This window comes from Homo sapiens, chromosome 2, assembly GCF_000001405.40.
Source record: "Homo sapiens chromosome 2, GRCh38.p14 Primary Assembly".
NCBI classification, from domain to species: Eukaryota; Metazoa; Chordata; class Mammalia; order Primates; family Hominidae; genus Homo; species Homo sapiens.
This window is the reverse complement of record NC_000002.12, coordinates 133,912,556-134,056,734: the sequence shown is the minus strand read 5'-3', so window position 1 is coordinate 134,056,734 and position 144,179 is coordinate 133,912,556. Positions and strand designations below refer to the sequence as shown.

General features: G+C 41.2%; 2 long non-coding RNA genes across 3 annotated transcripts, besides 3 other annotated features; both read left to right on the top strand.

Moving 5' to 3' along the window:
• Nucleotides 1–25,448: 25,448 nt before the first annotated feature.
• On the top strand, nt 25,449–70,518 carry LOC105373628 (uncharacterized). Of its 2 annotated transcripts, XR_001739715.2 has the most exons (5): nt 25,449–25,877; nt 27,173–27,216; nt 27,941–28,300; nt 69,288–69,617; nt 70,056–70,518. It is a non-coding gene; the product is annotated as an uncharacterized LOC105373628 (long non-coding RNA). The 2 variants fall into 2 exon arrangements; XR_923353.2 differs by lacking the exons at nt 69,288–69,617; nt 70,056–70,518 and adding an exon at nt 36,522–38,030.
• Nucleotides 35,709–35,808: an enhancer, noted in NCBI's record as "active region_16543". NCBI's record gives its function as "activates an Ori minimal core promoter by ATAC-STARR-seq in GM12878 lymphoblastoid cells {active_cell/tissue: GM12878}" and the evidence as "EXISTENCE:reporter gene assay evidence [ECO:0000049][PMID:35858748]".
• Nucleotides 70,569–71,768: an enhancer, noted in NCBI's record as "MED14-independent group 3 enhancer chr2:134742538-134743737 (GRCh37/hg19 assembly coordinates)". NCBI's record gives its function as "activates an origin of replication core promoter dependent on BRD2, BRD4, P300/CBP and CDK7 cofactors, and independent of MED14, by STARR-seq in HCT116 cells {active_cell/tissue: HCT116}" and the evidence as "EXISTENCE:reporter gene assay evidence [ECO:0000049][PMID:35650434]".
• On the top strand, nt 70,575–135,601 carry LOC105373627 (uncharacterized). The gene is made up of 7 exons (XR_001739714.2): nt 70,575–71,045; nt 98,634–98,858; nt 99,465–99,790; nt 100,749–101,502; nt 102,677–102,748; nt 103,721–103,808; nt 128,085–135,601. It is a non-coding gene; the product is annotated as an uncharacterized LOC105373627 (long non-coding RNA).
• Nucleotides 80,826–80,975: an enhancer, noted in NCBI's record as "active region_16542". NCBI's record gives its function as "activates an Ori minimal core promoter by ATAC-STARR-seq in GM12878 lymphoblastoid cells {active_cell/tissue: GM12878}" and the evidence as "EXISTENCE:reporter gene assay evidence [ECO:0000049][PMID:35858748]".
• Nucleotides 135,602–144,179: the final 8,578 nt, after the last annotated feature.

Sequence of the window (144,179 nt, the reverse complement as noted above, 5' to 3'; positions counted from 1 at the left end):
CTGTGGCCATCTCGCAATAAGTTATTTTTCTCTCTCACTCTGCCCTGTCTTTTTCTCCTTCCTCTGAGTTTTAAAGATATCTAAAATATTGCAATTATGTGTGAATGCATGAGTAGAATCAGGTGAAACAGCATACAGATTGGTGGAAATTATTATGCAAATGACTTAGCAATAATGCAGAGAGAGTTCTCGGAATGAACACTTAACCATTCTTCTTCTGGCCATTTAACTATATTGTGAGCTTAAGAATAAACCCAGACAATTGATGTACTTGGGTGGAGTGGGTCCCTGGGCAGGATTATATGGACAGAGTTCCTTCATTGGAAGTCCCTCAGGAATTTAATGTTAAATGACTGGTAATAAAGTGGAGAATTAAGATTCAGCGAGAGGGAGGGGAAATGAATAAAATTTCCAAATTCTTTTCTCTCCCTGTTATTCATACCACATGCTTTATGGAATCTTTTATCATTCTGACACTTGCCATTTATATCCCCAGTGTCCTCTCCTGCCAGATTTATTCTACTCTTAGTGTTGAAGAGAAATAAAGCTGCTTATGCAATTCTCTAGCTTGCCCTGAAAAATGTAGAACCCCATGATGATTTTCTTAGTAATGAATCCCTTGAATTCATCAGAGCAAAGATGTGCATCACCACTACACATCATCATTACCTTGAACACGGGAAGCTTCCCTGTTCAGCCCAGATGTCCCCAAGCTGCAACAACCTGATGGCACAAATCATGGTGGAACAATTGTGGAGACTCCAAGCCTGGGCAGAATCTCCCCCAGTGATTTCTGGGAGTCTCCAGAGGGGCCTCATCTGTGCTCAGGGACATGTCTGCTCACATCCTACTTCTGCTGCTGGTGACTTCTGAGATAATGCTCTCTGTGTGGCTTAGTATTCCTTCAACCTTCAGCTGCCTGTGGCCTCAGATAACAAGGAGGCATGGTATTTTACGGTAAGTTCTTGCATCTTATCATCAAGGCCCAAAGCATCACTGCTTGAATCTGGACCCACAAAATCCTTATGATTTTCAGCCTTGAACTACTCTCTCTACAGAGTTTAACACTAAGCCATCAGAAATATGCATAACAATGTGTGTTCAGTTTTAGTATTTAAAGACTGGAAATAAACTGAATTTCAAGCAAGAGAAGATATTGTACGAATAAATGATGTTATATCCATACTGTGGAATAAAATGCAGACATTGCAAAGAATGAATTAGATTTATTTCAGATGACTTAGAGGGATTTGGGTTGCAAACTAAAGACATAGAAATGCTTAGAAATGTAATTCCCTTTTATACAACAATATATTTTAATATTTTAAAATATATTTTAGTATATGTGTATGTGTAAGGGTTTCACACTTTTTTTTTTTTTTAGAGACAGAGTCTTGCTCTGTTGCCCAGGCTGGAAAGCACTGGTTGCAATCATAGCTCACTGCAGCCTCAAACTCTTGGGTTCAGGTGTTCCTCTGGCCTCAGCCTCCTGAGTAGCTGGGACTATAGGCATGTAGCAACATGCCCAGCTATTTTTTTCATTTTTAGTAGAGATGGGGTCTATGTTGCCCAGGCTGGTCTTGAACTCCTGGCCTCAAGTATCAGATGGTCTTTATATGATTTTGTTAGTATAAAGTAATAGAAGGGAAGGACATAACGTAGGTTATTAAAATGGTATCACACACCATTTTGGGTCCTGCCTATAAACCAAAAACAAAATGCTAAGCCAAACCAACCAAATGGACCCCCTTTGGGCCAAGGGAAGCCTGAAAAACTAAATTCCCAGCTACGATGGGAAGGGAGGTTGCACAAGCCTTGTTATATCCCTTCCCTTTTGGAGCTTAGGCACAACTGACCAGCATTAACGTTAAAATATGAAGTCATAGGACTGACAAAACAGACTCTTTATGACAATAGGATCCCAAATTTCAACCTGACTCTGGTATAGCATCACATGACAGAAAGGATATCTTGAAGAAAATAAGAATATTTTACCCCAAAATATATTTCTTTGACATATTTTTAAATGGCCCTGCAAAGCTGCCTTTCAACCAATTGCCAAACAGAAAATCTTTGAATCCACCTCTCCTGCTCTGCCTCCTTTGGGATGTCCTGCCCTTTCAGGATGAACCAATATATACCTTATATGTATTGATTTATGTCTTTGCCTGTAATTTCAGTCTCCCTAAAATGTATAAAACCAAGCTGTAACCCGATCGCCTCGGGCATGCCTTCTCAGAACCTCTTAAGACTGTTCCTGGGCCATGGTCACTCATATTGGCTCAGAAGAAAACTCTTTAAATATTTAAACTTTTCTTTTTTTGTTGCTGTTGTTGTTAATATGCCTCATATTTATTCAGTTAACTTTAAAAATTGGTTAATTTTTAAAAATTATGGCAACATACACATAATGTGAAATTTACCTTCTGAATCATTTTTCAGCCTATAGTTCAGTGGCATTAGCACATTGCTGTGCAACCACCACCACTATCTATCTCCAGAACTTTTTTCATCTTCTCAAACTGAAAGACAATTACCATAGCTCTACTAAACACCAACTCCTCATTCTCCTTACTCCCAACCCCCATCAACCACCACTCTATTTTCTGTCTCTGTGAATTTGCCTACCCCAGCTACCTCATATGAGTGGAATCATACAATATTGTATTTGTTTTTCTGTGACTGGCTTCTTTCACTTAGCGTCATGTCCTCAAGTTTCATCCATGTTGTACCATGGTCAGAATTTCCTTCCTTTTAAGGCTGAATGATATTCCATTGTATGTCTATATCACATTTTATCTATCCATCCATCAGTGGTACTTGAATTGCTTTCACTTTTTGGATATTGTAAGGAATGCTGCTATGAACATGGGTGTACAAATATCTCTTTTTTTTTGTTTTTTTTTGAGACAGAGTCTCGCCCTGTTGCCCAGGCTGGAGTGCAGTGGCGCAATCTCAGCTCACTGCAAGCTCCGCCTCCTGGATTCACGCCATTCTCCTGCCTCAGCCTCCCAAGTAGCTGGGATTACAGGCACCTGCCACCACACCCGGCTAATTTTTTGTATTTTTAGTGGAGGTGGGGTTTCACCCTGTTAGCCAGGATGGTCTCAATCTCCTGACCTCGTGATCTGCCCATCTCAGCCTCCCAAAGTACTGGGATTACAGGCATGAGCCACTGCTCCCGGCCAAATATCTCTTCTTGTCCTTGCTTTCAATTCTTTTGGGTCTATACCCAGAAGTGGAATTGCTGAATAATATCATAATTCTATTTTTCATTTTTTGAGGAACCGCCATATCATTTTCCATAGCAGCTGTGCCATTTTACGTTCCCAAGAAAAATGCACAAGTGTTCCAATTTCTCCACATCCTTAACGATACTTGTTATTTTCTGGGTTTTTTTTTAAAAAAAAAATAGTAGTTCTACTAGTGGTTGTGAGGTGATATTTTACTGTGATTTGAACTTGCATTTCCCTAATGATTAGTGAGGTTGAGCATCTTTTCATGTGTTTGTTGGCCATTTCTATAGGTTTTTTTGGAGAAATGTCTATTCAATTCCTTTGCCCATTTTTTATTCTTGGGTGTGTGTACATGTGTGCCTATCTCTGTGTTTGTGTGTTTTGTTGGTGGTGAGTTGCAGGACTTCTGTTATGGGTTAAATTGTGTTTCCCCCAAATTCATATGTTGAATTCCTTACCCCCAGTACCTCAGTATGTGACTACATTTGTAGATAGGACCTTTAAAGAGGTAATTAAATTAAAATGAGGACGTTAGGGTGGGCACTGGTGTCTTTATAAGAAGAAGACACTAGCACATAGACTGACACAGAAGGAAGACTATGTGAAGTTCTAGGGAGAAGGTGGCCATCCATGAGGCAAAGAGAGAGACCTCTAATGAAATCAGTCTTGCCAGCACCTTAATCTTAGACTTCTAGCCTCCAGCATTGGGAGAAAATACATTTCTGTTATTTAAGTCACTGTGGTTCTTTATTATGGCAACCTTAGCAAACTAATGCATATTCTTTATATAGTGTTCTGGATATTAACCACTTATCAGATACGTGATTTGAAAATATATTTTTTCATTCTGTAGGATGTCTCTTCATCTGTTGATTGTGTCCCTTGATGAACAGAGGTTTTACATTTTGATGTACTCTAATGTTGGTATCATTTGGCTCTGTGTCCCCACCCAAATTTCATGTTGAATTGTAATCCCCAGTGTTGGATGTGGGGCCTGGTGGGAGGTGATTGGATCATGGGGTGGTTTGTAATGGTTTAGCACCATTAGCACCCTAGCGCTGTCTCGTGATAGAGTTCTCCTAAGATCTGGTTGTTTAAAAGTGTGTGGCACTTCCCCTTTAGCTTGCTCTCTCCTGCTTCACCATGTGAATATGTGCCTGCTTCCCCTTTGCCTTCTCCCAAGATGGTAAGTTTCCTGAGGCCTCCCCAACCACGCTTCCTGTACAGCCTGCAGAACTGTGAGTCAATTAAATCTCTTGTCTTCATAAATTACCCAGTCTCAGGTAGTTCCTTATACCAATGCGAGAATGGACTAATGCAAATGTTTCTATTTTTTCTGTTGTTGCCTGTACTTCAGTCTTCCTCTTATGCCAGCCAAGCTTTGCTGCAGCTACCGGCTTCAGGGAGGTAAGTTGACAATACCACCTCTCAGCTGCACTGCCCACTTTCACTTAGGATTTCTGATGCCACTGTGTGGATGCCTGCTGGGTCCTATGTACATTCACACATGCATACCAACCTGGGAGCTCAAGGTGGGAAACACCCATGTGGCAAGCATTGAACAATGGGGCTTGGGAACTGGTGGATTAACTCTTGCCTGTTCCTTCCCTCAAGTGGGCAATTTTGAGGTGTGCTCTATAAAACTCCTGAAGTGTCTGTGCTAGGCCAAAAAAAGGCTCCCCAAAGGGATCTATGTTAAATCTCTAGAACATACAAATGTTATTACTTTTGGAAAAAGAGTCTTTGCCGATGTGATTAAATTCAGGATTTTGAGATGAGATTATCCTGGATTATCCAGGTGGGTTCTAAATCCAATGACAAGTATCTTTTTCTAAGGCTATTTTTTTTGGAGCAGTTTTAGGGTCACAGTAAAATTGAGAAGAAAGTACAGAGATATCCAATATACCCCCTACCCTCACACATGCACAGTCTCCCCATTATCAACACGCTACCACCAGAGTGGTACTTTGGAAAAACCGGTGAACCTACATTGACACATCATTCTCACCCCAAGTCCAGAGTTTTCATTAAGGTTCACTCTTGGTGAACCTTACATATTCTGTGAATTTTTACAAATGTGTAATGAGATGTATCCACTATAATAGTATCACACAGTGTGGTTTCACTGTCCTAACAAGTTTCTGTGCTGTGCCTATTCATTCCTCCCTGCCCTGATTTTTTCCTGTGTCCATTGCTTTGCCTTTTCCAGAACATCATGTGGTTGGAATCCTATGGCACGTAGCCTTTTCAGATTGGCTTCTTTCACTTAATAACTTGCATTTAAGTTTCCCCCATGTTTTTTCATGGCTTGATAGCTCATTTCTTTTCAGTGCTGAGTGATATTCCATTGCCCAGATGTACTAGAGTTTATGTATTCATTCACCTACAGAAGGACAACCTGGATGCTTCTAAGTTTTAGCAATTATGAATAAAGCTGTTGTAAGCATCTGTGTCCAGGTTTTTGTGTGGACATAAGTTTTCAACTTCTCTGGGTTAATACCAAGCAGAATAATTACTGGCTCATATGATAAGAGTATATTTAGTTTTGGGTGCCAAACTGAATTCAAAGGGGCTATACCATTTTGTGTTTCCACCAGCAATGCATAAGAATTCCTGTTGCTCCATATCCTTGCCAGAATTTGCTATTGTTGGTGTTCTGGATTTTAGCCATTCTAGTAGGTGTGGTGGTGTCTACACCTACTAGACGCCACTACACATCTAGTAGTGGCATCTCATTGTTGTTTTAATTGGCAATTCCCTGATGACACATGATGTGTGATATCTTTGCATATGTCTATTTGCCATCTATATTTATCTTCTTTGGTGAGGTGGCTATTAAGATCTTTGACCCATTTTTTAGTCTGGTTGTTTGTTTTCTTATTGCTGAGGTTTCAGAGTTTTTTGTACATTGTGGATAACAGTTATTTATTAGATATGTCTTTTGCAAATATTTCTCCCCGTTTCTGACTTGTGTTTTCATTCTCTTGACAGTATCTTTCAAAGAACAGAAGTTTTTAATTTTAGGGAAGTCTAACATCAATTATTTCTAACGTGAATCATGACTTTGATATCATATCTAAAATGTCACTGCCAAACCTAAGGTCATCTTGATTTTTTCCTATGCTATCTTTCAGGAGTTTTATAGTTTTTACATATAGTTTTACAGTTAGGTCTGTGATCCATTTTGGGTAAATTTTTGTGAAGAGTCTAAAATCTGTGCCTAGGTTCATTACTGTTTGCATGTAGATGTCCAGTTGCTCCAACACTATTTGTTAAAAATATTATCTTTTATTTAATTAATTAATTTTATTTTATTTTTGAAGCAGGGTCTCACTCTGTTGCCCAGGCTGGAGTACAGTGGCACAGTCATAGCTCGCTGCAGCCTTGACCTCCCAGGCTCAAGCGATCCTCCCACCTCAGCCTCCCAAGTAGCTGGGACAACAGGTGCACACCACCACACCTGGCTAATTTTTTGTAGAGAGGAGTTTTCCCTATGTTACCCAGCCTAGTCTCAAACTCCTGGGCTTAAGTGATCCTTCTACTCTAGCCTCCAAAAATGTTGGGATTACAGGCATGAGCCACTGTGCCTGGCTTCATCTTTTCTTATCATATTTCCCTTGTTCCTTGGTCAAAGATCAGTTGACTATTTTTATGTGAGCCTATTTCCGGGCTCCCTATTCTGCTCCATTGATCTATTTGTCTATCCTTTCTCCAATGCCAAACTGTCTTCATTAGTATAGCTTTATCATACCTTTTGAAGTATACAGCATCACTCCTCTAACTTTGTTCTTCTCCTTTAATATTGTGTTGGAAATTCTGGATCTTTTGCTTCTATATACAAACTTTAGATCTGTTGATATTCACAAAATAATTTATTGGGATTTTGATAGGCATTGCATTGAATATATAGATCAAACTGAGAAAAATTGACATGTTGACAATATTGTGTCTTCCTATCTATGAGTATGGAACATCTTTCCATTTATTTAGTTCTTTGATTTCTGTGGTTTTCCTCATATAGGTCTTGCATATGCTTTGTTAGATTTATACCTAAGTATTTCATTTTTTGGACTATTAATATAAATGCCATTGTGCTTTGAATTTCAAATTTTACTTGTTAATTGCTGGTATATAGAAAAAATGGACTTTTGTATATTAACCTTGTATCTTGCAACCTTGCTATAATTACCCATTAGTTCCAGGAGATGTTTGTCAATTCTATCAGATTTTCTTTACACAGAGTCATATCATCTGTGAAAGTTTTATTTTTTCCTTCTCCATCAGTAAACCTCTTACTTAATTTTCTTGTCTGATTGCATTAGTTAAGACTTCCAGTACAATTCTGAAAGGAGTGGTAAGGGGAGACATGCTTGCCTTGTTCTTGATCTTATTGGGAAAGCTTACAGTTTCTCACCATTAAGTAGGATTTTAGCAGTTGGTTTTTTGTAGATATTCTTTATCAAGTTGAGAAATTTCCTCTATTCCTAGTTTATTGAGTTTTTTTTTAAATCATGAAGGGGTGTTGGATTTGTCAAATTCTTTATCTGCATCTATTGATATAATCACATTTTTTCCTTCTTTTTAAAATTTTATTTTATTTTATTATTATTATGCTTTAAGTTTTTGGGTACATGTGCACAAAGTTCAGGTTTGTTACATATGTATACCTGTGCCATGCTGGTGTGCTGCACCCATTAACTCGCATTTAGCATTAGGTATATCTCCTAATGCTATCCCTCCCCCCTCCCCCCACCCCACAACAATCCCTGGTGTGTGATGTTCCCTGTCCTGTGTCCATGTGTTCTCATTGTTCAATTCCCACCTATGAGTGAGAATATGCGGTGTTTGGTTTTTTGTCCTTGCAACAGTTTGCTGAGAATGATGGTTTCCAGTTTCATCCATGTCCCTACAAAGGACATGAACTCATCATTTTTTATGGCTGCATAGTATTCCACGGTGTATATGTGCCACATTTTCTTAATCCAGTCTATCATTGTTGGACATTTGGGTTGGTTCGAAGTCTTTGCTATTGTGAATAGTGCCGCAATAAACATACGTGTGCATGTGTCTTTATAGCAGCATGTTTTGTAATCCTTTGGGTATATACCCAGTAATGGGATGGCTGGGTCAAATGGTATTTCTAGTTCTAGATCCCTGAGGAATCGCCACACTGACTTCCACAGTGGTTGAACTAGTTTCCAGTCCCACCAACGGTGTAAAAGTGTTCCTATTTCTCCACATCCTCTCCAGCACCTGTTGTTCCCTGACTTTTTAATGATCGCCATTCTGACTGGTGTGAGATCGTATCTCATTGTGGTTTTGATTTGCATTTCTCTGGTGGCCAAAGATGATGAGCATTTTTTCATGTGTCTTTTGGCTGCATAAATGTCTTCTTGTGAGAAGTGTCTGTTCATATCCTTCGCCCACTTTTTGATGGGGTTGTTTGTTTTTTTCTTGTAAATTTGTTTGAGTTCATTGTAGATTCTGGATATTAGCCCTTTGTCAGATGAGTAGGTTGCAAAAATTTTTTCCCATTCTGTAGATTGCCTGTTCACTCTGATGGCAGTTTCCTTTGCTGTGCAGAAGCTCTTTAGTTTCATTAGATCCCATTTGTCAATTTTGGCTTCTGTTGCCATTGCTTTTGGTGTTTTAGACATGAAGTCCTTGCCCATGCCTATGTCCTGAATGGTATTGCCTGGGTTTTCTTCTAGGGTTTTTATGGTTTTAGGTCTAACATTTAAGTCTTTAATCCATCTTGAATTAATTTTTGTATAAGGTGTAAGGAAGGGATCCAGTTTCAGCTTTCTACATATGGCTAGCCAGTTTTCCCAGCACCATTTATTAAATAGGGAATCCTTTCCCCATTTCTTGTTTTTCTCAGGTTTGTCAAAGATCAGATAGTTGTAGATATGTGGCATTATTTCTGAGGCCTCTGTTCTGTTCCATTGATCTACATCTCTGTTTTGGTACCAGTACCATGCTGTTTTGGTTACTGTAGCCTTGTAGTGTAGTTTGAAGTCAGGTAGCGTGATGCCTCCAGCTTTGTTCTTTTGGCTTAGGATTGACTTGGCAATGCAGGCTCTTTTTTGGTTCCATATGAACTTTAAAGTACTTTTTTCCAATTCTGTGAAGAAAGTCATTGGTAACTTGATGGGGATGGCATTGAATCTATAAATTACCTTGGGCAGTATGGCCATTTTCATGATATTGATTCTTCCTACCCATGAGCATGGAATGTTCTTCCATTTGTTTGTATCCTCTTTTATTTCATTGAGCAGTGGTTTGTAGTTCTCCTTGAAGAGGTCCTTCACATCCCTTGTAAGTTGGATTCCTAGGTATTTTATTCTCTTTGAAGAAGTTGTGAATGGGAGTTCACTCATGATTTGGCTCTCTGTTTGTCTGTTATTGGTGTATAAGAATGCTTGTGATTTTTGCACATTGATTTTGTATCCTGAGACTTTGCTGAAAGTTGCTTATCAGCTTAAGGAGATTTTGGGCTGCGACGATGGGGTTTTCTAGATATACAGTCATGTCATCTGCAAACAGGGACAATTTGACTTCCTCTTTTCCTAATTGAATACCCTTTATTTCCTTCTCCTGCCTGATTGCCCTGGCCAGAACTTCCAACACTATGTTGAATAGGAGTGGTGAGAGAGGGCATCCCTGTCTTGTGCCAGTTTTCAAAGGGAATGCTTCCAGTTTTTGTCCATTCAGGACCATATTGTCTGTGGGTTTGTCATAGATAGCTCTTATTATTTTGAGATACATCCCATCAATACCTAATTTATTGAGAGTTTTTAGCATGAAGGGTTGTTGAATTTTGTCAAAGGCCTTTTCTGCATCTGTTGAGATAATCATGTGGTTTTTGTCTTTGGTTCTGTTTATATGCTGGATTATGTTTATTGATTTTTGTATGTTGAACCAGCCTTGCATCCCAGGGATGAAGCCCACTTGATCATGGTGGATAAGCTTTTTGATGTGCTGCTGGATTCGGTTTGTCAGTATTTTATTGAGGATTTTTGCATCAATGTTCATCAAGGATATTGGTCTAAAATTCTCTTTGTTTGTTGTGTCTCTGCCAGGCTTTGGTATCAGGATGATGCTGGCCTCATAAAATGAGTTAGAGAGGGTCCCCTCTTTTTCTATTGATTGGAATAGTTTCAGAAGGAATGGTACCAGCTCCTCCTTGTACCTCTGGTAGAATTTGGCTGTGAATCCATCTGGTCCTGGACTTTTTTTGGTTGGTAAGCTATTAATTATTGCCTCAACTTCAGAGCCTGTTATTGGTCTATTCAGAGATTCAGCTTCTTCCTGGTTTAGTTTTGGGAGGGTGTATGTGTCCAGGAATTTATCCATTTCTTCTAGATTTTCTAGTTCATTTGCGTGGAGGTGTTTATAGTATTCTCTGATGGTAGTTTGTATTTCTGTGGGATCGGTGGTGATATCCCCTTTATCATTTTTTATTGCGTCTATTTGATTCTTCTCTCTTTTCTTCTTTATTAGTGTTGCCAGTGGTCTATCAATTTTGTTGATCTTTTCAAAAATCCAGCTCCTGGATTCATTGATTTTTTGAAGGGCTTTTTGTGTCTCTATTTCCTTCAGTTCTCCTCTGATCTTAGTTATTTCTTGCCTTCTGATAGCTTTTGAATGTGTTCGCTCTTGCTTCTCTAGTTCTTTTAATTGTGATGTTAGGGTGTCAATTTTGGATCTTTCCTGCTTTCTCTTGTGGGCATTTAGTGCTATAAATTTCCCTCTACACACTGCTTTGAATGTGTCCCAGAGATTCTGGTATGTCGTGTCTTTGTTCCCGTTGGTTTCAAAGAACATCTTCATTTCTGCCTTCATTTCATTATTTACCCAGTAGTCATTCAGGAGCAGTTTGTTCAGTTTCCATGTAGTTGAGTGGTTTCGAGTGAGTTTCTTAATCCTGAGTTCTAGTTTGATTGTACTTGGTCTGAGAGACAGTTTGTTATAATTTCTGTTCTTTTACATTTGCTGGGGAGTGCTTCACTTCCAACTATGTGATCAATTTTGGAATAGGTGTGGTGTGGTGCTGAAAAGAATGTATATTCTGTTGATTTGGGGTGGAGAGTTCTGTAGATGTCTATTAGGTCCGCTTGGTGCAGAGCCGAGTTCAATTTCTGGATATCCTTGTTAACTTTTGGTCTTATTGATCTGTCTAATGTTGACAGTGTGGTGTTGAAGTCTCCCATTATTATTGTGTGGGAGTCTAAGTCTCTTTGTAGGTCAGTAAGAACTTGCTTTATGAATCTGGGTGCTCCTGTGTTGGGTGCATCTATATTTAGGAGAGTTAGCTCTTCTTGTTGAATTGATCCCTTTACCATTATGTCATGGCCTTCTTTGTCTCTTTTGATCTTTGTTGGTTTAAAGTCTGTTTCATCTGAGACTGGGAGTGTAACCCCTGCCTTTTTTTGTTTTCCATTTGCTTGGTAGATCTTCCTCCGTCCCTTTATTTTGAGCCTATGTGTGTCTCTGCATGTGAGATGGATTTCCTGAATACAGCACACTGATGGGTCTTGACTGTTTATCCAATTTGCCAGTCTGAGTCTTTTAATTGGAGCATTTAGTCCATTTACATTTAAGTTAATATTGTTATGTGTGAATTTGATCCTGTCATTATGATGTTAGCTGGTTATTTTGCTCATTAGTTGATGCAGTTTCTTCCTAACCTCGATGGTCTTTACAATTTGGCATGTTTTTGCAGTGGCTGGTACCAGTTGCTCCTTTCCATGTTTAGTGCTTCCTTCAGGAGCTCTTTTAGGGCAGGCTGGTGGAGACAAAATCTCTCAGCATTTGCTTGTCTGTAAAGTATTTTATTTCTCCTTCACTTATGAAGCTTAGTTTGGCTGGATATGAAATTCTGGGTTGAAAATTCTTGTCTTTAAGAATGTTGAATATTGGTCCCCACTCTCTTCTGGCTTGTAGAGTTTCTGCCGAGAGATCACCTGTTAGTCTGATGGGCTTCCCTTTTTGGGTAACCCAACAGTTCTCTCTGGCTGCCCTAACATTTTTTCCTTCATTTCAACTTTGGTGAATCTGACAATTATGTGTCTTGGAGTTGCTCTTCTCGAGGAGTATCTTTGTGGCATTCTCTGTATTTCCTGAATGTGAATGTTGGCCTGCCTTGCTAGATTGGGGAAGTTCTCCTGGATAATATCCTGCAGAGTGTTTTCCAACTTGGTTCCATTCTCCCCGTCACTTTCAGGTACACCAATCAGATGTAGATTTGGTCTTTTCACATAGTCCCATATTTCTTGGAGGCTTTGTTTGTTTCTTTTTATTCTTTTTTCTCTAAACTTCTCTTCTCACTTCATTTCATTCATTTTGTCTTCCATCGCTGATACCCTTTCTTCCAGTTGATCGCTTCGGCTACTGAGGCTTGTGTATTTGTCACATAGTTCTCGTGCCATGGTTTTCAGCCCCATCAGGTCCTTTAAGGCCTTCTCTGCATTGGTTATTCTAGTTAGCCATTTCTCTAATTTTTTTTCAAGGTTTTTAACTTCTTTGCCTTGGGTTTGAACTTCCTCCTTTAGCTTGGAGCAGTTTGATCTTCTGAAGCCTTCCTCTCTCAACTCGTCAAAGTCATTCTCCATCCAGCTTTGTTCCATTGCTGGTGAGGAGCTGTGTTCCTTTGTAAAAGGAGGGGCGCTCTGATTTTTAGAGTTTCAGGTTTTTCTGCTCTGTTTTTTCCCCATCTTTGTGGTTTTATCTACCTTTGGTCTTTGATGATGGTGACGTACAGATGGGTTTTTGGTGTGGATGTCCTTTCTGTTTGTTAGTTTTCCTTCTAACAGTCAGGACCCTCAGCTGCAGGTCTGTCGGAGTTTGCTGGAGGTCCACTCCACACCCTTTTTGCCTCAGTATCAGCAGTGGTGGCTGCAGAACAGCAGATTTTGGTGAACCGCAAATGCTGCTGCCTGATCGTTCCTCTGGAAGTTTTGTCTCAGAGGAGTTCCTGGCCGTTTGAGGTGTCAGTCCGTCCCTACTGGGGGTTGCCTCCCAGTTAGGCTACTTGGGGGTCAGGGACCCACTTGAGGAGGCAGTCTGCCCATTCTCAGATCTCACGCCGCATGCTGGGAGAACAACTACTCTCTTCAAAGCTGTCAGACAGGGACATTTAAGTCTGCAGAGGTTATTGCTGCCTTTGGTTTGGCTATGCCCTGCCCCCAGAGGTGCAGCCTACAGAGGCAGGCAGGCCTCCTTGAGCTGCGGTGGGCTCCACCCATTTTGAGCTTCCTGGCTGCTTTGTTTACCTACTCAAGCCTGGGCAATGGCGAGTGCCCCTCCCCCAGGCTCGCTGCCGCCTTGCAGTTTGATCTCAGACTGCTGTGCTTGCAATGAGTGAGTCTCCTTGGGCATAGGACCCTCCAAGCCATGTGTGGGATATAATCTCCTGGTGTGCCATTTGTTAAGCCCGTTGGAAAAGCGCAGTATTAGGGTGGGAGTGACCCGATTTTCCAGGTGCCATCTGTCACCCCTTTCTTTGACTAGGAAAGGGAATTCCCTGACCCCTTGTGCTTCCCAGGTGAGGTGATGCCTTGCCCTGCTTTGGCTTATGCACGGTGCACTGCACCCACTGTCCTGTACCCTCTGTCTGGCTCTCCCCAGTGAGATAAACCCGGTATCTCAGTTGGAAACGCAGAAATCACCCATCTTCTGCATTGCTCATGCTGTGATCTGTAGACTGGAGCTGTTCCTTGTTTTTATCCTTCTTTACCTTGTTGATGTGATATATTATATCAATTGATTTTCAAATGTTAAAACTGCTTTGCAAACCCAGGATAAATTCTACTGTCATGATGTATAATTTTTTTATATATTGTTGGATTTGGTCTAGTAATATTTTGTTGAGGATTTTGCATCTATGTTGATGAGAAATACCTGTGATTTTCTTTTTTTGTAATGTTTTTGTCTGGTTTTGGTATTAGGGGGATGCTGGCCTCATAGAATGAGTTAGCAAGGATTCCCTCTACTTCTATCTGCTGAAAAAGATTGAAGAGAATTGCTATAATTTCTTCCTTAAGCATTTGATAGAATTCACCAGTGAACCTCTCTGGTCTCATGCTTTCTGTATTGGAAGATTATTAATTATTGATTGAATTTCTTTAATAGATATGGGCCTATTCTGTTTCTGCTTCTGTGAGTCTTGGCAGATTGCATCTTTCAAGGAATTAGTCTGTTTCATCTGGTTACCAAATTTGTGGGCATACAGTTATTCATAGTGTTGTTCATTATCTTTTAATGTCCATGGAATCTGTACCAATGTCTCTTATTTCATTTCTGATATTAATAATTTGTGTCCTTTCTTTTTTCTTAGTTAGCCTGGCTAGAGACTTACTAATTTTATCTGTCTTTTGAAAGAACCAAATTTTTGCTTCATAGATTTTCTCTGCTGATTTTCTGTTTTTCACTTCCTTTATTTTTGCTCTAATTTCTGTCATTGCTTTTCTTCTGACTACTTTTGATTTAATATGTTCTTCTTTTTCTAGTTTCCTAGTAAAAGATGATATTATTGATTTTATATTTTTTCTGTTGTAATATCTGTATTCAATGCTACAAATTTCTCTGTAAACACTGCTTTTATTGCATCCCACACATTTTGTTGCATATTAATTTTGAATTTGTTATAAACATTTTAAAATTTCTCTTGAGATTTACTTCTTGACCCATGTGTTATTTAGAAGTGTCTTGTTTATCTCCATCTAGTTTGTGATTGTTCTTTGTGTTGTTAATTTTTAGTTTAATTCCATTGTGTCTGAGAGCAGACATTGCATGATTTCTATTCTTTTAAAACTGTTGAAGTACGTTTTACAGTCCAGGATGTTGTCTATTTTGGTGGATGTTTCATATGAACTTGAGAAAAATGTGTATTTTACTGTTGTTGGATGAAATGTCTGTAGATGTTGATTATATTCAGCTGAGTGACAATGTTGTTGAGTGATAATGTTGTTGAGTTCAATTATGTTTTTCCTAATTTTCTGCCTGCTGGATTGATCCATTTCTGATAGAGGGGTGTTGAAATCTCCACCTATAATAATGGATTCATTTATTTCTCCTTGTAGTGGATCCATTTTTGGTTGGTGTATTTTTATGCTTCGTTGTTAGGTACATACATATTAAGGATTGTTATGTCCACTTGGAGAACTGACCCCTTTATCCTATGTAGTGCCTCTCTTTATCTCTGATAACTTTCCTTGCTTTGAAGACTACTTTGTCTGAAATTAATATAGCTACTAATGCTTTTCTGCTTGCTTTTGATTGATGTTAGCTTGGTGTATCTTTCTCCATCCATTTGTTTTAATCTATATGTAGCTGATATGGTTTGGCTCTGTGTCCCCACCCAAATCTCATGTTGAATTTCGATCCCCAATGTTGAGGGAGGGACCTGGTGGGAGGTGATTGGATCAAGCTGCAGATTTCCGCCTTGCTATTCTCATGATAGTGAGTGAGTTCTCATGAGATCTAGTTGTTTGAAAGTGTGTAGCACTTCCCCCTTCCCTCACTGTCTCTCCTGCTTCACCATGGTAAGACGTGTTTGCTTCCCCTTCCCCTTCTGCCATGATTGTAAGTTTCCTGAGGCCTCCCAGCCATGCGTCCTGTTCAGCCTGTGGAACTGTGAGTTAGTTAACCTCTTTTCTTCATAAACTACTCAGTCTCAGGTAGTTATTTATAGCAATGTGAGAACAGACTAATACAGAAATTGGTACCAGAGAAGTGGTCCATTGCTATAAAGATACTTGAAAATGTGGAAATGACTTTGGAACTGGGTTATGGGCAGAGGTTGGAACATTTTAGAGGGCTCAGAAGAAGTCAGGAAGATGAGGGAAGGTTTGGAACTTCCTAGACATTTTGAATGGTTGTGACCAAAATGCTGACAGTGATATGGACAATGAAGTTCAGGCTGAGGTTGTCTCAGATGGAGATGAGGAACTTATTGGGAACTGGAGTAAAGTTCACTCTTGCTATGCTTTAGCAAAGAGACTGGGAGTATTGTGACTCTGCTCTAGAGATCTGTGGAACTTTGAACTTGAGAGAGGTGAGTTAGGGTATCTGGCAGAAGAAATTTCTAAGCAGCAAAGCATTCAGGATGTGGTCTCGCTGCTTCTAAAAGCCTATTCTCATTTGCATAAGCAAAGAAATGAACTGAAACTAGAACTTATATTTACAAGGGAAGCAGAGAGTAAAAGTTTGGAAAATTTGCAGCTGACCATGTGGCAGAAAAGAAAAACCTATTTTCTGGGGAGGAATTCAAGTCTGCAAAAATTTGCATAAGTAAAGGAGAATCAAATGTTAATAGCCAAGATAGTGGTGAAAATGCCTCCAGGGCATTTCAGAGACCTTCACAGCAGCTCCTCCCATCACAGGCTTGGAGGCCCAGGGAGGAAAAATGGTTTTGTGGGCCAGGCTGAAGGCCCCACTGCTCTGTGCAGCCTCAGGACATAGCACCCTGTGTCCCAGCTGCTCCAGCTCCAGCTGTGGCTAAAAGGGGCAAAGGTACAGCTTGGGCTGCTACTTCAGAGGGTGTAAGTCCCAATCCTCAGTGACTTCCACATGGTATTGGGCCTGCAGGTGCACAGAAGGCAAGAGTTGAGGTTTTGGAGACTCCACCTAGATTTCAAGGAATGTGTGGAAACACCCAAATATCCAGGCAGAAGTCTTCTGCAGGGGTAGAGCCTTCATGGAGAACCTCTACTAGTGCAGTGCAGAGGGGAAATGTAGGGTTGGAGCCCCCACACCGAGTACTCACTGGGACACTGCCTAAAAGAGCTGTGAGAAGAGGGCCACCATCCTCCAGACTCCAGAAGAGTGGATCAACTGACAGCTTGCACCATGCACCTGGAAAAGCCTCAGGCACTCAACACCAGCCTGTGAAAGAAGCTGTGGGGGCTGTACCTTGCAGAGCCACAGGCACAGAAGTGCCCAAGTCCTTGGGAGCCCATCCCTTGCATCAGTGTGGCTTGGATGTGAGACATGGAGTCAAAGGAGATTATTTTGGAGCCTTAAGATTTAATGACTGCCTTGCTGGGTTTCAGATTTGCATGGGGCCTGTAGACCCTTTGTTTAGGTGGATTTCTCTCTTTTGGAAAGGTAATATTTACCAGTGCCTGCATCCTGTATTTGCCCATGCCTGCATCCTGTATTTACCCAATACCTCTACCCTCATTGTATCTTAGAAGTAACTAATTTGTTTTTGACTTTACAGGCTCATAGGCAGAAGGGACTTGCCTTGTCTCAAATGAGACTTTGGACTTGAACTTTGGAGTTAATGCAGGAATGAGTTAAGACACTGGGGGACTGTTGAAAAGGCATGATTATGTTTGAAATGTGAGAAGGACACAAGATTTGGGAGGGGCCAAAGGTGGAATGATGTAGTTTGGCTCTGTGGCCCCACCCAAATTTCATGTTGAATTATAATCCCCAGTGTTGAGGTAGGGACCTGGTAGGAAGTAATTGGATCATCGGGGTAGATTTGCCCCTTGCTCTTCTTGTGATAGTGACTTCTCATGAGAACTGGTTGTTTGAAAGTATGTAGCACTCCCCCCTTCCCTCACTCTCTCTCCTGCTCCACCATGGTAACATGTGCTTGCTTCCCCTTCTGCCATGACTGTAGATTTCCTGAGGCCTTGTCAGTTATGCCCCCTGTACAGCCTGTGGAACTGTGAGTCAACTAAACCTCTTTTCTTCGTAAACTACTCAGTCTCAGGTAGTTCTTTATAGCAGTGTGAGAATGGACAAGTACAGTAGACTTACATTTAAAATGAGTTTTTTTTGTAGAAAATATATAGTAGGGCCTTGTTTTTTCATCTACTCTGACAATCTTTCTCTCTCTATTTTTTTTTTTTTTTGAGACAGGACCTCACTCTGTCACCCAGGCTGGAGTGCAGTGGTGTGATCATGGCTCACTGAAGCCTCAACATTTCAGGCTCAGGTCATCCTTCCACTTCAGCCTCCTGAGTAGCTGGGACCACAGAGATGTGCCACTGTGCCCACCTACTTTAAAAATTTTGTAGAGATGGGGTCTCCATATGCTGCCCAGGCTGGTCTTAAACTCCTAGGCTCAAGCAATCCATCTGTCTTGGTCTCCCAAAGTGCTGGGATTACAGGCATGAGCTACTGTGCCTGGCCTTCTCTTACAATCTCTGTCTTAATTTGTGCATTTAGACCATTGATGTTCAAAGTGGTTGTTGATATATTTGGATTAATATCTACCCGTATTTGTTACTGTTTTCTATTTGTTGCCCTTGTTCTTTGTTCCTACTTTTGTCTTCCATTCTTTTCCTGCTTTTGGTTGTAATTGAGTGTTTTATATGATTCCATTTTCTCTCCTTTCTTAGCATATCAGTTATACTTATTTTTTAAAACATTTTTTAGTGGCTGCCCAAAGTTTGCAATATGCATTACTTACAACTAATTGAAGCCCACTTTCAAATAACACTATACCACTTCACAGGTAGTGTGAGTATCTTATAATAAAATAATTTGAATTCCTCCCACTCATCCCTTGCAGCAATTGTTGTCACCCATTTTACTTACACATAACCATGCATAATCAAATACATTGCTGATACTTGATATTATTTTGAACAAACTGTTACCTATTAGATAAATTGAGAATGAAAACTCAGTTTTTATTTTACCTTCATTTATTCCTTCTTTGATGCTCTCCTTTTCTATGTAGATCCAAATTTCTAACCTATATATTTTTTTCTCTCTAAAGAACTTCTTTTCACATTTCTTGGAAGGCAGGTTGACAAGTATTTTTCAAGAGAGAGACAGGAGGAAATTTGAGATAGAAGAGGAGAAGACAAGACACAGAGAAGAGAAGCTGATGTGAAGATGGAGCAGAGAGAGATGCAGACAGAAGCCAAGGAATGCTGACAGCTACCAGGAGCTGGAAGAGGCAGAGAAGGATTCCTTTCCAGATCCTTTAGTGGGACCGTGGCCCTGCCGACACCTTGATTTCAGCTGTCTAGCCTCCAGAATTGTGGGAGAAAAAGTTTTTATTGTTTTAAGCCACTAAGTTTGTGGTGATTCATTACAGCACCCCCAGGAAATGAATATAGTATCCCAAGTAGGATTAGCCCTAGTTACCTACTGTGGTGGTGAGCTCAATAATTTAAGAGTTACTTTTTCTTCCTTTCTTAGGTTGCTCTTCCCAGTTCTCCATTCTTGTTCCCTATGATCATTTCCCAAAATAAATTCCCCGCATGCAAGACCTGGTCTCAGGCTCTGACTTCTGGGGAAAATCGAGGCTAATATACTTGGTTCCAGAAGTGACCATAGGAAGCAGAACCTCAAGATGTTATGGTGGAACTGCTTCATTCACTGTCCAAACAGTGGGAAGAACTTTGTTTGTGGTGGTGAGTTGGTAACAACTTCTGGCACCCAATGCATCAGTGAAGTGACCGAAAGGTCTAGGGCATGTGAGGAACAGTGCCTCCAAGGTAAAGAACAATGTATTGTTTCTTACATCTCCTGTTACTGGGAGGCACTGTATTTGGTGTGGCTCTTTCAATTTGGGAGGTTGCATTGAATGCATTTGGGAATTTTGCTCTAACCCTTTTATTGGGTGACTCAGAATCCCATCAGTTTTGGGAAGGCTCTGCAGCGGTTCTAGGCTCTGGTGTAGGCTTTGCTGCCACTTAGGTCAGAAGACCTAACATGGTGCTAGAAGTATCCACAATGGATAAGGATGCCTGTGTGGAGTTCGCTGAGGGATAAACTCAATATTTCAGTGCTAACTGAAAATGGACCCCTCTGTACTGTAGCCCCACTTAGGGGTGCCCTGTAGGACAGTAAGAAGAGAATTCCTCATTATGGGAAGAGCTGCAAGCAGTACGGTGATTCTTAATTTGTATGGAAGCAGAGATGGCCTTAAGTATGGCTACACATCAACTCCTGGCAGTGGTAAGTGGTTTTCTGGGTGTCCAGGCATGAGAGGAACAAGACTGAGAGATGTGTCAAGAAGTTAGGAGATGAGGCATTTGGGAGGGCCTATGGGAGTGGGCACAGCATATAATGATATTTGAGTGTAATGTTCATGCTCACCAGAGGGCTTCTACTACAGAGGAGTTCCCTTCATATGAACATCAGCTCCCATTGTTCCTTGGCCATCTCGGGGCTTGTGCAATGAGCCCCTGAATGCCACATTGGCCAGAAACAAGGCTACACACTTGGGCCCAGCAGCACAAACTTCTTTTCATCAAGGCTGATCTAGCCACTGCCACTGATAAATGCCCAGACTTCTAGCCAAAGAGAACACAGCCAAGCTCTGGATGTGAAAATATTGCTCTAGGAAACCAGCCAACTACCTGGTGGGAGGTGGATTTTTTTCAGATCCCTTCAATCCTGGTGGAAGCAGCAATTTGTTCTTATCAGAATTAATGCCTACTCTGGATATGAGATTCTTATCCCTGGCTGTCAGCGTTGCCATCCAAGGGCCAAGAGAGTGCCTGATTTTTCAGCACAGAGCCTATATAACATTGCCTCCGGTCAGAGACCCATTTGATAGCAAAGAGGTGTGCTACTGCATACGTGGCTATAGGAATCTCTGGTTCTACCATTTAGCACATCATCTGGAAGTTGGCAGCCCAATACAAGGATGGAAGGACCTATGAGAGACTCTTTTAAGGTATTATCTTGGGGACAGCACCTTGTGGGTTTGGCATGTAGCTTTCAGGATTGTTATTAATATATGCATTGAGCCAATGGCCCTTATATGGTCTGCGTCCCCTGTAGCTAGAGTACATGGATCCTGGAACCAAGGCATGAAATAAGGAGTAGCCACTCTCACCATTATTCCCAGTGACCCACTGGAGGAATTAATATTTTCCACACTGAAACCCTAGGCTCTATTGGATTGGAGGCTCTCTAAAAGGTGGAGGCATGCTTGTACCAGGTGGGTTCTGTTGAACTTGAAGTTACAGCTACTGCCTAGTCATCTTAGATCCCTTGAGCCAGTGGACCATAAAAAACAATATTGGTGGGGATAATTGAGCCTAATTACTATGAGAAGTTGGGTTTCTACTCCCCAGCAGGGTTAAGAAAATAACATGTCTGGAATGAGAGGACACTGGTGCTTCATGCCAAGAGGAAACTGTAAATGGGCCATGGCAGTAACCACAACTGCCTAACTGTGGCCAAGGGAACCAAAGCTCCAACTCAGCAGGGATGAAGAGTAAAAGTCTGGCTGAGAGTGAGGGGAGTCAAATGTGTGCAGGTTAAAGAAATGATGCACATCCACTGTGGTATTGAGTCCAGTTGCAGCAGGACGACTGTAGCTTGTTCCAATAACTCTCCCGTAGTGTCTCTCATAGAAATTTCCACTGACCTCCCCCAGTAAAGACCTTGTAATTGATTGTATTGAACACCTCTCATGCCTCATAACTTACACTTCTTCAACTCACCTTCTACTATGGCCACTGCTGCAGTGACCAGCGTCACACCGGTGTGGCTTTCCAGCACCTTCCCTTGGTAGCACTTCATGTCTCACCTTCTGCGTGGAGACCTCTCTGAAACTGCTCTGTAAGATGACTGCTAAACCAGTCTGGCACTCACTCACTCATGCACAATCTATAGAAGTAAGAGGAAATGAATACCTTATGTGGCAATCCTTGACCAATGGGAGACAGAAGTTAGGGAATAAATCAGTGCTTCTGTATTCCTTCCCACAGGCAGACAATTTTGAGGTGCATTACACACAGCTCCTTGGAAGGTCCCAGGGAGACTAAGCCCCAGTTACCATGGTGGTGGCCAGTTCAATAAAGCACCCTTGTAGTGGCCTTCCTTCCTTCTCTGCTTTACTCTTTTCAGTCCCTCGCCCTTGTTCCTTGGGTCACTTCTCCAATAAATGACCTGCATGCAAATGCAAACCCTTGTCTCAGGCTCTGCGTTTTGGCTAAGACACATAGGTTCCTTGGGGAAAATGGAGATAGTTGTGGAGTGCTGATATGAGTGAGGACAGAGAAAGTTAGGGAAAGGTTCACAGGGAAAAATATCATTCATATTAGATCCTACTTCTTAAAAATTACATAGATGTGTACTTGTATGCATAAAGAGATGTTTGTGAAAATAGTCACCAAAATATTAATATTGATTATCTTAAAATGGTGAATATACTTTATTATATTTTATATTTTAAAAAGTATTTATGGCCAGGCACATGACTCATGCCTGTAATCCCAGCACTTTGGGAGGCTGAGATGGGAGGATCACTTGTTATCAGGAAGCTGAGATCAGCCTGGGCAACATAGTGAGACCCCGTATCTACAAAACATTTTAAAAAGTATAAAAAGATAGAAAAGTACTTATTACATTTTTGTAAGATGTTTGAATTATTTACAACAAACAGGTGATATTTATGTATTGTAATCAGAAAAACATCCTAAGAAGGAAGGTATAAATAAATGGTGGGGGGAAAAAGGAGACCTTTAGACCAAGGTGGGTTTCCTCTTTTCTGGCATCTGTGCACAAAATCGTCCTTTCTCTCTCCTGATGCCAGAACGCTTCTCTATACATCAGCTTAATGCAAACAGAAATTCGACCAGAGCCCACTAGTTCCACAGCAGGAGCCGGACTTCAATTGAGGCTCAGTTGGGAACCCCTGCTATGCATACACACAAGCTTCCAATCTTGTTGAAATCAGCTGACTCAAACCTCAACTTGCAGGAAAAGAAAATGGAAGTCCTGAGCTCACAGGGAGTTGCTATTTCCTCAAAATTTTCACTTATGGCAGATAGAAAGGGGGCCTAAATAAGTCAACAGGTTACAAAGAGAAAATTGGATCCTCTGAGAAATGATACCTTCTATTTATTATCTATTTATTATAGTCACTACATGGGGTACTAATCCAATCCAGTTCTAAAGGTCCTGATACATTACCTGGAGTCAACTGTCTCATTTAAACTGTCTTCAGTACAGCTCGGCACAGTTCATCAGTTAATCAGGCCCTGGGTTGAACAGTGGGTAGGACCCAAGGCTGTGCTCTCAGGAGGTGGGGAAAGCTATTGCACCTCTTTTTTGAACGCGGATTTGAATTTTGGAAGATACAAGTAAGTTTCTAATTTGGAGAGTAGGGTGGTATGTACCTTGCAGAGAAAACCTTCTAGGTAGAAGGATTTTAAAATGTGTCCCAGAAGATTGGTGAATCAGGTCCAAAATCCTGGGTTGGCAGCAGTTTCATATGTTATTAAATCTTGACTTTAGAGTTGAAAGGAATTTCCCACTGGAAAAAACATAACAAAAGCTGAAAACTTGGCACTTGACTAGAAAATCAAGAAGAGCGAAAAGGCAGCTCTCTGCAAACCTCAGTTTAGGGATCTCAATCACCAGGGGCATCTTTCTTCAGCCTTAAGACCAATGTTTCTACCACTCAGTATCTATAAAACAAGCTTATACACATCATTCCTTATTGAAAACCATAATTTACAAGTTGACTCTCTCAGGTTTCATTGTTACCTTTCCCCTGCCCCCAACTCTAGGTTTTCCATAAGCTTCAAATTCATTGCCATCCTCACTCTCCACTTACTCTCTTTTCCTTTGTTTTAAGACTTATTTTACCTTGTCAGGAAAAGATTCTCAGGGTATGAGCCTACTTTGAAAAGGTAGGGTTGAAGGTGGGCAGTTCTGGAAAAGTGAGCCTCAACATCTTTCACCTGTCTTCAGGATAAATTGTTCCTCCTATCTCAGCGGGCTACCAGGGGTAGACTTTCCCAGAGCTGAGATGGGCTGGCTACCCAGGTGACAAAGGTTGGATGCTCCAAGTTGCATGATATTTAATGGTGATTTAAATATTTTTATACTCTAGGAATCTTCTAGAGTGCTGGAAACGTTCTCTATCTTGGTCAGGGTTGTGGTTACCAAGTATACAATATATACAAATTTACCAGTCTTGCACACTTTATTATATATAAAGTATACTTCAATTAAAAAGTAATTAAAATACACTACCCTCAAAATATCCAGTGCCATGCATAAAACTTCAAACTGTCCTCTTACGATTTTGGGCTTTGAAACATGGAAGAGAGCTAATTGTTTTTTTCTTGGACATTAAACACCACTAAGATAACACATTTTGAACTGGCAACAATTTTGGTTAGCATTCTCGTCTCATAACTAGAAAAACATTCAATTTTCCTAGGAGAAAAGGAGAACTTAGAGAAGAAATGGACCTTTAATTGCAAGACGTTGTGATAGGAGGCAACAGTCTCCATTTAGTTGATTACTTTCTTTTCCTTTCCTTTTTTCAAAAGGCAACATTTGATTTATAGTTGGCAGTACCCTCAAATGCAGTTTCATTTCAAAATGAAAAAATGTTCAATTCTTGAGTGATTTGTGGACAGTGCCTGCCTTCAGGATCTTTTCCCAGTGTGTGGCTTCCCAGGAGACTGCCCCAGACAACCAGCAGGACTGTGCTTCTCATGTGCTCGTAGCTGGAGCCTGCTGGCTGGAAGTAGGGCCCCTGATGCCATTCCACTGAGGCCGAGGGTCCCAGCTGCTTCCCCACTCTGGACCCTTGAAGCAGCACAGGATGCTCCATGGACCGCTGGTCAGCTGTCTGTTTCTAACTTGGAATTGTTTGCCTCTACTAAATCAGCCACTCTGTGCGCAATCTGGACAAGTTGTTTACCTTCTGAGCTTTCAGGTTTTTTTGCCTGCAAAATGAGGGAGTTAGTTGGTCAGACCCAGTGGATGGCAGCTCTGGCTGTGGGTGAAACCACAGGTGAAACTCACCTGGGAGGATTTAACCTGAATAGGGAAGTAGGTGCTGTAGCAAACATTTTTCAGGGCTTTGGCTTTAAGACTGTCAGTTCTTAGGGTTTTTGGTTGCAGAGCACGTCTTTAAAAAATGCAAGCCTGGTGCGACACACTTCTTCATCATTCATGCCACCGAATGACATTGAGTATATTTACTGGGTAGTCTGATCCGAATATGTCACATAACCTGCCTGTTTGTTTCCCTTTACTGCTTCTAAAGTTATCTACCCTCTGTTAGAATAAGTGAGACCATCACTGGTTAGTTTTATTATTGTTTTAAACCTTCTCCTCTTTAAATATTTTTAGATTCCAAGAAGTTGCAAAAATAACACAGAGAGTTCCTGTGTACCTTTCACCCAGCTCCCCCAATGATAACATCTTACATAACCATCATCACCGGTTATTATTCCATGATTAACTCTCCTCTCTACCCTCAGTGGAGGCCCAGAGCAATCAGCCTTCACATCTGAAAGAGCCTAATAGCAAGCTGCAGCATTTTTGCAATGTGAGAGTGAGGAGCTGAGATGAAAACCCAAGCTTCCTAGTTCCTAATCCAGAGCTTGTAGTGTCTTTGTGATACAGCCTTGCAGAGAGGTTAAAAAAAAATCCCCAAATGAAAACTGATGGCTTATCTATTTAAAGTAGAGGCAGCAAATAACTCATGAATTCATGCCTTTGCTTATTACGTCCCTTGCAGTGGAGATGGATGGATGAGTCGATCTATCTCTGCCTACATGTCTCTCTGCACTATGCAAGGAAGATGAGATAGGTTGGGGAAAGCAGTGAGGTATGATGGATAGAGGACATGGCCGAGACTCAGAGAACTGAAGATATAGCCCTAGTTCTGCCGACAGAGTGAACTTGGTAAGTCATTCTCTGAGCTGTTATTTCTCTGTTTGTAAAATGGCAATGGAGGAAGACTAGGCTGGGGAAGGAAAAGTTGGAGGCTCAAAATTGTATGAGTCTATGGAAATGGGTGTGTCAGGCTGGGCTTCCTAGGAAGCTAACTCTGAGAAGTAGGGTAATATGCAGGCTACTTGTTAAGGCGAAGCTTTCATGGGAGGAAGGGGCTGAAGCAGGATTGGGCAGGGAGAGAAGTTGAGGCCCAATGACAGCCTTGGCAACTGCGTGAGGAGTTGTGGAGCTAGAACACCCTTTGGCATAGTAACAAGTAGAGGTGAAAGGTCCAAGCCTTGACACCCACATCCATCTGGTCAGGCAGCCCTCTGCAGCAGAGGCCATTTTTCCCGATGACATTCTCAACTGCTGGTCAACAAGGTCTTCATTAAAGGGTTATCTGGAAGGCCCACCACCATGTCCACCATAAGGCAAAAACATGACATGGCTTTTAATCAATAGAATAATAGAAATAATAAACATTAACATTCACAGGGATATTAGAGATCATGTAGCTCAACCTCCTCATTGAACGGGGGAGGAAAAAGGAAGATTCAGTGACTTGCCCAAGGTCATACAGCAAGGTCATGGCCAACCGAGTCCTGGCCCTTGTCTCCATTCTTTCCAGAATAGGACAGCTCACATGCTATATACCTGCTAAACATCCTCCTCTCTATGTAGAGAGGGCCAGGCAGGCCACAAGCAGTCCTGAGGGTGCTACAAGCTGGCCTTGGCCACAGCCATGGGGGTCTGAAGCCCATGCTGGTTGTTTCTAACAACTCTTTTACCCCCAGTGCCTTCAGTCTTTCAAATAAAGTGGCATTCATCCTTCTGGCTGTCTGTGAGCCTGTCCAGGGAGTATTTTCAAAGCAATCTTTTCTCCTTGGAGCCTGGTTAAAAAGGGGAAAAAGTTAAAAACGCATTAGGATTAGGCTCAGTGGTGATGGTGTCTCAGAGCCTTAGGCCGAATGGGAAATTCATCAATTCATCATTCAAAGCTGGACTGACAGAACACAGAGCCAAGCCGGAGAGGACTGGAAACTGGCATTTCCCCCTGGATTTGCACAATTCCTCTGCAAGGATCGTGGGGGCCTGGGTTGGAGAGCCCTACATGGCTGGATAATGAACTTCCGTTGTCCTGCTGAGAGCTGGCCTCTGTGTCTGGCAGCACTTGGGGAGTGTGCATGTGTGAGGAATTGGGGGAAAGCATGCCAGAAATGGTTACATTTTATAAGAAATGTCTTATCTTTTTCCATTCACAGAGGAAAAGAAAACATCAGCACCAGAGCCAAACCTATTTCTCCGGGTAATCCATCTCTGTACTGCTGCTCCCTGCAAATCTCTCTCGCGTTAGGTTCCCTGGCTTCAGACTAATGCACACACTGTATTCCTCAGAAATTTAGTAAGAGACCTACGTGTCTTTTGTAATTTGTATTATCTGTGTCTTATCTCCACATAATGTGCTAATATGGAAATTAATTTCATGCTCATCAGATAGCAAAGTAAATTATCAAGGTATGGGTTTCTTTTAGTATTGTTGAAAGTTCTCCCCACCCCACTGTCTGGCAGCTGAATACTTAATATTATCCAAACAGGGAAAATTAACTTGCTGCAAATACATCCGAGCTAATTTAGAGCTGAAGCGATTCCTTCGCTTCTCAAGCCCACGTGGGACTTGACCCTACTTGCTCAGTCTCTTCTCATCACTCTGTCTGGGTACCCCCTGCATCCTCTCTAACTCAACTGCCCTCCAGAAGGTCAGTTAAATGCATTACACGTTCTCAAGCCACTGTCCTTTGTATAGACCTGTCCCTTTGCCTAGATCATCCTTCCTTGCCTTCTTTCCCTGAGCAACATCTGCTTCATCTTTCAAGAATGCTAAAATGTCACTTCTCTGAAAGCTTGGAGTTGGGGCTCTCTTTGTGTGTGTTCATGTGTTATCTGAGGCTGGGGATGGCACAATCCCACAGGTGGGGGTGTCAGATATCCCCCAGGGAGCTGAGATTTGATTCGTTGCTCCCTCCCCACAGGGAGAGGATTCCTGCAGGGGAGGTCTGCTCATGTTCTGGGGGCTGCCCTCCATCATGGCTACCTACCTTCGGAATGTTTGCTTTCACTGGGCCCTCCTGGATGGATTGGCAACTCTTCCCAAGTCAGACCCTGGTATGCCCTTGTTGGTTTCTAGCAGTTAGCAGGCTGGGCAAGGAGGCGACTGGGAAGAGTCCTCCTCAATGAACGCATGCGTGTAAGAGGGAAGGAATGAACTACGAACAGGAAGTAAATTTCTTTCCAAGAGAAAAAAGCTGGAAAAATAATTGTTCCTCTTGTTTAGAAGATGACAGCTTTTTTTTTTCTTCATTAAGCGCCCTTCTCTTCAAAAGACAAAAAAGGTAAGATTCTCTGGGTCAGAAGCCAGACAGACTTTTTCACAGCTCTGAAAAAGTGAGAACAGCGAATTCACTTCCCTTCTCCCAAAAGGCATGTGCCACCGGGTGCTCCTGCTCCCTGCAAGATCCCTTCCTGTAGAGTTAGGAGGTAGAGGTGTGGCTCCGATGTGTTCCCCAGGCGTCCCTGTGAGGTCGGCGCCCTCCCCTGTCCATTCCCCTTAGAGCCTTGGGTCGCTTCCCACCCCGCGTCCCCTGGGACACCACTGGACGCCTGGCCCTGCCCGTGAGCGCCGCTCCACTCCGCCTGGATGTGGGCACGCGGGAAGGCCACTGCCCAGCCGCCACTCCCGGCTTCCCTGAAGGGCAGGGCAGGGGCGGGAACGGAAGGGAGCTGCATGGAAGGAAGCCGTTTGGGAACTGTGGTTGGTCTGACTGGGTGTTGGGTTTGTGGCTACCCAGAGAAAGGCACGGAGTTAGCCCTTCGCAGTGGGTGACGCCCTGCTCCTCGCCCGGTCCCCCTCAGCTCAGCCTCCTGTGAAAGAGAATCTGGGGCTACAACGCACTTCCCTCCCCAACTCCGGGGAACGCCGTCTCCCTGCAGCGTAGTAGGAAAGGCGCCCCTGCAGGGGTGCAGCTGCAGCCCCAGGGAGAAGCCCCTTCAACCCCCCACGCTAGGAGAGGCCCACCGCCCTGGCCCAGAGGTCGGCCTGGCCTCAGTTTCCCTCCCTCTGTCCTCCGCCCCCAGCTCCCTCTCCCCAGAACTAGGCAGGGCAGGACAGCCCTTGGGGGTCTTGGCTCTTTACTTGGGTCCCTTTAGAGCTCTTCCTATCAGTGAGAGATTTATTCACAAAGACGATTCTTTTTGTTGTTCTGGGGCTATTGACTCAAATACACAAAATACAAACACGGAGTCACTCAGATACTACGATCTCTCTAGTCTGTGTTAATCTAGTACAATTTCTCCCTAAGTAGAACATTGATCCAGGCACTGACCCCATCCCACGATGAGGAGTATTATTTTCTGTTGCTCTGCACGACGATGTCAGGACAGCATCCCCCTTCCCCACCCTGCCCAGTCCTCCCAGGCTTGCCTGGGCCTGTGTGAAGGGATAGTGCCTGTCCCAGAACCACCACTCACCCCTTGGTGGCAACACAAAGAATAAGCACGACTGCTTTTGGGCCCTTAGCCCAGATCCTGGGCCAGGTGTCCCCACACCTGTTAGGGAAGCAGTAAGGATTTCTTCCTGTGCCAGCAATCTCTTGCTGAGGGGATGGGAGGGGGATTCATTCTCTGATTTCACGTATGGTTTTAGTTCCCATGAGATCCCCCAAGGACTTTGTAGCCACAGCTGTTTGTCTATTCTCAGCTATGCAGGCAGAAAGGCAGGCAACAGGGTCTTCTCCTCGGAGGAGCTATGGTGTCTGCCTTCAGGGAGTGCTCCCACACTTCGGGAGGCTAAACTTTCCTCATTGAGACAGCACAGCTTCCTGTGAAGCTGTAGAGTAAGGAACGCTGCCCAGCACACACTGGGGGTTGAGGGCTGTGGGGAGAGGATCCTCACTCAGAGAGGGGGCAGGTTGCCATCAGGCAATGCAGGGACTTTGTCAAGGGCCAGAAATCTGTTTTCCGTTCCTATGTCCCACCCTGGATCTCCTCGTTCTCCTTCCCCAGTATTTGCCAGGCATAGGAGACTCTGTAGTGGCTTTAACTATGGTGCTGGAGGGAGCATGACTGGGTTGTGTGTTTGGGGAGGGGTGGAAGAGTGGAGGTGCATGGCATGTATGTGTATGTGTACATGGATCACATATGATGGGCACTTACATGTTGCTTTTTAATGAGAGATGTATTCAGTTCAAAGGACATTTAAGGCGTTTATGCTGAGCTGGTGCTGCCAGGTGTGTGCTGCTTAGAATGAAAAGATACATCACACATGTTCTATGCAGTAAAATAACCTCAATCCAGTGGAACAGTGTTTCTCCAACTTTTCAGGCCGTGATTCACAGTAAAAATTCTTTTCTTAAAAATTATATTTATTTGTGTGAAATATAACATAAAATTTATTATCTTAACCATTTTAAGTGTACAGTTCAGTAGTGTTGAGTATATTCATGTACAACAGATCTCCATAACTCTTTCAATGTGAAAAATTAAACTCTGTACCCATTAAAAATAAATCCCCATTAGAAATATCTTTTATGTTGCAACCTCAGTGCACACACACGTGCGTGCACGCGTGCGCACACACACACACACACACACACAACTGCTTGAAAATTTTCGTGAAACAAATACTTGCTCTTACTCCATGGAACACACTCTGATATTCTTTTCTATTCTACTTACTTATTTTTGAAAATGCTGGTCAAGACCCAATAACTTCTTTCAGTTAGTGTGCTTTAGTGGGTTTCACACCTGCAGTTTGAAATGCTCTGCTGTAGAATACAGACAAGATCACAAATTGCCATGTGATCAGGCAGAGTCAGGTTCGGGGCACAGGGCAGGAGCAGGAAGACAGTTCTGGAGGATTTGTAGGAGGGAGGGAAACCACTGAGTCAGGAAGATCAGAATAGGTCTCCTGGGAGAGTTGCTGCCAGAAATATTCCTCGAAATGTCAGTAAGATTTCAACTGAGGGCCGGGCATGGTGGCTCACACCTGTAATGCCAGCACTTTGGGAGACCGAGGCGGGTGGATCACCTGAGGTCAGGAGTTCAAGACCAGCCTGGCCAACATAGTGAAACCTTGTCTCTACTAAAAGTACAAAAATTAGCCAGGAGTGGTGGCAGGCACCTGCAGTCCCGGCTACTCAGGAGGCTGAGGCAGGAGAACTGCTTGAATCTGAGAGGTGGAGGTTGCAGTGAGTTGAAATCGCGCCACTGCAGTCCAGCCTGGGTGACAAGAGCGAAACTGCCTCTCAAGTAAATAAATAAATAAATAAATAAAAATAAAAAGAGGTTTCAATTGAGAGTAGGGAATAAGAGGGATAAGATTTGTAAATAAAAGGAGGATGTTCCAGGCAGATGAAATAGCAAGTGTGATCGTAACTGCACAACTCACTAATTAAGTAAATTTGTGCCTCTGTTTTCTTATCTGTAAAATGGGGATAGTAATAGTGCTTACTTCTTAGTAACTTGCAGGTTTAGTAAATTAACCCATGTAAAGCACTTAGAAAAGTTCCTGGTACATAGAAAACATGTAATGCTAGTTCTTACTATATATTATATTATATTGAATTTTAAGGAACCTTATTCAGCTAATCTATCTATTTACAACTGAGCTGAAAAAAATGAATCAGAAGATAACTTCCATCACAAAGCTCTTCCCTAAAATGGAGTTACTGACAATAGTTATAGACCATTGTCTGTTCAATAGCAAGTGATAAAATAGTAAAAGCAGGAATAATAATAACAACTAGCATTTATTAAATGTCCAGGATGGTACTGAGCACTTTACACACATTATTTCATCTAATCAGTAGTTATAGTCAGAAGCACAGCCATTCATACCTAAGCCCTGGACTATCTGGGTTCTGTATCAGTTTTTCATAGGGAGACCTCTGCCTCTACAAGAAGATCATTGATAGAGAAGAAGGGAGTTTGTCAGATAGAGAGAAGTCTTTTTAAATCTAGGCAGGCTGTGGGGACTGTCTTGGGAAAGGTGGCAGGTTCTTGAGGAGCAACAAATGAAGTGTATCTCTGTTGCCGTGGCCGCCCAAGGCCACAGAGAGCATTCCCAGGGTAAGCCTTTGACCCTCACAATGAAAGCCGACGAAAATTTCCCACCTCTGAGTCTAATTCTATCAGGGGTTCCTAGTGTTTCCATGGGGAAACAGGCAGCTAAACAAAATATAGCATGGGGTTTGTAGAAACCTAGGAAATTCTATGGAGAAGACTTTGCTGTCTTCATCCTGCATACTCAGCTACAGGGTGGCTCACTGAAGACCCTGCACAGAAGCTCATGCCCTTACTCAAAAGATCACCTTTCAGGCCCTCCCTGAGATCCTGCTAAGTCTCATATTAGGTATGACTTTGATCAGTCCAAATAGCTTTCTGTCTTGAAGCAGACTAGGAGCCTGAATTAAAAGGGATTGGAGGGTGTGTGTGGAGGCTGCTGAAGACAAGCATGCTGGCTGCAAGACTATGAAGGAAGGAGGACCTGAGACATTACACTTAACAAATGCCCCATGCATAGAAAACAGTGCTCAGAATGTTCTGGGAGCAGAACCACGCTACATGGCTTTGTAGCCCACCTAGACCCTGTGCAGAATAAAGCACGGGCAGAAGGAGACCCTGTGTTCTCAACACAAGGTGAACCAGCATGCCTAAGTGGAAGGAAAACGAGAGGATGACTCAGAAGACCTGGGGTCAGCCCCAGTTCCACCATGTACCAGTTTTGTGACTTTCGGCAAGTCATCATCTCTTTTAGAGTCTCAGTGTCATGTTTGCCAAATGGGGGTGAGGTGCGTGATAATAATAGGACATTGGCTACAGGCTTGTAGTGAAGACAAGATAATATAGATGGAAAGTTCTCTGTGAGTTTAAAAGCACTGAATAAATGTTTGAGTTTAATTATTCAGCTCAGTGTTTAAGGCAAAAAGAATATGTACAGTAAGATTTAAAAATAGTTCTCTCCAAAATTGGAGAAATGAGTTTTGGAATGGAAAGGGATGACTTTCAGCTTGTTAAATGGGAAATAACCATACTTACCTCTTAGGGTTGCTGTGAGGGTTAAATGAGATAATACATCTAGAACAGGGTTTCCTAACCTCTGTGTGATAGGTGTTTGGGCTGGATTATTCCTTGTGATGGGGTCTGTCCTGTACACTGCAGGATGTTTAGCAGCACTCCTGGCTTCTACCTACTACATTCCAGTGAGTAGGCAGTCCTTCCCCAGCACTGTGACAACCAGAAATATCTCCAGACATTGCCAAATACCCACTTTTGGCCCTGGTTGAGAAACGCTGGTCTAGAGCATGTAGAGCAGCATCTGGCACATGTTGAATGCTCAATATGTGTTTGCTTTTAGAATTTTCAGGCTTATGCCTGTAATCTCAGCACTTTGGGAGGCCGAGGCAGGCAGATCACCTAGGTCAGGAGTTCAAGACCAGCCTGGCCAACATGTTGAAACCCCATCTCTACTAAAAATACAAAAAAATTAGCCAGGCATGGTGGTGCACACCTATAGTCCCAGCTACTCAGGAGGTTGAAGCAGGAGAATCACTTGAACCTGGGAGGCAGAGGTTGCAGTGAGCCGAGATCATGCCACTGCACTCCAGCCTGGATGACAGAGCAAGACTCTGTCTCAAGAAAAAAAAAATCATTAAGGAAAGGTACACAGGAAAAAGCAGAGATCCCTGGTATTGACACTGACTAGCTGTGGAACCTAATCTTGAGAATATTAATGAATTTGTGTGAACCTTGGTTTCTCCTTCTCTAAAAAATGTTGATCATTGTATATACCTTACTTAGTGGATATTACATAAAATAATGGATTAAGTATTACTTTAGTTCCACGTGAGGATATCTAAAACAATGATGGTACTGTATCTTTAAGGCAGGGGTCAGCAAACATACCCCCATGGGCTAAATCTAGCTGCCATCTGTTTTTGTACAGCACATAAGCTAAAATGGCTTTTAGACTTTTTTTAATTGAGTCTCGCTCTGTCGCCCAGGATGGAGTGCAGTGGTGCAACCTTGGCTCAGGGCAGCCTCTGCCTCCTGAGTTCAAGCGATTCTCCCACCTCAGCCTACCAAGTAGCTGGGATTACAGGCGTCTGCCACCACACCTGGCTAATTTTTATATTTTTAATAGAGATGAAGTTTCACCATGTTGGCCAGGCTGGTCTCAAACTCCTGACCTCAGGTGATCCGCCCGCCTTGGCCTCCCAAAGTGCTGGGATTACAGGCCTGACCCACCACACCTGGCCAGCTTTTACATTTTTTAAAAAAATCAACAGAAGAGTAACATTTCCTGACATGTCAAAACTATATGAAATTCACATCAGTATTGTTGGAACATAGCCCCACTTATTTTACACCTGCTTTCTTGCCACAAGGGCAGAGTTGAGCAGCTGTGAAAGAGACAGCACGGCCCACAAAGCCTGACATATTTACTGTCTGATCCTTTGCAGAAAAGTTGTCTGACCCTTCCTTTAAGGTCTTAACAAGACTGGCGAGTTGGACCACTTACTTTTGGATATTATGTGCTTCCCCCTTCCATTTGATGCTTGATTTTAGTGAATGACGGAGTTTACCCGAACACCTGAACAGCTGGTATGGCTTTCTTTATCAATTTGGTGTAGTCTGCAGGATCTGTGTCCATGTGGCCCTCGAGGCCAGTGAAGAGGACTGGCATCATAAGGACTAGGGGCACACAGTGAAGCCTCCTGCCATCTAACTTTCAGTTCCTCTTCTGAACTCCTCTTTGCTGTCTGGGGCTGACTCAGTTGTCTCTGGACCTGAACAGTTTCAGTTTGAAAGGCTTTGTCATTTCAATTCTAGGTCATAAATGAAGCCTGCCCTTTGTCTGTCTATTCTCTGTGTCACCTATTTCCACTTACAATATCTTTTCTTTTTTCTTTTCTTTTCTTTTCTTTTTTTTTTGAGACAGAATCTCACTCTATTGCCCAGGATGGAGTGCAGTGTCATGATCTTAGATCACTGCAACCTCCGCATCCTGGATTCAAGGGATTTCTGTGCCTCAGCCTTTCAGGTAGCTGGGATTACAGGTGTACACCACCATGTGGGGCTAATTTTTGTATTTTTAGTAGAGACGAGGTTTCACCATGTTGGCCAGGCTGGTCTTGAACTCATGACCTCAAGTAATCTGCCCACCTCGGCCTCCCAAAGTGTTGAGATTACAGGCGTGAGCCACCGCACCTGGCTACAATATCTTTTCTATAAGACTTTATAAAACATTTGAGCGTCCTGTTTTCATCCCTGGCCTGAATCTGTTGACCATGGGGGCACTTCCTGGTCCAAGGATTTAATAGGGCTTTCCAGCATTGTTTAGTTTTTGCTAATCCATTAGATTGCCTGGTTAGAAAGTTTGTTAAAATATGGAACAAGTACAACCAGGAGGACTCACAATTACGCCTTCTTTTTGATGGGCCATAATGTAGGGAAACCTGAAGAAGATTTATCTTGAGCAGATGGAGGTAAGGTGGAAGTGGGAGGAGAAACTTATATGAGAGACAAAATGCTCAAGTGCTTCCCACACAAATACCCTAGAAAGTCTGCAAATTTGAGTCAACATTGAAGAAGAAGCCTTCTAAGGGGCCTGAAAAAGCCTTTCAGCAGGTTCACTCCCCGTATGCCCACCGGAGTATGCTTCTGCACAGTTTCCTGGCCTCAAGCCATCCCTGAACATTTCACGAAGAACATCTCTTCTTGACCTGTGTGTGTTTTGAATTGAGATTTACTTTGCACATTAATTGCAGCAATGGACTGCAAGTTGAACATGGTATAGACTGATCAGGTCTTCCTACCTGGACCATCTTGAGTGGAAAACTAACAATGACTAAGCCACAAGGACTATCCAGATTTGCCTCTTGCAGAAGTCCTATCTGTCTGTGGGTAGCTGCCCTAATGAGAATTAGCTTAGAGCACTTCCTGCTAAAACCAAAGTCACATTTCCTATGTGGTCACTTTGATGTCTTAATACTTATGTTTACAATAAGCATAAAAGGCACGAAGCCCTTCGTGAATAAACCTCCTTAAACAGGGTGTCTTAGTTCTAGCCCAGAGTCCATGTACCTCTAGATACGTGGTAAAGCAGTCAGGACATTTAACTCTGATGGCAGACTGGTAGCCTACTGTTTGGCTGAGAACTTATGCCACCTTAATGGGTATGCCAGCTTTGTTCATTCTATAATTCCTAATTCTAATATCATCGTCTCCAGGATTCCAACTCAGGTCTCTGTTGTTTATCTGGCCAATACATTATTTTTCCTCACCAGTACATTCCCATTCATAATTCCTCTTACCTTTTCCACCATGACCAATAGCCCACATCAATTACATGGATGAGCTTAGTCAGGGAATTGCTTGAGTTGTTGCAGCTGCTAAAGCTGCTTCTCTCAAGGACCATCTATTTCCTCTTGCCACTTGCCAACCATAAAACAACCATATAACTAAAAGAATGAGGCCCCTGATTAGAAAGAGGCCATCAGGAAAACAGCATGTTGCTTCCTTCACCCTGTTTACAACTTGTTTATGCCCATATAGGCATCCTATGATTCCTAAGTCCCCTCTACCAGTCAATACATCAGTTGGAGGAGACACCTGGGAAAGTGGAGAAGTGGAACAAATCAGAACTGCCTGTGCGTGCCTGGATTTTCCATTACTGCAGCTTGTTATCACATAGAGTTCTCTGCTTGTAATGCAGAGAAGCTGGTGTCAGAAGCCCTTCACCCACTGGCAAATTGAACGCATTGACCTTCTCTTATCAAGTGGTAACCCCATGTCCTATTTGTAATGTGATTATTTTTTGGAAAGTCCAAGACTTTTCCCTCTATCAGTTGTTTCAAACTTTAATGCACATCAGGATCACTTGGAGGACTTTTGTTAAAGCACAGATTTCTCAGCCCCACTTCCAGTTTTTCATGCAGCAAGTCTGGGGCTGAAGAATTTGCATTTCTAGAAAGTGCCCAGGTGATGCTAATATTATTGATCTGGAGACTACATTTTGAGAACCATTGTTCTACAAGAAAGCAGACAGGATTACTTTGCCAAAACATTGGTCCAAACATATATTCCTCAACACAGACTCAGATTAAATCTCAAATGCTACGGGACAAGTTTTACCATTTTTTATATAATAGCTTAAACATTAAATCCGACCGTAGAACCCATAAGCTTGAAAGCTTTTGCAAGGTAGAGAGCAACAATTATGACATTAAGCTAGAATTAAGTGGACTTTTCAATGAAGACTTGAAGGGTCCCAAAACCTTATTAATGATCATAATGACATGTAGTTCTGTAGCCAGAAAGCTCAGTTTAAATAAAATTGTAAGGGGATGGCCCAGGGGGGTTTTAGCTTACCTTCCAGCTGTTTTTGTCCAACACCTAGAATAGCAGTTGGCAAACAACGCCAGCAGGTCAAACCTGGCCTGCCAGCTGTATTTGTATGGCCTGTAAGCAAAGAATGATTTTCCCACTTTTAAATGGTTGTCAAAAAATGACTGTTTCATGAATGTGAAAATTACGTGAAATTCAAATAACAGCCAATTGCAATGATGGTTTCATTAGTACATAAAATTTTATTAGTACACAGCCATTTCTACTGTTTTTGTGTTGTCTATGGCAGAGTTGAGTATTTGCAACAGAGATGATCTGGCCAACAGAGCCTAAAATATTTACCATCTGGTCCTTTACAGAAAACATTTTGCTGACCCCTATGCAAGCAGGAAGGGGATTGTATTGTGGTATCCATTTGCATGAGTGAAGCTCACAAAGAAGCCATAAACAATCCTTAGGAGATGCAGGCCCAGTGGCCTTAGGACTTGGAGCATGGACTGAAAAATTCTAGGTTTTAATAAATATTCCCATCAGATTATTAACCGTCATGGCAATTAGCTGTGTCTGCCAAAAAGACCCTTTCTTTTGGCCCCTTGCCGTGTCCCTCAGTTCCCGGTGTCTGTGCGCTCTTGCTCACTTGCACTTTTGTTTGTTGAGATGGATTTTCGCTCTTGTTGCCCAGGCTGGAGTGCAATGGTGCAATCCTGGTTCACTGCAACCTCCCTCTCCTAGGTTCAAGCAATTCTCTTGCCTCAGCCTCCTGAGTAGCTGGGGTTACAGGCATGCACCACTACGCCCGGCTAATTATTATTATTATTTTTTTTAGTAGAGACAGGGTTTCTCCATGTTGGTCAGGCTGGCCTCGAACTCCCCACCTCAGGTGATCCACCTGCCTCGGCATCCCAAAGTGCTGGGATTAAAGGCGTGAGCCATGGCACACCTGCACTCTTACTCATCTTTACACAATACTCCAGAAAATGGGTTAGTTACCAGTACTCTAAGCTCAGCAACTGCACTGGAAAAAAAGTTAGTGCTGCAGTTGTGTTTATGTACTTACTGATGGTGGTGAGTGGCCCCTTTATGGTCTCACTACAAATATATCATCTTGGAGCAGTGGTGGGTGAAGTCCTCCAGACAGAAACAGAGCTGGCACAGTGCTGAGCAAGATGCTGCATATCCATCAGCGTGGTCACAAAGAGGCCCCTTGAGCTTCACAGGACTGACATAAACCAACCCATGGCTTGGTGGCAAAAGTACAGCCTGACATTCTTCTAGGAATGACCACAGTGGAATACTGAATCATAGCAAATTTCCTGGACACAAACATTCAGCAAAACAACACAGATATTTTTGAATACTGAATAAAATTAGTATTTTGTGATTTCAGGGTCTCGATAATGACTGACTACTTGGAACACTTCCCAGGCAAAGAATTAAAAATATATGTTTTGAATATGAAGCTTCCATTGATAAAGCTATAAAGTACTTCTGCTTGAAAACATTTCCCTAACTTCTGTGTACTTTTGTAACCGTGAAAAATGTGAGGACTTTTTTTACATAAAACTAAAAATTATGAATTAAACTGCTTTAAAAACAAGAATTCTATTTCTCCAGGTTGGTCATCTATTTAAAAGATTTTGATCTGTTAATAAGAGAACACAAGCCACAGAATAAAAAGTCCATGTTCTAGAAATAGCAAAAATATGGTATGGAGCTGTTTTTTTTTTTTTGGTTTAAAAAGTCATTTGTAGATCTTGTTTCTCTAAAATATATTTTTCAAACATGGAGACCTTTGTATACAATCCCTTTTCAACTTCAAAAAGTGGTTAAAAACATTTATATAATAAAAATGATAAATTTAACACTTTACTGTAATATTAAGAATGTGATTTGCTGTTTTTTCTCCATAGGGAAAGAGCGATTGCTTTATGCAAATGTAATGCAAGATGGGATTTCAATTGGAATGTATTGTAATTGTGTTATGCTAGTTGCAATGGTAAGAAATGGTGTCTTTTGTGAATTGGTGCTAGGCAAACTCTAATAATCTAATAAATATGTGCATCTAGAGAAATGTTTCCACTAGAACATTTTATATAAATTTTATTTTATTTGAATAGGTAATACAGTTTCACGGTTAAATAAAATCAAAACAATACAAAAAGGTATGCACTAAAACTTTTGCACTCACTCCTGTTTTCATCCACTCCAGTTTGTTCCCCAGAGGTAATCATTTGTATTAATTTTATGTTTATTATCTTATTGTTTCTTTTTTGCAAATACAAGGAAGTATGAATATTTATTCTTATTTCTCTGCTTTTTCTCATATAAAAAGTAGCATTGTAAAGGCACTGTTAGATACTTTGCTTTCTTCACTTACTATTTAACCTGTAGATTTTTCTTTGTCATATATAGAGAGCCTCCACATTCTTTCTTTAGCCATATAGTACTCCGTCCTGTGGCTACAGTGACCTCTTCAATTGATCTCATTGCAAGATCTTGCTTGTTTACAACCTTTTGCTATTGTGCTTTTAAGAACGTTTAAAATTTTTCCTGTGTAGGCTTTGCACATTTCCTCTTAAGCAATGGTTTTTATTTATATGTAGTTCTTTCTCTTGTTCTGAGTAAAATTTTAAGGTGTAATACTGTCACATTTTTCTAATATCTGTTTATTAAGCAATGTATTTTATCTGGTTATATTTTGTTATATTTCCTAATATTCTTAATTTGCTTTTAGAAGTCTAAACTTACATGATATTATAGTACTAAACATATTTGTTTAAAGGCTTCTTAGAATGTGGCATTCCATGGCCGGCGCTGTGGTTCACAACTGCAATCCCAGTACTTTGGGAGGCCGAGGTGGGCGGATCACGAGGTCAAGAGATCAAGACCATCCTGGCCAACATGGTGAAATCCCATGTCCACTAAAAATACAAAAATTAGCTGGGTGTGGTAGCACGTGCCTATAGTCCCAGCTACTCAGGAGGCTGAGGCAGGAGAATTGCTTGAACCCGGGAGGTGGAGGTTCCAGTGAACCGAGATCGCGCCACTGTACTCCAGCCTGGCGAGAGTGAGACTCAGTCTCAAAAAAAAAAATTTTTGGCATTCCATACTAGGACTGCCTTTAATTTAAAATAAGATTCCTAATTAGCTGCATGTGGTGGTGCATGCCTATAGTCCCAGCTACTCAGGAGGCTGAGGTGGGAGGATCACCTCACCCTGGGAAGGTCAAGGCTGTGATGAGCTGTGATCATGCCACCACTGTATTCCAGCCTGAGCAACTGCGTGAGACTCTGTCTCAAAAAAAGTAAGATTCCTAAGAATATATTCCTGATATACTCTATGAAGTAATACTCTCATACACAGTCATAATAACTTGTGTTTACATGTATCCTTCCTTGGTTATCACATGGAATTCCAAGACACTACGATTCTCTGTAAAATGAGCAAAAGGAAAATTAAAGACTTTAACTGGTGCTGATCCAAAATAACACAAATTAGAAGAATGATTTTGATTTATGAACTATAAACTTTAGGATAATAATATTTTATATAATTTTTTAGGTAAGAGAATATTTATTGCTCTTTACAAAAAGAGGAAAATTAGTTCAGAAAAGGTATACAGATAATATAAAAATTCTAATATCAGATCAGAATTCCATAAAGTCAAATTTTAACTGAATATTCAATGTCTAATATGACTAGAAATTGAACAGTAGAATGCACAATTGGTTTGCATATCAGGATCTTATGTTTATGACTCTTCAGATATGACCCTGCATTTACTAATTGTGGATGGCCCAGAGGTGCCTAAACTCTTATAAATGACTTTCCACATATCTCTTAAAGTGGTGGGACAGGACTAATTTCTACTCTACTGTACTAGCTGAATATTGCTACTGAGAAAATACTATCAATAGTAGTCAAAGCTACTCTCTTTTGAAAACTTAGAACTACCATCTGTCAGAATGTCAACACCTTTGTTGAAAAATAAAGGGAAATAATGAGACTATAGAAAACTTCAGATAAGTATTTTAAAAAGCAACAAAGAATGTGGGATAATGAGTGACTTTAAAATTCATTCATTCAACAATATTTATTGACAACTATTATTGGGCACGAATACAAAGAGTTCTGGGAATACACCAGAATACAAATTAACGGGACTGCCATTCTTACTGAGATGTGTTCTAAGGGTAAAAAAGAAGCAATTACTCTATTGAGCTTCACTGAGTAGGATCACTGTTTGTATTAATATTGGTACTGCTATTTTGAAATTTATTTATTGTCAATTAAAGGAAATACGGCAATTATTTTTTCTAGGAATAAGATTTTTGATATAAGTTAATATAAACTATTACTAAATAATCTAGTATAAATACATACAGGCACACATAAAGACATTAGTTTACTTTCCATTGGTAGGATGATATCATAGATTGTGACTTTAAGTCAGACAAAGCTGTAGAAAATGTTCGAAGCTCAACTGGATGTAATGGTAAATGTCAGTAACAGTAGTAAAGTAGTTGGAAGTATAAAAGAATGCAACAGTTTATAAAATTCTAAGGTCTTTAGTCTTAGATCGAAAAGATATTTACATATTTAAGAACTCCAAAAATTTTATAGGCCAAAGTTCCCATTTTAGTGGAAAATTTTTCAACATGTAAGTGGCTTTACTCATCAAATTTCAACCATAGACATCAGTTTCTTGGAATGTGCTTGACTAAATATTTAAAACAATCATACCAATGAAAACCACCAGAAATGTTACACAAAATATAATTTAAAAATATTCTTAAAAGCACTGAGGAGCCAACACAGGAATGAATAATTTTCAGGCCAAAATCTCAGTGAGAAAAAAAGTACAGAAGGCAGCATAAAGAGACAGGGAGATGGTAAATATGAAAAAATAATTAAGATACATGGAGGATAGAATGATAAGGTCTAACACACATGTAACTGGACTTCCAGAAATAGAGGAGATGGAGAATGTGATGGAGGCAATGTTGTAGAAGGTAATTCTTGAGACTATTGCCCAACTGATGAAAGATACCAATCGACTGATTCAAGAAATACAACAAATCATCTCAAGATTAAAAAGAAAGGAAAGAAACTCACATCTACAGAAAACTAATGACAAAGAAACTACTTAAAAGCAGACCAAGAGCAAAGACAGATCACTATCAAAGGAGATGCAGGTAGACTGACAGCTGACTTCTCAACAGCAAACATGGAGGGCAAAAAAACATCTCCTCAATGTGGTGGAAGAAAACAGCTGCCAAATTATAATTCTGTACACAGTGAAAATATCTTTTAAGTATGAGGGCAAAATCAAGAGGTATCACTTTTGGCATCTACTATAGATGTAGTGCAGACTGTAAGGAAGTCCTAAAGAACTGCACAGAGATGCAGGCCAGATATCTCAGGCCTCATATTGTGGACTGGGAGGCCATTGGGTTTTAGTATGTCCTGTATATTTCTTAATGATCTTTGCTTGCTCTTGTAGCTTGTTATCACTTGCCAGGAAAAAATGCTTCCTCTCATACTGAATGTCCTTGACCTGATAGATGATTACTATATGACTTTTCCCTGTGTTATTCAAAGAGAGCACTGTAAACTTGGTGTGCTAAGATGGAGAGATAACATTCTATAGAAGAAATCTGCCTGCCCTCCTCATCCCCCAACAAAAAAGCTGCATGTCACAGATACTGTTGATTCAGAACTTGGAAAACAAGTAAGAATCATCTTTTACTTGGCTTGAACAAATAGTGTGACCCTTTTCAAAAGTCACTTATAAGTGGGCTTTACAAACAGCTCTTTAGAAATTACTAACCTAGGCTCTATTTTAAGAGAACATCACAGAACGTCTTGCCATATTATAATATTTTGCTATGCTCAGCTTGCTTCTTAATTCAGTGTACCTAAAAGAATCAATCCACTGTTGTATTTCTAGATTTAAATCATGTGTCTAGAAAGGCCAGTCAAGGAACTGGGTGTACAAGTAGTAGAGATTCTGCATTGCATGTGCTTGCTTTGTTCCTTCCTGTATGAGGCTTTTTAGTTAATAACAAAGTCTTCCTCAAAGCCTTGTGTCTGAGGTCTTACAACAGACACCAGGCTTTTCTATAACAATTCATCAAAATTATTCTTGAGAAGTTTAATAAGCCCATGATAGAGTGGCTAAGACCCCAAGGTCTTCAAGGGAAAAAACATAATCTGCAAACCACCTTCAAAGGAAGATGAGCTGTGTGACAGAAGAGACCCTCATTTTGCCCTGACCAGGTAGCTGAGGTGAATTGCTCTGTATAGTGGAAAGGGGTGAGAAAAGAGGGGTGTATATGAGAATCTGGGAGTGAAGAGAGAAGAACCAGTGAGGATCAGGATACAGATTAGGAAACAAAAACAACCGAACGCCTTGGGAGAATATATTTACTATTCTGGGGTGAGGGCTCTTAATCTTTTTTTTTTTTTTTTTTTTGACATGCAGTCTCCCTGTCGCCCAGGCTGGAGTGCAGTGGCGTGATCTTGGCTCACTGCAACCTCCACCTCTTGGATTCAAGTGATTCTCCTGCCTCAGCCTCCCTGAGTGGCTGGGACTACAGGCATGTGCCACCACACTGTTAATTTTTTTTTGTATTTTTAGTAGAGACGAGGTTTCACCATGTTGGCCAGGCTGGTCTCCCAACTCTTGACCTCAGATGATCTGCCCGCCTCAATCTTAACTTTTTATGTGCCATGTCGCCCTTTGGCAGCCTGGTAAACATACAGATCCCTTTCCATGCAGAAAATAAAATACATAGGTTTACAAAGCAAACATGACATTGAAATACAGTTATCAAAATATAAAAAGAAACAAATTTGAGATAGAACAACATATGCACTTTGTTATTAACACTTTACATAAAAAGATCTAGAAGTGGGTCTAATGGCCACCATATAGTTTGAAGTAGTGGTGAGCATAGATAACATATTTCCAGATACAACAACTGTAATATGATATTAAAAAAAAATCTGTGGTTTCTGTTGCTGAGAAAGCCACAGCTACAGCTTACATAGTTGCCTACTTTAATATCAGAAGGAAGTGCTTAACTTCAGTATTTTTGTCCAACCAAGGTCATAGACCCTAGATAACTTCTGCTGTAGGGATAATATAAATTTCCTCCTTCTCCATGTTAAGTCTCTAGCAAGTATTACACTGAAAGGCAATGCTTCCATGGGAGCGGATTCTCTTGGGGGGCCTGGTCTCCTGCCAACTCTCAATGCCAAGGCATTTACCAAGGGCTCTGTGGACCACGGCGCTGGCCTGCGGTAGGTGGAGTTGGGGCCCCTGCTTGTGATCTTGCATACTCATAATCAGGTGACTCGTTAAAAACACACAACGAATATCTGCTTATAAGAGAAATGCACTTAAAGACCAGAAAACAGTAGATTAAATATTTTCCCTAAAGTATGTTAAGAGCCTGTAACAGGAAGGCTAAAAGGGGTGATTCCTTCCACCTCTTCCTATCAGCGAGGCACTTTTAACATCTCAAAACATTTTTCCATCCATTATCTAACTTGTTTTTCACAACCACCCTGTGGTTGGCAATGCAGCTCTTATTCTTTTGCTTATATATATATACACACACAAAAATTCAATATGGAATAATCAGTAGTATTTCTGAGAAGACTACAACTATTCCATGCTCAGAGGGAATATTTAAATGAAATGAAATATTTAACGTATAGTCTCCCCTTGCTGCTAAAGAAGAGAAAAGGCAGTACTAAGTGCTTATTAAAGGAGAACACGTTTTTGGAAAGTATGTGCTTATGAAAAATTCAAACAATACAGAAGCATTGAAGAGATCACTTAAAAATTTTCACTCCCCCTAATAAAAATACATCAGAGAAACGGTATCAGACAGAGCCCAGTTAAGGGACAGAAATAACTACAGTTATTTAAACATAGACAATTCAATCTACAGAATTATTAATTAGGTCCAAAGTTGTTAACGAGGTAACTGGAAAGGTAGAAAGATAACCAGAAGGCAGGGGTCCGCAAACTATGACCCGTGGGCCAAATCCGGCCTGCGCCTGTTTTTGTAAATGAAGCTTTATTAGAACACAGCCATGCTCATTTGTTTACATATGGTTTATGTCTGCTTTTGTGCTGTCACAACAGAGTTAAATAGTCTCAACAGAGATTATATGGCTTCCAAATTCTAAAATATCGATTATCTATCTAGCTCTTTGCCAGAGAGGTTTGCTGACCCCTGCTCAGTACCGAGGTATCAAGGAGGTAGTGACTGTAGAAAGCAGCTTCTACTTCCAGGACTGCGTGAACAAAGACATAGGGCTGGAAACTCCTTCTAAAACTTAGAAGCTTGGAGGAGTTAAAACTCAGACTCTGAGGAGGGGCCACTGTTGGCTGCTGCTGGTGTCTCTTAGGGAGAGGAGGCCTGCAAGTGCAGGAAAGCTGTGGCCCATTTCCATTTGAGTGAGTGAAGAAATGAAGCACGAGAGAACTGCATTAGACCACATGGCCTGAGCTCCAGTTCTTCTTGAAGATGGAATTTCAGCACTGGTTTAAAAGAAAGGAGAGAGGGTGGCAGGACATGGCATGGGAAGGGCATTCTTGCTTAGGGAATGTCTTATAGGGAATATGCAGTGCAGGAATAGAGCTTGGAAGAGAGAATGAAAGCTCCTCAGACCCCCATGCTCAGGTCACTGTCCACACAGGTGAAACTGTGATCTCTGCGCATGGCCCCGAGGCATCAGTATTTTCTTTTTCTTTTTTTTAAACAAACACCTAATGTTTATTAATAAATCAGTACACTTGAAGGCATTTTTCTGTTATCAGTCCTTCACCACTACCCACAAACCCCACCCACACAAAGGGAGTCCACGCCACCTTTGCATTGGAATCTGACAACTGAGCATTAGAAGGTACATTTGTAAATGGGAGCATAGTTGCAAATATATCAGACAAGGGTTCTTACAGCTGCAGCCATTTTTAATTAAAGTAATTGGTGAAGGAAGCAAGGTATCAGTATTTTCGAAAGCTCTCCAAGTGATTCCAGCTTGTGGCCAAGGCTGAGACCAATGCTTGAAACCGTGAAATGCTTGTGCTCAAGTTCACAGAAGTGCTTCCTCTCCTCTTCCTGCCTCACTCGTGGAGTCTTCCCATGTTGGAAGGAGTCCATTGTTTTTGGGCAGAGGTGGCTGCTTCTGCATCTGGTGGGCAGGTGGCAATGGTTGGCTGGGAAGCAGCAGCTCCGTATCCCTCACAAACAACCTCAGGCGTGCCTGTTTCTGGTGCTGAGGCCGCCAGGAGCGAGCGGGCTTTCCCTGCGCTACTTGCTAAGAGCAGTGTGGCTCCTTCTCCCGTGTCCCCAGCGCCGTCAAGCCCCAGAGTGAAGCTGTGGCTCCTTCTCCCGTGTCCCCAGCGCCGTCAAGCCCCAGAGTGAAGCTGTGGCTCCTTCTCCCGTGTCCCCAGCGCCGTCAAGCCCCAGAGTGAAGCTGTGGCTCCTTCTCCCGTGTCCCCAGCGCCGTCAAGCCCCAGAGTGAAGCTGTGGCTCCTTCTCCCGTGTCCCCAGCGCCGTCAAGCCCCAGAGTGAAGCTGTGGCTCCTTCTCCCGTGTCCCCAGCGCCGTCAAGCCCCAGAGTGAAGCTCCTTTCAGAGCAGCAGCATTTGTGTAATGAAGGCAAAATAAACCTTCCTGAGGGAGGAAAACTCCTATGCAAGAGGAGGCAGGGGCAGCCAAGTCACAGGCCCAGGTAGCTCTGAATGCAGGACCTGAGGGGGTGGATTCGCTAAGCTGCACAACCCCCAGGGCCTTTGTCGGCCTCGCTGATGCTTTCCAGCCGGGAGAATACACTGAGCGATGGACTGAAAAAGCAAGTCTGCTTCTTCCTTAAATTTTTTTTTCCACAACAGAAGTGCTATATGGTCATTGTAAAACAAATGTTTTTTGGGAAAATACTGAAAAGCACAAAGTAGAAAATGATTATCTGTCATTCCTTCCACGACCCAGATATAACTACAGGTAGAATTTTGGGGTAATCAGCCTGAACATTCAATGCATACAAAAAATGTAATATAGACATAGCAAAATTTGCATCCTGTTTTAAAAATGTAATATACTTTGAGCATTGTCAACTGCACTATTATTTTTAATGGCTTGTTGGTTCTATCATCATATCACACAGCTTTATTTAATCATTTCTCTGTTTGTGGATGCCTGGGTTGTTTTTATTTTTCATTCTCCATAAATAATACCACAAGAAACATCCTTACAGATAAGTCTTGACCACTTACTCGATTATTTTTAAGTTCCTCTTAAGTTCCAAGCTGTGGGCTTGCATGCCTTCTGCCTGGAGCTCTTCTGCCTCCAGGCTCTTTACTTAGTTAATCTTTGTTTATCCCTTCAAGTCTGAGCTTAGGATGTCAGTTCTTCCAGGAGCCTTCCTGACCTCAAGGCTAAAGAAATAGCTTTCCACATGGATCTTTTGGTTATGAACCTTGGTAGCACTTTGCTCTTTTCCTTTACAACACTAACACATTTATTTCTGTCTTGTTTCCTATCAGGCCCCCAAACTTTGAATAGCACTGGGCCCGTGGTAGGTATCCAAGCATTTGCTGATTAGATACATACATACATATGTCAACCTTTCTTTTTTTTCTTTTTCTTTTTTTTTTTTTTTTGAGACAGAGTCTCTCTCTGTTGCCCAGGTTGGAATGTAGTGGCATGATTTCAGCTCACTGCAAACTCCGGCTCCCGGGTTCAAGCGATTCTTGTGCCTCAGCCTCCCAAGTAGCTGGGATAACAGGAGCGTGCCACCATGCCCAGCTAATTTCTGTATTTTTAGTAGAGACAGGGTTTCACCACATTGGCCAAGCTGGTCTCGAACTCCTGACCTCAAGTGATCTGGCCGCCTGGGCCTCCCAAAATGCTGGAATTCCAGGCATGAACCACCGTGCCCAGCTATACATCAACGTTCCTAAGCTGGGTTTTTAGGTATCTTTTCATCTTCCACAGAGGCAAAGCTGTAGAAGACTGATTTAGCCTCTGTTTCACTCACAATCCCAAGGTTTCAATGAATAGGCTACAGGTAATGAAGCCAAGACCGGGGACAGATCACCCCAAATGTTAAGTTAGCTAACTGTGCTTATTTGATGGCCAAAGTCAGCTTCTCCAACCCAGCCTAGTAAGCTCAGAAAGCATGCCTTGGTTTCCCGAAGGACAAATTTACCTTTACTAGAGGAAAATATCTGTCCATCCGTCCATCCATCTTGTATAGATTGATTATATTTCCTTCCTTCCTTCCTTCCTTCCTTCCTTCCTTCCTTCCTTCCTTCCTCCCTCCCTCCCTCCCTCCCTCCCTCCCTCCCTCCCTCCCTTCCTTCCTTCCTTCCTTCCTTCTCCCTCCCTCCCTCCCTGCTTCCCTTCCCTTCCCTTCCCTTTCCTTCCTTTCCCTTCCCTCTCTCCTTGAGACACAGTCTCATTCTGTTTCCCAGATTGGAGTGCAGTGGCACAATCATGGCTCACTACAGCCTTGACTTCCCAGGCTCAATGGATTCTCCCACCTCAGTCTCCTGAGTAGCTGGGACTACGAGTGTTTACCACCATGCCTGGCTAATTTTTTTTTTTTTTTAGAAACGCGGCTTTGCCATGTTGCAGGGAGGCTGGTCTCGAACTCCTGGGCTCAAGCGATCCTCCTGCCTCAGCATCCCAAAGTGGTAGGATTATAGGCATGAGCCATTGTGCCCAGCCTTATATATTATTTCTTTACTCAACAAATATTTTTTGAGTGCCTACCATGTCCCAGGCATGGTTCAAGTTTCATTGAAAATGGTGGCTAAATCTCTTTCCATTTGGAGCTTATAGTTCATATAGTATGTGGAAAGCACTGTGCTATTCTCTAAATATCCTCTAAATATTCTCTAAATATTCTCTAAATATCCACTGAGTAAAGGATACAGTTCCTACTCCCAAGGAACTTACAGTCTACTGAAGATTTATGGCAAGCACACAAGTAGCTGTGCCACTAGTTGAAGGTGATATGAAAGCTGGAAACTAAGAATTACGGGAGAGTAAAATATTTCCTTCTTTGTCTGTTTTTTCTGAAGGAATTTCCATGTCTGTATACAGCTTCAACTCTTGGTCCAGTGGTGGGAACAGCATTCAAGCTGATCCATACTCTCTGGCTTTAGTTGATGGGTCTAGGGAAGGAGGCTGATCCTAACTTGACCAATTTGCTTCCTTCTCTGAGATATTTCAGAATAAAATTAAGAGGTTCTGTTTCTTCCTAGGACTGCACATTTTAAGAGGCAAAGTTCTCAGGAGCTGTAGGCAGCCATATTTCCTGCCACATGGATGTGCCAATCTAAACAACAGAGAGGGAGACTTTCTAAAAGAAAATTATATTTGGGAATAGGCATTGCAATGGGGAGATGCGTGCTATGGAAAACTATGTGCACTTTCAGGGAGATAAAGGAAGACAAAGAATTTTAAAGGAAAAATGAGGAAGATTACATAATAGTTTTGAGATATTATCTTTGGCTACAAGGATTAATAACAAGAGTGACACCAGACCTAGGTTGGACAGGTAGTTGGTGGGCAGATGTCCTAGCAGGAGTATTTTTTTGTGTAAGGTTGCGATGTCCTTTGTGCAAGGTTGTGGTTTTTGCAGAGTCTTTTGTGATAGTTCTTGTCATCAGGCTTTCATGGTTGAGAACCTCCCTTCGTGACCTTCCTTGTCTCTGTATGTCAGAATTTTTAAGACAAGTGACTCCATTTTGATTCTGACAACTTTCATGGAATAAAATGGGCTTCAGTGAGAAAGAATGTATCCTAAGTGAAGACAGAGTTAGGAGATGGAGCGTCTGGGGACCTTTTATTCCATAGTCCCAGTTGTACCCGCAGCCTAGCTGTAGCTTCTCCCTTTTTAGGTTTTGCTTGTTCAAAGCTTTCGTGTATTCCATTGGCCAATATATTCACTTCTGATACTTATTAGGTAAGCTTGCACCTAACCAAAAGACCCTTTTCTAAATTGGAAGGCTTTCTGGAGCAGGTGACATTTGACCTGAACCTTAAAGGTTTCAGAGGACTTAGATGTTTTAAGTTTTGCCTTTTGGTCCAAGCCTGAACTTCAAACAAACAAACAAGTCACATTTTGATGGTTGTTTTGTACTTAAAAAATTAAAATAATCTCTTTCCCCCAATAATATTGAAAGTAGGAAAATGTCAGCCTGAACTACCAAAAAAAAAAAATAAATAAAGTCACATTTTGATGGTTGTTTTGTACTTAAAAATTAAAATAGGCTGGGCGCGGTGGCTCACGCCTGTAATCCCAGCACTTCAGGAGGCTGAGGTGGGCTGGTCATGAGGTCAGGAGTTTGAGACCAGCTTGGCCAACATAGTGAAACTCTGTCTCTACTAAAAATACAAAAAATTAGCCAGGCGTGGTGGTGGGCGTCTGTAATCCCAGCTACTCAGGAGGCTGAGTCAGGAGAATTACTTGAAGCCAGGAGTCAGAGGTTGCAGTGAGCCGAGATCGCACCACTGCACTCCAGCCTGGGCAACAGTGTGAGACTCCGTCTCAAAAATAAATAAAATAAAATAAAATAAAATAAATCTCTTTCCCCCAATAATATTGAAAGTAGGAAAATGTCAAATAATATAGAAAAATTTAATGTTTACCCCCATCACCTCATAGTCCTCATAACCCTTCAGAAATAACAACTGTTAATTTGGGATGATCATTTAATAAACAGTGATCTATAGTGTGCTGTTTTCTCAATATAAGCATTTAAAAAATGTTTTTGGTTTTTGAAAAAACTTTACTTGGAAATAATTTCAAATTTACAAAAATTTGTAAAATTAAAAATACTACAATGAAAAGAAATCCTACCTGATATATCTTATTTTAGTTATTTATTTATTATTTATTATTATTTTTTCAGACAGGGTCTTGCCGTGTCACCCAGGCTGGAGTGCAGTGGTGTGATCATGGCTCACTGCAGCCTCAGCTGGGCTCATGTGATCCTCCCACTTCAGCCTACCAAACAGCTTGGACTATAGGTGTGTACCACCATGCCTGGCTAATTTTTGAATTTTTTGTAAAGTTAAGGTGTTACTATATTGGCCAGGCTGGTCTGAAACTCCTCCTGCCTTGGCCTTCCAAAGTGCTGGGATTACAGGAGTGAGCCACTGTGCCTGGCCTCATCTTATATGTATTTTTTATTGTTCACCTTTGAGTCATTGGAAGGCAAATTATATACATTATGGACCTTCACCTCTCAATTCTGTAGGGTATGTATTCCAAGAATAGGAGTAATCTGTCACATAATTACAGTGCAATTGTCACCTTCATAAATTTCCACTGATTGATAGAATAATGTTATCTAACTTATTGTCTATATTCCAGTTTTTTCAGTTGTTCTAATAATATCATGTATAGCATTCTTCCCTTCTGGTGTATGATTCAATGTAGGGTCAGGTATTGTTTTTAGCTGTCACGTCTCCACAGCCTCCTTTAATCTGGAACTTTTTCACAGCCTTTCTTTGTATTTTACAATATTTACATGTTTTTAAAATAGAAAGTTCCTTGTTTTATGTTTCCCTGATATTTCCTAGTGATTAGATTGATTATATTCTGCATTCTCTGCCAGAATACTGCATAGGTGATGTGTCCTTTTCAGGGGATAACATCTGGAAGTATAATTTAACTGCAGGAAAATGCATGAATCATAAGTGTACAGCTTGATGACTTTTTGCATATTTACATACCTGTATAACTAACAAGATCAAAATCAAGAATATTTCCATCCGCTCAGGGAGTTTTGTTGTGCTGCTTCCTGTAAAGGCCCACTCTTCCCTCTCTACCCAAAGGTAGCCCCTCTTCTTCCTTCTAACATCATATATTAGTTTTTCATGTTTTGGGATTTCATATAAAATGAATTATACAGTCAGTATTATTTTATGTCTTACTTCTTCATTTTTTTTTTTTTCCTGAGACGGAGTCTCACTTTGTTGCCCAGGATGGAGTGCAGTGGGATTATCTTGGCTCACTGCAACCTCCACCTCCTGAGTTCAAGTGATTCTCCTGCCTCAGCCTCCCAAGTAGCTGGGATTACAGACTCCCACCACCATGCCTGGCTAATTTTTGTATTTTTAGTAGAGACTGGATTTCACCATGTTGGCCATGGCTGGTCTTGAACTCCTGACCTCAGGTATTCCACCTGCCTCGGCCTTCCAAAGTGCTGGGATTACAGGCGTGAGCCATCGTGCCAGGTCTGTCTTACTTACCTCTTTCATCTAATATGTTGTTTTTGAGTTTCTACTACATTGATGCATAGATCCACAGTTTGTTTTTTTCCTCTACCATTTAGTATTCCATTGCATGAATACATTGCAGTTTGTTTATCCATTTTCCTTTTGCTGGAGAATGTTTTCAGTTTTTGGTCATTATAAATAAAATTTTTATAAAAAACCCTTTATAAGCCTTTTGTGGATATATATTTTCTATATCTTTATATGTTGGAATCCAATTGCTAGACCATACAGAAAGCTTATGTTTACATTTTTAAGGAAGTGCTAAATAGTTTCCAAAAGTGCTTTTACCATTTTACACTCATAACAGGTGTTTATGAGAATTCTAATGGCTCCACATTCTAACCAATGCTTGCAGTACTCAGTCTTTTTTATTTTAGCTCATTCTGGTGATAATATAGTAGCATCTCTTTGTGGGTTTTCTTTGCATTTCCCTGATCAATTTTAAGCATCTTCCTATAAGCTTTTTGGTCACCTGGATAGCTTTTTTTGTGAAATGCCTTCTCAAGTCTTTGGCATATTGTGTTAATTGGGCAGTATGGTTTCTGTTACTGATTTCTAAGAGTTCTTTACATATTTTGGACACAAGTTATATCATATATGTGTGTATATATATATTATATATATTTATGGTGAATATTTTCTCTCAGCTTATCTTTTAATTCTTTTAATGGTATCTTTTCATGGACAAAAGTCTTTCACTTTGACCAAGTTCAATTTATCAATTAAAAAAATAAATTGCAGCTTTCACATTTCACATAGCCATCTCAAATTAATTTTTGCATATGGTGAGAAATAAGGGCCAAGGTTCCATCCTGTGTCGGTTCTAGGCCCTGCCTCTAGCAGGGCTCTGGACTCTGAGCTCCTCATGCTGTGGGTGTTTCCTCTCTCCAGCCTGGTCCAGCTTCTCTCACTGCTGTGACTGCATGGCCAGCAGTTGTGGTGGACATAGAGAATTAGCTCTGCATTTCAAGCTCTTACAGATTCCAATCAGTCTTGCCAGCCCACAGGTTGTTCTAAGCTCAGCTAGTTTCTCCTCATTTTTGTAAAGTCCCTGTGCCTATGGCAGGCTGGATTCTCCACATACTCAGCAGACCCCTCTAGGGAGGAGAGCAGCCTCTGACCTCTTTTCACCTAGGAGGGCCTCCTTCACCAGCACTCTGTTCCTTTAGACTTCTTTGCTTCCACAACTCTCTGATGTCATTTACTCATTTAGCTTATTTATGCTTTTCCGAGTTGTTATAGTGAGTGTGATGACCCATTGCAACTGTCCACATCATCACTGAAAGCTAGAGACATAGTTCCATGACTTTCAATTACCATCTACAGAGTAACAATTCTCCTATTTTTATTTTGAGCCAGAACTTGGCTAATGAGTCCCAGACCTTTATCTCTGGTTATCCTAATGTTTTATAAGCCTCTTAAATGTACATACCTGAGATGGGATTCATCATCTTTCCCTGTAAAACAGCTGCTACCTGGAATTTGTTGTCTTGGTGATCACCATTCCCACCCACCTAGTCACCCAATTCCTGAACTTGTTGACTCTTTCTCCCTCACCACCCACATCAATGAGTTACTAATTTCACTGGAACCTATCTTGGAAAACCTCATATATCTCAATGCCTTGATTCCCCTGCCACCGTGCTGCTCAAGGCCCTCACAGTCCCTGGTCAGAACAATTGCAATCTCTTCCTAACTGAACCCTAGTCTCAGTCTCTCTCTCTCCTTCTCCTCACATTATTTTCCTTACTACTTGCAAACTGACCTTTTGACCAGGCATGGTGGCTCACACCTGTAAGCTCAGCACTTTGGGAGGCAGAGGCAGGCGGATCACTTGAGGTCAGTTCAAGACCAGCCTGGGCAACATGGTGAAACGCTGTCTCTAATAAAAATACAAAAATTAGCCAGGTGTGGTGGCACGTGCCACCTGTAATCCCACCTACTTGGGAAGCTGAGGCAGGAGAATTGCTTGAACCCAGGAGGCGGAGGTTGCAATGAGCCGAGATTGCACCACTGCACTCCAGCTTGGGTGACAGAGTGAGACTCAGTCTCAAAAAAAAATAAAAATAGGAGTGATTTTTAAAAATAAATATCTTTTTGATATGCAGAAGTAGCTAAAATAAATACACATCTCTTTGAATACTCATACGTGATGGAGTCACTCCAAGGCTTTAAAATTCCTGATAGCTCTCTTAATTTTCACAGAATAAAGTATAAATCTTACAGAATTCAAAGTCCCTCCTAGCCCAAGCCCATTTTTCTAATCATGTGTTCAGTCAGTCCCACATTGATGACTGAGGGCCAGTGCTGTGCAGCATGGTAGGATGGGGTGCCATTCACATTGTATTTCTATATGAATGGCAATGCCATTCATGCCATTAGAGTTTTGCAGTGAAATATCCCAGTTATTCTCCAGCAGCTCTGGATTGCTCTAGGTTCTCTGAAAATAAAATGTTCATTCATACCTTTTCACTGTTTTCTCAACAGCCTTCCTTAGTTTCACCACTGGCAAAATTCCTCTTTCTACTCCAAGAGCCAGCTCAGGTGACTCCAAGACCTTTTAGGATTTTCTGTAGCCACTCAGCCAATACAAAATAATAAGTTATTCCATTATTTGAGTTCCATTATAAATGCCATTCCACACTGTATTACAAGTTTGGTTTATATATCTGTCTCTCCTGCTAGACAGTCGGGTTTTAAGGGGAAGTTTATGCAGTCAAGCACCCTCAACTGTTAGGCTGAGTACATCTTTGCTAATTTGAGTTGGAATTAATATATGTGGACAGGGTGTGACCTGATTGTTGAGAGCTTTGAACATCAGTTTGTGGAGTTTGTATTTTATCCAGAAGACAATGAAGAGGCATTAGGATTGGGGCTGGGCAGGCAGTAGCTGATGAAATGGACTCTGCCACGCTTAACAAAAATGGGGCAGCATCAAACAAAGAGCAATCTAGGCAGGAAGTGCAGCTGGGTCGCCTGTCCAGCCTGCAGCCCTGGATGGCAGTCTCCCTCAGACACTGTGAACGGGCATGTGAAAGCCCTCTTCCTGCAGAGGACAGCAATTAGCCAATTTCAGAATTGACTTCATGTTAGCTTTTAATTTTAATATCCAATTTAATGTTCCAAATGTTGGTTTGTTTAAATCATCCCATAAGCACATTTGCAGATGTTTCTTCTTTTTCCCTTTTTTTTTGGAGACAAAGTTCCCCTGTTACTCAGGCTGGAGTGCAGTGGCGCAATCATAGCTCACTGCAGCCTTGAATTCCCGGGCTCAAGTGAACCTCTTACCTCAGCCTCCCAAGTAGCTGGGACTACAGGCGCACGTCACTATGCCCAGCTAATTTTTAAAAATTTGTAGAGACAGGGTCTTGCTATGTTTCCCAGGCTGGTCTCAAACTGCTGGGCTCAAGTGATTCTCCTGTGCTGTCCTCCCAAAGTGCTGGGATTACAGGTGTGAGCCACCACACCCAGCCTGTAGATGTTTTTTTGATGGTAGTGGCTAGGCTGGTTCTAGGTGTAAACAGCAGCTTCTTTATGACAGGCTACATGTTCTGCTTCTGGGCTGGGATATGTGAAGAAATAACCCTTCAGCTCTAGGGTAGATGTACGTCCAGTCTCTGCTTCACCTCCCATCTGACTTCCTTTTCCCCTGCTGGAACCCACAGACCTACAACAGGACTTTGGGCCCATCCAGGCTGGACATGGCAGGGACATGGCAGCAACGTATTTTTCTACAGAATCAGGTCATCCTTGCAGCTCCTTTGTTTCTCTCAATTTTCCTTATTTATTTTCTTTGTTTTCCCCTTGGTCCTGATTTTCTATTTCATTAACTTTGTTATGTATTTCTTCTGCTGAAAAGAACATCAGATACATTTTGGAAAAAGGCAGGCTATAAATAAAACCAATAAAATAAAATAAAACAATAGGATGCCTTGAAAAATATACATGTTTATTGTAGAAATTTTATGAAATGTAGACAGATATAAAGCAGAAAGTGAGAATTATTCTTTTAGAGAACACCAGAATTAACATTTTGGCATGTACCTTTTTGTATTTTTACATAAAATTTATATATTTGTATATTATACTTTATATGTTGACATACAGATATTATTATGGTTTAAGCATCCTCTCCAAAACTCATGTTGAAATGTAATTGCCAGTGTAATAATATTAAGAAGTGAGACCTTTAAGAGGTGATTAGATCCTGAGGGTTCTGCTATCATGGGTTGATTAATGCCATTATCCACTGGAGCGGGTGAGTTATCATGGGAGTGGGTTCCTGATAAAAGGGGTAAGTGTGGCCCAATTTCCTATCTCTGTCCCTCCCACTTGCTTGCCCTTCTACCTTCCATCATGGGATAAATCAGCAGGAAGGCCCTCACCAGATGCTGGCACCATGGGCTTGGACTCCCCAGACTCTAAAACCAAGCACCAAATAAATTTATCTGCTTTATAAATATGCAATATTTTTATGAGCAGCACAAAATGGACTAAGACAGATATAGATATATATACACACATTGATTAAATATGCAATAACAATAAAATGATTAAATATGTAATTACAAATTGATTAAAATGTAATAAAATAAAGCAATCATAAATACTGTATTTTATAACCTGCTCAAGTCCCATATATAAAATAATGTAGAATTTGCATATAACCTACTCATGTCCTCCCAAGTACTTTAAATCATCTCTAGATTTTAATAATACCAACATAAATGTTATGTAAATACATAGTTGTTATACTGTATTTTTAAAACTGGTATGATTTATCTTTTAAAATTTTTTTTCTGGATATTTTTGATTGGACATTGGTTGAATCTGAGATATCAAGCAGGTGGATATAGAGGGCTGACTGTATTTCATGCTACACAACAATTTAAGAAGAATTTGATTAGATCTTTAAAGGAGCTCAGAAATTAGATGATAAAATATCTGAATGAGGTGGAATTGGAGGTTGCAAAGCTAAGGAAAGAAAACGAGGAATAAAACACTATCACTATAAAAGTAATTAACTAAAAACAGAAAGGAATAGAATAATCATGGCTGAAAATGTAATCATTGAAATTCAGGAAAAGCTAAAGATAATTTTGTTAAACAGAGGCTGGGTGTGGTGGCTCATGCCTGTAATCCTAGCACCTTGGGAGGCTGACACAGGTGGACCACAGGAATTCAAGACAAGCCTGGGCAACATGGCAAAACCCGGTCTCTACAAAAAATACAAAAATTAGCTGGGCGTGGTGGCATACACCTGTAGTCCTAGCTACTCAGACGGCTGAGGTGGGAGGATAGCCTGACCCAGGGTTTTGAGGCTGCAAGTGAGCCATGATCACACCACTGCACTCCAGCCTGGGTGACAGAGTGAGACCCTGTCTCAAAAAAAACAAAACAAAAAAACTTAAGTGATTTATTTACTTAATTTTGAGACAAGGTCTCATTCTGTCACCCAGGTTGCTCACCGCAACCTCCACCTCTCAGGCTCAGGTGATCTTCCCACCTCAGCCTCCTGAATAGCTGGGACCACAGGCATGCACCACCACACCTGGCTTATTTTTTCGTATTTGTTTTTTGAGAGGAGGTTTTGCCATGTTGCCCAGGCTGGTCTTGAACTCCTGTACTCAAGCAATTTGCCCTACTTGGCCTCTTAAAGTGCTGGGATTACAGGCATGAGCCACCACACCTGGCCAAAACTTAGATGATTTATAAAAGAGAATAAAAGAAATACAGAAAAAGATGATAACAGCTATGGAATAGAGATAATAATAATCAAATGTTGATAAACATGAAGTAAAGAACTCAATGAATAGAAAAGTTGTTAAAAGATTTCATAGAAGAAAAATTTCTCTGGAATGAATACCTGACTTTGATGTAAAAGACAAACTATATTGTAGAATAAAATTGGTCCAGATGATAGACTCTGAAATGTATCCTTTTAAATTTATTGGAGAAAGAAAAAGATAGGCATTCTTTAGGTCATCATGCAGAATAAGCAAGTCTTTTGAACAAGGGTCAGATTATTACGAGACTTTCCACAGCAACAATATAGTCAATGGAGCAATGTCTATAATTATGAGAGAAAGCATGAAATAAAACAAAACATCAGCAATTATCAAACATAAAAAAAGCAGGGAATAATTACTTTAGAGCCATTCTAGAAGCGAATAAATCAACTACTTTGTGGTAAAATTCCAGTAAACCAAGAGACAAGTGGAGATGCCTTTAGAAAAAAAAAAAAAAAAAGCAAAAACACCAAAACAAGTGGATCAACACATGTAAAAACACAGTGAGATAATACCCAGAAAGTTCTGAGGTAAAGAGTGTGACAATAATTTTATAGCCACGTTGATTTTCTAGTAGAAAGGGGAGGACTCTCTCTCTGTCCCCCAACATACACTTGTGGAAATTGCATTTGGTGCTCAGACCCAGAACTGTTGCAAAACAGAGCTAAAGTCCTCTAATGCCAAGCAGGAGCTCTGGTGGCCCTTTTCCTTGAGACCACTGCTGTTTCTGTGCCATCTTTTATTCTGGTCTCAGTATCTCTACTACTTCAATTTCTAGCCCCTCCTGCTTTGCCAATAGAAAAAGCACAATAGTTCGTGTAGGGATTTTGCATGATATTCATGAATGAGGTTAGACTGTAATGTTACTTTCTAATAATGTCTTTGTTCTGTTTTCAAATTAAAGTTATGTTTGCCTCATAATACGAGTTAGAGTATCTTTCTACGGTTTAAGATTGGAACTTTTTTTTTTTTTTTTTTTTTTAATTAGATGGAGTCTCTGTCACCCAGGCTAGAGTGCAGTGGCAAGATCTTGGCTCACTGCAACCTCCATCTCCTGGGTTCAAGCAATTCTCCTGCTTCAGCCTCCCGGGTAGCTGGAATTACAGGTGTGTGCCACCACGCCCAGCTAATTTTTGTATTTTTAGTAGAGACGGGTTTCACCATGTTGGCCAGGCTGGTCTCCAGTTCCTGACCTGAGGTGATCCGCCTGCCTTGGCTTCCCAAAGTGCTGGGATTACAGGCATCAGCCACTGTGCCCAACCAAGATTTGAATTAATTTTTAAAAATGTTATAATGTAGTACATGTTTCAGTTGTGAGCTTCTGTATTGATAGTGTAGTAGTAAAAACAAAGTCTGATGTTACCAGTGGTTTGAAATTTACTGAGATTTATTTTATGGCCTGGTACAAAGTCAATTTTTACAAATACTTCATTTGCACCTCATCTGTTCTCTCTGATTATTGATTCCAGATATATATACATGGCTATTAAACCAAGACTGTTTATTATGTTGTTCAAATTTTCTATATCCTTATTTTTTAATTTAATAAAAGATTAAATTTTGTCTTGAAACCATACATTTCTTAGATAGGCATCTTAAAATCTCCCACTATGATGGAAAAATTTTTATTTCTCCTAGTAGTTCTGTCAAACTTTGCTTTATATATTTCAAGCCCATGTTATTAGAATCCTATATATCAATTAAGTAAATTATAACATTAATGCTTAACTTCTAAAGTTAACCAATATGTTTGCTTTCCATCCCAAACAATGCAGGACCTTGGGCCATCATCATTCCAATTATGCCCTTCTTTCCTTTTATGATATTTCTGTCATATGTTTGCATTGTATCTTGTTTTACTTTCTCTTCATAAGACATTATTATTTTCTGATATTTATTTATTTGGTTTTGTAGTATACTCCCATGTTTCAAAATACAATATATGAGGTGAAAATTCAATCAAAAATTCTTTCTCCCACTACTGACTACCACCTCGCCCCATAGAAGACTTATGTAATCATCTGATATTTCTTAGTATTCACAGAACTATGAATATGAATTCTTATTTTTCTACTTTCACATACAACAGTCAGCATAATGCAAACACTTCTGTACTTTGAGTTTTTAAACTTAACAGTATATCTCAGTGATCTTTCACATCAATATATAGGATTGTCATCATTCATTTTTGTATAACAATATTCCATTGTATGGATGTATAATAATTTGTTTAATGAGAGCTTTATTGTTGGAAACTTGGGTTGTCTCCAATCTTTCTAATACAAACAATGATGTAATGAGTACTCTATATTGTAGTGAACACTGGTCAATTTCTACAAGGGTAGTTAAATCTGTGAGATGAATTCCCAGAATTAGGGTTGCCAGGCCACAGGGTAAATGCCTTTTTAATTGCACAGATTTTGCCAAATTGCCCTTGTGGATTTGATTTGCTAATACTTTGATAAAAAATTTTGCATCTATGTGCATGAGTGAGATTGATTTATAATTTTGCTTTCTTACCATTTTTTTGGTCATTTTGTGTATCAGGATTATTTTTGCCTCAAAAAGGGAATTTGGGATGTTCTTCTCCCACCCCGCCGTAGAGTTTGTATAATATTGGCTTTATTTTTTTCTTAAATATTTGGTAGAATTTGTTAGTGAGTCCATCTGGGCCTGAAGTTTTCCTTGTGGGAAGGTTTTAAATTACAGATTAAAATTTTTAATTGAATTATATAGTCTGTCATTACTGAAAGAGGAAACTGAGGCCTCGTTATAGAAAGATACTTTGGAAAAAAATTCAGGCTGACATGATTTCTCTCAGCACAGAGAGTTAGTTGACGGTAGTAGTTAAGAGCATAGTCTCTGAAACAAGGCCAACTTGGTTTGAATTCTGACTCTGACATTTACTAGCTGTGTGGGAAAATTAGTTAAGCTTTCTGGTTCAGTTTTCTTGTGTGTAAAATGTGCATAATAGTAATGCCTACCTCATTGTGATTTTGAAGATTAAACGGGTTAATGTAAGTAAAGCACTTCTGGGTACATCATAGACACAAATAAGTACTAATTTCCATTGTTGAAGATGTTATCCCACTGTATTCTGGTTTACATTGAGAAGAGTCTTGTAACACAATTTTTCTTCCTTTGATAGTAATTTATCTTTCCTTCCTGGCTACTTTTATAATCTGCTCTTTGTTTTGGTATTTTCTAGTTTGATTATGATGTATCTCAGAATGTATTTCTCTATCCTCTTTCTTCTGAAATCTTTGGATTAGAGTACTTAATCCGTTCTAGAAAATGCTTACCTCTTATTTTTTATTCAAAGATTGCTTCTGCCTGGTTCTCCTTCTCTTCTTTCTGGAATTCTGATTGAAATCTGTGGATTAGAGTACTTAATCTGTTCTAGAAAATGCTTACCTCTTATTATTATTTTTTTTTTTCAAAGATTGCTTCTGCCTAGTTCTCCTTCTCTTCTTTCTGGAATTCTGACCATAATGTGTTGTACCTTCCTACTCCATCGTTCATGCCTCTTGACTTCTTTTTGGTATTTTTCCATCTCTTCATCTATTTGTGGCTAATTTTAATAATCTCTTTAGTCCTCATTTCTAGTTCACTATGTGTCTCTTCAGCTATGACTAATCTGCTTTGCAGTCAATCATTAAGGTTTTAATCTCAATTATTAGTTTTTTAAAAAACTTCCAGAAGTTTTGTTTGGTTCTTTTTGAAATGGTTGGGCACACTTCATATTTTTAGTTCCCTGTTCATTTTCAAGCGTCCCCTCTATTTCTTTAAGCATGGTAAACATAATTTTATTTTTATTTTTATTTTTTGAGGCAGAGTCTCACTCTGCTGCCCAGGCTGGAGTGCAGTGGTACGATCTTGGCTTACTGCAACTTCTGCCTCACCGGTTCAAGTGATTCTCCTGCCTCAGACTCCTGAGTAGCTGGAATTATAGGTGCCTGCCTGACTTATTTTTTGTATTTTTAGTAGAGACGGGTTTCACCATGTTGGCCAGGTTGGTCTTGAACTCCTGACCTTGGGTGATCCACCTGCCTCGGCCTCCCAAAGTGCTGTAATTACAGGAGTGAGCCACAGCTCCCAGCCAAGCATAGTGAACATAATTTTAAATAATGTTTCTGAATAATTCTAAATCTAAAATGTTTCATGATGTTTCCACCCTTTCTTGTTTTGGCTTATTCTCAAACATGGCACCTTGTTTTCTTGGGTATTTTATGATGTTAAATTCTAAGCTGCTCCTTGGAACTTTATCTGTAGGAATTCTCTGGGGGCTGGGCAGAAGGTAGGTCCTCCAGAGAGAAACTTCAGTTGCTTCTGCTGTGTACCTTAAGGCAGTATCATAGTCTGGGATGACTTGAAATCCTATTTTTTGCTTGCGGTTTTACAAAACATGAGGAAGTAAAAATTTGGGCCACAAATTTAAGTACATTTTAAACTTAATCTTAATACTTAAAAAATACCAGTTAGTAAAATCTAGTTGTGTGTCTGAGGGTCCATCTGTGTGTTTTTCTCTGTATATGTGCTCAGAGTTATTAGAAATGAAATCTACAAACATTAATAAGGCTTATTCCTAGGTAATGCAATTTAATGAGTTTTACTTTGTTGTATTTTGTATTGCTTAATTTTATTTTGTTATGACTACTATTTGCCCCCCACCCAATACAATAAAGTCCTTGCTTTAAAAACAAACAAATATGCGAAAACTTTGCTATAACACATTAAATACCTTCCCTCAATCCAACTGGAGGCGTCCTGCCTGGGCCTCCCCTGTGCTTCTGTTCTGTAACTGGATTCCTGCCCTGTGCTCTGTGTCTAGGTCCCTGTTTGTAACCTTGGATTAGAGTCCTGTCTCTGGTTTCTAATCCAACGTCTCCAGCTTCAGTACTTGCTGACAGACTTATCAAGCCTGCCTGCTAGGTTTTAATATCTGGCTCACATCAAGAGTTCTTTTGCCAGGGCCTGGCCAGCAGGTTGCTCTTGTCAGATCCTTGCTGCCAGTTCCTGTCTTGCTGTTGCACCAGGCTCCTCTGTCAGCCCCTCCAGATGGTGTGCTCTGCTGGCTCCACTGCAGTCCTCAGCTCCTTCTGCTGGACCGGGGCTTCCCTTAGGAAAAAGCTACTTGTAGGTACCAGTTGGTCTGTCTCTAAATCCCTCCCTCCCTAGCTCTCTCCCTCTCTCATTCTAGTCCCTTTCTTCCCATCTCGCCTGTCCTCATCACTCCCTTCCCCACCTTCCCCTTCTCCTCTCTATTCTATCCCACCCCTCTCTTCTTTCCTCTCTCCTTCTATCCTCTTTCTCTTTTATTCTTCTCCTCCCCTTGGCTGCCCTCCCATTCCCTCCCTTGATCCTTCTTTCCTCTTTTCTTTTCTGATTCATTCTTCCTCCTCCCATTTCTTATCTGTAAAATGGTTTGTACAGGTGATTAGATTAAATAATAAAATCTAGATTGCTTAGCATACTGTTGGATACATAGTCAATGCCATTATAAATTATTACATATTTGATAAATCATTAATTCATTCATTCAACAAACTTTAATATCCTATCATGCACCAGGGATAGTGCTAGGCATTCATGATTGAGTCACAACCAAGTAAGGAGAATAACCAGGGAACAGACACATGCTCCAGGGTTGGCTGGCTGGTCTGTGCTACTAGGTGCAACGGTATGTGTCCCCTTGTATACAGAGGCCATGGATTGTCAGGCCTGTGGCAGAATTCAAGAGCACTACTCCACAGCTGGTTAACATTGCCCACTGAAGGATCTGTTTCCTGATTTGTTTTCCTCAGCAGAGTGTTATTGCCAAGAAGATGGATGTCCATACCTCTAAATATATGGAGCTTTTTGGTTGGCACAGAACTATAAGTCAGCCTGCCTGGACTCTAAGCCTGGGACATTCCCAGAACAGAATTCAGAAAAACTATATTTGAGTGATTTTTATAAACAAGGCAGTAGATAGGAAATAACGGGGTGTAGGTGCTTGCCGCACCTTTTTCAGGAGGTAAGCCGGATCTCTGCAAGACTTGAGATTTCTTTTTAAAAGGAATCTACGCAGTCTCTGAGTTTCATTATGAGCCAGACTTGGGCTCCCAGTACCAATTCTTGTCCAGAAAATTTTGTCTTTGGAAAATAAGATGTCCCAGAAGACAATTTTATACAAGTAGTTGAGCTGTTTTTAAAGTGCCATTGAGTGTGAAATGTATGATTTCCACCTGTATTGGACATTTGGCCTTTGAGGCAGGCCCCCTGTCAAGCTCCTGTGCAGGGTCACTGTCCGGAGGAGGCACGGCAGGGCCAGCTTGGAGCTGCAGTGCAACCTGGCAGCCCTGTTGCCAGGCTGGGGCCTGCAGGCTCTCAATCTTCATGTTATTTATGTAAGTCTGTCTTAGCTCCCTCTCTCCAGGTCCCCTTTCCTGGGCTGACCTCTGGATGCACACAGCTGGGCTCCCTCTTTCCTCCAGGCTGGATCACGTGACCTGGAACTTCTGATATTGAACCTGCCATCAAAATCTGCCTGTCACTTGTCCCAACCCCTTAGATTCCTGCTCACTCTTAGAGACCTGAGGTCAATGAAGATGTTGCATTACATCACAGCTTTCCCTGGTTGGAAAGTTAACAATGTCCCTACCAGATAACATAGAGGCTGGGGTGACAATGCACATCTTCTAAAGTCCTTTAGGAATTAGCCTGTTGAGGAATTTTTCACACACTATAGCAGGTGGGTAAGGGAGATATTTAAGGACCTGTGGGATTTTCCTTATTTCTCAAATCATACACATTTTGTGGCTACTTTCTTTGTATATAAAAAGGACTGGTCTTCATTGTAAAACATCTACAGCAAAAGGTTCAGGGACTGGAAGGACCAACCCAGGTCTGTAAGGAAGGTGAGAGTCTGGCTGTTGAGTCAGTCTCATTTCCTTGGGCTGTTGTTCGCTGGATCCCAGCTAGCAAGTCTCTTTATCTTTTTGGGTAACAATTCTGTCATATACGTTTCTTCAGATTTTCAAAGTAATACATGCTCATTTTAGGTAACTAGAATGCACAAAATAAAAAATATGAGTCATTCATCATCCTACGATCTAATTAGACCCACAGCTGCCATTTGGTATATGCGCTTCTGATCAGAGACAGATCGATAGATGGAGAAGCCTCAACATCACTCCATTTAGCTTGGTGGAGATAAGGCAGTTATTATAGTTCTTTAACTCTAGAACCGTGGTTCTCAAGGTGTCATCCCTGAACCAGCAGCATTGGCATCATTTGGGACTTGTTAGAAATGCAAATTCTCAGGTCCCACCTCAGATCTTCTGGGAATCAGAAATTCTAGGGGTTAGCCCAGCAATCTGTGATCAAATAAGCTCTCTAGGTGATTCTAATGCACACCAAAGTCTGAGAATTACTGCTGTATAATGAATCGGACCCTCTGAACCAGTGCCCCCTCCTGACCCCTATCTCATCTGCTCTGAGGGATTGCTAGAAGAGCGCCTCAATTTAGCTCAGTTGAGTTTAAGCTTAATCCAAGCCCACAATTTATAGTCTTTTTAGATTTAACGTCATCTTCTTGGGACAATTGCTCAGGCTTTTAGATTCTTTCCCTGCCTGTCTCACGCATCTCTTCTCATAATGACATTTGGGAGATCAGGGGATGATCCTTACATGTCCACATGGCTAGATGGACCCCTGCCTTGTGCTGGCACCTCCAGGGGTGCTGCCTGCTGTTGCTGAGATACAGCTAGCCTGGTCTCATCTTTAGACATTCTGCTGGCATTTTCCCAGGCATCTGTGGACTGCTGACATGTGTCCTGTTCTCTCCCTCAGCTTGTTCAGAATCCAGGGGCCTCCCCCTGCTACCTAGGGTCTTCTCCTAACTCCCATGGGTACTGTAGACCCTGGGTTTCTTCCATGTCTTCCACTTGCCCTGACCCAGTTGGTCCACATAGGCTGTCCCCTGTCCAGGTCTTAGCTCAGGGTCCCTGCCCATGATGCTTATGCCAATCAGCAGTGACTTTCTGCCTTTTTAGCCAAGCTGGGGTCAGGTCATGTGTCACAGGGTGCTTTGCACAGCAGTTCTTTCCCTGAGCCCCAAGGGGAGAGTAGGTTCAAGTCCTGTCTACCTCAGTGGTCCCGTGAGCTCTTGGGACACAGTTTCTTCTCCCGGAACATCTTCCCCACTCTTTCTCCATTTATCTTCCCTCCAATCTCTTAAGCAAAGCCGCTGATGTATTGACTGGTCCATTGTCACCAGTTCCCAGCTTTCAGGCCTATCTCGGGTAAAATCCTATTGTGAATGTCAACAACGAAACAGCAATTCTTTCTCTTGGCATCTGTAACAATGCCTTGCCCTGAGGCAGATGGATGTAGGATGGTAAAATAGGAAAACACAACAATGTTTCCAAATCTTCCCCTCTTTTCATAATCAAATATATACAGAATTTTTATATAATTTGGATTCTACTGCACGTACTTTTAGATAGGTCTTTTTTTGTCACTTATCCATATGCCATGAGCACTGTTTCCATGTCATTAAATACTTTTCTACAACATGACTTTTAATGGCTCTGAGGAATTCAATTAAATGTGTGGTGGGAAGGAAAATAAATTGCTATTTTAAAACCTTTTGGCAGTTTGTCTTGGTTTCTCTAGGGTGTGGTGGTGGCAAACTTCATTTTAGGGAGACTTTTCATTGTTGTTGTTACTGGGATCAAAGAAACACTTCTATGGGCCTTTTGAATACGCAAAGGCAGGGACCAATGCCTGCATTAGGGCCATAGTTTGAGACAAAAAGGGAGATGGCAGGCAAGGTGCGGTGGCTCACACCTGTAATCCCAGCACTTTGGGAGACTGAGGTGGTGGATCACTTGAGGTCAGGAGTTCGAGACCAGCCTGGCCAATATAGTGAAACCCCATCTCTACTAGAAATACAAAAATTAGCCAGGCATGGTGGCACATGCCTGTAACCCCAGCTACTGGGGAGGTTGAGGCAGGATAATTGCCTGAACCTGGGAGGCGGAGGTTGCAGTGAGCCAAGATCACGCCATTGCACTCCAGCCTGGGTGAAGAAGCGAGCCTCCATCTCAAAAAAAAAAAAAAAAAAAAAAGGAGATGTCAGAGTCGTTCTGGTGGTTGTAGAGTTTTGGCTTCCTGTGGGGACTGTGAGTCAGGGATTACAGGCCTAGGACCCAGGCACTTGAGAAGAACTTAGATACATGTAAGAGTGTAGTCTACCAAGGGGAGGTGGGCCAGGACAAACAGGCGAGATGACTAGCAAGAAGTGTTTAAGCAGGTATCCAGGCAAGCAGGAGCAGGGCAGGAGAGGCCCCCCAACACCTCCACAAGAATGCTAGGCAACCATCAGGTGATGGTCAGGTGGTTGTTAAATTGTCTCGCTAAAATAATAATTGGTTGTAGCTGGTGCCAGGGAAAGGCAGTCTCCCAATAGATAGAAAACAGCTAAAGCTGGTGATCAGCCTCCCAATAAGATCTTAGAAGTTGGGCGAGAGGGCCCAGGAATGCCTAAAAGGCAAAATGGCGGCACTTAACGGGTGTGTGACCTTCCTATAGGAACGCTCCACTGGCAAGGGGAGAATGCCTCAGATAAGCATGTGCACAACTTCAGTAAACACACTGCGCATGCAGCCCCTCCCAGGCGCTGGCAGGCTACTGCGCATGTGTGCTGGCAGGCTACTGCGCATGTGCACAGCCTGCCTCAAGGGAAACTCAAAGGAGGAGAGATGCAAAATGTCGGAAGCATGGAAGCTATAAAACCCCAAGTCAATGGTCAAACAGGGCACTCGAATCTCTCAGGTCACCTGCTTGGCCCTCTTCCAAGTGTACTTCATTCCTTTCATTCCTGCTCTATAACTTTTTAATAAACTTTCACTCCTGCTCTAAAACTTGCCTCAGTCTCTCACTCAGCTTTATGCCCCTTTGATGAACTATTTCCTCTGAAGAGGCAAGAATTGAGTTGCTGCAGACCCGTACGATTTGCCACTGTTAACAGAAGCAACTTAAAGTATGAGAGATGGATTTAGGAATACTGAGGTCTGACTTGGAGATAGAAGTTTTAATTACACATCTAAGTGATGCCTTGAGAAATTAATGAAGGGGACTGTTTCCATGTTGCTGGTAAACTAGAAAGGGGATAAAAATGTGGCCAAAAGACATGAGAAGCCAAAAACAACATGAACACCAGAGGTGACAGCTACTCCCTGTGAATTTTTAGAAATACTCAAAAATCCCTGCCTCATAAAGAATGGGTAGTTCAGTTGTTTTATTGGAATATTATGCATTTGGGTAATTACAGAAGGCTGGAAAACCGGGGATACTTTAACAATAAGTATATTTTAATTTATTTAACCACCACTTATTTGGGGTATTTTTTCCCATTTTCCACTATTATTTAGAACACTGCTATAAACAGCTTTACAGATTAAAGTTTTGAGCGCATTATTGATTGCTTCCTTGGGGCACATTTCTAGAAGGGGAATTGCATGGGTGATGGCTATGCCCATCTTAAACACTTGTGATATAGAACAATTTTAAGTCTTTGACTCCTCAGGAAGAATAGTCATTTGTAGGGTCTGACTCTACTATAACTGCTACTTTTCATGTAGCCCCTGAACCAGATGGAGAATTCCAGTGTTTGATGGCATGATCACCCATATGGGTGGGGACACGCTGAGCGGGTCACATGTCTCTCTCAGACTTTCCTAGTTTCAAAACCAAGGATGATTCATTATCAACCTTGTCAGTTTGATTTCACAGAAATTACATTTAGAAAGTGCACACAACTCTTTATATACTAAAAAAATCCGTAGATATTAATAATATTGAATTCTCTGCCCTTTCTTTTTTCAGGGTGAGAGAAACTTGAAGACTTCAGTCCTTTTTGTATCTATGACTCCGGAAAGGAAAGAAAAATAAACCATGTAGAACCTGCTTGCTGTCCTGTCCTCTGCCAGCCGTTGGCCTCAGTAATCGGATTCAAGGATATGTATGACCTACTTTTTGAATCACTGCAGCCCAGGCTGCGCAATTTCTTATGTTCTCTTGCTGAGAAACCAACATACAAGCAGAGATTGTGTATTTTTCTGTAAAGGTAGAGGTAGGCGCTTCTGGAAATTCTGGAAACCTTTCCAAGTTTACAGCACAAACGACCGGAATGTTAAGAAGGGCTTTTGTTAACAGGTCTGTTTTGCTAGGATTCTGCAGGGGGTTGGAGCCCTGGGGAGGCTTCTTCTTGTCCCCATTGGTGTTGATTCTGTCTCTGATATTCACTGGTAGCAATCAGATCTCACCTGGCATAAAGCACTGGCTCCATCTGTTTTCTAGGAGTGGATTTTTTTTCCATTAAGAATAGAGTCATCTCAGTATGAACGGCTGATACAAGGGGAAAAAGAAGCATTTCCAGCAGTGCTTGTTTACCAGTCCTTTATGACCAAATTGATGCAAAGTGGGCCACAAACATGTTTGTTGACACCTGGAGTGTCCAAACTCCAGAAATAGATAAGAGTCCCTCATGAAAATATATATAAAGCAAAGAGATAGAAGAAATTGATTAAACCCATAAAGATATGGACAAGGAAGAGAAAGCAACCAACATTTACCGTGTCTTTCTATTAATAGCTACCCAACACTGTCCTGGAGGCTTTTTAAAGAGCTTATCTCATTGAAGCCAAGGCTGGGGCTAGCGAGAGGCCAATGAGGTGAGTCATGCTTCTGCAGGGGTGGATTCTGTCTTTATTTAGAATTTTGAAATTTTGTTCCTTATGGATTTTTTGCATTGATTTTGATTTTTTTTAAAAAAGATTCCTCTATTGAGTTGAATAGTATCTCTCCAAAATTCATGTCCTCTCCAAACCTCAAAATGTGAGCTTATTTGGAAATAGAGTCTTTGCAGATGTAATTGGTTGTGATGAAGTCATTCTAGATTAGAGTGGAGTCTAAATCCAAAGACTGCAGTCCTTATTAGGAGGTTGTGTGAACACACAGAGACCCAAGGGGAAGGTGGTCAATGTGAAGACAGAGGCAGCAATTGGAGTGAGGCAGCAATTGGAGTGATGCAGCTACAAGCCAAGGAGCACCAAGGACAGCCAGCAGCCAGCAGAGCTAGGAGAGGCAAGGAAGGGTTCTTTCTTGGGCCTTCAGAGGGAGCACGGTCCTGCTGACACCTTGATTTCTGATGCATAGCCTCTAGAACTGTGGCAGAATAAATGTCTGTTGTTTTAAGCTACTGAGCTTGTGATAGAATAGTCCCCTCTTACCCAAGGTTTTGCTTTCTGAGGGTTCAGTTCTGTAGTCAACTTGGAAAATTCCAGGAATAAACACTTCAAAAGTTTTAAATTGCACACCATTCTGAGGAGCATGATGAAATCTTGTGCTGTCCTGCCCCGGACATGGAACATCCCTTTGTCATTGACGTCGTCTGCTCCTGACATTCAACCGTGGACATCATCATGGCTTGAGGATCCAGAATCAACTGAGGCAGATGATCCTCCCTTCCGACATCATCAGAAACTCAGGAGTGGCCCGATGCTATGTCACAATGCCTGGATCATTCACCTCCATTCACATCATGTAGGCATTGCATCATCTCCCATCATCACAAGAAGAGGGGTGAGTGTAGTACAGTAAGATACTGAGAGAGATAAAGAAAGACCATATTCACATAGCTTTTGTTACAGTATATTGTTATAATTATTCTATTTGAATACTATTGTTAATCTCTTACTGTGCCTAATTTATAAATTAAACTTTATCATAGTTATGTATGTATAGGATAAAACTGTGTCTTTGGGTTCAGTACTATCTCCGTCTGTGGTTTCAGGCATCTGCTGGGGGTTTTGGAATGCATTTCCCCATGGATAAGAGAGAATACTGTACTTCATTACAGTAGTAGCCCTAAAAAGCTAATACAGTTACGTGACAATATTACTTCTCTTGATCACTGAGGATATTGGTGCCCCCTTAAGTTTTGCGCCTGAGTGCCTTGCTCTCCTCACCCTAATGCTAGTCCTGCCCTGTAATTTCTCCATTGTAACCACCCAGTGAGGAACACACAGAGGAAAATTTTCTCTAGGCTCTTTGATATGATACACATGACATATGAATGGTGTACAAAATTTAGAAAATATGTAATAGATTGGGAAAAATTAAAAAGACAGTGTGAATCAGAGGACTAGTAGGCCTGAGAGTTAACCTAAAGGAATAATCCTAAATATGAAGGGAAATTTTATCCCACAAAAGCATTAACTGTTGAGTTAGAAGAGTAAAATCTAGAAGCAACTGAAAGTCACACCACAGAGGAAGGTTAAGTAAACGATGACATAGCTTCTCAATGGGCTATTATGCAGTCATTAAAAATGAAGTTTATAAAAATATGTTATAGCTTGTAAAATGTTTTAGCTGTAGAGCTAATTAAAATTAATTAGAAAAGTGTTTATACAGTATGACTACTACCATGTTAAAAAAAAAACTGCAAACATAACAATATCTGGCCTCACCAGAAACAGGAAAAACAATAGTGTCTGTTGGTGATAGTGATATGGGAGAATTATTTATGCCTAAATTCCTATATTAATTATTTTTTATGAGCACACATATTTGTTTTCTATTGCTCTGTAGTAAATTACCACAGCTTAGCAGGTTAAAACAATGTCTATTTATTATCTTGCAGTTTTGTGGGGCAGACATCTGGGCATGGTCCAACCAGATTCTCTGTGTAGGGTCTCACAAGTCTGAAATCAACGTGTTGGCCAAGCTGTGTTCTCATGTGAAGCTCATGGTCCTCTTCCAATCCCTTTTGAGTTGCTGATGAAATTTACTTCTTTATGGTTGTAGGACTGAGGTCTGTCCCTATGTTCTTGCTGTTTGCCAACTGAGGCTGACACTCAACTCCTGGAGGCCGCCCTCAGGGTCTGGCCTTGTGGACTCCTCATAGCATGGTGACTTCCTTCTCCAAAGCCAGTAGGAGATTCTCTCTCCAGTCAGCTATGACAGAGTCTTATATAAAATAACCCCATCAAGGGAGTAACTATGCTAGCCACGCTCAAGGGGAGGGGATTCTACAAGACATATATAATGGGGTGGGAACGTGGGAGTGATCTTAGAATTCAGCTACTAGAATAAAGAAAGGAAATATGTTGCTTCTAGAATAAAGAAAGAAATCGGGGCCTCAGAGCCACAGGGTCGAACCCGTCGTTGTAGCACTGTTCTGGGCTGGGTGACTGGCTGGCTCACCTGGGGTGAGTTCCATGGGGAGAAGGATGCTCTAGGGAGATGCTGCTGCTGCTGTCTCTCCAAACCAGCTCAGTCTGAAGGTATTTTTCCTTCCTCCCTGCACAGGCATCCATGTGCTGTGTGTGTGAGACAGAATCGACATGTTCACTCCACTCCTGCTGGGGATTATAAGCATTCCTTGAAGGAATAGAAAGAAAACTAACATTGACAGACATTTTGGTATTTGGCAGGCCCTAGAGTGAATGCCTGATATAGTCTGCATGTTCTGTCCCCTCCAAATCTCATGCTAAAATGTGATTCCTGGTGTTGAATGTGGGGCCAGTGGGAGGTGTTTCGGTCATGGGCCATGATTGGAAGCTTCCTGAGGCCTCACCAGCAGCAGATGCCAGCACCATGCTTCCTGTAAAGCCTGCCGAACTGTGAGCCAATTAAACCTCTTTTCTTGGCCAGGCACAGTGGCTCACACCTGTAATCCCAGCACTTTGGGAGGCCAAGGCAGATGAATCACTTCAGCCCAAGATGGATCACTTGAGCCTGGCTAGCAAAAATTAGCCAAGTATGGTGGTGCACACCTGTAGTCCCAGCTAACTCAGAAGGCTGAGGTGGGAGAATCACTTGAGCCCAGGAGGCAGAGGCTGCAGTGAGCTGAGATTGCACCACTGCATTCTACCTTGGAAAACAGAGCTAGACCCTATCTTAAAAAACAAACAAACAAACAAACAAAACTGTTTTCTTTATAAATTACCCAGCCTCAGGTATTTCGTTATAGCAACAAAAGAGTAGACCAACACCATGCTTTATGTAAGTTGTCATTGTTTAAAAATTTATTTTTATTTTTATTTTTATTTTTAGGGACAGAGTCTCACTCTGTCGCCCAGGCTGGAGTGCAGTGGCACAATCTCAGCTCAGATTGCAACCTCTGCCTCCCAGGTTCAAGCGATTCTCCCACCTCAGCCTCCTGAGTAGCTGGGACTACAGGTGTGCACCATCACGCCCAGCTAATTTTTTAATTTTTAATAGAGACAAGGTTTCGCCATGTTGGCCAGGCTGGTCTTGAACTCCTGGCCTCAAGCAATCCACCTGTCTTGGCCTCCGAAAGTGCTGGGATTACAGGCGTGAGCCACCACACCTGGCCGTAGTTGTCATTTTTAGTCCTCACAATAGCCTTAAGAGAGGAAAAGGAAGACTCAGAAAGATTAAGAAGCTCTCCTCAGGTTGCACAGCCACTTAGTTTCAACAGCAAGCGTTTGAGCCTGGAGCTTTCGACTCCATGAGCAATATTACTTTCATTGTTTCAACAGTCATTCATTTCACAGAGTTGTTGAATTCCTCTGTGCAGGCACTATGAGGAATGCCAGCATCATGACAGTGAAGGGGCAGGTCCTGGCCTCTCCCTTGGTGGAGCCACAAGTTCTGTAAGGAGAACAGACATTCAACAAATAGTGCACAAACATTCAAATCGTGGTAAGGGCCTCTGGGGCAGCTGGTGCTATGGGAGTTGGAAGATTGGACTTGACCCAGTCTGAACTAAGATCTGAATGGCTTCTGGGGAGCACAAAGGGCAATAGACTATGAGTTGGCTGTGCAAAGATAGTGAGGCAAAGGGTGTGCCAGGGAGAGAGCAGGTGCAGGGCCTGGCTGGAGGAAGCACCACAGCACAACACAGGTGCTTGCAGAAGGCCCAGTGGGCCCGAGTCAAGGGCGCAGGGGGGAGGACGTGTATACAGGGCCTTGGTGGCTGTGCAAAGGGCTTTGGACTTTCTCCTAATTGCTGTGGGAAGACTGTTACGCTACGCAGAGGCTCAAATAGGCAGGTAAGACGATGTCTTTCTGTGCTGCATATTTTTATTCATGTATTTAACATAATTGATCTCAACCAAGCCTATTTGAATCACCTGGAGAGTTAAAAAGCTAAAACCAATATCCTGCCATAGACCAATTAATTAAGAATGTGGAGGGATGCCGTTGGAATCAGCATTGATTTAACACTTCCCAGATGATTTTCCTGTACAGCCAATTTTGCTAATTACTGACTTAATTGTCACTAAAGTTCTGCCTGGGGCCCCTCTGTGCCGGGGACTAGCACAGTATTAGGAAACACAGACCTTGCCCTCAAGGAGCTTGGCTTTCTTGGGCATGTTCAAGCTTCCTCTGTTCATTGGCTCCTTTGGTCATTAATTCACACCTGCTGGGCTCCCAGCCTATGTCCTACCTGATCCTTGGGGACAGTGCCCCTACCTGGCACTCATAGGCACCGTTCCTTCCAAGCCTGTGTTTAGTAATAAATGACAATCAATCAGAGGTGAAGAAGGACCGGCATGCAGAGGTGGAGGCCGGCATGCAGAATGAAAGGGATACACAGAAACGCTAACTCAGCCCAGCGTCAGGGACAGGGCATGGCCATGTCCAGATCTGTGGCAACCACAGAGTGACAGAGAGTCGGAGCTGTCAGCTCAGGAGGTCAGCGACCAAAGGTATCACTAAGGGCCTCAAGGAGGAGGTTCTTTCTCCAACCCTTTTCTATGGACACAGAGGCCTAGTGATGTGAGCTTTCCTTCCCCAGAGCCTAAATAGCCTAAAGGCCCAGCAGAGAGAACTCCCAGGACCCACTCATTGCCTACTGGTGCTGGGTCTTCCTTCTTCTTCTTTTTTTTTTTTTTTGTTTTTTTGAGATGGAGTCTTGCTCTTGTTGCCCAGGCTGGAGTGCAGTGGCACGATCTTGGCTCACTGCAGCCCCTGCCTCCCAGGTTCAAGCAATTCTCCCACCTCAGCCTCCTGAGTAGCTGGGAGTACAGGTGCCCCCCACCATACCCAGCTAATTGTTGTATTTTTAGTAGAGACAGGGTTTCACCACATTGGCCAGGCTGGTCTCGAACTCCTGGCCTCAGATGATCCACCCGCCTCTGCCTCCCAAAGTGCTGGGATTACAGGCATGAGCCACCAAGCCCAGCCCTGGGCCTTCCTTCTTGTCTCACCTCCAGCCCACCTGTCTTGCTCTGACATGGAGGGGCAGAACATGGCAATCTGTGTGTGGCAAAACACAACACAACAAAAACAGCCATAAAAGACACTCTTGGGACATTTAGGGAAAACTGAATATGGACTGGATACTAGAGGGTGTTGTGGATTGCTTGCAATTTTCTTAGATGTGGTGTATTATGGTTCTGTGAGAGGTTGACCTTTATTCATAGGAGATGTATGCAGGAAAATTTAGGCGTGATGCATCCTGGGGTCTTCACCTTAATTTCAAACGGTTTGGCAAAAAATATTTTTATAAACATATGCATGTATAGATATACACAGAGAGACAGAGAGGGGAAAGCACATATGGGAAAATATTAACAACTGTTGAAATCAAAAGCGCACCAGTGCTCAGTTTACTATTTTAATGTCTTCTGTATGTTTAAATATTTTCATAATAAAATATTGAGAGGGACATTACACTTTAAAATGCAAAAAAAAAAAAAAAAAAAAGGCCAGGCACTGTGGCTCAAGCCTGTAATCCCAGCACTTTGGGAGGCTGAAGCGGGTGGATCACGAGGTCAGGAGATCAAGACCATCCTGGCTAACACGGTGAAACCCCGTATCTACTAAAAATACAAAAAAATTACCTGGGCATGGTGGCGGGCACCTGTAGTCCCAGCTACTCGGGAGGCTGAGGCAGGAGAATGGCATGAACCTGGGAGGCAGAGCTTGCAGTGAGCCAAGGTGGCGCCACTGCACTCCAGCCTGGGCAACAGAGCAAGACTCCTTCTCAAAAATAAATAAATAAATAAATAAATAAATAAATAAATAAATAAATAAAATAAAATGCAAAAAAAAAAATCAGTCATATCTGAGTTCAAATACTGGCTCTACCTCTTCTTAGCAGAGTGGACTTGAACTCCCTACTTTACCCTTCTGGGCTTTTGCTTCTTCATCTCACCATCAGGGACAGCAACACCTGCTCAAGAGGGCAGTTAGGATTGTCGGAGATGACAAATGTAAAGCACTCAGCACGGGATGGGCCCAAGCCAGGTGCTACACAGGGCCCAACCTGGCCAGAGAGATTCAGACACATCCAGAGAGCTGCACCGTATGGCACCCTTCTCTGAAGAATCCATTGGTCATTAAGACTGCAATGAGGTCTCCTTGATATCATCCACCTTCAGGGTTCAGGCCTATTCAGATGTGAAAGATGGGGGGAGGGGAAAGGGGTCTGAAAGATGCAATGATGAAGGGCTGGGTGGCGGCCCCCACGGCAGGCAGAATCTGTAAAGTGTCCACTCCCTACCCCCAGTATCTCATCCTAACCCCTGAAGCCTGTGAATACGATGAGACCACACACCTGTGATTGTGTTATATGGCAACATTGATCTTAACGAGTACCCAGATGGGCCTGATCTAATCACACGAGCCTTAAAGCCAGAGCTTTCTCCAGTTGCTGGTGGAAGAGGAAGGCAGAGAAAGTGAAAGCACGAGGGGAATTCGACCCGCTGTTGCTTGCTTGAGGATGGAGGCGCCCCATGAAGGCAAGGCTGTTGGCATTGAGGAACTGACAGCAGCCCCTGCTGACAGCCATCAAGGAAACAGGGACCTCAGTCCCACAGCCCCAAGGAACTAAGTCCTGCCACCCACTCGAGTGAGTGGAAGTAGATCCGTCCTCAGAGCCTCCAGACAAGAGCCCAACCCGGTGGATACCGTGACTTCAGTGAGTGAGACTCAGCGGAGAACCCAGTTGAGCCCACCTGCACCACTGAGCCACAGGACTGTGAGCTGATTGATGTTGTGAGACTGTGGGGCCAAACGGAACCTCATGTGACACCTAGTGTAGGCCAGTCCTGTGCTATTTGCTCAGGATAACAGCCGCTAAGTTTGTGGTACTCTGCTATGTAGTAATCGCGAAGTTATATCCCCCTTAATTAATCCTAAATGAAGAAGGATCTGGCTGCATTTGGAACAGAGGAGTGGGCAGTGGTGTTGAACTTGCTGCCCTGACCCAGCCACTGGATTTAAGAATTAACTTATCAAACTCTGTGATGTTTTGGGAGTCCCAGCAACCTGCCCCCAACAGGTGAGCGTGTTTGTTCTCACTCCATCAGGGGTTGCTCTTCTGTCACCAGCCAGGGAGGAAGAACCAGTAGGATCTGAACCTCAGGGGACAAAGCAGCCTTGAAAGCAGCAATCGATGGTGGCACCATCAGCACAGCTCCAGCTCAGCCACTTCCATAGCAATGACGTCAAGGGTGGGCCGAGGAGCCTCATGGCAGAGGTGACAGCAGAGTCACCAACTATCCAATAACAGCTGTGCCACCCAACGATGACTTGGACTGGTTGGAGGGCATTGAAAACACCTCTTGGAGGATCCCTCAATTCTCCTGGTGGGAGGGGAGACTTTTGCAATGGACCAGAATAACTGGTAATGTGACCAGGGGACAATTATTAACATTAGTGTGACTTTACTTGAACCCCGGGTTGGTGAGGACTGAACATATCCAGGCTATAGAAATGCCCAATTCTATTTGTTCATTTAACAAGTGCTTATGGTATCAGACACTGCTGGGTGACAACAGGAAAATATACAGGCTCTGCCTTGATGGGCTTACCATATAGATGGGGAGAGAGAAGACCGGCATGAGTGGGTGCCACAGAAAGAAACAGTGCAAAGCAGGGGTCATGCTTCCCCAGAGCTTTTGTCTGCTCTTGACTCTTTCCAGGTTATTTGCCAGGAATCTCTCCATGGGGCAAGAGATGAGAGGTGGGGAGTGTTTCTTTGCCTTGTCCCCTCCCTCCTGCTTCCCAGTAGGTACAGCCCTCCTTGTGTCCCACCAACAGCACCTCTCTCTGCAGAGGCTGCGAGACAGGCCAAGCCCATGATGATACCACCCAGAGCCAGGAGGCCCACCCTGGGTTCAGAGAGAATTGTCAAAATAAAACTAGAAATACACATTTCCTTTGGGAATGGTGGGGTAAGATAGGCGATCAGGGTTCAAGAGCCACTGGGTATCCACACATGGGGATGTGATGAATCGAATCTCTGCTGATTTGGAGAACCTAGTTGGGAAGGGAGGGCATAAAGGGAGGAACGGGCTGGTGGTCCCATGAGCCTGGGACTTGCAGGTGATACCATGTTGGAAGAAGAACCTCAAAGGAAACAGGGATGGGCAGTGACTCTGCTATAGTTTTCCCAGCTGGAGAAAACTCAGCCCTCTGAGAACCAGCTAAACATAAAACCATTTGCCTTAGTGATGCAGGTTAAAAATAGTGGTAATTGCCAGCTCCCCCGAGTGTGGCCAATTATTACCATTATTATAATTGGACTAGAAATTAACCCGTTGTGTATGAAACCCACATGTATCCAATCTTGTTTCAGGCCAGCTGGTTTGTGAAACTCAAGTGTTAGCACGGTTGGTGTGTTCCTGGAAGAACTCAGGCAGGGGTGGGGGCTAGGGGAACAGTGCCAGCTGCAGCCCTTTCTTTCTTCTGCCGCAGGAGTTGTGAAACCCAAAGCAATGAGAAGTTGTGCCACAAGGCTGACTGGCTTTGCCCTTCCCAGTAAAGTGGCCTCCAGACTGGCCATCCAGACCTGTTTGCCTGCTCTCAGAGGGGCAGGGTCCTGTGGCTGTGAGGGTGCAGCCTATGTGTTCTGCAGGGTCTTCAGACCCCAGACAATGCAGAGGTCTGAGGGCATTGGTGAATCCCAAACTGATCTAAATTTCGACGCTCACATAGGAGGTTTCCCCATTTTGGAAAACCAGATGTCATGGGAAGAAATTGCCCTGCACAATGTGGTAAAGGGGACAGAGGGGTTAGTGTTTTGCAACGCTAAGGCAAGAATGGACTAGGATGAGATAAGCAAGGTGCCTGGGATGCAAAATGTAAGGAGGCACTCAAGCTCAGCTTTACGCAAGGGCAGGGCCAGCAGTTGCAGGAAACTGAGTGTGAGCCCCTCCTTACATTTTGTGCCCTAGCCAAAGTCCTGCCCTAGGGATGCCTGCCTGTGGTCCTCATTGAGAGAAGAGATGCCTGTGATGGGGAAAGCCCTAGAAGGGGACTTGGGAGGATAGAGGCTCTTGAAGCAGACTTCATTTTTCTCTCTTCCTTAGTAACAGATGCCCAAATTAATTTAGAAGGGGTGAGCATGAACTCAGTTTAATAAAAGCACCTACAGGATGATTTCCCAGACACTCACCCAGCCTGGTGTGGCCATGTGTGAAAGAGAAGCAGAGTGTGTACTGTGTGGGCAGGGAAGGCTGCTTAGAAGGAGCTGACTAATCTGAGAGAAGCCTCCTTGTTTTGCCATTTTGACTTTTCTCCTCCTTCTAGCCTGGAATTTGGAAGCTTGAAGGGCATCTTGGACCATTAGGTGACCTTGAAAATTGAAGCCACATACTGGGAAGACAGAATAGAAAGATAGAAGCCAGACACAGCAGAGCTGTTAATGATGCTGTCATTGACTTCATAATAGCATATAACAGAGGTCTTTATAGATAAAGAATTGTAACTCAGAGATAAATTAACCAGCTCAGTTCTTCCTCCTAAGATAGGGCAGAATGGGAACTAAGACCCAGGACTATCTGATTCCAAAGTGTGCTCTTAGCTACGACCTAGTACTGCTGTGCAGGAGCCTCTTGGGACACAGCTGAAAGTCACCTCCTTTTCTGACTCTGCTGAAAGGGTTTTTATCAAGACCCCCTGAGCAGCTTGTGCTCCCTGAACCTGAAGCCTGATCAATGACTCTACAGTCCCCTTGCCTCCATGGGCTGGGCCTAAGAAGATCAGGCTCCCTCTTGGGGCCTTCAAGCTCTGTTTCCAGCTCACCACCTGCACAGTGCCGGTCCTGCCTGCCCAGCAGGGAGGGAAACACCTGCTAGGTTTTTTTGTCCCCAACCTCCACATGCTCAACTAGATTAGGTTCCCATGAAATATGTATGCTTTCTCCTAAGGCCTTGGAAAGTCTGCATCTGTCCAGATCAGCTGGCCTGATTGGCAAGCCAGGCTGAGGAGAGCCACCGTCTTATTCCACTGCTTTGCCCTTTATCAAGGGGGAAGGGAGAGGAATCCTGGCTGCAGCATCTTTGGGATTCAAGGGCAGCTCAGGACTAGAAAGGCTGTCCAAGGACAGGTTCTGAAGGTGGCAGCATGGAAACTGGATTATTCTCAAGAAAACTTTCAGCCAGGAAATAGACAGGGCTTATCTCATACAATTTGAGGCCCTCAGTCATATCCCACATCCCCTAAACTTCTTGCTGCTTCTCTGCTTGCAGAGTCTCAGGACACTGGTGACTCATTGGTTTTGTTTTGAAGACTTTTGAGATTTTTCAGCAGGCTTCTGAAATTGGGTTCTGGTTTGGGTTTAAATTTTGAATTGTAACTCATCAAAGGGTTCAAGCTTGCCTGACCAGGTGGAAGGCTGATGGGGGAAGAGGACACGCGAGGTACCTGCCGCAGGGGCTGTTTATGTGGAAAATAAGGGGCTGGGGTGGGGAGAGAGCTTGTGTTAATGGAAGAGAAAGTTGAAGTGCATCAGTTTGTTTCAAAGAGTGGGGAAGAGTGGGGAAGGGGATAAAGGTGAGGTAGGTCGTGGTGCATGCCCTCTGTCAGGGAAGGCAGCCACAGTAAATGGTGTGGTGCAAACAATGCAAACTATGTGCCTGCATTCTTACTGGGACCTCAGGCTGTACCACCTCAGCCTCCTGTTTCCAGGGGGTGTGTTTGACTGTGCAGTGATGGGTGATGGTGCTAGGCCTCTGGGCACCTGCAGTGCAGGCTGCAGTGGGCACCAGCAACCATGTCAGTGCTCAGTGACACCTGCTCCAGTGGGGCTCAGCTGGGTCTGAGCAGTGCAACCACCACCTCTGCCACTGGCCCTATGTGACAGTGAATTTCATGTGTCAACTTGGCTGGGCCACAGAGTACCCAGATAGTTGGTCAAACATGATTCTGGGTGTGTCTGTGAGAGTGTTTTTGGGTGAGATGAACATTTGAATCAGTAGACTGGGTAAAGCAGATTGCTCTCCCTGATATGGGTGGGCCTTGTACAATCAGTTCAAGGCCTGAATATAACAAAAGGCTGACCTTCCCCCAAGTAAGAGAGGTTTTTTTGCCTGACTGCCTTTGAACTTAGACATCAGCTGTTCCTGGTTCTATAGAATATTCCAGTCTTTGGACATAGGCTATGTAGATTTTATATTTGTCAACCTCCGTAATCTTGTGACTCAATTCCTTATAACAAATCTCTTTTATATATGTACTTATGTATCAATATGTGCATCTGTGTATGTGTATCTACCAGTGTTTCTCTGGAGAACACCTGATCAATTCACACTCTCAAGAGGCATCACCATAGTGAGGCAGGACATCAGCAGGACTAGTTTTCACAACCCTGTTCATCAAAATAGGATGTAGCAAAGAAGCAGGCCCAAACCAACTAGGGCTAGAAATTAAAATATATTTGCATAAGACACTCCCACCAGCACCATGACAGTTTACAAATGCCATGGCAATGCCTGAAAGTTACTGTATATGGTTCTGAGAACTCCTGGCCCCATTTCCAGAAAGTTCATGAGTAATCCTCCCCTTATTTAGCATATAATTAAGAGTGGGTATAAATATAGCCAGCCCTCAATCCATGAGTGCCACTCTGCCTAAGGGACAGCTCTGCTCTGTCTATGGAGCAGCCTTTTTGCTGCACACTGTTGTCCTAGTCAACTTGCTTTCCTTCGCTGTCAGCTTACTCTCGCTTCCTTCCTAAGTGAAGCCAAGAACCTCCCCAAGCTGAGCCCCAATTTTAGGTTTGCTCCATCAGTGGTACCATAGTGACCAAATTAAAGGGAAAATGGCAACTGTTATAGGGTAGCCTAAAGGGATGTTTCAAGAACACATCTGGAACTTTCCAGAAATACCTGACAGAAATCTTTAGGGGGAGTGACTTATTTCCTTAGAGTCAGTGAGAACATAGGCGAAGAGGGCCTGTGATTGGCTGGATAATGGCTCCCAAGGATGTCCATATCCTAATGCCCAGAACCTGTGACTATGTTATCCTGCATGGCAAAGGGAACTTTGCAGATATGCTGAGCTTAAGGATCTTGAGTTGAGGAGATTGTCCTGGATGGTCTGGGTGGACCTAATGTAGCCACAGGGTCCTTATAGGAGCGAGGCAGGAGAATCAGAAGGAGAGGGTGTGAGATGTGATGATGGGAGCAGAGGCTGCAGTGAGGCACTTGGAAGATGGAAGAAGGGGCTGTGAGCCAAGGAGAGCAGTTGCTCTCAGAATCTAGAAAAGGCATGGGAGGCTAACAGAAGCCCTCTGCGGGAAGCACATTACTTTCCTCTGGAAAGAGCAGGGCATCAAGACATCAGCCTGAGCAGCAAAGGAGTCTCTCTACATAATCTGTTGGGAGACACTGAGGAAGGTCCTGTGCCACCCCTCCCTGCCAGTTGCACTGACTGATGCCCTGATGATGTGGAACTACTGAACTGACCTTGGAACTACTTTTTCCTAAATTACACTTTAAAAAATGTTCTTACGGGCGAAGTCACTGTTTTGGAGGGTTTTCTGATGTGGCAGGCAAATGCATCCTAATGGACCAAAATTTCGGCTGGATTTCCCCTGACCACCTCAAAATGTCATATGTAAGGACCAGGGGGCTGGGCACGTTTTAGAGACACTTAAGATTTCACAATTATTTCACCTGCATGTAAGGCGGACCCATCCCATGGATAGTAGGGAATGGTGTAGGGACCCGTCTCTCTGTGCTAGGATTTGGTTTGCTGTGAGCATGCCACTAGACAGGTTTGCTTACCTGATCTGGATGCTTTGACGTACAGTAAAGACCCAAGAGAGTTTTCACCACGAAGAAACAGTGGGAGAGAGTTCTGCTAAGCAAATAGACAGTAATTAGGGGTGTAATTATTGCCAGAGAGTGAGGCAAAGGGCTGTCTCCTCGCTCACCACCCATCTTGTAGTTTTTCTAAGTTTGGCTCGGTTTCCCAAATCATCTGAATTGCACATTCTGTCTTTGTGTTTTCTTGAACTATTTTTAGGTCCTTTGATTCAGCTTTGTTGGCAGCTGCTCTTCCCCCAAATACTTGAAGAACTTCCAGTTCCACAGTCGGATGAGGCAAAGACTCGGTGGCTGGGAAGCCGCCCTCTTCCCCCTGCAGCATCCCTGATTTACGGGGATGCAGGACCTTAGGCTCAACAGGGCGCCTGCTGGCCCATAGTTGGCATTCTCCATGCACCCTCCAACAGAGGCTTTCCCACTTGATGTCAGAGCCCAGGTCGCCCTTTGTGAATGCAACGCTCACCAACATTTTGAGGTGGCCCTTTTAGACTTCTAGTCTTCCCTTCAGAAACATGCGATATTTCTTCTAAGGTTCTCTCTGTAGGTGTGGGCAAGGGCAAGCCTTCTGATGGACTCCACAGAAAACACATGGCTTTTAAACTCAGCTGAGCTTTCAATACTACTTCAGGATCTTTTACCCATTCCTGGGGTATTCCTTCTCTGAATTCTCACATTGGTTGGTGACTGCTTGGGCTCAAATCACAGCTTTGCCACTCACCACCTACGTCACTGTAATCGCACTGTGCCTCAGTTTTCTCTTCTGTGGAATGGGTATGATAATGATAGCATTGATCTCCTGGTGGTGTTGTGAGGATTCAATGAGTATGTATGCACAGTGCCTGACAAAGAACACACACCCTGGGGGTATTAGCTGCTGTTTGTTCCAAACCTTGGTGGCACTTCTCAAATTCCCACCCTTAGCCCTGACCCTGCATTCTCAGGCCACAATGTTGATATCTTCATTATTGAGAAAATGGAGACCTCTGGTAGAGATGATCCCACTTCTCTTTGACTTCACACATTTGTGTTTCATGAATTCTTAGCCCCTTCTTTCCTGTCTCAGAGGACAAACAGTCCCTCCTGCTTGCCAGCGCTTCCACTTGAGGGCGTATACCCTGCTCTTCTCATTTCTTAATTCTCATCTCCAGGGTGTCCCTGTCCTGTGTGGCTCCTTCTCTTCACAGTTGTACTTCATTATTGCAAAGGAAGTGCTGAGTAGAACACATTCCTGGTAGAAAAAAAGCACAAATACAGTCAAGAGCCACATAACAACATTTTGGTCAGGAGAGACCAAAATGTATGATAGTGGACTCATAAGATGAGAGTATCATATTTGTGCTGTACCTTTTCTATGTTTTGATATGTTTAGATACATAAATACCATTGTGACACAATTGCCTACAATAATCAGTGCAATAACCTGCTATACAGATCTAGATCTGTAGCCTAGGAGCAATAGGATACCATATAGCCTAGGTGTGTACCAGGCTATGCCACCTAGGTTTGTGTGAGTACACTCTATGATGTTCACACAATAAAATTGTCTAATGATGCATTTCTCAGAATGGAATGTATGCCCATAGTTAAGCAACTTGTGACTGTAAATGAAAATTAGAAATCACTCGGAATCCCAATCTCTCCAATTGGCCACCTCTCCAATCTCCTTTTTCCACCCATACAAAGTGATCTTTCTATTTGTCAGTTTCACTACACCATTCCTCTGCTTCAAAACTTCCCATGAGTTCCCCTTCCTACAAAATGAAACGGATCTTCCTCAGCCTGGCAATGGGGCTCTCTGGCCCCCACACTGAGTGCCTTCCCATCCTTCTCCCCTTCCAGGAGGTCTTTCTGACCTCCGACTTTTGCTCCTGCTCTTTTCCCTAGCTGGCAAATTCTACTTGAAATTCAAGCTCCAGATGAAATGTTGTCTGTTTGGCAAAACCTCCTTCCAACTATCTGCAGCCAGCAGCAATGATTGCTTCCTATGTTCTCTGTGGCATTGTGCAAATCTCTAATAAGGCACTTATCACATCCTAACACCTGTGTAGCGTCGTATTTACATGATTCTCTAGACTCATGGAATTTGGTGGTTGTTGGGTGATTTCCTCTCACACAGCACTCCTTGGAATAGCTGAAATAAGGGCGCGAGTTCTCCCCCAGTGTTTGAATAGTCATTTAACTTACATTTGGAACTGGCATCTCGTAAACAGCCCTCAATCCTAACTTGGAACTGAAACAGGGCAGTTTTGGGAGCTTATGTTGGGTGATCATCTGTTAGGGACCCCTTTTCTGGTCTTTCCAGGAGGCTCCGGTGACTCGTCCATGCCAGGTTTCCTGCTGTGTTTGCCTCCCCGAGTTATTCATGTTCTGCCACTCACTTAACTTAAGATCAGTAGTCCTGCAGCTTCAGCAATTCGCATCACTCGGAGGTAGGGGGATTAAGAGGGAGAAGGAGGACAAGGATGTATTAAAATGCAGATGACTGGGTCCCCACCAGAGTTGTGGATACCCAGGAGGTCTGGGGTGGGGGCCCAGACCCAAGATTGTGCATTTCTTATGAGACCCCAGGAGATGCTGCAGCAGCTGGTCTGGGGAACACACTTTGAGAACCCTAGCCCTCAGAAAATGGTCAAGCTTGGGCCTGGCTTTCCAGAACTGCTGTTCTCTTACGTTTTCTCTCTATCTCTATGGCAATGGCCATGGTTTTTCCTTTGTTCATTAGCTTCACGACTGCCGAAACTCATTCCTTTTAAGCCTGTTTGTTCCTCCTTCCTGGTCCTCTTTCCTAACCTGCCTGGTTTGAGCACCCAAAGGACAAGGACTATGCCAATGTGGCTTGTCATCCTTAGTGTCAACAATGACTGGCAGTCACTAGGAGCTTGAATACTGTGAGAATAATGGAGCTGGATGTCTGGTTCTGGTCCTGCTATTGAACAGGTTCTTTTAGCAGTGAGTTAAATAATCTCTGCTCAATTTTTATTATGGGCAAATGAAAGAAATGGTGCTTGACAGCAGATATGGGTTAGAGAATTGAGTACAAAAAGTCTTTTAGGAGGAAGGTTAATTCATAACCAGTCTTCACAAGCTGGAGGCAGTGGCTGAGAGAGAACACACACAGTGGATGTGGTGGGGCAACCGGGAGCACGGGGGTCCTGTAGAGCCGATTCTAGGGTAGGAGATGTCCGAGTTTTTATTTTTTATTTTGATTGAAGAATCTTTAATTGATACATAATATTTGAATACTTTCATACTTGCACATTGTGTTTTGTACAATATATTGTATTTGTACAATGTGTATTGTATTTGTATATTTGTATATTGAGGTGCGTGTGATATTTGGGTACATGCATAGAATGTGTGGTGATCAAGCCGGGGTGTTTAGGATATCCATTCAGTGGTGGCCCAAGTTTTGTTCTGTAACATTCTTCACAGGAATACAGCTATTGCAGCATCTGTGAGAAAAATCCCCACAGAGAATCTCCGTTTGGGGAAAATAAAAAGAAAATGTGAGTCCCGTGCAGCTGCTCTGGCCTAGCATGTCACAGGATACTAATATAAAGGCTGGCTATAAAAAAAGTGATAATGTCTATTTTTTTATTAAAAAATTAATTCACAATTTAGAATTTCTGAGAATATAAAAGATATCCTGAAGGACATAAGTTACCTGTAATCTTAACACCCAGAAAATATCAATATTTTCATATTGAAGGATTTCCTTCTTTTCAGTGTCTTTTTTTGAAGCAATATTTTGTGGTGTTTTTAGCTTTTATACATTCTGTGTCATGTTAAAAATTCACCTTTTATTATGAACATTTTTCTGTCATTTACCAGACTTCAAAAATATGACTTTTAAAAATTCTTATTTTCTAATTACAAAAATAATTGTAATTGTAACTAAATCAAAGGATTGTAACTAAATCAAAGGATTCAGAAATATTTCCTGTACTCCAATTCACTCCCCAGAAGAAATCTCTGCTAACAGCTTGAGACTTTTTTGTTGTTGTTTCTGGGCATAGTCAGTAATTCAAATTTTAGAGCAAACAAACAAATGGGCTTATATGCCACTTGCTCTTAAAAAAGATTTAGCATTGTGTGGGCACTTCTGTTTTTACTAAAAATAGCGGAAGCATGATTCTTCATAGCTACTCAATGTTCTGCGATTGAACATTCCCATTGTTGGGCAGTTTTAGTATTCTAAAGAATGCTGAAATGGACATTCTAATATGTACTTCTTTATCCGTGAGAAGTTGGAGTATTTTTAATGGCTCTTGGATGCTAAGCAAGTTGGTATTAAGAATTCAGCTTCCAAATAGAGCTCTTGGCTTTGGTCTCACCTTGCCTCCTGCCTCTGCCTGTCTCTCAGTCAGTCTCTCAAGCTGCTTTGGGGTTGGCTGCAGTTTGCAGTGAGGATCACTGAGCCCCAGGACCCCCTAGTCATGCCTCAGTGGTAGCATTTTCCAAGAAGAAGGAGAAGTTTTGAGGAACTCAGAGTTGCAGAAATGGCCTGGCGGGTATAGGGGGTTCCCATCATTCCCCACTGCGAACACCCAGGGTTGGGGGTGGCTGGGGTATGGGGAATAGGGGAAGTAGGGGTGTGGGGAAAGGAGAGGAAGTGAGCCTTTCTCTGCTGAAGGGGAGCTTCCATCTCCATCTCTGCTCCTGAGTCACAGTAGAACAAATAGCTGTGGGACATAAAAATGTGAAGTTAGTATGGTTAAAGGTAGGGGAGAAACTGTTATTCGCCCTCCTGGAAAGGTCAGGTCAACTGCAAAGAGAAAGCAATAGAAACAAGAGATTGCAGGACTGAGGTTTCTAGAATGGGAGCTCACAGAGTGTCTTGCATCAGAGCAGATATGTGATGTGCCATTTCACGTGATGGGAAAATGTGCTTCTTGGGGGAAAGGCTGGAGAGGGTTCATGGTTCACTGAGAATGAGCAGGAAATCACATCCTTCCAAAATATGCAGAGATAGGGAAGAATCTTGGGTTCTTGCGGAATACAGCTGATGTGTGATTACTCCAGACAAGGCGTTATGATACAAGGATCTCAGCAGCCACTTCTCTTTTCCTCAAGCATTTCTTGCTCTGGGATAATCCCTATATAAACTCCTCCCTGAGATGTGCAATGGGAGAAAAGGATCAGTTTAGAAGGAAAAGAAACCATGAAGGCACGAAGGTTCCTCCTTCAGACACAAAGCTGAAGTTTACAACGGCAGCTGCCCAGGATGGGATGGGATGGGAGCTCTTTAAAGGCTCATGGAACATGTGCCTGGTGGTCACAAGTCTCCAACACTTTGGGCCATGTATCAGTCAGGATTCAGAGAAGCAGAACTACTGGGGCACACACACACACACACACACACAATCCCTGCAACCAATTATATATGTATATTATATATAATATTGTATATTTATATTTAGAGAGTTTCTACTATTGGTAAGGTCAAATCCCTGCAACGAATTTATATAAATAGGTGTGTATATAATTTAATATTATTATACTATGTATTTATAGAGTGAGACAGTTCCTATAATTTTTGGTAAGGCTGAATCCCTGCAACACATTGTATATATATATGAAGTAAAACAGAGTAAGAACAGGCTGGAAAGAACAAGCCGGAGCCCACAGGATGAGCTGAGCCCCCTGTCAGTCCCCATTGTCTCTGGCTGGGGTGGGTGGGGGACATGGATGTCCTATAGAAGCTGAGGCTCCTTATCAAGTGTGAAAGACACCTCGGCAGGAGTTGCAGTGGCTGAAGAAGGATCTAGAGAAGGCAGAGCAGTCGCAGGCCTGACCACTCCCTCACACCTATGAGTGAGCTGGCAGATACATGTGAACATGTGTGAGCTATGAAACACCTGCTGGCTGGGCATGGAGGCTCACATGTGTAATCTCAGCACTTCATGAGGCCGTGGTAGGAGGATCACTTGAGGTCAGGAGTTTGAGAATAGCCTGGCAACATGGCAAGACCTCGTCTCTACAAAACAGAAAATTAGCCAGGTGTGGGGGTGCACGCTTATAGAGCCAGCTACCTGGGAGGTTGAGGCAGCAGGATTGCTTGAGCCAAGGAGATTGAGGCTGTAGTGAACTGTGATGGCACCTCTGTACTCCAGCCTGGGTGATGGAGTGAGACCCTCTCTCAAAAACAAACCAACCCCCACCCCACCACAAAACACCTGCTGCTTCCCTATGCTCACAAAATTTCCACAAGAATCTCTCTTGTGGTCCACCTTAACCAGAAACGTACAGGAAAGGAAATTCTAGGAACTGTAGTTCAGCCTAACCAAGCTGATATATTACAAAGCCGCTACAGTCCTCTTCTTGATCACTTGTCACTCATACACATCTCCTGAAACCAGACTTAATCTCCAAATAAAGACATGATACAACCATCTGATGTACAAACAGAAACACCCTAAATCTGTCTCCAAAAGAAGATATATAGTCCTTTTTTTGTCTTTGGGTAATGTTCATTCTTCTTCTGGGAAGTTCATGCCCCCACTTTTATATCCTACCTTAAATACTGAAATATACGGTTAACATCTATTAGCATATTTTTATATATGATAAGGAGAAGAGAGAGGGAAAGAAACAAGTATTTAGCTAATACATATATAAACATTAATATCTAAACAAGGAATAAATATTCATGGCTGCTACAGTCCTCTATGCAACTGGCCACAGGGTCGTAGCTAGTATTTTTATCTACCTTCTTTTACTATCCATTCCACTTTCCTTCCCTTCGCCAAACACCTAAGCTGGTCATGGCTCCTTGCCCAGTGGATGACCCAGACCTTCATTGCTGGTATGGGCATTGCTAGTCCTGCCTCAACTAGATTGTTGAATTTAATCACAGGGCATGAGAATACTAACATATGTCCATTCCAAACATACATCCCCCTATGCCCTTTATGTGGCAGCAACTCAATTTTGTCATGACAGGCAGGAGTGATTCCCTCAGTGTATTCAGCAAACCCCTTTTCGGCCTATTGATTCACAGGCACAAGGGATCCCAAAATGGCCAGATGGAAGTTTCCAATTCCAGTTCAATGAAATCATTGTTGTGCTATTAGAAATTCTCCCTTCAGAACGAAGACCACTAGCCCAGTAGAACCCAAAATTGAGGGGACAGGAAGCACAATGTTGCCAATGGATCACTAGGTGAGTAGTGAGGGGAGCCCCTCCCATTCTCAGCACTTGATTTGCAAACCTGTGCTTCCTGGCTACAGGAGAAATAGCACCAAATATCAGATACTGATTGGCTGCATTTGCTGCTTCCTAGAAGATATTGGCCCACTCCTTTAATGTTCTGCCACCTACCTAATGCTGTAATAGAATCTTTACAAGGCCATTTCATCATCCTGCCAAGCTAGCTGTTTCAGGTTTATGGGGAGCATCATATGATCAGTGAATTCCATGAGTTCCAGATATATGGGCTGATTGTTGTACTTCATTTTCTGTGAAGTGAGTTCCTTGGTCATATCATATACAAGGCTGTTTGGGATAACAGGAAGGTAGGTAAGGCACTGTGTAAGTCTATAGATAGTAGTCTTGGGAGAAGCCTTGCAGGCAGAAAATGCAAATTCATAAACAGAATAAGTGGCTAAGAACAAATTATTCTGTCTTCCATAATGGAAGCAATCCAAGGTGATCAACCTGCCACAGTCCTCCTGAGGAATGGGGCCATATCAAGTGCTCAGTGTTGGTCTTTCTGTTGGCAGATTCAACAGTCAGCGTGGCTGAAACCAGACTGGCCTTGGTGAATAGCAGTCCGTGTTCCAGAGCCATAGGGCTACTTTATTCATGAGTCCATTGGCCAATGACAGGAGTGGCTGGGGAAACAGGCCGAGTGGTATCCACAGAATGGGTCATCCTATCCACTTGATTGTTAAATTTCTCCCCTGATGAAATCACCCTTTAGTAAGCTTGTACGTGAGGTACGAACATCTTCACACCCCATTTCCATGCGGAGTGGTGCATCCACATACCTCTTCCTAGATCTCCTTTCCATTCATTTTTCAGTCTTGTTCTTTCTAAGTCCCTGACAATCCAGCCAAACCATGAGCAGCCCATGAAGCAGTTTAGACCCATGCTTCTGGCCATATCCCCTAAGAAACATGAACAATCAGCACCTACTCCAAGTTCTACTTATTAGGAGTATTCCCCTTTATGACTGTCCCGGTCATCCCCATGTGGAGCTGCAGTGCTGCAGCCATCCACTTTCATGTGCAGAACCATCTGTAAACCATGCACAAAGCTTTCTCTTTCTCCTGCTCAATAAACTGGTTTTAGGGAACTCCTCAGGAGGCTAGAGGTATAGGTGAAAAGAGAGAAGTCAGAGTAGCAGAAATAGAGACCTTGGGGATCTGGGCTACATCCTCATTCAATCTGTGTCCTCAAGACCTGCTCAAGCCTGATCTCATGTATACCACTTTCATTTGATGATGGAGTGCTGCTGTGAATGCTGACATTTATGGCTTGATGGGTCAGGCAACCCCAGTTTATGCTGGGTAGCTCAGGTCAGATAATAACTTGGGGTCCTATGGTCATTTTGCCTCTACTAAGGCCCAGTAGCAAGACAAAAGCTGTTGTTATTTCTCAAAGGGATTGTGGTTATCTGCAGAGGATAGCATGGCTTTGTTCCCAAATCTGAAGAGTCTGCATTATAATTCACACATATTGCCTACCAAAGTCTCCATATGTCATCACTATCAGCTACTGACTCTTCATGCGTGGTTATATCTGTGGGTTATATGGTCAAAGTGGTAGAACAACTTGCATTGCAGCCTGAACCTGCTTCAAAGCCTTCACTTTTCTGGGATCATCTCAAACTGGCAGATTTTGGGGTCACTTGGCAAATGGGCAGATGTTGCCTACAAAATCCAAAGAAACCCACTATGCATTGTGCCTCTTTCCTAGGTAAGATGGGCCCAATGTAGCAACTTGTCCTTTACCTTGAAAGAGATAGATCATGAAATTTTCTTAAGGTTTTTGTGGAGTTTATTTCTCTTACCCTGATGCAAATATTGTTTCAATGTGCCTAAAATGGTTGCTTATTAGGTCTGATCAGCATCACCTCATCAATGTAATGGACCAGTGTGGTGTCCTATGGCATGGAAATGTGGTGGTGTCCCTATGGGCTAGATTATGGCATGGAGCTGGAGAGTTTCCCTAGCCTTGAGGTAGAACAGTGAAGGTATATTGCTGGCATTGCCAACTGAAAGAAAAGAGCTTCTGATGGTCTTATTAATAGGCATTTGTTGGATCAATAGCTACATAAAAGGTGACATACAAGCCGCATGCATACAGTGGATGTATTGCTTTGTTCCAACAACAGCTGCATCTGGAAGAGCAGCTGCCTTTGAAGTCAGCACCTACTTAACTTCAGGATAATCCACTGTCATTCTACAAGCTCCCTCTGTCTTCTACACAGGCCAACTATTATAGGCCAGTTATATGGGGATGGGGTGGTAATCACCATCCCTCAATCTTTCAAGTTCTCGCTGGTGACACTAATCTTTACGGGAATGTGGTTTTGCCTTTGGTTTACTATTTTTCCAGGTAGAGAACAGTACTAGTGATTTCCACTTGGTCTTTCCTACCATGATAGCTCATGCTCCTCTGCAGGTTAGGGAACCAATGTGGGGATTCTGCTCAGAATGTCCATGCTAACGAATGCACCCCAGAACTTGGGAAATGACCATAGGATGATTTCAGGCCCCACTGGGCCTACTGTGAGATGGAACCAAACCCAAACTGCATTAATCATTTGACCTTCATAAATGCCTACTCTGATTGGTGGATTGCAGTAACATTTTACGCATTCGGGAATTAGTGCTAGTTCAGGGCCAGCATCCCATAATTCCTGAGAAAGTCTAATAGTTACTCCTTCCCCAAGGTACAACCACCCTAGCAAATGGCCATGGATCTTTTGGGAAAGATTGGGAGGGAGATACACACTTATACATTTTTCACGGTATGGCAGGGTCCTTCTTCAAGGATTCACAAACTCTATGTTGGTGAATCAGTTCAAGTCTGGGAACTGATTGAGAGGCTATGACTCTGTCATTTGGTGACTTAATCCAGAACTTCTGATCACTAGACTTAGAGCTTTTCCATTCACACAGATACAGAAGACTTAATAGACTACCTATCTACTTTATTTCTAGGGACAGTATGATCAACTTAGTCAATGCCAACAATTTCTGTGAATCAGACTATTTTTATTATTGCTTTGGTTCTGATGTCACTTGGTCCCTGCCACCCTAGAGTCCTATCACCTTCATTGCATTCAGGAATCTTAATTCAATCATAGTCGATGCCCTGATATCTGATCTACAGAGATGAACGAGCACTGAGCTCTTCAAGGATGCTGAGGGAGGGGTCACCTCATGAATTTATCACAGCCTTGGCAAAGGATGTGTCCTCTGGACCCTTCCAGAATGGATGAGCAGGTCTTGCATGATCAATACATTCTAGCATTTTAATCTCCTTAGGTCTTTGAATACTTGCCTTTATAGTACACTAAGAAGTTGTGGCATTTTGATTTCATTTACTGTAGACCACCTTTGGATACATATTTCAGTTAACCAACCAAACAAGTGTTAGAGCTCTTCCTGTCTCCTTGAAATAAAGCATGGAATACATACTCTCTGCTCAATGCACCCTCATTAGTAAATCTGTGCTGATCCAGTTTGTACTCCTTCCTCCTGAACTCAGGCAAGAGTGGAGAGGGAGTGGCTGAGAAAGCTAGACTAAAGAATCAAGAAGATTTAATGAACTTACTGGTCACCATTTACATCATGATATACATTCTGGAAGGGACCTAGGAGACTGGTCAGGAATACCTCCTAATTAGCAAGGGAGCTAACTTTCTCCCTAATTCGCTTTACCTTGCATTGTTAGCTCATTCTTGGTTTTCTTGAGGTGAGCAGATGACAGAGTTGGGAAAGGATGCCATTGTCACTTGGATTCTTTCCCGATAATTCCTTCCTCTTGGTAGGAAGAGTAGATAGCTCTTCAGCTTCCTCCTCTTCGAATAGGGTAGTGCTTTATGTAAATTGTGAGGATTAGAGAGACTATAAAGAGCTTGGCACATTGCAGACATGTAATACATAGTTGGCATCTATTCTTATCATTAGACCTAACTATGGGAGTAAAATCGATTTTCATCCTTTTTGTTTGAATACGTTTGAGAGCTTTCTTGCTTTTAGTTTGTTAATTTCATTCTATATATCCTGAATTTTTGCAGTCAGCAGATTATAGCCATTTGCCATTTCTTCAGATAACTATCTGAAAGATCTGAAATTTTAGAATCAGACAGCGCTGTGGCTGAAATATCCAAGCATAGCCATGACTGCTTTATTCCAGTGTAAACCTCAGTGCAAATGCTGCTTGACTAGTGACTGATTTGCACCATTCGTGGAAATTAGAAAACTAGAAAATTAGTTCGTTTTCTAGTGCTTTTCGATAGTCATCCACTGAATGGAGGCATGAGTACAAGGGAAGAACAATCCACTGAATATGGGACCCTGTAGGTGGTACTTTATTCCTAATTTAGAAAAAAAATATTCAAAACAACTTAATTTTTGTAAGTAAACAGAAGATGGTACAAGTAACTTAGCCAAGGTCGCATAGAAAAAACCCAGGTAGTGTAGTGCTTCAAAGCATAGGTTTCAGGGCCAGGTAGTCTGGGTTGAATTTTGGCCAAGGGCAATTTATCTAATCTCTTTGTGCCTTGGTTTCCTCAGCTGTAAAATGGAGGTTACTATGTCTATCCCAAAGGCTTGCTGTGAGGATTAAAGGAGTTATCACTTTAAAGCCCATAGAACAGTTCCTGCACATTGTCTATGTGCTCAGTAAGTGTTTGCTAGTGAAAGCAGGTCTGTTGATATCCTGTGTTTATGCTTTGCCATTGGGGGAAGCTGAGTGAAGGGTACATGGGAACTCTGTACAGTTTTTGCAACTTCTTGTGAGTCTTAAATTATTTCAGAATAAAATGTTACATAAAACAAAGGCAGGTCTCCTGGCTCCAAAGCCTGTACCTGTGCCTGTCCTTGGATATCCTTCTGTCCATCATTAGGAAAAGGCATTCCTTAAAAGTCCCAGTGCAGGAGCTGCTCCAGCCTAAGGGCTGCAAGGTTAATCAAAAGATGAGTGTTTCAGGATCCAACTGTACATTTAGAGAACAGCACCACTACTTAGAGTAACTAATTAAACCTGCAAGGAACTGCAAACCTGTGGTTTAAAATCCCCAGAATTGAAAGCTGTGAGAAACACCATTCTGTCCCATTTAATGATGAATGGAGGATCTAAACAAAAACTCCTCAGTAGCCTGTGTGAGTTCAGGATTACACATGTATGCACACACCACACATTTGCCTTAGAAACCTCAAAGGTTAACTACTTGTTATGTGCTTATGGCCTAAGTGTCAGATAAAATCCTATATAAGCACTGGGAACATACCCTATAATTTTGTTCATCAAAGTAAAAGAAACATGAGGCCGGATGCAGTGGCTCCCGCTTGTAATCTCAGCACTTTGGGAGGCCAAGGCAGGCAGATCGCGTGAGTCTAGGAGTTTGAGACCAGCCTGGGCAACAAAGGAAGACCCCTTCTCTACAAAAAATTGAAAAATTAGCCAGGTGTGGTGGGAGTGCCTGTAGTCCCAGCCCCTCATGGGATTGAAGTGGGAGGCTTGCTTGAGCCCAGGAGGTTGAAGCTGCAATGAGCCATGATTGCACCAGTGCACTACAGCCTGAGCAACAGAATGATACCTTGTCTCAAAAAAAAAAAAAAAAAAAAAAAAAATGGAAAAGAAAAAGAAAAAAGAGGCTGGGTGCAGTGGCTCATGCCTATAATCCCAGCACTTTGGGAGGCTGAGGTGGGCAGATCATGAGGTCAAGAGATCCAGCCCATCCTGGCCAACATGGTGAAATCCCATCTCTACTAAAAATACAAAAATTAGCTGGGCATGGCGGCACGCTCCTGTAGTCCGAGCTACTCAGGAGGCTGAGGCAAGACAATCACTTGAACCTGGGAGGCGGAGGTTTCAGTGAGCTAAGACCATGCCACTGCACTCCAGTCTGGTGACAGAGCGAGACTCTGTCTCAAAAAAAAAAAAAAAAAAAAAAAAAGACAGAAAGAAAAGAAACATAAGGAAAATATCTGGGAATATCATTTTTAAGACATTGAAAGGAATTGATGTGTCCAAATTTGTGCAGATCAGGTGATTTTGCTGATCCAGTGAGGTATATGAGAATTTGTAAAACCCAGGGCTGAGGCAGAAACCAGTTTTCTGACCTCTTGAATTTGCTCTTGAACTCTAGTCAGCATTTCAGAAAAAAATATGTTCAGAAGGAAGTTCCTAGTAGCACTCAGGGACCCTCAAAGGTGTTGGGAGGGTGGGGTCTCTCAGAGTGGGCATGGGTAGATTTAAAACTCGATTTAAATTGTAACAAAATGAATATTTGGAAAACAAGCCGAAAAAGGCTTTTTGTAATTTCTAACTGGATAAAATAATGAAGAATAAAATCTTCCTGACTGTGAGGAATATGTCAAAGAAAACAGATTCTTGCACATCAATAATTCTTAGGGTGATGGACAAAAAATTCCTCAAAAGGCATGGGTTAAAAAACGGTTTTGAAGAATTCAGGACTAGATGGTATGACTCTGTTACCCCAAGAATGACATCTCATCGATCCCATCTCTACCTTCCCTACTCTTCACCGTTAGCCAAGACAAATCAGGACAACTGCTAAATTATTAGCAGAAATTTTACTTTGACTTCACTGAGGACTCAGTGTTTGAAAGGGAAATTGGAAAAATATTTCTTTCCAGGGAGTCTACTTTTTCACTGGTTCAAAAGAACTGAGTTCACTGGGCTTCAGAGAATAACCAAAGGCTGGTTGTTAAAGACATGGGCTCCATGAACTAGAGTCCACATCCACTCTTGCCTGCCCCGTGTGGCCTTGCTTCACCAGCCTGACTGCTGGGCTTGCTTCCTGCCTCAACAGCTTAGGAAGTGAACTGTTCTGGGTGAGACATGTAATCTCTCTGAGCCTCAATCTCCTCATCTGCACAATGAAGATGATGATAGAATGCTCCTAAGGTGGTGGATGAAATGCTTAAATGAGATAATGCATTTAAGGCACCCAGCACCTTAAAAGTTGTCAGTAAAACGAGCTGTACTCGTTACTATCCTGGAGTGGAATCAGGTGATCTTCTGCCCACCTCCACCTGACACCCCACCACCCTCCATACAGTGCCAGTGCTTTCAGTCCTATCACGGGGTCTTATATAAATGCCTGGCCATGCTCCAAGTATAAATTGTTGTATGTATGGGAAGACAGCCTTAATTAAATAGAAACAGGATTTGGAAGATCTAGACATCTAATCTGTAATTCAGTTCCTGGTCAGATGGAAGCTGAGTATAAAAGGCACCTGAATTCCAGGTGACTCAACCTGGGACCTCTCTCTAGGAAGGAGGGGAGGTAATAATAAGACTTAGTAATACTCTACCTTCCCTGCGAACTCCTTAAGTTCCAAGTGCTGTCCTGTCCAGGCCCTCCCTTGGGGATCCTTCCATAACTCAAATTTTACAAAATGGGACCCTTGTCATCCACCTCCCTTTCAGGTAAGGTTGCTTCCATCCGGTGAGAACTTAAGTCAGAAGTCTTCGTCCTGGTGACAAATGGTCAGCTTCTCCAGCGGATGTTCCAGTGCCTGGAGCTCATGCTCCCTGAACGCCTGGCTTGGTGTCTCTTCTCAGTGAGCACAGCCTTTCTTGAATTCACACCAGCTGAACTTCGTGAAAGTGCACTTAGGGCTACTAGCATTTGAATTTCCAACTTTTTTTTTCCTCTTTGGCATTTTGTTTCTATTTTTTATGCTTCTTTTTTGTATTTTATGTATCCTTGTGAGCCATCTGCCATCCTTTCTGGAATGAGATGGCATATAAATGCATACATATATGCATACATAAAATACATACTGATATTTGAGAAAGACTTATCAAACACAGGCATCCCTCAAGGTCATTGGTATTCAAGAGAGTAAGGGGGAGGGATGGGGGAGATAGTGGTATTTTTCAAAACATATATGCCAGTAATCTTCTGGTCTCCTCTTTACCTTTATTTCAGAGACCCAGGTAATTTTAGAGTCACTCTGGAGGGAAGATTCGTATCTTGAAAAATTCTTCCAGGTGATTTGGACATACCTTTCTGCCTCCCAGCCACCCCCCCCCGCCATGGCTCATAGCCACGTCTCCGGGATTCCTCAGCTCTATTTCTGGATTTGGTCAGAAAACAGCCTGCTCTGCTGGATTAGCTCATCTCTCCATGGAAATGCCACCCTGGAGTTATGAGGTAGTGTTATGTCCTTGGCTTTTAGAGAGATAATATAAGAAACAGACAGTTGAAAGGCATTTCTGAATCTTTTGCAAAGCCTGAGATGAGGGCATTGTCCATTATGTGACCAAATGTCACCCAAATAAAGATTTCTCTTCACAATCGCTTATAATATTCAGTGCTAGAGAAAAGTTCAATTCTCCAGGAAAACCTGAATTCTTTCTTTTTATAGATAAGCAGAATTGCAGTGCCCATCATGCTGTCATTTATTTTTTCATTATCTTCCAGGGGATTCTGTTCAATCCAGCAAATATTGAATGCTAGCTACCATGTAATATACTGGATTATAAAGATCAATAGGGCCAGTTCTGGGCTCTGAGACACGGTCTAGGGAACACAGACCAAAATACATTATAGCTATGCTTTCCTCAGATGCCTTTTGTAATGATATCTCTTTGTTCCCAGTAGTTTCTGAAAAGCTTTGTTCTCTAAATTTTTATGTGCTATGTTGTATTTATGTAGTTTTCCCCAGTGGAAGACAGACTTTTGGAGGAGTTTTTTGTTTTATTTGTTTTTGGCTAGTTGTTGTCCTATATTTCCTACTGCCCTACATCCCCCTTTCAGAGCACGGCCTCTTTCTAAGGCTTTCTGGTGCAATGCAACCCTCCTCGATGGCCACAGCTGATTGACTGGAGTGAACCTGTGACCTGAACTGGGCCAGTCAGATTTTTCATACTGGAAATTTGGCGTCGGAGCCCTGAGAAACAAGTCAGGTGGTCTCGGGGGCTGAAGCTACCCCTGTGGGGTGACTAGTGGAACTCCTGGTAGTGAGAAAAAGTGAGATGAGACTGATGATCTTCAGAAGGAAAAGTTTGGACTAAACACCCAGAGGAAAGCTGAAATGAGAGACCACATGGAATGAAGGAGAACGTGAGTATGAGCAAGCGAAGGTGAGAAAAACACACGGAAGCACATGAAAGTTCTTTTTGGCTTGTTCCTATTTTCTCTGTGACATAAAAGGGAAGGTCTTTGGTGGAGAGTAGGAATGGGAAGAGGGTGGGCAATTTGAGAAGAGAGAGGGTGTGAATTACTCATCATGGAGCAGGGGTGTGAATTGACTGAGGGAATGTGGTTGGAGGGACAAACAGCACTACAGGCACGCTGGAGGTTTTTGTCATGAGTTTACATGGAGACAAGTCGTCCTAGCTGCATGCTTTTTCTCTGGACACTTTCAGTTGTGTGGGTGTGGCACAGGCAGAAAGTCAGATTTAACCAGGGCTGGGTTTTCTGCCAGGTGACTGTGACAGAGGAAGAGAGGAGCAAAGGAGTTGATGGTGTCTTCAAAGGACTGATGATAACAATGGACCACAGAGCCTAATAAGAAAGCTTAGGGTACAAGTGGACAGCGCAATGATGGCAGTGATAAACATCCTAGTGTGGGCTAAGAATCATTGGTATTCCAGTACAGGGGGAGTAAGCTGGGGAGATAAAAGATGATGTTTGGAAAATAGGATATGTGAAACACAGATTGTGAAGGAGGGCAATAAGTGGCAATGCCATAGAATAAGGTCGGGGAGAGCAGAGGTAGGGTGGACAAAATAATTGGAGATGAGAAGATCAAGAAACTGAGAGATAAAGACCCTCGAGGTGTCATCTGCATGAATACTGAAATCATCAAGTGTTAGTACAAGAGTGGTCTTAGAGGGAGAGAGAGGGAAACGGAGCAGAGTCGCTTGGAGACCTTTAAGTGTCTCCTACAAAAAGGAGCAACAGAGAGATTGAACAGTGCATAAGCTTCACAGAAGCTGTGTGTGGGGGTGGTTTATGGAAAAGATAGGAAGAACCAAACTGTTTTTTCCTATTTTTACACACTCACTCAATACTCAACACAGAATATTTCACCTCTAGGCACCAAAATGTACAGGAGTTTCTCCCAACCCCAAACCAGTTCTTCAGCAGACATCAGCTGGGCATCCTCCAATTTAATTCAATTCTGACACTACCTACCTGGAGACAGTATCAGATCCCACAGATTGAGGGCTCCATCCCACAAGACTGCCCTCTACTCCAGATGCCAGTTGTAAGTCCCGAGTTGAGACCTGTGCTGCTGACCAACAGGCTATAAATTGGGCATTCCCAAGACCCCCTTAGGGGTTGATTTGCTATGGCAGATCACAGAACTCAGGGAAACTCTTTACTTATGTTTACCCTTCTAGTATAAAGGATATTACAAAGGATATAGATTAATGGCAAGATGAAGAGGTATATAGGGCAAGGTAAGGGGGGAGGGGCAGAGCTTCTGTGCCCTTTCTCAGAACCTTCACACTTTCAGCAACCTACGAGCTCTCTAAATCCTGTTTCTTTTTTTTTTGTTTGTTTTTTTGTGTTTTTTTTATGGAGGCTTCATTACACATGCATGATTGACTAAACCATTGAACGTTGGTGAGCAATTTGACCTTCAGCCTGTCTCCTCCCTGGAGCCACCTCCAGGGTTGGGGTTGAACGTTTCAAACTTCTCATGATGTGGTTGGTTTCCTGGACAGCTAGCCCCACCCTGAGGCTACCCAGGAGCCTCCAGCCACCAGTCATCTCATTAGCATACAAAAAGACCATCACTTTGGAGACTCCAAGAGTCTTAGGAGCTGTGTTTCAAGAAAAGGAGGTGAAGACCAAATATGTATTTCTTATTATAAATATTATCATAACAGTTTATAGGGGAGGAATGGAGTTCTGAAAATAGCAATGAGAAGTGGGACAACTTCCCACTCACAAACTCAGTGGTAGCAGAGGAGTGAGATAAAACAAATCTTGAGGGGGCTGTGTGGGGGTGTTGGGTGGGTAGAAGTGTCCTCAGGGAAGAGCCTGGCTTCAGCAGAGCAAGAAATAGAAGGAAACACTCAGAGAAGAAGATAAGGCTCTCCTCTTTCATACTGGAAATGAACATTCAGAGAAAGGTTAAGGACAGATGGTATTTTGCTGATGATAGGCCATGAGTTTCAGAAGTCACAGTGAAATAGTTTGAAGGGGTAGGAATTTGGGTTCTATTATGAGATGTTCAGAACTTTGTGAGGGCGAGAGTCCAGGTGGAGAGAAAAGAACTGTGGTTGTGGACATCCTGTAATGATCTAGGGAAACAGAAATGTAGGGCCAGGTGGTAGTGAGACTGATGGCTTCTTACCAGGAGGTGAGTGATCCACTATTTCAAAATAAGTAATTCAAAATTTAAGCTGTTGGAATCTTAAAATATTCTGAGCCTCAAGAGAATGTGATTATGGGACCTGACTCAGGTAAACAGGGAGCTATAACCTTTGTTTCTCTGATTATAGATTAGCTCTTTTCCTTACCTACACGGGTTAGTAAAATGTTGTAAATGACTAAAGAGCCCCAGGGAAGACTTATTTTCTATGTTGATTGTCATTATGGATTAACTTCTCTCTTACTTTTCTCACATAAAGACTTCATTATTTCATTGCCTAAGATGGAATGTTAAGTACACTCTTTTAAATTGGAAAGGAAATGAAAATAAGCTGTATGGAAAGGACAACAAACTGTAACTAAGTTGTAACTCATAAACCAGTCTTGTATAGAAAATGTTATAATCCTACTAAATTTCTTTGTTTTCTGCCTGTATAAGCAAGAACTTTTACCTCTGGTGCACTGACCCCGTTACTCTGGAGTCCATGTTTTTAGGATGGATATTTTCAGATTTTTGTGTGAATAAACTCTTTAAAACTGGATTCTGATCCTTTTGATTATTTCAGATTCACAATTGTAAATGTAGGTTCTATTACTAACATGCCAGGGGTCTGATCTAGGTTTCATTGCTTACTGTACAGAAAGCCAATCACTGAGACAAGTATTGCCAGGGAAGAAGGCTTTTTTGGGTGCTACAGCTGAGGAGCTGGGAGGTAAGTCTTATATTTGTCCCTCCAACCAACTAAAATTGGTGGTTTATATAGCAGGGAAAGAATGTAGCTGCCTGTGGTGGGTAGAGTGGTGGGAATTGTGAAGAGGAAATAATTAGAAAGGGGTAAGGAAGCAATCAAAAGTTTAATAAAATAAAATCTAAGTTTAATAAAAAAAGACCATAAACATCAGTTCTGTGGGACAGTTGGGCTGGTTTCAGTTCCTTTTTGCAAGTAGGTTCTTAGACAGATGGTAGCAGTGAGGTGGGAAGTATGGGGAAAGGTTGCTCTGCAGTGCTCCGAATGGGGAGGCGTGGCTGGCGGTAGGGGCACGGGACACAGGAGCAGGCACAAGGCTCAATCACTCACAGACTCCAGCTCTGGTCAGAGTTGGTCTCTAACCCTGGGAACCAATAGTCCAGGCTTTTAGTTATCACTTTCAACATCTCTTGTGTAGACCCACAATCTCTTAACCATCATTCTTAAATCTCCAAACTCTGAAAACCAACTTTTTTTTTTATATTATGCATTTAGTAGCAAAACCTGACCTGACCTAAACTAACAGGAGTGTCTATATAAACATTAATTATCCTAAAAAGTGTGAATATGTATATATTTTAACCATAAAGTGTTTAATGAATTTGACTATGGGGGCTGTTCTATACTCCATGAGGAGTATATCTTGTATACTACCCTGTATTTTGTTTTAAAAATCTGAAAAGTGCTTAAACTCATCTGATTCCAAAGGTCATGGATAAGGGCTTTTGGATTTATGCACCCAAACAAGGGTGTAAAAGCATCTCCCAAGCCTTCTCAAGGTGGAGACAGCTTCATGGGTCTTGCCCCACCACCTGTGAACCCCGTAAAGAGTGCATCGAGGCCCCGTGGGCTTGTTTGCCCAGGACCCGGATGTCCTGTGGGCTTCACCTGCTTGTTATTCACCTTCCTGTTTCTGTTCTCCCTTGTCTTCTACAGGTCAAAACAGTGTGGGAAAAGAAATTTAAAAAAATGTTATTAAAGAAGCTACTGTCAACCTAAAGGAAGAAACTGAGGCAAAATTAATGTAAGTAAAGAGTTTATTTGGGCCAAGATGAGGACAGCTGCTCAGAAGATTCAGGCCCAAGTGATCTTGGATAGGAGCTCTGTTTGGCCTTTGTTACCAGCAGGTTTTTAAAGGCAAAAGCAAGGGGATACGTAGGGGGATGATACAAAGTTGCTTGTCAGGAATTCTCTTTGGTTTACAGAAATGTCATTCATTAGTTATTGCCTATACATTGTTGACATATAGATTATGACCTAATGATATCTATCATGTGGTGTCATTAGGTTAATTTTGAGCTACTTGTGAGAAAAGGCCTAGAGTCCACATAGCAAGCAAATTCAAGAGATGATTATTTAGCTCAGGAGGGGAAGTGGGATGTGACTGTAGCCTCATTCTCATGCCTCACTGGGCCTGATAATTTAAAGGAGGTTCACATTCCTCAGATAGAAAGTTTCTTTTCTTTCTCGCTATAAGCCTCTGTCTTTCTTGTCTCTCTATTGCTAAGTGGTTTGGCATAAAATCATGTGCTCTGGTAGAAACCTAAGGGCTTTTTATTCAGCTGTTGAAATTCATACCCACTGGAGATTCTAGAGCCATCAGTGGCCATGGTTCCTGCCACTGGAGGAAACTGTCTTTAGAGAGTGAAGGTGAAGCTGACATTTATAAACAGCCACGGTGAGAGGCAGGGCTGGAAAGCAGGCCTGGCTCTGTTCCAGTTCCTGTGTCCATTTTGGAGACGAGTTTCCGTTTCCTATGGTTTGATTACGTGATCCCATGAATCTCCATCTCCTGCTTAAGCTGTTTTGAGTGTCTTGTCCATACATGAAGTGTCAGGGTGTCCTAAGAAGACAGTGGAAAGTGATGGGGTCCAGCATCTGGGATGTTGGGCATCTTAGTACTGGGGGAGTGTGTCAGTCTATAGCAAAATCTTCACTTCTGGGCTGGGCTTCAGGATGGAACTCAAGTCTTTTGGAGGGAGGAGGAGTTCCTAGAGGAACTGGGGTCGCAAATGAGTTCCAAGTCAAGGACTCAAGACCATGAGTCAAATATAGATGCCTGAGTGCTGTCCTCAGCAAGCAGTCAAGGGTGTTGGACCCAGACGCCCAGATGGAGTCCAGGGTAGGCATCACTTACAGGTCGTCTTTGATGCATAGAAATAAAAAAGGCAATCTAAAGGGCAGAATTTGGGTTGAAGCCCCATAATAAAAATCAAGCAGCTTGTTCTAAGTAGCAGTTGTCATTTGGAAGAGGCTAGGCAGAAAGGGTGACATGGTAACATTTACAGATAGAAAGAAGGATAAGCAGATGAGAGAGGAAAACTTCAAAGAAAAATGAAGGAGGTAGAATCTGAAAAAAAAAAGTCCTGGACTGAAGAGAACATGGTGTTGCTGCTTTTGTAAGTTATCTGTGGGCTAGGTTGTGGATATAGAGAAAGCTGCTAAAGGTGATAGTTCACTGAAGATGGCAAAAGCACCATGAGCAGAACTGGGACACAGGATCAGGGCCAGATGAGACTACAAGATGACAAATTTTGGGGGTCAGGAGGGGAAGTGAGATGTGACTATGGCCTCATTGGTAGACTTTTCCATTCATGGCCCCCAAGGGACCGTGTCTCTCAGTATTCATGCTCTTGTGCATTGTCTCCCATATTGGACTCTGGGCTTGGCAAGGTGACTTGCTTTGGCCAATAATATGAACAAATTAAATAGGGATAAATTAGAGGCCTGATAGGCATTTGCATATTGGACCTATGCTCTTTGAATTCTGAGATTGCCAGAGGATGGATTGACTAGCTGTCATTACCTTACTACAAGCCTATGGATGAAGCCAGCACAGGAGGTAATGGAAGGAATTGCAGAGCTACGAAGCTGTGACTGTAATGCAGCATGCCTAGTCCCCTTCCTACCTCTAGTCTTCTTGTTATATGAACTGATAACTTATAGTTTAAACTTCTCAGTAAGTTCACTTTCTTGCAACTGAAAGTGTCCTAATGACACAGTGTATTAGTCCATTTTCATACTACTCTAAAGAACTTCCTGAGCCTGGGTAATTTATAAATGAAAGAGGTTTAATTGACTCACAGCTTAGCATGGCTGGGGAGGCCTCAGGAAACTTACAATTATGGTGGAAAGCAAAGAGGAAGCAAGAGACCTTCTTCATAGGCAGCAGGAAGGAGAAGTGCTGAGCGAAGCAGGGAAGAGCCCCTTATAAAACCATCAGACCTTGTGAGAACTCACTCACTATCACAAGAACAGCGTGAGGGAAACTGCCCTCTGATTCAATTACCTCCACCTGGTCTCTCCCTTGACATGTGGGGATTATGGGGATTACAAATCAAGATGAGATTTGGGTGGGGACACAAAGCCTAACCACATCACACAGCCTTTTGTTTTTAATTTTTTGAGGCAAATTCCCATAATGACATGGTTTTTTTTTTGAAGCTGGGAATTCTATAAGTAAAAATATTTGCAAGGCACTTAACAGCTTCGATGGGGAAACTCTATCCCTGTGTCCATGCTTTCTACTTACCTGATCCCCTAAGTACCATTTTCTGAAATGCTGTCCACTGGGATGCAGCAAGGAGTCCAGTTGGTGATTTTAGAGCATCACAGCCATGAAGAGTTACTGAGTTGTGCGTACTCATCTGAAACTAAGACAGCCTTTTTGGTTCCAGTTGTCAGCTTGTGATCTATTTATCTTTGCTCCCAGGGGGCTATATAAAGGATACCAGAAACAGGTACTTCTCATGTCCCTTCTAGCTCAATGAGTAATAGACTTGATGGTTTTTCCCTCTGATGTCTGAAACTTTAAAAAGACAATAAAAACACACAGATCAATATACTGAATAAGTATATCTTCCAAACCTCATACTCTGTTTCTCATTATAAACATATAAATTAGCCTCATGCAAAGAAAAGAAGCATAGCTTGTAACATCTTTTCTATCTGACATGTGCTGCTGCCTAGAAGACTCCTTAACATGCTCCCTTTATTACATCTCCCATCATATTCTCCACTTGAGTATCCAGCAACTGGAATACAGTGTTATAGAAATGAGTAGTTATATATCTGTAATTATTTCCAGCTTCAACCGTGTCTATAATAAGCCAATGTACTTAGGTCACTAAGCTCTAAATAGGCCAGAGGGTATGGAAGACATATCTATCCCCACCACTGGAAGAAAGCTCAAAGCTTGTCCTTGTTGCTCACGCTGTGATGTTTTCCCAAAGGGAGGGCAGCAGGGCTGTTATTTGGGGACAGCTGAGACCTGCGAATGCATAAGAGCAGAAATGATCAATGGAGCATCCCCATTGTCCATCACAGGGAAAACCCAGAGAGGGAAAATAGGGCATATTTTCCCTCACTGCCCTGAATGCAATACAAATCTCATCACTCCATCTCCCTTTTTAGCCTGTGCTGGAGCAAATAGTTTTAGAACATGCACAATTTGAAGCAACCCCATTAAGTCAGGATGGCAAATGCTATAATTTATCCATGCTCCCTCCTTGGAGAAGTTGAACAAATATTGCAGATGAGCTTTATAGGTAAAGACTGTAGCAGAGCCTTATTAACTAGGTTTAGAACAGTAGGTTGAAGCCCTTTCTCAGACAAGAACCACAGACTCTGTTTCCTCTTGATGTGATAGATCTGTTAGGGGTGCTTGTGTCTGCACTAAGATTACAGCTCTAGGCAGGGTAGTTCTTGAGACACTTAGACCACAGCTCTGCTCTTTGAGGAATGAGGCAATTCAAGTGTTAAATGGGCTCCATGTTTTAATCTTTAGCACTTGAACTTATTCTATTTCTGTCCCCTTCTTTGCAATGTTAGGCTCAGCTGTCTGTGGTGACAGGACTTCTTCTGCAGCCAACCAGCATACAGCTGGTCACTACAGCCCTAGGTGCTGCCAAAGGCTGAGAGGAATGGGAAATGCTAGTACTTTCCTTCGTGCAAGAGTGGGAGATGGTGCAAGGGCATTTCTGTCTAGTTCAAGTAAGCATATATTGAGTTCTCCCTACTGGCTAGGCCATTAGAGACATAGAAATGAATAAAGCATGGCCCCTGCCTCAAAAGCTTTCATTGTCTACAGTAAGGTTTGGCAAACTATACCTGTGAGGGTGAAGATGCTGCCTGTTGTAAATAAAGTTTTATTTAAACACAACCATGCACACTCATTTACATATCGTCTATGGCTGCTTTTGTTTCTACAATGGCAGAGTAGGTCTAACAAGATCATATGGGCCCAACAGCCTAAAATATCTACTAACTGATCCTTCACAGAAAATGTTTGCTCACCTCTGCACAACTTAGTAATTTTTGGTATATTTACAGAATTATGCAGCCACTACCACTACCAAATTTCAGCATTTTCATCACCCCAGGCGACATCTCATATCCATTAGCAGTCAGCCCCAGCCCTTGATAACCACTAATCTATTCTCTATCTTTATGAATTTGTCTATTCCTGACATTGCATAAAAGTGTAGTAAGGCAAAATGTGGCCTTTTGTGACTGGCTTCTTTCACTTGCAATACTGTTTTAAAGGTTCATTAATGTTTTAGCATGCATCAGTGCTTCATTTCTTTTTATTGCCTAATAGCAGTCCATTATATGTATATACCATATTTGGTTTATCTTTTCCTCAGTTGATGAATGTTTCGGTTATTTCCACTTTTTGACTATTATAGTTAATGATATTATGAAGATTTGTGTATGAGTTTTGCGAGGATATGTGCTTTTGCTTGGGTACATACCTCAGCATGAAATTTCTGGGTCATAGGATAACTGCATTTAACATTTTGAAGGACTGGCAAACTGCTTTCCAAAGCAGCTATGCTGTTTGCAATCCTACCAGCAATGTATGAAGGTTTCCATTTCTCGACATTCTTGCTAACACTTGTTATTGTCTGTCTTTTTGATTCTGGTTGTCCTAGTGAGTATAAGGTGGTCCTTCATTGTGGTTTTGATTTGCATTTCCTTCAACGCTAATGATGTTGACTATTTTTTCTTGTACTCATTAGCTATCTGTACAATGTCTTCTCTGAAGAAATGTCTATCAAATCCTTTGCCCATTTAAAAATTAGGTTATTTGCTTTTTGGGTTAAGTTGTAAGTGTTCTTTATATATTCTGAATTCTAGTTTCCTATCAGACAGTATATATTATGCAAATATGTCCTCTCATTCTGTGGGTTGTTTTTTCACCTTTTTGATGGTGTTTTTGGAAGTGAAAACAGTTTGTAACCTTGATGATATCCCATTTGCCTATTTTTTCTTTTGTTGCTTGTGCTTTTGATGACCAATCTAAGAAACCATTGCCTAATCCAAGGCTACAAAGATGTACTTCTATGTTTTTTTCTAAGAGTTTTACAGTTTTAGCTTTTATGTTTAGGTATATTATCCATTTTGACTTCATTTTTATATATAGTGTGAGGTAGGGGTCCAAAAATCCTCTTGCATGTGAATAGACAGTTGTCCCAGTACCATTTGTTGAAAAGACTATTCTTTCCCCATTCTTCACACCCTTCGTAAAAATCAATTGACTGTAAATGTGAAGATTTATTTCTGGATTCTCAGTTCTATTCCACTGATCTATATGTCTATCCTTATGCCAGTACCACACAATCTTAATCACTGAAACTTTGTAGTAGGTTTTGAAATTGGGAAGTGTGAGTCCTCCAACTTTGCTCTTCCTTTTCAAGATTGTTTTGGCTATTTTGGATTCCTTGCATTTCTGTATGAATTTTAGGATAACTTTGTCAGTTTATGCAAAAAAAAAAAAAAGCCAGCTGGGATTTTGACAAGGAATGCATTGATTTGTAGATCAGCTTGGGGAATATTCCAAGATCAGTTTTAATCTTTTTGTTTCCAAGATGTTTTGAGCATGGATCATCTGGGTAACTTGCATCAATGATTCCCAGCATTTCTGAGGGTTAAGTTTCTTTTATAATGTAAACCATTATTACTGTCTTCTCAAAGGATAAAACTTTTACTTTTCTATTAAAAGCATCATTTTATTGCCCAAGTACATAAGACCAAACACTATTATGAACTAGAGAATGCTTTTAAGTGAATTTGTATTTTATTAATTCATAATAGTGTCTATATATACTTCAGAAATTATAGAGCAAAACATGGAGAAATGGTAAATATTCTGTCTTCAGCCACTGCTTGGTATATTTATGGAGTCATTGTCCGGTTTGCAAAAAAAAAAAAATCAGCTCCCACTTAGGGAACCTCTAGTTAGCAAGAAAATCCTTCTTCTAAAGCAGGTCTATCTTTCTGTCCAGAGTGCCTCAGCCATAGAACAGGGCAGTGTGAGCAGGACTGGCCTTCGTAAACTGAATAAAGATGCCAAATAGCTCACGATCAACCTGGTGCTTTTAAAGAGTTGACTTTCTTGTGAGGGAAGGAAATTGTATCCCAAGCTGCTTCCCCTGTTGTCTAAAGCTGACTTTGCCTCACCTGGCCTGGGAAACTTTGCTCCCTGGATGCTCTACCAATTGAGTTAATTGGCAGTATGCTCAGATGAACAAATTCAGCCACAGAAATACCTCTAAGATTTTCTTTGGCACCTTCAATTACCAGTTTTTATTAAAAAGAAAAAAGAAAGCAAGCAAACAGAAATCTCATGTGAACATTCTAATCTTTCCTGCTGGCATCACCTTTCTTTATATTTGGAACAAAATGGAGAAGTAAAAAATCGTCCTTTTTTTTTTTTCTCTCAGTCAAGACGCTCTATTGAAGAAAAGAATAAAGTAAATTGATTGCTTATACCAGTCCAGAAAATCGTTCAGATTTGTATTCTCTTCTACTTAGACACATCCACTTTGCCATATTGTAGTGGAAAGGTCACTGATACTAGAATCAGAATATCTTAACTCAAATACCAAATCCCTGTCTTGCTGATCTCAATTTCTTTACAGTTAAATAGAATTAGTAATAGCTAACTTTTGAATGTGAGAATTAAGGAGAAACTTGAAGAGAGTAAAGCAGTTAAATAATTCAAGTCTTGTGTTGTTTTTTTTTATTACTAGCGTGCTATTTTTGCACGAAAGATAATGCACCCGCCACTTCCTGAGATTCCCAACCTCCTTCTAGAGGGCCACGTTTTTCAGTGTGGCATGGGTCCCCGCAGGCTTCCCTTCCTGCTGGAGCAAGTGGAGACTATGCACCTCCCCAGGTGTGTGCCCAAATCATGCAGAGAGGGCTCAGGAGCTCCCAGGGCCCAGCAGCTTCTTCCTGATGGCAGGAGTGGGCCAAGGCAGCATGCCAGGGCCCAGGTAAAGTGAGACCCAGACAGTGGGGAGAGAGGGCGAGGAAGTCACCAGACAGAGAGATGAACATAGCCCTTCTTTTCCTCCCTTCCCATTTCCCACCTGTCCATGTAACTAGCATGACTTACATCTTCGTATGTGTTCTTTGACCCCATGTGGTGTCCTTTCTTTTTTAGTGTTAAACATTTTCTAGGCTTCTGGCTTGGTGCAAATGATTTGCCTTTGGAAAAAATTATATTTATTGAAAGCTTCACCATTTAAATAAAACCCCTCTAATAATTCCCACTTCCCTCCTTATTACCCCTCCTTCCTCTGCTGGCTAGATTCCCATCTGTGTTCATTGCCTTGGGGAGGAGCTTGAAAAGGCGGGGTAACCTGCTAGTCACTGGCTTCCTGTTTCTGGAGCCTGGCCCATGATGGGAAGCAGTGAGGTGCCCTGGGTGGGGTGAGGTGTAATAGGAAAGCATGAAGATGGTGGAAGTGGGAGTGCCTCTGAGGGGAATGCTCCAGGTCAACACAGAAGAGCTTCTGTCCCTACTTTCCTGCTCTTGGACTACAGAAACGTCCTCTGGGCCGAGGGCAGGCTCAGAGTAAGGAGGAGAGAGAGAGAGAGAGACAGAGAAGCAGCAAGAAGAGCAGAAAAGTCAACAGGCCTGAGAGGGCCATGGTGCAAACTGCTTCAAAGGCAGGTCCTTGGAGCCCATGTCACTGCAGAGGAGTTGGAGGGCTAGAGAACAGAGAAGTTTGGCAGCCATCATCCTTGGCCATAGTTCCGGAAGGCTGCAAGAGGCTAGGTGGGCAATGTATGAGCAGGACATCTAGCAAATGGGCCATGGAGAGCCTGACTGAGACTCTTATGTCCTATTCTGGCCCAGAAACTTCACAATGGGTCTTAAATAGCACAGAGAAGTGCAGCCCTGAAAGGTTCACATGGACAGGAGTCTCAGCATGTGGACAGGTGATAGAGGAGCAAATGGGGTGAGGCACATTTTAGCCAACACCTGTAACTGAGGCTTAGGAGATGCCCTCCCCTTTTTCCCCCATGACCTGGTACTAAGTACTCTCTCTTGAACTGGTGAACTACCCTGGACAAAGGACTGAATTCCCAGGGACTGAGATTACATTTTTGTCACCCTAGCAAGAAGAGGGCTCAAATAACAATTCTAAGGCGTTATAGAAAATTTTGTATTTCTTGCACACTTGAGTTGGTGGAATGAAATTCATACCCACCACACTGTTCTTTGTCTATTCCTTGTATGTGTTCCACTCTAGTTGATGTGACTTGGTGAGTCTTTTGGACTGGATTAAATATGGCACAACAAGTCTTTGTCAAGCTTACCATTTGCCTGTTCCTCTATTAGGTACCAGGAACAGGTGTGTGAATGAGAAGTGGTTGGTAGTAGGCAGCCTCAAAGGCCCTCATGAGCTGCACCTCCTGGTATTCTTGACCTTGTGAATGCTCTCCATTTGAATATGGGCTGGCTCTAGTGATGGAGCAAACAGAATATGGCAAACAGAATATGGCAAAAGTGATGGGATGTCACCTCCAATATCAGATTACAATTAGACTGTGGCTTTCCTTTTGCTCATTCTATCTCTGGCTGGTTCGGAGGGAAGCCAGCTGCCATACTGCAAGCTGCCTGAAGAATAGATCCAGAGAAAACGAACTGATATCTCCAGAACTGAAGACCTAGTTCCTACTAATAGCCCTGCTGGGGAGCTTGGTTTCTTCAAGTGTTGAACCTTGAGATGACTGTAGTCCTGTTTGACACTTTGCAGCCTTGGGAGAGACTCAGCCAGAGGCACCCAGCTAAACCTCCAGGATTCCTGACCCTCAGAATCTATGAGAAAATAAATGTTTCTGTTTTAAGTTGCTGTGTTTTGGAGTTACTCATTATGCAGCAAGAGATAACCAGTACCCAGTCCTTGCCCTCCAGGAACTCTTGCTCTAGGATGAGAATTTCTTTGGAAAGAGCATTCATGATAATAAAGATCAGAGAGCTAGGCATAATGGCACGGATTCTGTTAATTAGGCTTCAGGCAGTGAGAAGAGGAGATGAGACGCAGGATGCTGAACAGGCAATAATGCCTGTGAGGTCTGGGATCGGTTTCCTCTGGCCAACACATTCTCTTTAATTACAAAGCTTAGTTCCTGAAATGACAATTTTCTATTTTTACTCAGTGGATTGGTGGAAGTAAGAGAAGTAGCATCCCGTGGTAGAAATGAGAGAGCAGGGCTGTTTAGGGAATTTAGCTCAAATCAACAACTGTTTTTGGGGCGGCCACTCTGTACCTATGAGCCCTTCTCTCACATACTCATAGATGCTGTGCCCCAGCCTCTACTGAATCACCCTTTATCGAGGGCATTTTGCTAGGATAGACTGTGCTTGTGACTGATGTTCTTAGTCATCACCTCTTCTGTGAGGTGGAGCCACTGAAAAATGGTAACTCTCATCTGTCATTGTTATAGTTGCAACAGATTTAAAGACAACTTCATTGAAAATAGAAAAGGGTGGTGGTGGAGGCGGCTGCGAAGGAGAATTGGTTTTTCTTCTAAAAAGCCCTGACTCAGGCCACACATTGAGAGTGCTGCAATCTTTTTGGTTCTACAACTTATATCCCAGAATCCCCAACCCACTATGAAGATACACTCCCTTCTCATCTGAAACATTGTGTGCTAACAATAGCAACACTGGGAACTTCGGATATTTCCTTGCAAATGGATTTTTCCTTTGGATATGACTATATTAAAATATTGCTCCTGGTTCTGGTTCTTAATTTTAGGTGAGTTCAGAAAAAAAGATGCATCAGATTGAAGGAGGACATTGAAATCAATTATATACTGATTAGCTCGGAGGAAAGGTTTCCTTGTTCTTTTTCTTTTTTTTCCCTCTTTCTGTATTGGCTAATCCCCATGCACACTGCAATTGGGTGCAGTCAAGCTGTTCCAGGCTTTTGATAACTGCCTCAACTGTCAGAAGTCACTGGGAGTGCCAGCAGTCAGCCACAGAACTACCACTGAGCTTTATGGAACTTTGCAAATCTTACTGGAATCCATCGCATTTCATCTTGTCAGTCCAACCAGCTCACTGTTTGTTGTATGTGATGTTTTAGAGATAATCTCTCTCTGGGCACAGCACAGTGTTTGTTTTGTCTGCTGAGCATTGACTGCCTTATCTTCTGTTACCAGTATTCTGATTCTGTGGGGAAGAAAATACCACTCTCAGTCTACATGATTGGGGTGGGACTGATCCCAATCCTGCTTCCAGAAGGGGGCAGGTAACCCATGGATGGGCGATTACAGTGCTTTATCCCCTGGTCCCAAGGCTTGGTTTAGGATGGACATATGACCCAATCCAGGCCAGACATAGCCATTGAGACTTGGTTCTAGGACTTCTATTTGAGGAGTGAGAAAAGGCCTGTTATGCTCCATTGGGGTTGGTGCTACAGGTAGCTTTCTTATGATCACAGGGGAGTGCCTGTCCATGAATGGAGACCACATAGAGGATAGGAGGAGAGAGAGAGAGAGAGAGAGAGACAGTGAGAGAGACACACACACACACACACACACACACACACACACACACACACAGAGAGTCAGAGAGAGAGACAGGAGTTTCATGGTCAATACATTTTTTGTCATTCTTCCTTTTGTTTAATTAAGTTTAAGCTGGGTTTTTGTAATTTGCAGCTCAAAGAATCTTGACTATATGCTGGAGCACAGTCTGCCATGGGCCCTGCACATTTTTGCAGGATATGCCAAGAATTCAAGGCCATGCATCTCTTTCCTAAGACCTTTCTCAGAATCGTGTTTGCAGGGAGCAATGTTGCAGGATGAAGTAACCTCTCTCACAAAGAGCAGGCTTGCATCTGCTTCCTATAAAAGCAGTGAGTCTCCTATGTTCAGTGTTCCTTTCTTGCAACACAATCCTTCTTGGGTGCATGCATTCGTCTACACCCCCACTGTGTTGTCCCTGTGGGACTTGGGGGCATGAGGAACAGATACAAACCAACAGCATGTTCATGCTGTTACTGGGCTGTGACTACTAAAGACTTTTGCCTCTGACCGAGGGGTCTTGTGACTTCTGCCAACATTCAAGAAAAATAACAGTCTGGCTTATTAGCTTAAAAAGTAAAGCAAACCCTTAACCCTTCTTGACACTGTATGGCTCCTTCGGGCTTCTGTAGGCTATTGAATGTTGCATAGAAGCTTGGTTAAGAGCACATGCTTGATAGGAAGACAGATGGATTTGAGTCCTGGCTCTACCATTCTCTATCTGATTTTGAGTGAGTTATTTAACCTCTCTGGCCTTCTGGTTTCTCCTCTATGAAATAAAAATAATACTTCCAATTACAAAATACATGTAATGCCCTTGGCTGAGAACCTGGCTCAGAGGAAGTTCAGTAAGTGGTAGCTATATGTAACTGCCTAGTGGTAGCACTTAGCATATGATTTTTAAAAAAATATTTAATCATATTTTCTCATTACAAAAGTAAAAAAAGTCATTGTTGAAAAATTGGGAAATATATGTCAGAAAGATAAGAAAAGTTTTTTAAAAATTATAATTCCACAACCTAGATAACCATTATTATCATTTGGTGAATATCAATATGGAGTGTGTGTGTGTGTGTGTGTGTGTGTTTTAAACCAAAGCAGAATCATGTCATATGCACAATTTTATCTGTTTTTTTCTTACTTAATATATCATGACCATCTTTCTAGTTCCTACTTCTTTTGTAGCTTTTTATGAAAACATATTATAAAATAGTTGGTATGTATAACACAATATAAATAGCATAGAAATAATTAAGAATAATAAAATGGACACTTAGGAAGTCACCATGCAACTTATGCAGTAGAAAATTACCATACCTTGGGAGGCTTCCGTGTGACCCTCCCTGATCACATTAGCCCACCTTCTTCACTTACCCTCAGGATACCATGATCCTGAATTTTGTGTTTTTCATTCTCTTACAATTTGTGCAGTTTTACCATGCATACCTGTATTTGTAAAAATTTAGTCTGCTCATTTCAGAACTCAATGTCATGGTATTCTGCTTGCACGTATTTTCTGTGACTTGCTTTTATGCTGGACATATGTTCCTGAGATCCATCTATGTTGATGCATAGAGTTGTAATTTATTCACTTTTGGGGGTGTATGGTATTCTCATGTACACATGTGCCATGATTTAGTCAAGGGTATCTGGAAAAATCACAAAGGAAAAGGATTTGATTGACATCATCTGCCTCCCTTGGCAGGTGCTTCACACTCTGGATGGGGGATGGGTGTCTCACCCTGAACCTAGCTGTTTGCTTTCAGGCAGGCCAATTCCAGGTTTCCCAGCCCCAGGCAAGCTGACCCCAGACAATGCAGGCCCCAGGAGTATCATGGAGGAAGAAAAGAAGGGTTGAGGGCTGGAGGTTATGGGACAGAAGACAGCATGGATGTCTCAGGTAGTTTACAGCTATTTAACTGGGGGAAAATGTAGAAGAGACAGAAACATTCTTCCATCAGGATATATGGCTGGAGATACAGAATTGAAGAGGCTGAGATTACTCTGCATAAGAAAGGGCATGGAAAATGTTAGAAAACTTAACCTGTGTAAGAAAGCTAACACTCTAACCTTACTAAGAGGAGGCTAAGTCAGCATAACCTACATGTAGGACAATTTGGCTAAATCTACAAAAATTAAAAATTCACCTTCCCTTTGATCCAATGATTAAATTTCTAGAAATTTACAGATGTATAAAATCATATATGAACAGTTACTTATTGCAGCAATTTTTATGATAACAAAATAGTAAAACAATTTAAATGTCTATTAATGTGGAAATAGATAAATAAATTATGGCTTATTTATCCAATGGAAAACAATGCAGTGCGTTAAGGAGAAGGAGGCAACTCTATAGATACTAATATGGTACGATCTCCAAGTTTTATTAAATGTAAAAGCAAATTGCAGTGGTGTAAAATGGTGTGTGTGTGTGTGTGTGTGTATGTGTGTGTGAGTTTCTATCTGCTATCTGTATATAGAATATCTCGTTACAGTGGTTACTTCTGGGGATCTGGATAACTGGGGATATAGATGGGAGAAAGATAAATTACTTTTTATGTCTTTAAAATTTTCTTTTTTTTTAAAATTATACTTTAAGTTTTAGGGCACATGTGCACAACGTGCAGGTTTGTTACATATGTATACGTGTGCCATGTTGGTGTGCAGCACCCAGTAGCTCGTCATTTAACATTAGGTATATCTCCAAATGCTATCCCTCCCCTCTCCCCCCACCTGACAACAGGTCCCGGCGTGTGATGTTCCCCTTCCTGTGTCCATGTGTCCTTATCGTTCAATTCCTACCTATGAGTGAGAACATGCGGTGTTTGGTTTTTTGTCCTTGCAACAGTTTGCTGAGAATGGTGGTTTCCAGCTTCATCCATGTCCCTACAAAGGACATGAACTCATCATTTTTTATGGCTGCATAGTATTCCATGGTGTCTATGTGCCACATTTTCTTAATCCAGTCTATCATTGTTGGACATTTGGGTTGGTTCCAAGTCTTTGCTATTGTGAGTAGTGCCGCAATAAACATACATGTGCATGTGTCTTTAAGGCAGCATGATTTATAATCCTTTGGGTATATACCCAGTAATGGGATTGCCGGGTCAAATGGTATTTCTAGTTCTATATCCCTGAGGAATTGCACATATGAAGCTACCAATGAGCCAAAAAATAAGTGAAATAAAAATAAAAATATGTGGAAGGCAGGAGTCAAAGAGCAGAAAGTAGGTAAGTGAAGATGCTGGTATGGAGCTTTGCGGAGAGGCAGGAGGGATTTGTTCTGAGAGGGACGAGTGGGAAATTTGTTGTGAAGAGGACTTTTGAGTTTTGCAGACTATTGGGATGCTGTATAGCCTTTTGCCAGCATCCCTTTTGTCCAAGAAAACCTTTACTCCTTAATGCCACTTTTGAAGCTGGATTCTTTTTCCTTTGTTATGTGTTCCACTCAAAGAGAGGACTAAAGGCAACAGACGCAAGGCTCTTTTTAGGCAAAAGTTGTAATAATAACATAATAGCAAAATAAAGACAATACTAATAAAGAATGGCTACTATTTTAGCATTTACAGTGTGGCAGACATTGACTAAGCATTTTACATATATTATCTCATTTAATCCCCATATAAACTATATAATGTTGGTGGTACTATTCCCATTTTATAGATAAAGAAACTGAGGCACAAAAAGATTAAGTAACACATGTTCAACATTATATAGCTAGTAAGTGATAGTACTGAAATTTGAGCTAATTTGGTTTGCCTTTGAAGATTGTGCTTTTAACACTTCACTATATTCTTTTCCTAAGGAATGAAGAATTTCTTAGGCATAGCAGCATGATCGTGTGCACGTGTGTGCACACACACACAAACACACACATATCTAACTTAAGACTTAACTGTGTACAAATATTTATGGGCCAATTTTCAGGTAGAGCTGAGACAAGAATGTAGAAACATTATAATCTTGTTCACCCAAGAAAAATCTGGAGACATTAGGATTTTAGGCAGGGTAATCATTTGGGGAATATTGGTAAGAAAGATGCCTGCAAACTGACAGGCAAGCAGGTGTTGTTGCCATTGCTATTAGGCCGTTGGGAATTCCCAGAATGGGAGGCTGAGGAAGAAATCAAATAAATAGTTTGCTGACTCCTCTAACTGGCAAAAGTATTTTCAAAACTCCGTGTAGATTACTTACCCTTGAGCGGCCCTGAGAACTTGTGTGATATATTTCAGAGATGACGTGTTAACCCAAAAGCTCTGAAAAATCTCCCTGGAGCTCACATGAGCCAAGCTGCTTCAGCTCCCATTGTGAACGAAATAGTCAGTGTTTTCATAGGAAGACTGACTAGTTCTTCTTTCTTGTCTCTTATCGTTCCAACAAGGCTAATTCCAGTGAGTTTATGAGAACAATTTAAGGCTTATTTTCTCAGCCGCTTTTCCAGAGGGAGCTGAAGTAATGTCAGTTCCTTCATTACTACCTACAGAGGGATAAAGTGCATCTCTGTATTGTTCCCTATATTAAACTGTTGTTTATTTGGACAAGAGAATTTCCAGGCAGATACTTGTATTCCCACCAACACCAACACTTTTCATCTCTAATTTAAAGAGAAAAGACACTCTAGATTTGGGCTTCCAAATAGCATAGCCACTAGCCTATGATGCAGCTGTTAGCATTTGAAATGTGGCTAGTCTGAATTAAGCTGTTCTGTAAGTATACACCACATTTCAATGACTTAATGTGAAAAAAAGGATGTAATATATCCCCAAACTTTTATATTGGTTACATGTTATAATGATAATAGAGGCAGTCCTTGCTTTGCCTGTTGGTGTAGAACCATGAAAATGATCCTGCAAGCTGAAATGATACAAGTGATTTTAATTAACAATGGGTGAAAATTATGATTATTATGCAACCTTTAAAACATTTTTGTCTAAACTTTAAACATTCTTACTGTCAGCCATAAATATACGCAGAAATTTAAAAGTGGTAAAATGAACCTATTTAGTACACAGTAATTTCAAATAATGGAAACATCGAGAGTTAAAGTACTTCTTTTCTTCTTTGTGAGTAGTTTGAACAGTGCTTCCTTCTTCTTGTCCTATAACTTGTATTGTGGAGAGAGCATCTTTTCTAAGCTTTGCCAAATTGTCATATTACTTCCTAAGATCAGCTTCCAACATTTTCTCCTTGCTTTCCCAATGTTGTGAAATCCGAGAGTTTCTTCAATGAGAAGTTTTGTTTCGTTTTTTGGGTTTTTTGTTGGGACAGGGCCTCACTCTGTCATCCAGGCTGGAGTGCAGTGGCTCGATCATGACTCACTGCAGCCTCAAACTCCCTGGCTCAAAAGATTGTTCCCTGACCTCAGCCACCCTGGTAGCTGGGACTACAGGTGCACACAACCATGCCAAAATAATTTTTGTATTTTTTATAGAGATAGGGTTTTGCCATGTCACCTAGGCTGGTCTTGAATTCCTGGACTCAAGCAATCTGCCTGCATCGGCCTCCCAAAGTGCTGAGATCATAAGCATGAGCCACAGCTCCTGACCCAATATAAGTTTTTTGCTGGTGTCCCTTCCTCTGGGTTATCATTGTTTCTGGGACAGTATCGTTTTTGGGACAGTCATGTTCCACATTTATGTCCATGCATTTGCCTTCACTAAGTTCCTCTGGCTGCGTGTCTTGAGACTCTCGAACAGCAGTAGTGTCAACAATCCCTACAGTGATCCATCTTCTGATCACGCCTACATTCACTTCCAACAATATCACTTTTTGTTTCTTTGCTGCACTTCCATCTTTGTTGGCCATTCCCTCCTTAGATTATTCATTTCTGTAAAATGTCACGTGAGTTTACCACTGGGAGACAAGGAATCAACACAACTCCATGCATGCTTCACTGTCTGCGCCTGGACTGAATAACAGATGCATAGTGACCAATCGCTGATAGACTTCAAAAGAAATGGCATGACTGGTCACTGCTATTGATGCACACGTGTTGTTTACGTAGTGATTTGTGGACTGAAAGTCTAGCAGCAAAGTTTTTACTTTATGCAATAAAGTAAAACTGTATATTAACTGTATGCAATAAAGTACAGTTAAGCATAATGTACAGTTAATATACCAGAGTTAATATACCACAGTAACTGAAATTTGAACCATGTTGTTGGAAGATTAGTGTTATTTAATTAAGTGGTGGTAACTGGAATTTATGCATATTGGAACCATGCAAAGCAAAGTATGCCTGTATTTTTGGATACTGGGTTAAAGTATATAATTAAAATTATTTGTACCTGTTTCTTTTTACTTTTTGAATTAACTAATAGAAAAATTTAAATCACATTTGTGGCTCACACTATATCCCTACTGGACAGTCCTGCTCTGTACCATACATTAACCAAAATTTAGGAGAAGAAAATAAAGAAATATACAGTTGAAAAAGAATGAAACATTGTTAGAGTTTTAAGTAGCCGGCAACAAAGTAAGAGATTCCAATCTTCACAAATTGAACATGATTGTATGGTGAAAAACAGTAAAGCTAAAATTAAAAAGATAATAGATTGGGAAAACATTTGCATCATATATGTAAGCCAAAGACAAATTGCCGATATTATGAAATTATTCATTCAAACTCATTCCAAAATTATCAACATCCCAGTAGATTGTTAAACAGATGAATAGGCAATTTATATGAGAGAAAATTGAAATAGCAAATGAATACCTAGAAAAATGTTTATCTTGTCTAGTTATCAAAGGCATGGAAATTACTGTTAACTTTGAGTTACAATTTACTATCCACTCTATTAATAAAACAATTACAACCCTCTACACTGTGGGAAATTTGGTGATTTCATGCACCATGACTGACATTGTAATTAGATACAATACTTTTGTTAGCAATATTGTATAAATAGGAAAAGACAAAAAGACATTTTTAACCCTTGGACCTAGTAATGCCACTCCTGAGAATTTAAGACAATGAATTAATTCAACAGGGACAAAAAGTTATATATACAGTAAGATGTATATTGTGTAATTTCTTATAATAGCAAAAAAAAAAAAAGAAAAAGAAAAATTAAGGACATTCTAAATGTCTGATATAGAACACTACATCCAACAATGACAAAATGCATTGTGTTTTCCAAATGCTTATGGAAGGTTTACTAGAGTTTAGCACATGCTGTGTCATAAAGCAAGCTGAAATATATTTCAAAGGAGTGAAATCATTTAGAATATGCTCTTTGAGCACAGTAGAATTATGCTAGAAATCTGTAACAAAAGCTAACCAGAAAATCACCAACTGCTTTAAAAGTAAGCTATTAAATTACAAATAACTCATGAATCAAAGAAGGAAACACAATAAAAATTAGAAGATATTTTGAACTAAATGATAGTGGAGACATGGCATATCAAAACATGTAGAAAACAGATAAATGATGCTCAAGGAAATAACTGCCAACCTAGAGTTCTATAATAATAAAAATATTTTTCAAATAGGATGGTGAAATAAATATATCATCAGATTAGCAAAAACTAGGAGAATTCCTGCAATGCCTAGAGGAAAATTTATATTCTCAAATGTATATATTAGAAAAGAATTAAATGCTACATATCAATAATTCAAGTTTTCACCTCAAAACGAAACATAATTTTAAATATCACCACACACAAAAAATTAGTCCAAAGAAAGTAGTAGGAAGTTAATAGTAAAAATAAAAGCAGAAAAAAGATAAGTAGAAAACAAATATTAATGCAATAAAGAAAAAAACCTAATTTCTTGAAAAAGACACATTAAATTGATAAAACTATGACAAGACTGATGTAAAAAAGAGAGCAAATTACCAATTCCAGTAACAAATAAGGAGACATTAGTATAGATGCTATAGACATTTAAAAGAGAAAAAGATATCACAAATAATGTTATGCCAATTTCAGTGAATGAAATTCCTTGAAAAACATAGCTTACCAAAATTGACACAATAAGAAAGAGCAATTAGAGTATTATATGTCTACTAAAGAATTTAAATGTTTTATTTAAAGCCTCTGTGCAAAGTATACTCCTGGTCTGGGTGGTTTCTTTGGTGATTTGTAGCAAATATTAAAGCAAGTGATAACTCCAATTTTTATATACTCTTCCAGAATATAAAACAGACGGTAGCCTTCCTAGACTTTCTATAGGACCAGCATAATCTTGATAGGTAAATTACTTAAGGAAATTGTAAGAAAGGAAAATTACAGACAAATTTGTAGCATGAATTATATATATGTAAATTCTAAATAATATATTAGCAAATAGAATTCTTTGATATGTAAATGGAGAAGGTATCACAATAAAATGAAGTTTATTTCAGAAATGCTAATGATGATTTATTATGAATAAACAATATAGTTCACCATATTTGCAGAAAAGTGGAGATAAATAAAATTTTCTTAATGATTACAAAAACACATTTGATAAAACACAATATTAATTCATGATAAAAACTCTTAGCAAACCAGGAAGTCAATTTGATGGTGAATTATTGAAAACTTTCTTCCTATGCTTAGGAGCGTGATATGGATACTTGCTACTTCTATTAAAAGAAAAATGGAAGTCTTAACCAAGGCAATAAGGCTATAAAAAGAAATTTTGAAAAGACAGTTTGGAAAAGGGTGAAATAAAACTGTCACTCTTCATGGACAACATAATTGTACATAGAAAATCTAAAATAGAATCTAGAGACAACTACTAGAATTTATAAGTAAATTTGGCATGGTTGTTGGATCCAAGATCAATGTATGAAATCAATTGCATTTTTATATATTGGCAACAAAAATGCAAATAAAATTAAAATTAAAATTAAAAAGATATGATTTACATTAGCATAAAAACTTTCAAATCTAGAAATGTATTTAATGATAGACATTTAAGACCTTTACACTGAAAACTATAAAACTTTGCCAAGAGAAATTTTAGGAGCCTAAATATAGAGAGATTCCACCCCCCCCATTTTTGTGGTTTAGAATTAAAATGGTCAGGATGTAAATTGTCTCCAAACTAATCTTTAGATTAAACACAATCCTGATTAAAATCTCAGCAGGTTTTGTGTAGAAATTGACAAGCTGATTCTAAAATTCATATAAGAATGCAAACGGCAAAACATAGTCAAGGAGATTATTTATAAAAAGAAAGATTATTTTGAGGACTTACACTCTCAGATATTGAGACATATCACAAAGCTATTGAAATTAAGAGAGATTGAAGTTTGCATAACAATAGATAAAAAGACCAGTGGAACAGAACAGAGAGTCCACATCTCTATAGTTATCTGATATTTTACAAAAGTGATACTGCTGTATAGGGTAGAAAGGATGACCTTTTTAACAAATGGTGCTGTTATTTGGATATCCACATGGGAAAAATGAATCTTTATCTTACACAAGTCAATTCCAGTCAGATTGTAGATCTATAGGCAAAAGTTAAACAAATAAATGCTTTTAGGAAAAAAAAAACCCACAGAAGATATATTTATTATCTCAGGTAGACAAAATTTTCTTAATTCGGATATAAAATGTACTAGTTATAAAATGTTCACTTGGACTACATTAAAGTTAGAAATTTCCTATTCATTAAAAGACACCATTAGAGTGAAAACATAAGCCACACAATATTGAGTATATTGTTAATAAATATAAAAAGACTCATATCCAGAATATATAAAGAACTGAAAATCATTGAGAAAAATTAAATAATGCAATATAAAAATAGGCAAATGACTTAAATAGTCATTTCATGAAAGAGGATATCCAAATGGTCAATAAATGTGAGAGCATGTTTAACCTCATCATCAAGGAATGTAGATTGAAATCACAATATGACACTACTACTCATTCATTGGAATAGCCAAACAAAGAAGATGGATAATACAAAATATCAGTGAGGGTATGGAACAAGTGAACTGTCATTCATTGCCAGCAGGAGTGTACATTGGTACAACCACTTTGAAAAAATGTTTGGAAGACTCGACTAGCCATATACGTATCCTATGAGGCAGCAATTGCACTCCTGGCTATATACCCAATAGAAATGCATGCACAGTGCACCCAAAATATACAAGAATGTTCATTGTATTATCTGAAATAGTTCCAAACTGGAACAACATGTGTTCATCAACAAAAAATGAATACATGAACTTTGGCATATTTATACAATAAATACTATAAAGTAGTTAAAAAAAATGAACCATTGCTACATGCAACAAAGGGTAAGTTTTCAGATGTTAATGTTGAGTTAAATAAGCCTGACACATATGACTTTATACTGTATGATTATGTTTATATTAAGCACAAAAATGTAGGCAAAACCAGTCTTTGTTTATGGAAGTCAACGTAATGGCTAACTTTGGGTGGGTACGGTGATTGAGGTGGGTTGCTGGTAATGTTTTGTCATTCATCTAAGTGGCTGTTTATAAACTTTGTAAAAACTCATCAAGCTTTATTAAGTTTTGTGCACCTTTTGCATGAATGTTATATTTCATAAGAAAGTTTATAAAGCAGAATATGAACAGGGAAATGTGTGTGTGTGTGTGTGTGTGTGTGTGTGTGTGTGTGTGTGATGTGTTCAGTGGTCAGGATTGCTGACTGTTTCTGCACACTTTAGAAAAAGGAGAGGCATAGGAGAGAAACAATTGAGCCCAATCGAGTTGAAAGTGAGGAAACCTACATAGGATTCATGAAGATGGATAGTCTGCCATGTGTTCTGTGATTTATAGCTCATAAAGGACTTCTCTGTACATTAACTCAATTCCTCTTCACAACAACCTTTTGATGTAAAAATTAATTATTATCTCCATTTTGCCTTTCAGAAAACTGAGACAGATATTGGGTGATATTTATTTTCTTTTCTTTTCTCTTTTCTTCTTTTCTTTTTTTTTGAGATGGAGTCTCGCTCTGTCGCCCAGGCTAGACTGCAATGGCACGACCTTGGCTCACTGCAGCCTCTGCCTCCCGGGTTCAAGCGATTCTCCTGCCTCAACCTCCTGAGTAGCTGAGATTATAAGCATGCGCCACCACGCCCGGCTAATTTTTGTATTTTTAGTAGAGACGGGGTTTCACCATGGGTGATGTTTCTAAGGAAGCAAAACCATGAAGTGTAGAGCCACCATGCTCTTTTCACTACACTGCTGTTAGAAAACTAGACATTTGGATGGAAGAATATGCTGTGGTCTGAAGGTTTGTGTCCCTCCAAAATTCATGTTGAAACTTAAACTCCATTGTGGTAGGTTTTTTTTTTTTTTTTTTTTTGTGACGAAGTGTCACTCGGTTGCCCAAGCTGGAGTGCAGTGGTGCGATCTTGGCTCACTGCAACCTACAGGCATGTACCATTGTGCCTGGCTAATTTTTGTATTTTTAGTAGAGACGGGGTTTCACTATGTTGTCCAGGCTGGTCTTGAACTCCTGACTTCGTGATCCGTCTGCCTCGGCCTCCCAAAGTGTGGGGATTACAGGTGTGAGCCACCGCACCTGGCCTGTGGTAGTTTTAGGAGGTGAAGCCTTTTGGGAAGTGACTAAGTAATGCGGCCTCCACCCACATAGATGAGATTAGTGTCCTTATAAAAGAGGCTTTGGAGAGCTGCCTGGCCCTTCATTCCTTCCACCATATGAGGACACAGCATTTGTCCCTTCCAGAAGATGCAGCAACATGGTGCCATCTTGGAAACAGAGAGTGAACCCTCACCAGGCACATGGGTCTTGGACTTCCCAGGCCCCAGAACTGTGAGAAATCGATTTCTATTATTTATATATTTCCCAGTGTAAAGTATTTCATTATGACAACAGGAATGGACCAAAACAGAATATGCTATATGCTATTTGGAATAAATTATTCCTCACAACTTTTCTATGAAATTGGCATTATCATCCTCAGTTTGCAGATGTGGTTCAGGAATACCTAATAACCTATGAACATACAATCTAGTAAGTGGCCAAGGCAGTATCTCAACATGTATCTGTCTCACTCTAAAGCTCATCTCTTTCTCTCAAATGTAGCTGCTAGCTGCTTGTGTGTGGTATAAATGATTCAGCTGCAAGAGCTCAGACAGCAGAAAGATCACTGCAGGGTGGGTCAGGGAGCCTTCGTGGAGGTGAAGGTACCCTTTGGGATAGATTTAATTAATAAATGAATTAATTAATTTTTTCTCAACTTTTATTTCCTATTCAGGGAGTACATGCACAGATTTGTTACCTTGGTATATCACATGATGCTTAGGTTTGGGGGTACAAATGATTCCATCACCCAGGTACTGAGCATAGTACCCAATGATTAGTTTTTCAACCCTTGACCCCCTTATTCTCTCCCTCCTCTAGGAGTCCCCAGTTTCTATTGTTGCCATCTTTATATCCATGGGTACCCAATATTTAGCTCCCATTTATGAGTGAGAACGTGCAGTACTTGGTTTTCTGTTTCTGCATTAATTCACTTAGGATAATGGCCTCCAGCTACATCCATGTTGCTGCAAAGAACATAATTTCATTCTTTTTATGGCTGCATAGTAGTCCGTAGTGTATATGTACCACATTTTCTTTACCCAGTCCACCACTGATGGGTTGATTCCATGTGTTTGCTATTGTGAAAGTGCTGCAATGAACATGTGAGTGCATGTGTCTTTTTGGTAGAAAGGCTTGTTTTCTTTTGGATATATACCCAATAATGGTTTTGCTGGGTCAAATGGTAATTCTGTTTTAACTTCTTTGAGAAATGAGATGGGATTAAATAGGAGACCAAGATGTGGAAAGAACTCTGAGTTTGGGGGGAATGGAGGAGATCAAGAAAGTGTTGGAAGGCTCATTGGTCAGTGAGCAGCTTTGTTTGGCTGAAGTACAGGGTTTTTTAAGTTCCAAGAAGTCAGAGACTGTTTTGTGAATTGACTTATCCCCAATGCTCAACACAAATTAAATGCTCCAGATAAATGAATAAACTGATTGGTTAGCATCAAAATTTGTGCACTTTTTAGAAACGTAACAGTTTATGGATGGCATCGTTCATTCAGTCCCCTGGTAACACAATGAGGTTTAATTTGACACACTAGTTAAAAAACTGAAAAGTACCTAGAAAACGAGATGGTACCAGCTAAGCCAGTTGAGAAAATATTCAGGAAAATCAGAGTGTTCCAAGTGTGACTGCTTTTGAGTCCTAAAGGTATCTGAAGGCACAGGGTGAAAATGGCTTAGATGAGTGCCTATCCTGGGGCCAGCATCTGCAGATCGTACTGAGAGTGCCTGCCCAACTCCTTTCATTTGGGACTTTTGAGCCTTTGTCCTTGCTGTCGGACTGGTGCTTTTGGGAAACTTCTCTATAAGCTCTGTTTTCACAAGAAAAATAATTTGTTGGGATAATGATCTACACAATGTGACAGTATTTCAGGCACTACCTCCTGTTTGAATGGAAAAATAGCGTTACAGGTCGCTCTCTAAGAATTCCTCTTTTTTGATCTTGCAGGAACACTACTCCCCAAATAGGTTCTGCCCATGGGATGTGGAGATGATGAATTTTCTAACCTCAGTGTTGCTGACACTTAGATCCATGCGCTTCTGGAAAGACTCATTTCTAAGCCATCACGGCTGATTGAATGATTGTATCCCCCAGGTGTTTAATAATGGATCCATGTCAATCCTAAAAGAAGTATCTGGTGGACTGCAATAAGGTTCTGCCTGTGATCGTCTTCATTTTATCATCCACTCATGAAGATGTGAAAGCCAGACTTCAGACAGACAATTAGAGGGCATTAGTAATGCATATTGGATGAGAAGTTGTGACACAAAATTTTAATAGGCTGCAAAGATGTGCTAAAATTCACTAGGTATAAATGATGTCATAGGTTCAGGGAGATACTGAGACAAGTGTGAACAGAATACATGAGATTACACTGAAGTTCAATTAACTGCTAGTCAAAAACTAAAAACTAAAACAATGTATTCTGTAGTGAACACTTGCAGATCTGTGTGCTTAGTTCACCTTTTCTAGAAGTTGCCCCTTCCCTTGTCCAGATGGTTGCAAAAAAGCACTGACGTCACAACATGACCTGGTTCCTGGCCACAGTTGATAGGTCCAGAAACTGATACTCAACTTAAGAATAAGGATCTGTTCTGTTTATTTTAAAATCAGAACCAAGAATGGTAAGCTGGACTGTCTTCGAAAGCCTGGACTCTAAGAAGTAAAGCTTTGGATTTATAGGCAGCCATGTCCCCCACCACTGGGGTGGCAGAGGAATCTAGTCTTTGGAGAGAGGGGTGGACATGAGAGATGGAAAGAGACTCCTGTCTACATGTTCCTATGGCTCAGTTGCATTTCTCTTCCTTGAGTATCACTGTATTCTAATAACCTAATAGATCCTCATATCTTCCCTTTCAACTCAAGCTAACTAAGTGTCTCATATTTGCAAAGCAAAATGTTCCAAGTACATGACTTAAGCTCCAGCTACAGTGCCCTGAATAAGGGTGGGATAATCATAATAGTAAATTTCCAAGTGGCCAAGTCTTAACTTTGCCTTGGCCACACTAATGTGGTCCATGTGGTCATTTCCAGGCTCAACTTTCTGAAGATGATGGTCAAGAGACAGAAGTCTCTGAGGAAGAGGAGGTAGCTGTTTAGAAATGTTTAAAGGGTTGCCATGTATAAGTCAAAGTAGGTGTTCTATGTTGCTCCAACAGACAAAAATGATACCAATAGTCAAAAGTTGGAATGCAGATTTTGACTGGACACAACAATTGTTTTTGTAAGTATTAGACTTATCCAATAAAGGAATGGATGACCTAGTGAAGGATCAAGGTCTCTGTCAATGGAAGGTTGGGTCAGAACTTAGATATACATTTATTTGGGAGTTTGATGAATAGATGGCTATTAATAGCTGTCATTTATCAAAGGCTTTTTATGTGTGAAACACTGTGCTTGACATATGCTTTATGTAAATTTACACATCTTCATAATAATCATATGAATAGATATACCTTATACATTTAATAATAGTTATCAAATATTTATAAGAACAATATTTTGGTAATTTTAAACGTAAAATTAAAAAAATTTGTTATGCTTCAATTGTAGAATTATGCTACAATTAATTTCAGTCTTTGAAGTATTTGTAATTTTACCACTTCATGGCATTTTTCTACTTTTTTTTTTTTTGAGACGGAGTCTCGCTGTGTCACCCATGCTGGAGTGCAGTGGTGCGATCTCGGCTCACTGCAAGCTCCGCCTCCCGGGTTCATACCATTCTCCTGCCTCAGCCTCCCGAGTAGCTGGGACTACAGGTGCTCACCACCATGCCCAGCTAATTTTTTTGTATCTTTAGGAGAGACGAGTTTTCACCGTGTTAGCCAGGATGGTCTCGATCTCCTGACCTCATGATCCGCCCACCTCGGCCTCCCAAAGGCATTTTTGCTACTTTTAAGTTTTAAATTCTTTTACTGATACATAATTTTATGCATATTTATGGGGTAGGTGTGATATTTTATTACATGCATAGAATGTGTAATGATGAAATCAGGGTTTAGGGTATTCATCACCTCGAGGACTTATCATTTCTGTGTGTTGGAAACATTTCAAATCCTCTCTTCTGGCTATTTTGAAATATACAATACATTGTTGTTAACTATAATCTACCTACTCTGCTATTAAATATTAGAACTTATTCCTTTTCTTTAACTGTATGTTAGTTCTCACCAACCCACCTCTTTTCATCCCCTAGCAACACCCCACCAACACACACACACACACACACACACACACACACACACACACACACACATTTTTCAGCCTCTGGTAACTATCATTCTACTCTCTACCTCCATGAGATCAACTTTTTTAGCTCTCATATATGAATGAGAACATGCCATATGTGTCTTTCTGTGCCTGGCTTACTTCATTTAACATAATGACCTCCAGTTCCATCCATATTGCTGCAAATGACAGGATTTCATTTTTTTATGGCTGAATAGTATTCCACTGTGTATTTTTGCCATATTTTCATTATCCATTCATTGACTGATGGATATTTTAAATTAATGAATAATTCTCAATTTTGACTCAATTCTATAGGATATGGTGGCCCTTCCAGATTTTCAAATAATACAAGCTACCACATTTTCATTTCCATTATGATTATTTCAGTTACATTTACCCAATTGCTTCCCATATATTTTTCTGGATACAATTGATAATGTCCTTTTGTTTACTATATAGCAGGAAAACCAACTTTTGTTGTCTTAATATTCTCTAGCTGTGGAGTTCAACTATTTTATCTTTCATAGCTGGGTAAGAACAGGAGTAATATTTTCTATTTTACTGTTGATCACCATCCCCAAAATCCCTAATATTATCTGCTCCATAAAAATCCCCAAAACCAACACTCAAGGGTTTGCTTAACATCAGACTGAATGAATAATTTCTTTGAAAAGATAACCCGAATTTGATATCTAGTCTGACCTATGATATTCTTTATAAAATAAGGAATTATTTTGTATCATACTGAATTCTAAAATATATGTTCTTGAGCTTTAAAATGCTTTCTAAAACTTTCTATTTAATTCTGCATTTTTTCACCAGCTACTGTAAAAATTCTGCCATATCACATCATTGTTGCTTTACTTTGTTCATCCTTTTTTTCTAGTTTGTCCCACATTTTTTATCTCTATAAAATGTCAGTGAAGAGACTAAACATAAATATACAAAGATCATGGCTAAGCCAGATGCAGACAGCCTGATAGTGAATGCCAGATGCCAGAGATTCTCTTCAGTTTAAATATTCAGCACCAGGTGGTTCAGTTGACCTAACAAAAGAACACGTGTTCATGAGATGCAAAGATAGAATTGGAGATACTAGTTCTCATTTGGATAAAATTTAGTTATTTAATGAAAGCATGCAAGAAGGGTTTGAAATCAAGTAAAAATGAAATTAAGTTAAATCATTCATTCACATCTATACAGAAAGAAAATTTTATTGCAATTTGTAAAATTTCTTTTCAGAAGTAATTCTTAGAACAAATGCTAGTATTTATAATATCAGCTAGAGAAAAAAATCCTTTAATTACGCTTTAGTGAAAGCATAATATTAAGTCTGTTTCCAACTCCCTGAAGAGTGGCAATAATTAAGATAATCAATGTTTCCTAATATGGGTTAGAGTAGAAATAGAATTTCTTATAAAACACATTGTATTTCTTGTTTTGAAAGATCTCATAGCTCAAATTTAAGTTGTTGCCTTTATAACTAGCTACAGTAAATAAGCTGGCCATGGACTTTGACCTTACACAGAAACTAATGACCTTAGGAGTATTTCAAGATGTTTTATTAACATAAGTGAAGTGAGTTAACACAGATATGCTGCAATAAGTGTTTGTGATACGTGTTCACATACATGTGAAGCATATGTGTGTGCATGCAGTTGAGTACTTCTGTTGTCAAAGTGGCCACTGTCTTAGAAAGCAATCAAATGAAGGCAGGATGTTAACTTTACCATTAACTAAGCAAGACGACATTGCCATCACTTACATTTATTCCTTACAAGTTACTTTTTAAGTGTACAATAGAGGTTCATGAGGAAGTAGCCCCTTAAAAATGTTTTAGACAATATTTAAAATATATATAGCAAATGAATAACTATATAGTCAATGCATTGGAATGATATACTTGCTGTACATTATTGCTTTGTAAGGGGTTGTATTAGTTTTCTGTTACTTCTGTAACCAATTACTACAAATTTGACAGCTTAAACAGTGCAGACTTACCATCTTAGGGTTCTAGAGAGTTGAAGTCCCACATGGGTTGCCCTGGGCTAAAATCAAGATATCCGTTGTGTTCTTTCCTGGATACTCCAGGGCAGAATCCATTTCCTTGCCTTTTCTAGCTTGTAGAGGCCACCACATTCCTTGACTCACAGTCCCCTTCATCCTTCTTGAAAGCCATCATCATTGCATCACTGTGGTCACATTCTCTGACCGACTGTGCCTCCCTCTTCAACTTTTGTGGGCCTTCGTGATTACATTGAGCTCACTGGACAAAATAGCACAATCTTCCTATTATAATGTCAATGGATTAACAACCTCAATTCCACCTGGTCCCTTAATTCCTCTTTGCTATGTAAACACTTGCAGCCCTGTGTTCACAGGTTCTGAGGATTAGAATGTGAACATTTGGGGGCAACACTTATTCTGCCCATTACGAGGGGATTTAGGGGGCTTCACCATCCAAAAAGCAGACTTTTGCATAATTTCTTTCTTTTTAAGACAGCAGCCCATCTTTTGCTACTCCTGGTGTTTGGACTCCCTTGATTCAATTTCTCTTCCTGTCTTCTGCTATTGCAAAGGAAGGCCACAGTCTAACTGCATGTGGCTGAGGAGGAAACCTTGGGGTTTATCTCCTTCTTGACCAACGCTTCTCTTTTCTGTCCCATTCTATTTCCCTATTTTTAGCAGTGCCGTGTCCTCCCAATTTTGAGGCTCTTTAGGGTTCCAGCCTGTGAATTAGTTTCCAAGCTTGGCCACTGAAAGAAGTTTCGTTCTACTTAATAGCATTTTTTACCCACGATTTTTCTCTCTCTAATTCTCTTGTTTCTTATGGACAAAAAATTAATTGCTATAATTTTAGAAAGGTTTCAGGAGAAAGTAGAGACATACATGTGTGTTCCATCAGCCAGATAAGCAAATAACCAGAAGTCTAAGGTACTTATTTTTTATAAGACAAAGTCCTAAGGCTGACAAGTAATTTGTCTAAGATCACAAAGACAAATAAATTGGAACCAGAATTCTATTCTGGGCTTTTCTGATCTTTGTTTTGGGAGGATGATTAGATGCAATAAACTTTAAGGTCTCTCTTTAATATAATATATTAAAGATACATTAAACCACAATGATTCTCAAGATTTATTGTCTGTCTCAGCTGAGAGGCAATTTGTATTATACACATGCCATATAGTTCCTACAAGATTTTAATTAGCTTGAGAAATTTATATGTCTTCATAACTCATATTGTATCATATACATGATGGTCACCTGATAAATATTATAAAGAAAGAATATGAATGCTTATTTGCCAAACAGAATTAATCTTCAGAGTTTCCTAACCTGTAATCCTAGGGTCTGGCCTAGGGCTCAGATTAAACTCCTGATATAATGTAATGGTAATTCCATAGCAAGATTCTTCACTCGAGTCAGCTGTCTGCTCACATGTTGCTCCCAAAGCTCTTATAGAAGCACATTTGAGATAAGATGGTCAAGGTTAACTGTGTGTATTATTACTGCTGGGCAGCTATTGGCATAGTATCTAAATTTCAGGTAGTTGTTTTGGTAACACATTTGATACCTGGAGAACATTAATGGGAGTCATCAATGTTAGCGATATTTTCTTTGTAGTCTCCTAGCCTCAGGCATAGTGGAGATAGTGTTTAGGCTGAGCTATGACCTTCACTGCTTTAAGAATTAAAAAGTTTGCAGTGTCAAGGGAATGAGAAGACAAGCCACAGACTGGGAGAAAATATCTGCAAAAGACATATCTGATAAATAACAATTATACAAAATATACAAGAAAACTCTTAAAACTCAACAATAAGAATACAAACAATTTGGTTAAATAGTAGGTAAAAGACCTTAACAGACAACTTACCAAAGGATATATTCAGTTGGAGAATAAGCCTATGAAAAGATGGTCTACATTTTATGTTATCATGGAAATGAAAATTAAAATGACAAAGAGATATCACTATGCACCTATTAGAATGGCCAAAATCCAGAATGCTGATAAAACCAAATGCTGACAAGGATGTGGAGCAACAGGAACTCTCATTCATCGCTGGTGGAAATACAAAATGGTACATCACTTTGGAAGACAGTTTGGCAATTTCTTACAAAACTAAACATGCTCTTACCATATGATCCAGCAATCATGCTACTTGGTGTTTACACAAAAGAGTTGAAAACTTATGTCCACACAAAAACGTGAACATGGATGTTTATAGCAGCTTTATTCATAGTTGCCCAAACTCAAAGGCAACCAAGATGTCCTTCGGCAGGTGAATGGGTAAATAAACTCTGGTGCATCCAGACAATAGAAAACTATTCAGTGCTAAAAAGAAATAAGCTGTCAAGCCATGAAAAGACATGGAGGAAATTTAAATGCATATTACTAAGTGAAAGAAGCCAATCTGAAAAGGCTACATACTGTGTGATACCAACTACAGATGCTCCTCTACTTACTATAGGATACTTCCCAATAAACCCATTGTAAATTGAAAATATCCTAAGTCAAAGATGGCTGTTTTTGTTAGACATGATGGGATGGGAAATCACAGACACAACACCCAAAAAACGCTGGCAAGACAGTACACTTTAGAGCATCAATTGTTTACCCTCATGGCGGCGTGGCTGACTGGGAGCTACTGCTCACTGCTGTTTTCTAGTATGGCAAGAGCAGCAACAGAGAGTCTCCTATCATGTATTGCCAGCCCAGGAAAAGATCAGAATTGACAATTTGAAGTACAGATTCTACTGAATGCATATCACTTTCGCACAGTGCTAAAGTTGAAAAACAGTAAGCCAAACCATCATAAGTTGGGGACCGTCTGTATATGACACCCTGGAAAAGGAAAAACTATTCAGATAGGAAAAAGATCAGTGGTTGTCAGGGGTTGACGGGGGGATGAACAGGTGGAGCTCTGAGGATTTTTAGGCAGTGAAAATACTCTGTATGATGCTATAACTATGGATATGTATCATTACAGATTTCTCCAAACCCATAGAATGTACAACACAAGAATGAATCATAATGTAAACCATGGACTTCGGGTGATAATGTTTCAGAGTAGGTTCAGCAATTGTAAAAATGCACCACTGTGGTGGGGGATGTTGATAATGGGGAGGCTATGCATGTGTGGAGGTAAGAAGTATAGGGGAATTCTCTGTACCTTCTGCTCAATTTTGCTGTGAATCTAAAACTGCTTTAAAAAATAAAGTCTATAAAAAAAGGATTACAGTGCCCCCCCACTCCCACATATTTTTAAATCACAAATTTTAAAATTATGATATCCTTCATATATAATTCAAAATTGGTACAATACTAAATTGAAAATTATTTTTTAAAATTTCCTAAATGACAGCATCCCTGATTTTGGGAGGAAATAGCAAATTCTATTTTTTTTTTTTTTTTTTTTTGAGACTAAGACTTGCTCTGTCACCCAGGCTGGAGTGCAGTGGTGCGATCTCAGCTCACTGCAACCTCTGCCTCCCGGGTTCAAGCGATTCTCCTGCCTCAGCCTCCCGAGTAGCTGGGATTACAGGCGCCCACCATGATGCGCGGCTAATTTTTGTATTTTTAGCAGAGACGGAGTTTCACCATGTTGCCCAGGCTAGTCTCATACTCCTGACCTCAAGTGTTCCGCCCGCCTTGGCCTTCCAAAGTGCTGGAATTACAGGCGCGAGTATTTCCACTGAGCCCAGCTAGCAAATTCTTTCAAAGAATATTTTCACTCTCCTTTTTCTGTGGGTGCTCCTGCTTACTGCAGCTTGGGGTGATGCCTTTTCGGTTACCTGAGGTGGGTAGCGGAGATTCCCAATTCCCATATCCCTTTTCTTTCCCCAGTGGTTCCTTCGGCCCCCATGGCCGGGACACATGGAAAGGTGCAAGGTATGAAAATCCCCGCCCATGGTGAGGGACCTGTTTGGGCCTCGAGATCCATTTTTTTTGGTTCCTCAAGTTTCTGGTGAGTTTGGCAAGTCTTCAGAGGTCCCTTCCAGGGTGGTACATGAAGTTTTGACAGATGGGTGTGAATTTGAGAGCTATCCTCTCTTGTCTAGCAGGGTGAACTTAGATAATTCATTCTATGTCTTTGAATCTTGGGTTCTTTTATAACATTTGTTTTAAAGCTTTTGTAATATGCATAAAATACCAACCTCTTAGGGAGAATGCCAGGAAGAAATGGCATAAGACACACAGAGGAGTCAGTGCAGTCCCTTCAATAAGTATCATTTCCACTGTTCTCTTTCCCAACTCCATCATAAAAAAGGTGGCCCTGGTGATCATAATAGGGCACATTTTATAGTAATTCACACATTACAAAGCAATTTCATACACATTGGTAGCATTATCAAATACTAGTGTTTGAAGGCAACTGGAAAATCTAGTTCTTATCTTATCAATAAATAACCTAATCCCAAGAAACCTCATGTAATTTATCCCAGGTCATGCAGCTAGGTAAAGGCACGAGCATGATTGAAAGCATGGGTGGTATTCTGCTCCTAAATATGCCTTTTGATATATCTAATCCTTATTGCATATGTAATATCTTAGAATAATAGCTGCTGTGTATATTCACCTACCAAAATGCCACACAAGTTCCCCAATATTTTCTCATCTAATTCCTACAACTATCTTCCAAGGTGAGTATTATTATTTTCTCATTTAAGGAATCACAGAATGAGGGCTCAAACAAGTTGAGTACCATCTGCAAGGTCACCCAGCCCATAAGAGGCAGGGTAGAAATGGGTCTGACAAACAAGCTTATGCTCCCAATACTCAAGGTTGTTGTCTAGATGGGGTTATTATAGGACAAGGCAGATGGAATTAGTTGAGCTGTTCAAATCATCTGTGTGAGTGACTCCGTGCGATTGGTATTTATTGCTAGGAAACATGGCAGTGGAGTGTGTATATGCTTTGTAGTTAGACTTCGGTTGGAATCCAAACTCTAGAGAAGGTGGCCTGTCAAGTGGAATGATGGAGCATGGACTTTGCTGTCAATCTGACCTGTGTCCAAGTCCCTGTTCTGGTACTCACTAACTATGTGACCTTGGGCAAGTTTCTTTTCTTCTCTAACTTCTGTCTGTGAGATGGGATAATAACAGCATCAATCTCCTGGTGTTGTTCTAAAGAGGAAATGAGAGATATTGTTTATAAAGTGTACACACAGTACTTTGTACAGTACTTGCTACCTAGTGGGTGCTTACTAAATGTTAACTTTTCTTATTATTGTTTTCATTATTGTATACACAGTACTTTGCACAGTACTTGCTACCTAGTAGGTGCTTACTAAATGTTAACTTTTCTTATTATTGTTTTCATTATTGTATACACAGTACTTTGCACAGTACTTGCTACCTAGTGGGTGCTTACTAAATGTTAATTTTTCTCATTGTTTGCATTATTGTATACACAGTACTTTGCACAGTGCTTGCTACCTAGTGAGTGCTTACTAAATGTTAACTTATGATTGTTTTCATTATTATTTAGCCTCTCTGAGTCTTGGTTAACTCATTAGTAAAATGGAAAAATGATAACTATGTTATAGTGTCAGTGTAATAATTAGAGAACTCTATGTAAAGTGTCTGGTCCCCAACATATGGTCACTCAAAGGAGTGGTATGACTCAAGTGTATACTAGAGGCTTCTATAATGAAGTCACAGATAACTGCAGATAAATATTAACCTATTGGAAAAGTATAGATAAGTAGTCTTAATGGCAATAACGTTGTTCTCTGTGGGAAGCTGTTTCCAAATCTCCATTTTCCATTTTGTAAAATCAACATCAGGGTTAAATGTAAAGCTACGGGTTAGGATAGAGATGAGCTTTGCCCAGGACTAAGTGGAGGAATGGCCAAAATGTCTTCAACTCCAAGGTTGAAATGCAAAAATCTATTGGTCTCTGTTGATTGCTTTCCCTTGATCATGGAATTAAATGGCAGGCATGTTGTGGCTTTGCAGCAGACTGCTGTGTGCAATCTCAGCTCAGTTTTCTGTCAGGTGTGGGCCCTGTGTGTAAATAAACCAACCACGCTGTTACCCCATGATGCAACCATCTGTAAAATGGGGATTAGGAGTGCTGTGAAAATGAAATGTGGGAATGTGTTTGACATGATGTATTGTCATGCTCCATAAATGTCTTCAAACATTAAAAAACAATTTAAAAGTTGAATGTTGGAGAAATACAGAATACATTATGACCAAAAAAGAAGCCTAGCTTTCCAGACCTCCCATTCAAAGCATGAAATAACACCCAGGGAATTATGTTGATAATTACCCAAGTCTAAAACAGTAGTACTGTTTAAAAAATAACCTTTTATTTAGGTTTTAGTGGCTTAAAACTGCCTTGACAGGCATTTTTATCAAACATTGACATACTCTTCCTAAATTATTTTGAGAGGCAAAGTCTTAAGGATTATTTGGAAGAAAAAATTTAATCTTCTTGAACATGCGGTATCTCAGAAAGCAAATGAATTTCTAACATTAGTATTTTAATTATTTGGCTATTGTCTAGAAGGAAGTCCTTTTATAGTTCCGAAAAGCTCCCTACTGTCATCTGAATTATGACAAAGTATTTCGTTTTGTAGGAATACCACCTCTTTCACAAATTACATAATTGCAGAAAGATCAATTAATAAGTGCTGAATTCCTTATTTGCATACAGTTTAAGGACATCACTATGAAGACTCAGAATATTCTTTTTTATAAATTCGCTCATTTCTGAAGAGCAGCCAATACTGGATCTCTTGAGTATTCCAACTGTCCTTTATAGAAAATAAAAGCATGGAAGAAACAACATAGATTTCTATACAGAAAGACAAAACCCCCACTTCCCTCAAATAATGGTGCCCTAGAGAGGAGGGGGAATAATATTTATTGAGCACCTGCTATGAAGCAGGCATTGTGCCAAGAGCATTAGATGCATGATTTCTTCATTGTAATCTTGGCAACAACCCCATGACATAGACATCTCTTCACATCTTTGTTCATTGTGCTGCCCAAACCTATCTTTCTCCCCATTCCCTTCATCTCCACTTCAACTCCAGGTAGAGAAATGCCTCCCAGTGTTTTCATGCTATGGCTCACGGAGAAAAGTGTAACATTTGCACGGCACACTGCAACAAACAGCAGAGTATTCTGGAATATTTAGATAAGGCTTGGTGAAAAAAATCCTTTTTATATATAGTATAATTTACAAGAAAAAAATCATGTATTGTAGGAGATATTAAATATTGAATTTGTACTGTTGCAGGACTCTCTCCTTAGTTCAGCTAAAGATGGGTCCTTGTCACACAGTCATGAAAAATTAGCCTCGCATGCAATTTGAAGGGTGAGAATAAATGGAATTTATTGGGCAAAAAGGCAGGGGGATAAGGGAAACAGAGACCCTCTACAAAGCCAGAATGCTGCTGGTGTGCTTCCTGCCTCGCAGATTGAATTCCACGTTCCACCCAGGAAGAGGAGGGGCCAGGCTCCTCCTTGCTGCAAACAGTGCGAACTTCCCAAGGCTCCCCACCAGTGCACATCCCTCCCAGTGTGCAGGCTGGTTGGAGTTTCTCATGGGACCCCTTCCCACCTGGCTGTCTCAGTACTACTCTTACAAATAAAACCATTTAATGGATATAAGGCTATTTATATATTTTTCTTTTTTGTTGTGTCAGTTTGGGTAACTTGTGCTTTTCAAAAACTATGTCCATGTTATCTGACTTGTCAACTTCATTAATACAAAACTGTTCATAGTATATATGCCCTTATTGTCATTTTAATGTCTACAGAATCTGTAATTTTGTCCCCTCTTACATTGCTGATAATAGCAATTTGTGTTTTCTCCTTTTTTATTATTTATCTATTTATTTATTTATTTTTTCTCTTTTTTTTATTATACTTTAAGTTTTAGTGTACATGTGCACATTGTGCAGGTTAGTTACATATGTATACATGTGCCATGCTGGTGCGCTGCACCCACTAACTCGTCATCTAGCCTTAGGTATATCTCCCAATGCTATCCCTCCCCCCTCCCCCCACCCCACCACAGTCCCCAGAGTGTGGTATTCCCCTTCATGTGTCCATGTGATCTCATTGTTCAATTCCCACCTATGAGTGAGAATATACGGTGTTTGGTTTTTTGTTCTTGCGATAGTTTACTGAGAATGATGATTGCCAATTTCATCCATGTCCCTACAAAGGATATGAACTCATCATTTTTTATGGCTGCATAGTATTCCATGGTGTATATGTGCCACATTTTCTTAATCCAGTCTATCATTGTTGGACATTTGGGTTGGTTCCAATTCTTTGCTATTGTGAATAGTGCCGCTATAAACATACGTGTGCATGTGTCTTTATAGCAGCATGATTTATAGTCCTTTGGGTATATACCCAGTAATGGGATGGCTGGGTCAAATGGTATTTCTAGTTCTAGATCCCTGAGGAATCGCCACACTGACTTCCACAATGGTTGAACTAGTTTACAGTCCCACCAACAGTGTAAAAGTGTTCCTATTTCTCCACATCCTCTCCAGCACCTGTTGTTTCCTGAATTTTTAATGATTGCCATTCTAACTGGTGTGAGATGATATCTCCTAGTGGTTTTGATTTGCATTTCTCTGATGGCCAGTGATGATGAGCATTTTTTCATGTGTCTTTTGGCTGCATAAATGTCTTCTTTTGAGAAGTGTCTGTTCATGTCCTTCGCCCACTTTTTGATGGGGTTGTTTTTTTCTTGTAAATTTGTTTGAGTTCATTGTAGATTCTGGATATTAGCCCTTTGTCAGATGAGTAGGTTGCGAAAATTTTCTCCCATTTTGTAGGTTGCCTGTTCACTCTGATGGTAGTTTCTTTTGCTGTGCAGAAGCTCTTTAGTTTAATTAGATCCCATTTGTCAATTTTGGCTTTTGTTGCCATTGCTTTTGGTGTTTTGGACATGAAGTCCTTGCCCATGCCTATGTCCTGAATGGTAATGCCTAGGTTTTCTTCTAGGGTTTTTATGGTTTTAGGTCTAACGTTTAAATCTTTAATCCATCTTGAATTGATTTTTGTATAAGGTGTAAGGAAGGGATCCAGTTTCAGCTTTCTACATATGGCTAGCCAGTTTTCCCAGCACCATTTATTAAATAGGGAATCCTTTCCCCATTGCTTGTTTTTCTCAGGTTTGTCAAAGATCAGATAGTTGTAGATATGCGGCATTATTTCTGAGGGCTCTGTTCTGTTCCATTGATCTATATCTCTGTTTTGGTACCAGTACCATGCTGTTTTGGTTACTGTAGCCTTGTAGTATAGTTTGAAGTCAGGTAGTGTGATGCCTCCAGCTTTGTTCTTTTGGCTTAGGATTGACTTGGCGATGCGGGCTCTTTTTTGGTTCCATATGAACTTTAAAGTAGTTTTTTCCAATTCTGTGAAGAAAGTCATTGGTAGCTTGATGGGGATGGCATTGAATCTGTAAATTACCTTGGGCAGTATGGCCATTTTCACGATATTGATTCTTCCTACCCATGAGCATGGAATGTTCTTCCATTTGTTTGTATCCTCTTTTATTTCCTTGAGCAGTGGTTTGTAGTTCTCCTTGAAGAGGTCCTTCACATCCCTTGTAAGTTGGATTCCTAGGTATTTTATTATCTTTGAAGCAATTGTGAATGGGAATTCACTCATGATTTGGCTCTCTGTTTGTCTGTTGTTGGTGTATAAGAATGCTTGTGATTTTTGTACATTGATTTTGTATCATGAGACTTTGCTGAAGTTGCTTATCAGCTTAAGGAGATTTTGGGCTGAGACGATGGGGTTTTCTAGATAAACAATCATGTCGTCTGCAAACAGGGACAATTTGACTTCCTCTTTTCCTAATTGAATACCCTTTATTTCCTTCTCCTGCCTGATTGCCCTGGCCAGAACTAACACTACGTTGAATAGGAGTGGTGAGAGAGGGCATCCCTGTCTTGTGCCAGTTTTCAAAGGGAATGCTTCCAGTTTTTGCCCATTCAGTATGATATTGGCTGTGGGTTTGTCATAGATAGCTCTTATTATTTTGAAATACGTCCCATCAATACCTAATTTATTGAGAGTTTTTAGCATGAAGGGTTGTTGAATTTTGTCAAAGGCTTTTTCTGCATCTATTGAGATAATCATGTGGTTTTTGTCTTTGGCTCTGTTTATATGCTGGATTACATTTATTGATTTGCGTATATTGAACCAGCCTTGCATCCCAGGGATGAAGCCCACTTGATCATGGTGGATAAGCTTTTTGATGTGCTGCTGGATTTGGTTTGCCAGTATTTTATTGAGGATTTTTGCATCAATGTCATCAAGGATATTGGTCTAAAATTCTCTTTTTTGGTTGTGTCTCTGCCCGGCTTTGGTATCAGAATTATGCTGGCCTCATAAAATGAGTTAGGGAGGATTCCCTCTTTTTCTATTGATTGGAATAGTTTCAGAAGGAATGGTACCAGTTCCTCCTTGTACCTCTGGTAGAATTCGGCTGTGAATCCATCTGGTCCTGGACTCTTTTTGGTTGGTAAACTATTGATTATTGCCACAATTTCAGCTCCTGTTATTGGTCTATTCAGAGATTCAACTTCTTCCTGGTTTAGTCCTGGGAGAGTGTATGTGTCGAGGAATGTATCCATTTCTTCTAGATTTTCTAGTTTATTTGCATAGAGGTGTTTGTAGTATTCTCTGATGGTAGTTTGTATTTCTGTGAGATCAGTGGTGATATCCCCTTTATCATTTTTTATTGTGTCTATTTGATTCTTCTCTCTTTTTTTCTTTATTAGTCTTGCTAGTGGTCTATCAATTTTGTTGATCCTTTCAAAAAACCAGCTCCTGGATTCATTGATTTTTTGAAGGGTTTTTTGTGTCTCTATTTCCTTCAGTTCTGCTCTGATTTTAGTTATTTCTTGCCTTCTGATAGCTTTTGAATGTGTTTGCTCTTTCTTTTCTAGTTCTTTTAATTGTGATGTTAGGGTGTCAATTTTGGATCTTTCCTGCTTTCTCTTGTGGGCATTTAGTGCTATAAATTTCCCTCTACACACTGCTTTGAATGTGTCCCAGAGATTCTGGTATGTTGTGTCTTTGTTCTCGTTGGTTTCAAAGAACATCTTTATTTCTGCCTTCATTTTGTTATGTAGCCAGTAGTCATTCAGGAGCAGGTTGTTCAGTTTCCATGTAGTTGAGCGGCTTTGAGTGAGATTCTTAATCCTGAGTTCTAGTTTGATTGCACTGTGGTCTGAGAGATAGTTTGTTATAATTTCTGTTCTTTTACATTTGCTGAGGAGAGCTTTACTTCCAAGTATGTGGTCAATTTTGGAATAGGTGTGGTGTGGTGCTGAAAAAAATGTATATTCTGTTGATTTGGGGTGGAGAGTTCTGTAGATGTCTATTAGGTCTGCTTGGTGCAGAGCTGAGTTCAATTCCTGGGTATCCTTGTTGACTTTCTGTCTCGTTGATCTGTCTAATGTTGACAGTGGGGTGTTAAAGTCTCCCATTATTAATGTGTGGGAGTTTAAGTCTCTTTGTAGGTCACTCAGGACTTGCTTTATGAATCTGGGTGCTCCTGGATTGGGTGCATATATATTTAGGATAGTTAGCTCCTCTTGTTGAATTGATCCCTTTACCATTATGTAATGGCCTTCTTTGTCTCTTTTGATCTTTGTTGGTTTAAAGTCTGTTTTATCAGAGACTAGGATTGCAACCCCTGACTTTTTTAGTTTTCCATTTGCTTGGTAGATCTTCCTCCATCCTTTTATTTTGAGCCTATGTGTGTCTCTGCACGTGAGATAGGTTTCCTGAATACAGCACACTGATGGGTCTTGACTCTTTATC